Genomic DNA, 144179 nt, shown 5'->3' with positions numbered 1-144179 from the left:
CAGGTAAAGTAATACCTGCCCTCCCCCATCTTCTCTCAGTCTGCCTCTCTCTGCAAACTTGCGGGATTCCTTTCCCACTGGGGTTACAGAGACGCAGTGGGCATTGAGGATCCATTTCCCAGTGAGAGTATATACTCTTTGTCCTTATCCCTTATTTGTCCTGTTTGTCTGTACTGATTAGATTGTGAGCTCTGTTGAGCCGGACTATCTCTTTATGTCCAGTGTACAGCACTGCATACGTCTAGTAGCACTATAGAAACGATAAGTAGTAGTGGTAGTAGTAGTCTTTGGGATTCTGGAATCTTGCTACTCTTTGGCATTCCAAAATCTTGCTACTCTTTGGGATTCCGGAATCTTGCTACTCGTTGTCCTTATCCCTTATTTGTCCTGTTTGTCTGTCCTAATTAGATTGTGAGCTCTGTCGAGCAGGGACTGTCTCTTTATGTCCAGTGTACAGCACTGCATACGTCTAGTAGCGCTATAGAAATCATTAGTGGTAGTAGTAGTCTTTGGGATTCTGGAATCTTGCTACTCTTTGGCATTCCAAAATCTTGTTATTCTTTGGGATTCCGGAATCTTGCTACTCATTGTCCTTATCCCTTATTTGTCCTGTTTGTCTGTCCTGATTAGATTGTAAGCTCTGTCGAGCAGGGACTATCTCTTACATGTTCAGTGTACAGCACTGCTTATGTCAAGTAGCACTATAGAAATGATAAGTAGTAGTAGTAGTAGTCTTTGAGATTCCGTAATCTTGCTACTCTTTGGGATTCCGCATGGAATCTTGCTACTCTTTGGGATTCCGGAATCTTGCTACTCTTTGTCCTTAACCCTTATTTGTCCTGTTTGTCTGTCCTAATTAGATTGTGAGCTCTGTCGAGCAGGGACTGTCTCTTTATGTCCAGTGTACAGCACTGCATACGTCTAGTACCGCTATAGAAATCATAAGTAATAGTGGTAGTAGTAGTCTTTGGGATTCTGGAATCTTGCTACTCTTTGGCATTCCAAAATCTTGCTACTCTTTGGGATTCCGGAATCTTGCTACTCTTTGTCCTTATCCCTTATTTGTCCTGTTTGTCTGTCCTGATTAGATTGTAAGCTCTCCTCTGTCGAGCAGGGATTGTCTCTTACATGTTCAGTGTACAGTGCTGCATACATCTAATAGCGCTATAGAAATGAAAAGTAGTAGTAGTAGTCTTTGGGATTCCGAAGTCTTGCTACTCTTTTGGATTCCGCAAGGAATCTTGCTACTCTTTGGGATTCCGGAATCTTGCTACTCTTTCGGATTCTGCATGGAATCTTACTATTCTTTGGGATTCCGGAATCTTGCTACTCTTTGGGATTCCGGAATCTTGCTACTCTCTGTCCTTATCCCTTATTTGTCCTGTTTGTCTGTCCTGATTAGATTGTAAGCTCTGTAGAGCAGGGACTGTCTCTTACATGTTCAGTGTACAGCGCTGCGTATGTCTAGTAGCGCTATAGAAATGACAAGTAGTGGTAGTAAAGTTAGGTGTGGGATCCACGTCAAACGCTATTGTATAAAGGACATGCTCCCTGTGTGCACTTCATCCAAATCAAACTGGATTCAGGCTGCACCATAGCACTGAGACCACACATATCCACATCATAGCCTTGATCACAACAGTTCAGTTATACTTCTATCCCTTGACCTCTCATCAGCTTTCGATCTGGTTGATCATGCTTTACTTTTGGACAGACTTCACCAAAATGGTATTTGAGATTTAGCCTTCACCTGGTTCCATTCATATGTCTCTGGCCACTCATATATAGTTCACTTCCAAAACACAGCATCAGCACAATTCTCATTGATTTATGGAGTCCCACAGGGATCAATTTTGTCACCTACATTGTTTAACATTTTCCTACCTCCTCGTCTTACGCTCGCTGAATCTTTAGGCTTTACTGCCTATATTCATGCAGATGATATCCAACTACTTCATACTGTAGATTATACCAACGATCAGATGATTCAGCACATTAACCATAACCCGATACAGATAACTGATTGGCTACAAAATAAATTGATGCTTAACCCAAATAAATCTAGAATGTAAGTGTTGCCATACTGGGACAGATTGAAGGTCCATCAAGCCCAGTATCTTGTTTCCAACAGTGGCCAATCCAGGTCAGAAGTACCTGGCAAGGTCCCAAAACAGTACAATACATTTTATGCTGCTTGTTCTAGAAATAAGCAGTGGATTTTCCCCAAGTCCATTTTAATAATGGCTTAAGGAGTTTTCTTTTAGGAAGATAGCCAAACCTTTTTTAAACTCTGCTAAGCTAACTGCTTTTACCACATTCTCTGGCACAGTTTAATTACACATTGAGTGAAAAAATATTTTCTGTTTTAAATTTACTACTTAGTAGCTGCATTGCGTGCCCCCTAGTCCTAGTATTTTTGGAAAGAGTAAACAAGTGATTCACATCTACCCGTTCCACTCCACTCATTATTTTATAGACCTCTATCATAGCTCCCCTCAGCCGTCTTCTGATCTGATGAAGAAAGGCTACCTTTGAAAGCTAATCAAAAAATGTATTAAGTTAGTCCAATAAAAAAGGTATCATCTTATTTTCTTTTCTCTGTTTTATTTTCTTTTATTTCTATTGATTACCTTTAAAAGCAGACTAACACGGCTACCACATCACTCTCCTAAAGGGGGAGAGGGAATGCTCTAAATGACAACCAAAATTAGGCACCAGGAAGATCTGTGCAAACTAGTATTCTGCAAAGGGAACCCTGCATGGAGCGTCTTTTGCACGGGTCTCATGCCTAAACTTGGGAACGGCACTTAAGCCTGCTGAAACCTAGTATAAATGCTGGCACGCAACTAATGGCAGTTGGGTGCTTAAATGACATCTCAGCTGACACACTCATGCCCGCCCCATGGCCACACCCCCTTTTGAATTACCCTCTATAAAATTTAGTTGCACATTTTATAGAATGGGGAGAAGGGCAGAAACATGCGTAAACGCGAATGAGTGCCAATTAACACCAATTATCGATTTGTTAATTGCTCATTAACTAATTAGTTTGCGTGCAGATCTTGGATCCACACCCAGATTTTGACAACCTCTATAGAATCCGGCCCTAAGTGCCTGGTTCGAGGATTCAGGTTTATAGAATGAGGGGATAAATTTAGTTCTTTGGTTAACCTCACTTATAAAGTTAGGACAACCTTTTTTCTGTCCTAACTTTGTGCAGTTTCCTAGCTGGTTTGCAGACTGAATATCATTGTTTATCGGCCCAAACTCCACCCCAGCCCACCCCTAACCTTGCCGTATAGGGGATGGCTGGTTAGTGGGAACCTACTGAACATCTTCACTTAGTCCCAACCAAGCCACTTAAAGAGCCTGGAGCCTCAGTTAAAGACACATCTCCCAAAGGATCCGGAGCTCTGAGTGCAAGGGATTCATCACCCAGTAGATTTAATCTATCCAGGTCATAGGGTCCATCTCTCAGTTGATAGAATAGAAACTTGATTGGGGGGGGGGGGTAAGAAAAGGGACTTCTGTGATTACAATCAAAGCCTTTTCCACATTATATACAGGTACCTATACATAAGTACATAAGTATTGCCACACTGGGACAGACCAAAGGTCCATCAAGCCCAGTATCCCGTTTCCAACAGTGGCCAATCCAGGTCACAAATACCTGGCAAGATCCCCCAAAAAAGTTCAATACATTTTATGCCCCAGAAATAAGCAGTGGATTTTCCCCAAGTCATTTTAATAATGGTCTATGGACTTTTCCTTTAGAAAGCCATCCAAACCTTTTTTTATACCTCGCTAAGCTAACCGCCTTTAGCACATTCTCTGGCGATGAATTCCAGAGTTTAATTACACGTTGAGTGAAGACAATTTTTCTCCGATTCATATTTTTACTACTTTGTAGCTTCATCGCATGCCCCGTAGTCCTAGTACTTTTGGAAAGAGTAAACAAATGATTCACGTCTACCCGTTCCACTCCACTCATTATTTTATAGACCTCTATCATATCTCCCCTCAGCCGTTTCTTCTCCAAGCTGAAGAGCCCTAACGTTTCAGCCTTTCCTCATAGGGAAGTCGTCCCATCCCCTTTATCATTTTCGTTGCCCTTCTCTATACCTTTTCTAATTCCACTATATCTGTTTTGAGATGCAGCAACCAGAATTGAACACAATATTCGAGGTGCAGTCGCACCATGGACCGATACAAAGGCATTATAACGTCCTCACTTTTGATTTCCATTCCTTTTCTAATAATACCTAACATTCTATTTGCTTTCTTAGCCACCGCAGCACACTGAGCAGAAGGTTTCAACATATCGTCAACAACGACGTCGAGATCCCTTTCTTGGTCGGCGATTCCTAATGTGGAACCTTGCATTACGTAGCTATAGTTCGGGTTCCTCTTTCCCACATGCATCACTTTGCACTTGCTCACATTAAACGTCATCTGCCATTTAGACGCCCAGTCTCCCATTCTCGTAAGGTCCTCATGTAATTTTTCACAATCCTCTCGCGATTTAACAACTTTGAATAACTTTGTGTTGTCAGCAAATTTAATTACCTCACTAGTTACTCCCATCTCTAAATCATTTATAAATATGTTAAAAAGCAGCGGTCCCAGCACAGACCCCTAAGGAACCCCACTATCTACCCTTCTCCATTGAGAATATTTTGTACCTGGGACAAATGGAAGGTTATGTGACTTGCCCAGACTCACCCAGCTCCCCAGGTTCTCTCAGGCCACTGCACTGACCACTAGGCTTCTCCTCCACTCCATGTGATTTCACGCAGGAAATACCCAGGGTGCTGCGGTATTGAATTACACACTGCACCTCATAGATCCTAAAATCCAAAGCAGGGTGGGTGGGTGGATAGTGGTAAGGAGAGGTTCTTTCTGCACAAATTTCCAAGTCTGGATTTATTTTTAAAATAAGTAAGAGAAACCTAGCTTCTGGGACAGTCCCCACCTCCATGGGACTCAAAGCAGGGAGGAGACAACGAAACAGCTGAAACACAATTATCTGGTTATTAAATGGCAACACCCAAGTACCACAGAGGGGCTGAATGAGAGAAGATAGGGAAGGGCTGGTACTACTTTATCTGTGAGGAAAAATATAGAGATATTCATTCCGGGGGAGAGTGAGAAAAGAGGGTTGAGTGGGAGGAGAGAACTGCTCACTGTATTAACCAGTAAGGCTAGGTAACAAAATGCACCCAGAAATGAGTCATAGCATTTTCTTTAAAAACTGCCCTGCGGGTGTGAAGACTCAGCAAGGATGCATGCCCACAGACAAATCGATCTTAGGTGGCAGAAAATGTGCCGTGCAACAGTCTGAGAATATTGGGAGATGCATCCACCTTCTACACCACCTCTCTGCGACCCCAGTGGGAGATGAAGCTTCTAGACCTGAGGCCTTTACAGCTCCTTATGGACATTTTTCACATTCTGCTGGGTAAACAAGTGGGGAAAGCATGCAGACCATGGCTCAAGGAATTCTTTCCAACCCCTCTGCATGCAAATGTGCATAATGAAATTAACAGAGAAGAAAGAAGAAAAACCACACTCCGTAGAACATTGAAGACAACAAAAGAAGAGAAGAGGACCATCGGAAGACAAAGGACACGATGAGGATCGATTTTATTAATTCATTGACCCAATCTTCCATTTGCGAGTGGATTTTCACGACCCAGGGGGCTGCTCTTTTAAAGAGTCATGAATTTGATATACTGCCTTTCGGTGGGTACAACCAAAGTGGTTTACTTATATTATATGCAGGTATAATTTAAATAATAATATGCATATTTGATGATAGATCACCAATACTGAAATAAAACTCTGTATGAGAACAATTAAAAGTGGATTATAATACATAGGGCTTGACATGCACAGTATTCAAGGACCCCTGATACAGGCACAAGCCGAAACACCACCATGTCAGGTCAATGAATTAACCATATTGATCAATATCAAGTGACTCCTGCAACGTCCTTTGTCCATCTCCATTCCTTTTGTTTTCCGTAATAACGTTCAATCAGGTATGATACTATATGAAACATGAACTGTTGCTGACCAGATATCAAAGGATGGATTTTACTGTGGGCCCTTTCCATCGACTCCATTCACTTCTCGATAGAGTCTTATTCATCTTTCTACCAAGATCTTTGTTTATGGGTTCTCTCCAGACACATAATCTTTCCAGAGGTAACATAGAGGAAAGTGCCATCTGCCATCTTAGCCAGTGGCACCTCAAAATCCCCAAATGCCCTCCTTTTTAGGAAGGATTCATCACTGGGGGTTACAATCTCACTAGATCCTTGGCTCAGTAGTTATAAGTCTTCTTCACTGCAACCCTCAGTGATTGTAGCTACCTGAACTTACGGTTGAAGTTTAGTTTTCTCAGTTTTGAGAAACTCATCCAGAAAGCCAGAAAAGTAGACAAAAAGATAGAGAGGATTTGTAGAGTCTATCTCTTGTCTAACTCTTTTCCAGCCTGAAACCCAGATGTCCAAGATTTCAAACCTTCGCTTACTGGTCGGAATGAGAATCAACTAGGGTTGAAGATTAATCTTGCAATTAAAACGTTTAATCTTGAGTTACCTGGTCTGGCATCGCTGCCCTGCTCCCCCTCTCAGCGGTCCTGTCAGTGACAGACGGCTGGCTTCTCCCGCTGAATATCACTGGTTAGCAATAGCGGATAGCCAGTTATATCCGCTATCCGCCAATATTCAGCGCATCATCAGCTAAGTTTGGTGGCCAAATTCGACCTTAACTGGCCAATGCGCTGAATATCGACTTGGCCGGTTAAGTTGAAACCAGTTGAAAAACACCCAGATGTTCAAAGCTTGTCAGCAGATACGGCTCGGCATTGAATATCCAGGATCAGCGGCGACCACGGGAAGCAGCCTGGCTACCTCTTACATCTGAATATCGGCCCCACTGGGTATTTTCCTGCCTCCAGAGGGCTCACAATCTGAGTTTGTACCTGAGGCAATGGAAGGTTATGGGGAGATTCATCAAGCACCATTATGGCCTTAACGCATATTAAAAGAATTAGCGTGCGCTAAATGATAAAAGCTCATTCTGTACTTATGGGCTTTTAGTGTGTGTAAATTCACTTAACACGCACTAAGGCCATAACAGGGCTTTGAACTGAGTTCTCGTCATTTTCAGCCCACTAACCATCAGGCTACTCTTCCGTTCTGAGTCCTTATGAAAGAGAGAGAGAGAGAAAGACAGAAGCTAGTATATATGTTAGGGAGATTGAGGGAAGGTTTGATTCTAGGGCAGCGGATTAATTGCTTTAACTGATGTGATTAACCCGTTCATTTTTTGTTGCGATTAAAATTTTTAATCTTGCGTTAGCTGCATTGCTGTGCTGGCCAACTCTCTCCTTTCCCTTCTGGCATCGCTCGAGCAGGGGGGATGAGATTCCCCAGGCCTGGCCTCCAAGGGGGGTGCCTGGCACCTGCAAGGCTTCTAAAGGCAGGCAGTAAGTTCTACTCCCTCGGTCTGTCTCTCTCCTGCTCCTGTTATGTCCCGGCACACAGGAACAGAAGAGTGACAGACTGAGAGAGGATCAGACACAGGAAGATAAGAGGCGGGGGTGGGGCAGCAGTGGCCCAAGTGTGGGGGGAGGACTTCCCGAGTTAGGATGGTGGCGGTGGCGGCAGCAGCCCAGGGAGGGAGGGAGGGAGGGGGCGGGGACGGTGGCCCTGCTCCGGGCCTGGCTCCGTCACTCGGTGGCCCTGCCCACTGAATATCACCGGATAGCCAGTTAAGTGCCATTTAACTGATCAGGAGCCATTCCTGGCCGGTTAAATGGCTTTAAATATTGGAGGGAGTGTGTCTAGATGTTAAACTATAAATAAAAAAAGGTGTGAGTTAAAATCAAACATTCCATCCATGCGGATCCTGAACTGCTCCGTTTCACAGTTTCTACGTTGCTGAAGCTGGAACTCCTTTTCCCATACAAATGCATTGGGCCCTTTTCCGGGAGTGGGGGGGGGGGGGGGTGCTTATTCCTTTGTATCCTTTGATCCAATTGGACTCGCTTTGAGCTCAGCGTGTCTTTTCACTGTGCTTTTTCCCCATGCCAAACTTGATTCTGTTCAGTTACATTTTCAGACAGTTTATATTGGCCCTAGACTCACATTCTTCACCCCTTGTGTATAATTCTTTCCAACACATTAGACTGAAAAGAATTAAAAATTCAATTCAAACTTCATCAAAGTGGGAGCTTGTTTCAGCGATTTACATAGCGTACTGTATAATTTCAATGTGAAAAATATTGTATAGAACTACTTAAAAACTAATTAAGAATAAGAAGCCTGAAAGCCTTGACTCCATAAGTCTTCACACCCTTTGTTTCCAAAAATTGCCTTTCTGAGGCCCATAATAAGGAAAATGGAGCTCATTTGGGTCCAATCACAGTAGCTGAACTGATTCAAATACTCCAGGATGATGAATTAAGCCATTTCTGTTGCATGAGGCATATTTGAAGCAAAGGTCTAAACATTCTGAATGTGGAGTTGCCATAAAAACTCCAGGCTAAAGTTATTCAAAGGCAGGGAGAGGCTGTAAGAAAAACTTAGTGTATTTAAATATCCCTTGAGGCATTGTTATATCCTTCATTCTAAAGTAAGAACAGTGGGCATCACAAAGACTTCCGCCTCAATGAGACTATGGGTTAAGGAAGATCACTGTGAGACCTAAGATTAATTTCAAAGAACTGAAGATCAGCTGATACCTGATTAACTTCAAGGTGGCAACTAATAAGGTCTGGTGACCCCTCCCCCCCCCTCCAATCTTCCCTCCCTCCCCCCAGAAACGAGATGCCTCCCCTTAAGATCCCTCCCAGAACTTGAGATACTTCCCCCCAAAGAAAATCTAAGCTGGCCCCCAAGCCCCATCCCCATAGGACCCCCAGGCCTACCTTTGTGGATCCCTGGTGGACTAGGGGGAATTGGGTAGGAATGATGCCCACTCGCTCCTGCCCTTCCTACTCATCAAAATGGCCACTGCAACCTCTAGTAGCAGGCCTCCTGGTGCATGAAATACCATGAGAACTTCAGGTACTGCAGTAATTGAAGTACCACAAGGCAGCCACTAGAGGTCGCATCAGCCATTTTGATGAGCAGGCAGGGCCAGGTAGGAGCAAGTGGGCATCGCTCCTGCCCTTTCCCTCAAGACCACCAGCAGGGACCCAAACAATTGGGGGGTTAGGGCCACCTTAGATTTTCTTCTGGGGGTGGATGGGAGGGAGATATTAAGAGAGGGGTATCTCAAGCTCTGGGAGTGGATGTGAGGTAGGATCTTAAGGGGGTTATTTCAGGTTCCAGGGAGGATGGCAGGAGGATAGGAAGGTGAATATCGGCCAGGACCCGCATAACGGCTAGCAAATAAGGAATTAGCTCTGGATGTTCAGAGCTGGTAGCCTGGCATTGAATACCTGGGGTTAATTCTCCATTGATTTTTTTACCAGGTGATATTTTATCTAAAACTACTCTTAAGGCGTCCGCATTCTCGGGTGCAGGTTCAGCGAAACATGATTTTGTGTCGGCATGGTCTCCTGATTACTTGCAAACTGATACCTATGTTTACTAGAGTGCGCTATGGACGTGTTAGCATTTTTAATGTGCATAAAAGGTTTACGCATGTCAAACAATAACACACCCATAGAAATGTATAGGCACGTTAGCGTTTAATGCGCCTTAAATTTAAAGGTGTGTTAGAAATGCTAGCGCACCTCAGTAAATACAACCCTAAGTCACTTTTATTTCTTGAGTATTTTTGAAAAATAATTTGAAAAATAAACGAGTACATTTGAATTTGATGAAAGGGAAACATTTTGCAACTTGATATAATCAATGGTACTAAGCCAGGTAGATTACTGCAGTGGAATTTATGTGGGATGCAAAGAACAAACCTTAAAGAAACTTCAGACCGCTCAAAACACGGCAGCTAGGCTTATATTTGGTAAAATGCAATTTGAAAGCACAAAACCCCTCCGCAAAAAACTACACTGGCTCCCAATCAAAGAACGCATGGCCTTCAAAATCTGCGCCCTGGTTCACAAAATCATCTACGGCGAAGCCCTGAGATATATGACAGACTTGATCGACTTACCAATTAGAAACACATTCGAATCAACACGAACTTATCTAAATCTGCACTACCCAAGCTGCAAAGGACTTAAATACAAAACAACTTACGCATCTAGTTTTCCTACATAAGCACACAACTGTGGAACACATTACCAAAAACCTTGAAAACGACGTACGACCACCTAAACTTCCGGAAATCACTCAAAACTAACCTGTTTAAAAAGGCATACCCTACCGATCCAACTTAAATGCCTGATCTCTGCAACACAACCAAACTAAATAACGTAATGGACATAACACAACTCTTCCGTTGTATGATTCCCTAGTGTGGCTGGGCCACATGAACTTTATCTTACCACAACATCACTTTGTATTTGTTCACACCAGAGTCTGCAAATGCCTCTCCGGTACTATATAAGCCACATTGAGCCTACAGTTAGGTGGGAAAATGTGGAATACAAATGTAACAAATAAAAATAAATAAATAAATAAAAATATGACTATTGAAACCTTCAAAATCAGGATTTATGCTGATAAACACACTTGATGGCGAATGTGCAAAATTAAGTCTCAACTTCTGATAGCCCACTAAAAGTTAATTTTTAAAGCGAGTGATCCCGATGGTAATTTGAAACATGGTGGATGTAGTTTGCAGGAGCTGCCTGGGGCAGAGAGTGAATAAAATTTTCTGCAGTCCCATTCCCATTTCCTTTTTCACCCAGCCACAAGTCACTGGGGGAAACACCAAGATCTCCTGCTGAATCTTCTTGTTCTATCACATACCTCAGCTCACGCTTTCACCCACTCTTCCTCAGCTAAAGTGCCCCCCCCAAGCCAATCCTTCCTCCCTTTTGGTGAATCTGAAATCCTGACTCCCTGTATCCCTGTCGGTGGATCCTGCAATGAAGGTAAGCTCTGCTGCAAAGATCTCTGCATGGCCCTTAACCCTTAGAGTTATACAAAGCACAATGATGTTGGAAGATGCAAAACCTTAGAATTGGATGTTGGAAGAGGCAAAACCTTAGAATTGGATGCTTTAAGAGGCCACTGCTGTCTTTGCACCCTGCCCATTCTCTCTGGATTCTGCAAAAAAATGTCTGAAAGCCCATACACTCTAACCTCAACCCACCCACCCCACCCGCAACCCACCCACCCCAAAGCTGAAAGAGAAGAGTGAAATCTTGCTCCTTACCTGCTGCTGTGCTCTGTTCCCAGTAATGACATATCCGGCCATTCCCAGGAAGGATAGCGTCAGGGTGGCACACCAGAGGAGCAGCACATACAGGAGCCAGGGGTGCTTTGTGGGAGTCAATTTCTGGGGTGTTTCAGGGGAGCTGGGGCACCGGGGAGGGAGGGAGATCACCTCCATGGGGATGCAGCAGTGGCAGTCTCTGACTTTCTGCAGAGAATCTCCCATGCCTTCTGTCTCATTTGAGCACATTGTCTATCACATCTGCTGCAGGTTTTTTCCCTGTGGGGAAATCTCTTTTCTGAGGGCCAAGGAGAAACCTTGTGACAAGTGAGAGGAGGTCAGAGTGTCAGTGGGCTTGGGAGGTTTTTTTTTCTATCGCTTGTGATGTGGTGTTCCAGATGTGTGTGATCACTCATTCACATACAGACATCATAACACTCTGTAAACTCACTTTCTGTCCCTTCCAATCCCCATCCAATGCTGATGTGCGGAAAGGGGAAATAATCTGTGCATAATGCTTCCAGGTTCAACCTGAGAATTTCACTCCTGCAAGCGAGCCTGGGACAGCCTAACTAACACAAGGGAGAGAGAAAGCCACATGGACGGTAATTTTTATAAAGGGTCATCTACAAGCACTCACTTGGGTCCTAACTGGTCTTGCACAGATCTCAAAAGGGGCATAGGCAGGTCAGAGGCCTTGTTTATAAGTCACGTCTCCCATCTGCTCATGCATAAGTACATAAGTATTGGCACACTTGGACAGACCAAAGGTCCATCGAGCCCAGCGTCCTGTTTCCAACAGTGGACAATCCAGGTCACAAATACCTGGCAAGATCCCAGAAAAGTTCAATATATTTCATGATGCCTACCCCAAAAATAAGCAGTGGATGTCCCCAAGTCAATTTAATAATGGTCTATGGACTTTTCTTTAGAAAACCGCCCAGACCCTTTTAAAACCCCACTAAGCTAACCGCCTTTACTATATTCTCTACCTCGATTCTACTCCCTTATGCCCCTCTGCGCTTTCTTCGTTCCCCTACTGAGGATTGTTAATTGTACCATCTCTCCCCTCTTTCTGCCTAACTGTTTCTCGGGAATCTTCTTTTTCCCCACTCTTTGGAATGTCCTCCCGTCTCATCTTCGCATGGAACTCTTTCATACAAAATTTAAATAGCTGCTCAAAACTCATTTATCTTCTAAGACCTTTGGAAAATCTGCGTTCTGTTGTCACCCTCCCCTCCTTCTGTTTCTTCCCCCAGACCATGTAGTAGCCACGCTGAACCTCATGCAGTATATCAAGTCTCTTGAAATAAATAAATATTCTATAGAGAAAAGTAGCCACCTGCATTTCTCTATAGAAGATCTAGCACAGCAAAGATGACAATGAAATCACAAAAAAGTCAATAACGGTACTGTAACAACTTTAATTCAAAACAAGGTATGACTCGATACGGACCTGTGTTTCGTCCAATGGACCTGCATCAGGAGTCTAAAAAAAGATAAGTACCATATAACAAGCAAAAAAAACCACATATATAAACAAACTTTCAAAAAAATATATAAAAGCGTCTTTACATAGAATACATATATGAGACTGTATAAAACTTATACCTAAAACATTAGTTTCAATGAAGTTTTATCAATGGTCAAGTAACTGATGAACAAGCTACTTAATGCAGTTTCATCTATGTGACATGTGCTTTGAACTCAAAAGTTTAAAATGGACACTCACTTCCTATAATTACAGAGAAGTGACCACATAATAAAAAAGTGTGTAATTAAAAATGAAAAAAAACAATGGCCACATAGGCGGTCGGTGGCCCAACTGTTTGGGGAGGCTAATGGGGGCGGGGTTAGGGGTGGGGCCAGGGGTGGAGCTTACATCCATAATTGTCTGACAACACACAGAAAAAAAAATAAGTAAAAATAAAATAGTCACAATTAATACCTTTTATTAAATTGTATCATATGTCAAAGAATAAAGTGGTTGCTCAGTCCTAACCACAATCGCTGAACTGCAAAACACTATGCACAAACTTGTGCAAAAACACACTCAGAACCTTACTGTACCATAAATATTACACTGGGCAGAACCTAATACACCAATATACCACCCATACGAACAACATCACAGACCGTCAACAATATGAAATAAGGGATCATATCACAATTCTCATGTACAGCCACAAAACATCATTTTAGGGTGGATGGTATTCACAATGAACTCCTTTTATTAACGACCAGATAGAGATAAGAGTTTTCAAATTTCAATTTTGGCACAGTATAAGTTATCAAAAACACATAGAACACAGATACATCCTCACCAAGTATAGAATAAGTAACCACAAACTAAAATAGAAATATATAGACAAAAATTAAACTGAACCCCCAAGTGGCCAGATTCCACATTCAATGCAACACCACAGAAACAGTGATGCATATCCCTAGTACTGTGCAATATATAAAGATAGCAGACGTAAATTTGAAAAAAACTGACAAATACCAATCACCACTTTACAAATTAAAAAATAGAAATAAAACAAAACAGAGAAAATAAGATAATACCATTTTATTGGACTAATACTTTTTCAGTTAGCATTCAGAGGCCAAAACCTCCTTCCTCAGGTCAGTACTGCTGTTACGGTCCTGTCCTGACCTAAGGATGGAGGCTTTGGTCTCTGAAAGTTGGTCAAAACTATATTAAAATTAGTCCAACAAAAAAATCACCTTATTTTCATTTCTATTTATCACACAGCTACAATACTACTTTATTCTAAAGCAAATAAATAAATCTTTTTTTCTACCTTTGTTGTCTCTGGTTTCTGCTTTCCTCGTCTTCTCTTCACTCTCTGCCTTCCATCCAGCATCTGCTCTCTTTCTTTCTTTCTTTCTCTCTCCCTTTCATCCAGCATCTGTCTGCTTTCTCTGCCCCTTCCATCCACTGTCTGTCCTTTTCCCCTTTTCATATGGTGTCTGGCAGCTTTCTCTGCCCCTTCCATCCACTGCCTGCCTTTTCTTTCCCTTCTGCCTGTGTCTTCCTCTTTTCTTTTTACATATGCATTCCAGTATCTCCCCCCCTCCATCTTCATTTCTCCTCTCTCTGTTCCCCATCCATATCCATCTTCTGCTTACCTCCTATTTGACATTTTTCTCTCCATATCCACTGTCATTCCCTCTGACTCATTATCTCTCCTATCCATAACCTCCCCTGTCCCCTCTGTGTCTCTGTCCCTATTCCACCCATATTCAGCATTTGCTCTCTGTGTTCCCATCCCCGTTCCCCCTATGTTCCGTATTTGCTCTCTGTGTTCCCACCCCTGTTACCCCATCCCTGTTACCCCCAAGTTCAGCATCTGCCCTGTGTCCCCTTCCCTTGATGTTCCTCACCCTTCTTTCTCCCTCTCTCCCGTACTCCCACCCCAGGGCCAGTATCTCTCCATCCTCTTCTCTCCACCCCCCTTTCCCTTTGGTGTGGCTGGAATCACTCTCCCTCCGTCCTCCCCCCCCCCCCCCCGATTAGTGCGGTATTGCACTCCCCCTCCTCACTCCACGGCCGCTCCTGCATGCCTCCAAGGTTCCAGGCTCGCCAGCAGCATCTCAGCAGCAATGAATGTGCTGCCTTCTGCCTGCCCCGGAAGCCTCCTCTATACAACTTCCCGCGTAGGCGGGACGCTGAACAGAGAATGCTTCCGGGGCTGGCTGAAGGCAGTACTCACATTGCTGATGCTGCCGGAGGCTTCGAAATTTAAACACTAGCAGAGTGGGGTGAGCGAGGAGGGGGGGAGTGATACCGCACTAGTTGGGGGAGGGGGGAGAAGCTGGGACACCCCATGCAGGACCACACCAGTTGGGGGAGGAAGAAGACGTCAATGGATGGCAGCACCCCCTAAGGAGTTGAACCCGCCCTCAGAGTCGGTACGCCACTGCCCATAGGTCCCACCCCCCGCGTGCACAGAGTTGATGGCGCCGATCGCTACTGCTACTGGTAGCGAAGTGAGTGTCGCGTTGGGGAGGGAAAGAGGAGAAACCGTGGGGCACTGCAAAGAAGAGAGAGACTGCTGGTCTGGAGGAAGAGAAAGACGTAAATTTTAGAAACTGCTGATCCTGCTGTTAATGTTAACTTGCCTCCCCAAGCCTCTTATACCGGGCACCTATGCAATGGCCCCTATATTAACTTATGATTCATTACAGTTAACACATGTTAGAGAACCCCTTATGACACTGAGAAATGGATGCATTTAGTGCTAGCAAGTACTGTTTTTTAATCAATTATCTTTTAAGTTTGCTTCTTTTATTTATTTATTTATTATTTATTTATTATGATTTATTTACCACCTTTTTGAAGGAATTTGCTCAAGGCTGTGTACAGTAAGAATAAATCAAACATAAGCAATAGACAATTACAGCAGTAAAAATATTCCAATAACAATACAAAGTATGGCATAATATACTACTTACAATGTCAACAGAATATGTAACAGAACATTTTAATTGACAGTGAAGGGTATAAGCAAAGATGGAACATATAGATAGGTAAGAAAGTAGGAAGAGTTAGAAAGTAAGGTGACTGATTTGAAGAAAGTTGCACATGAGGTCAGAGAGATAGACTGTTGCACAGTTTCTTATAGTTTTGTGTTTTAGTATGGAGTGTAAGCACTTTATTGTTGATTTTCACTTTTAGATATATTTTGATCACAGATGTGATTAGGCACCTTTCACCAAAGCTAAGTTTTTTGGCTTGTGCGTGTTTTTTTTTCTCTTTAAGTCACGTTTTTTTGTTTCCATTAAAATTGAAGACAAGTAGAGTTTTAACAAAATGTTTTAGAATGTTTTTTTAATGCCTGTGAAGGATATAAACCCTGTTGAAATCCTGCCACATCTAAAAGCAAAATATTGGGTGGAGGTAGGGGATTGAGACTTTTTTCCTTCCAGTTTTTTTTACATAAGTACATAAATACATAAGTATTACCACACTGGGACAGACCAAAGGTCCATTAAGTCCGGCATCCTGTTTCCATCAGTGATCACAAATACCTGGCAAGATCCCAAAAAAGCTCAATACATTTTATGCTGCCTATCCCAGAAATAAGCAATGGATTTTCCCCAAGTCAATTTAGTAATGGTCTATGGACTTTTTCTTTAGGAAGCCATTCAGACCTTTTTAAAACCCCACTAAGCAAACCGCCTTTACCACATTCTCTGTACTCCATCTTGTGGGTTGATTTGATGAAGTGCTATTCAGCTCTAACTTTTAGAAAGAGTCTTTTTGATGAGTGATGCTCCTAATGAGAGACAGTGAGAGAGCTGGGAGAATCCATTATTAGAAGAATCAACTTGGGATCACAGTTCAAGGGACGGAAAAATATTAAATGCCTCCCAGGATCCTCAGCTAGCAGGGCCACAAATCAAATATTTAGTAACGTCAGAGAAGAAAGGAAGGGATATAAAAATGATGTTATTATCCATCTGGGAACAAATGGCCGGGCTAGAAATAGCACATCTGCAGTACAAAGTGGCTTCTAAATTTGAGGGGGGGGGGGGGGAGACTTAAATCCATAGTCAATACTGTAGCATTTTCAGACGATTTGCCTGTTCATGGTAAAAGGGCTGCAACACACAACCAGCTTCATCCCTTGACTCCAAATCTGGTGTAAACAAGAAGGTTTTAGATATATAAAGCCGCTGAGGCAATCTGCGGAAGAACAAGAGGTTTATATTGCAGCAGACAAAAGGTTCCTAATTGGAAAATTCAATCAATTTGTGGAGAGATGTTTAAACTAGAGGAAGCATGTGGCAGATGAAATAAAATCATTTCAGGAAGTCACCTCCAGCATAAATATTACAGTGATAAAAATAGCAAGAGACATGAGGTCAACAAAGAGGAAGAGGCGACCAGCTTGGAAATAAGAAAACAGTGCCTCAAAAAACAGGGCCGTAGACACCCAGTTTTGGATGGGCCTGAGCCTAAAATGGGTGGATGCAACAACACCTCCCTCGCCTGGCATCTCTCCCTCCTCTCCCCCCCCCCCCAGACGATCAGGGGGTTACTTAACCCCACTTCCCCAAACCCTCCCCTTAGTACTTTTAAACAGGGCCACCAGGAGACTAGGCCGGGCCCGAGGCAAGGCCACCCTGCCTCCGCCCCCCCCCCCCCCCGCCTCCGACGCCCCCTGTCGCTCCCCCTGCCTCTGCAGTCCCCGGTCTCACCTGCCTGCCTCCAAGGCTCCGGGTCCCCTGCATTCAAAGCGGCAGTCGCAGATCGCCTCTCTTCTGGCCTTCCCTCCCTGTGTCCCATCCTCATCTGATGTAACTTCCGGTTTCCGCGAGGTCGGGACACAGGGAGGGAAGGCCCGAAGGGAGGCGATCTGTGACTGCCGCTTCGAATGCAGGGGACCCGGAGCTGTGGAGGCAGGCAGGGACTGCAGTGCCGGCAGCCTGACCCCGGCGCTGGGCACCCCTTGGAGGCCCGGGGAATTTTGTCCCCCCTGCCCCCCCCTCTCGGCGGCCTTGCTTTTAAATCCCTTAAGTCCTAGCCAGCAACAAGCAGCAACTCATCCCCCTTGCTTGTGCCTTCTCTGAACCTTCCTTCTGACTCAGCTTCCTGGTCCACTCCTGCTAACAGGAAGTTGCATCAGAGGGAAGGCTCGAGCTGGCATGAGCAAAGGGAATGTGTTACTGTTCACTGCCGGCAAAGAACTAAAGGATGTAAAAGTATCCAGGGGGGTTTTGGGGAGTGCAATTAAGTGACCCCCCCCCCCCCCCCCCGCCAAATCGTCTGGAGGGAGAGATGCCAGGAGTCTTCAGCTAGCGGGCTTGGGGATCTCCACCAGCCACCATGGTTATGCCACTGGTATACAAACAATATAGATACAGGGCTCTTTTTGAGGGGGTACTTGGAGGTACTGAGTACCAGCACCTTTTCCATTGTCTGCTAAAATTGACCCATGGTCCCCAAGTTTTAATGAAAGAGCTCAGGCTCTACACACCAATTTTGCCTTGTCATAGATTCTGTGACTGGTTGCAGGGGGCCTGGCTATTGTGGGGTGGGTCCCTCAGTGATCACCCCGCCCCTGAAGGGTGCCTGGCATTTGAGTACTGGCACATTTTTTGTTAGAAAAAACACACTGGATACTCAAACAGTCTTCCACATACATACAAGCATCCATGAATGTGAGTGTTTTCAAAGTGGGTTGGTGTTTATGGCCCTGGGTCTCTCATTGTCCACTTGTTTATTTTCATGCCTTTATTAGCACTCGTCTTGACTACTGTAACGTGGTCTATGCAGGAATCTCAAAATTTGAACTTAAGAGGCTTCAGACTCTTCAGAATACTGCAACCCGCGTTCCTTGTAAGGTGAAGCAACGGGATCATATCACCCCCCCATCCCCCACCCTGCTTAGACAGCTCCACTGGCTTCCAATAAATCAGAGGATTCAATATAAGATTTTAACTTTGACCTATAAGGCTCTTCATACTGACCTTCCAGAATATTTAGCTAGATTAACTATTCCCTATTCGCCTATTATGTATGTTGAATGATCACTGATTCTTCCTCATCCCCTTCAAGCGTGTTGGGAATCAACACGAAAGAGTGCTTTTTATTTTTTTGGCTCCTTTTTTGAGGAACAATTGAGCACTCTCAATAAGATCAGAACTGCCTTTTATTGATTTTTAAAAAAGCTTTGAAAACTCATCTTTTTTCACTGGCCTTTAATTGATTTTTCAAATTGTATAGAGTTTTTTTTTCCATCGGCCAGCATGGTTGACAGGTTCTTTCATAACCTTTTGGATGGTACTACTGAATGAATGTTGATTTCTGTCCTATATTTTGATGGAGTTCTTTTCTGCTTTTATTTGTTAGGTATTGCCATACCGGGACAGACCAAAGGTCCATCAAGCCAAGCATCCTGTTTCCAACAGTGGCCAATCCAGGTCACAAATACCTGGCAAGATCCCCAAAAAAGTACAAAACATTTTACGCTGCTTATCCTAAAAACAGTGGATTGTCCCCAAGTCCAATTTTCCTTTAGGAAGTCGTCCAAACCTTTTTAAAACTCTGCTAAGCTAACCACCTTTACCGCATTTTCTGGCAATGAATTCCAGAGTTGAATTCATTTTAAATTTACTGCTTTGTAGCTTCATCACATGCCCCCTAGTCGTAGTATTTTTGGAAAGCATAAACAAACGATTCACGTAATTTACCTGTTCAACTCCACTCATTATTTTATAGACCTCTATCATAGCTCCCCTCAGCCGCCTTTTCTCCAAGCTGAAGAGCCCTAGCCGCTTTAGCCTTTCTTCATAGGGAAGTCGTCCCATCCCCTTTATCATTTTCGTCGCCCTTCTCTGCACCTTTTCTAATTCCATTATATCTTTTTTGAGATGCGGCAACCAGAATTGAACACAATATTCGAGGTGCGGTCGTGGTATTGTTTTACCATGGCTTAGTGAAAGGAGCCATTTAGTCTGTGCTTGATTTATTTGAATTGATTTTTTTTTTGTGTTTAATAATATTTTTGTTTTTCCCTTGTGTGACCTCCATTGAGAAATTTGCTGGATTTTGGTTGTTGCACTATTTATTTAAATGTATTTACCACCTTTTTGAAGGAATTCGCTCAAGGTGGTGTACAGTAAGAATAAATCAAACATAAGCAATAGACAATTACAGCATTAAAAATATTCAAACAACAATACAAAGTATGGTATAGTACATTATCATATCCCCCTTATGCGGACAGTCTTTTCATGTGTTTTGTTTTTTATTTGTGTCCGCATTTTATTTTTTTGAAAGGCAGTATATCAAATTTCATTAAATAAACAAATAAATAAAATGCATCCACATTGCATGAGGATGAGCTTGTCAGAAATATTATCTTTATTAAAATGTTTATATACTGCTTTACCAACTATACTGCTCGTTCAAAGCAGTTTACATAAACTCATAACCATAAAAAAACTTTTTAAAAAAACACACAAAATAAAATCTATAACTTCAAAATTATCAACTAAAACATATCACATATCCCACTGGATTCTCCATAGGTTGTTCAAAGTTGGATGTGCAAATTTGGACTTGGATTCCAGATCCACATGTAACTTAATTCGTTAACGAGACATTAACAATCAGTAATTAGTGATAATTAAGTCATTAGGATTTACATGTGGATCTATATCATGATGCACCTGGGGTCCTTTTACTAAGGTGCGCTGAAAAATGGCCTGCGGTAGTGTAGGCGCAGGTTTTGGGCGCGTGCAGAATCATTTTTCAGCGCACCTGTAAAAAATACCTTTTTTGAATTTTTGCCGAAAATGGACGTGGGGCAAAATGAAAATTGCCGCTTGTCCACTTTGGGTCTGAGACCTTACTGCCAGCCATTGACCTAGCGGTAAAGTCTCACGTGGTAACCGGGCGGTAATGACCTATGCGTGCCAAATGCCACTTGGCGCGCATCTGATACGCGCAGCAGAAAAATTATTTTTTTCAGATGTGCATATCGGATGCACGGCAAAAATAAAATTACCGCAAGAGCCACATGGTAGCCGTGCCATAACTCCATTTTGGCATGCATTGGGCGTGCATCGACGGTTACGCGGCTTATTAAAGAGCCCCCTTTCTTATTCAAGATGTGTTCACTTCCTGATAGTTTCCTCCCCTCCCCCAATGTTCTTTCCCTTTCCCCCTCTTTCTCTATTAATATTGTAGTTCTACCCAGTTTCGTTTTGTGTCATGTAAGTTATGTACGTTTTCTTCACATTTTAGCCTGTATGACGCCTAGATGGATTGGTCTGTTAGGAGGGATAGAAAGTTCCAAATAAACTTGAAACTTGTTCTACCCTGCATGCTATTTTATAACACCCATGCCTAAATGTAATAGTGCATAACTTAAAAGTGGGCATGGCTATGGGGGGCATGGGCGTTCCCATTAATTAGGCACTGGCATTCGCACCAGGTTTTGACAGGCATTAAGCACCGTACCCAATGTTAGGTACGAGATCCGAGCTAAGCCAGAATTCTGTAAAGGTCACGCACCCTTTGCTGAAAACTAGTTCAGGGGTCCTTTTACTAAGGCGTGCTGAAAATGGCTTACGGTAGTGTAGGCGCAGGCTTTGGGCACTCGCCAATCCGATTTTCAGCGTGCCTGTAAAAAAAGGCCTTTTAAAAAAAAAATTTTGCCGAAAGTGGACATGCGGCAAAATCAAAATTGCTGCACATCCATTTTTGGTTCTGCGACCTTACTACTAGCCACTGACCTAGCAGTAAAGATTCACGCGGGAACCGGGCGGTAATGACCCACGCGCACCAAATGCCACTTGGCATGCATCCAGTATGGCCACCTGAAAATAAAAATAATTTTTTTGGACGCGCGCCAAAATGAAATTACCGCAAGAGCCACGCGGTAGCCAAGCAGTAACTCTATTTTGGTATGCATAGATGCTTATGCGGCTTAGTAAAAAGGCCCCTCAATCTGCATCTCCCTGGTGCCTATCTTGAGGTACAGATAATGCTAGACAAAATTTCAGCAAATCAAAGAAGAGTTATGATACTAATAATAAGCTGAAATATGCTTAACTAACCCAGTCTTCTTCAAAATACGTGGTATCAAGTGAACACTTTTTTCTTATTTAAAGTGGAGAAACAGCCTCCGTAGTCACCACGTGGCAGCAGTGTGATGATTGCACTCAATGCTAGCATTAAATTGACTCCGTTATTATCACCATTTTCAATTTTGCCCAACGGGGCTCACCATTTCACTTTGCGATTAGCTTCCTCAGGGGGCCAAGTAACTATCGGCAAATCACGATGCCTTATACACTGACGTCCATTACTTCCATGACACCGGAAGTGAAAGCCGGTACGCTTTAGATGGCTCTTTAATGGGATTTATTTAACCCCCATATAGAGCCCTTATTCACACACAAGTGGAGTTTTCAGACCGGTGATAATAACGGAGTCAATTTAACGCTGGCATTGAGTGCAATCATCACACTGCTGCCACGCGGTGACTACTGAAGTTGTTTCTCCACTTTAAATAAGAAAAAAGTGAAGCTATTCACTTGATACCACTTATTTTGAAGAAGACTGGGTTAGTTAAGCATATTTCAGCTTATTATTAGTAGCCTAACTTGAGATGCCATTTATTGATTTCTACATATCTGGGAACGTCGGTGGTCTGATACTGACAGTGATTCATGTGGGCAGAAGCCTTTTTTGCCCGCTTAAATTGCCGATATTCAGGGCCACTAAAGCAGGGAGTGCCGCTGAATAACGCCTCTGACCGGCCCCCGGTCAGGGGCGGCACTGGGGAGCAGATGGGGCTTATGCAGGCACCAGGAATATTCAGCCGAGACCCACATAAGTCAAGCAGCTGTCCTAAATTCACCTGCTTATCTTCTGCAGGCCCCAGCTCAATATTATTATTTATTAGGATTTATTTACCGCCGTTTTGAAGGAATTCACTCAAGGCTGTGTACAGTAAGAATAGATCAAACATGAGCAGGAGGCAATTACAGCAGTAAAAATATTCAAGTATGGTATGGTATACTACTTGCAATGACAACACAATACTTACTAGAACATTATAATTGGTAGTGAAGGGTAAGGCAAAGTTGTAACATATAGATGAGTAAGAAAGTAGGAAGAATTAGAAAGTAAGGTGATTGATTTGAAGAAAGTTGCAAGTGAGGTCAGAGAGATGGTTAAATATTATCTCAGCTAGGGTAGCAGTGGATAAACATGTCCCGCTGCAGTATGTGCAGCTGCTGATATTGGGCTGAGACTCACATTAAAAAAGTATATTCCCCCTTCCCGGCACCTCCTTGAAATGTGGCCTGCCCCCAACAACAGGTCCCCCACGGGAAACACCCCTGCAACAGCCCTCTCCCCATTGGGCATCATCCCCATTCCCCACAACCCATCAGGATAGTAATGCCCCCCCGGGGCAGCCAATTTGAAGAAGCTCCCGCTAGGGGCAGGAACAAGGGTGGTTTGCTCCTGCCCCCAACGTCCTGCTGCACCACCAGGGAGGTCAGGTAGGCCCCCAGGGGGTCCTATCCTGACTGGGGGGTGGGGTGATGATGCTACCCGGGGGGGGGCTGTTATTTCAGGAGTGCCGCCTGAGGGGGGGATGTTATTGGGGGGGAGGCAAACACCAGGGATGGGGAGGACAGGGCTGCTTAGGGGGGGCAGGGGGGACAAAATTCCCTGGGCCCAGCTCTGGAGTCTCTCGCCCTCTCCTGCTCCCAGGCTGCTGGCGCCGCAGTCCCGTCTTCACCTGCCTACCCTCAGCTTCCTTCTGTCTGTGGTCCGACCCCCTGCATTAAAAAAAAATCTCTAAAGCAGCAGGCGCAGCGCCTTCTGTGCAAAAGCGGCAGATCACCTCGAGCGGGCCTTCCCTCACTGTGTCCCGCCCTCCTCTGATGTAGCTTCCTATTTCCGCGAGGGTGAGACACAGTGAGGGAAGGCCTGCCCGAGGCGATCTGCCGCTATTGCACAGAAGGCGCTGCGCCTGCTGCTTTAGAGATTTTTTTTTAATTTAAATGAAGGGGGTCAGATGGCAGGCAAAAGGGAGCAGAGGGTAGGTAGGTGGAGACTGGGAGCTGCGGCACCGGCGGCCTGGGAGCAGGAGAGGGAGGCGACAGAAGTAGCAATTGAGGGGTGGGGGGGCAATCCTTGGGGAGGCGGGGCAGCGGCGATCCTGGGAGAGGGCGCGGCCTTGCCTCGGACCCGGCTCAGTCTGTCGGCGGCCCTGTCCTGATATTCAGCCGGGGCCTGCATAATGGGTGATGTTAAATGCTCTTACCGCATGGCCATATCTTTTTTCCGCCTTTTTACCCGCTGCGGTAAAAAGGGCTTCAGCAAACGACAAAAACGACCCCTAAAGCTAGTGCAGAGCCCTTTTTACAGCAGCTTAGTTAAAGGGCCCCTTAGCCCCCCCCCCCCCCCCCCCCCCCCCCCCCGTATTTAGTGCAGTGCCAGGACATGGCCAGGCACTGGATATTGGGGGCTAATTCAGCTGGCGATGGTAAGCTTTTAAAAAAAACGCTCGCCGCTACCGACTGAATATTGGTGGGGCAGCTGCATATCTTTTAAAAAAGCACAGGCACCTGTACTCTATGTGAACACACAGCCGGGTTTTCAGCTGATTCTTTAATTTTTTTACTTCAGACCTCAGCTTCATTTCTGCGGGCAAACTGGTGTGACAACCGAAACCATTCTCGATCTAACTCAGTCCCCTTCGACCTCATGCACAGCTGGAATCTTCAATAAAAGACTCCTGACTCTATCTTAACACAAGCTATAGAGAGTATCACTTCAATCTTTCCCTTAAATAGTTTGGGGTGCCATTTTTCAGTATATTAAATCCCTAGCCTGGCACTGAGTCACTTGTCATCTCTGTGGCACTGGGAACCTGGTACAGGGGTCTGAGTGGAATGTGAATCAGAAGGAGATCTTTGAACACAGAAATCTAAGCCCTGTTTTGTTTTGTTTTTTCTTTTTGTGGCTCGCTAACACTCCCCTGGGGCTTTTTGCGTTTTTAACTTTCGTGGTTTTTCTTTTCTTTTTCATTAGCTCTTTTCCTCCAAAAGGCGAACTGAAAATTTCCAGAGCGGTTAGGCCACGTGGGCAGATGGGGAATACCGTTTTCTATGTGTTTTCACTGCTTTTTCAGCCTGCATAGTATATCAAAGATTTTAAAAGAAGAAAAACCCAGAGAGGGAAGAACATTTTTTCTCCAGTGTCGAAGGTCCTTGTGCTATTAATCCCCCAGCAAAATGAGCACAGTCCATCCCTGCAAGCCATTAGTCTGAAAAATGGCATTCAGACAGCTCGTTAAGGGCACAAAATGCCAATGGATGCAAAAGGAAAGCTGAGCCCTCTTGCCAAAGGTTTTACAGAAAGTATAATCGGTGGCCACAGGGTGATTAATATCTGTATAGCTACCCGTGATGCATGCTTCTATTTTTATAACTGCTTGTAAGGAGGGAGAAGACCAATGGACCCTACTTTCTTAGCCGGGGATGAAAGGATAAAGGTTTCTCCCACGCTTTCTTTATTCCGTGTGGGGGCAACCCATGACACATATTAATATCTGTATGTTTCCATGCTGTACTGCCGCTTTAGGGTTTTTGGTTCAAAATGAGAAAGCCACTTTACTTGTACTGCAATCTCACAAACCTAAAAAATCATAAAATAAACAGATAAATAAAAATAAGTTCAAGGAGTTTGCTTACCTTTTTCTTCTGTCCATACATTTACTGGCAAAATGCTAAAGTGTTTTAAATTGTTTTAAATGTGCTCAGACCATACCGTTTACACCCATTATATCCCCAAGAGGAATATGTGGTGGTGTCACAAAGGAACCATCATTGCACATATGATGTTCCACCTCCTAATATTTGTGTATGTACATACAGCTGCGCCCAAGTAGATCTTACTCACCAATATATGTGTATATCTATAATGCATATGTATAAGTCATGGACTATTCACATTAAATATTGTTAGACTTGAGCTCAAACCTCCGCCCATAAATTATGGTACATTCCATATAACCTTCTGATACATGGATAATAAAACATACAGTTCAACGTTTGTTTAAACCTAAAGGAGGAATATGTTAATTCATGACACCCTGATTTCTCTTCCCCCACATATCTTACACAAACCAACCCACAATGCGATATACACACATATTCACATAATTATTTCACTTCCCTTGGGGTATATTGTGCTCGTGCTTGTGCTTCATTAAAATCACATATCATTCATCCATTCCAATCTTGCCATCAAAATAACTGCTTTTGATGGCAAGATTGGAATGGATGAATGATATGTGATTTTAATGAAGCACAAGCACGAGCACAATATACCCCAAGGGAAGTGAAATAATTATGTGAATATGTGTGTATATCGCATTGTGGGTTGGTTTGTGTAAGATATGTGGGGGAAGAGAAATCAGGGTGTCATGAATTAACATATTCCTCCTTTAGGTTTAAACAAACGTTGAACTGTATGTTTTATTATCCATGTATCAGAAGGTTATATGGAATGTACCATAATTTATGGGCGGAGGTTTGAGCTCAAGTCTAACAATATTTAATGTGAATAGTCCATGACTTATACATATGCATTATAGATATACGCATATATTGGTGAGTAAGATCTACTTGGGCGCAGCTGTATGTACATACACAAATATTAGGAGGTGGAACATCATATGTGCAATGATGGTTCCTTTGTGACACCACCACATATTCCTCTTGGGGATATAATGGGTGTAAACGGTATGGTCTGAGCACATTTAAAACAATTTAAAACACTTTAGCATTTTTTTAAGTGCACACATATATATACAGTGGGGGAAATAAGTATTTGATCCCTTGCTGATTTTGTAAGTTTGCCCACTGACAAAGACATGAGCAGCCCATAATTGAAGGGTAGGTTATTGGTAACAGTGAGAGATAGCACATCACAAATTAAATCCGGAAAATCACATTGTGGAAAGTATATGAATTTATTTGCATTCTGCAGAGGGAAATAAGTATTTGATCCCCCACCAACCAGTAAGAGATCTGGCCCCTACAGACCAGGTAGATGCTCCAAATCAACTCGTTACCTGCATGACAGACAGCTGTCGGCAATGGTCACCTGTATGAAAGACACCTGTCCACAGACTCAGTGAATCAGTCAGACTCTAACCTCTACAAAATGGCCAAGAGCAAGGAGCTGTCTAAGGATGTCAGGGACAAGATCATATACCTGCACAAGGCTGGAATGGGCTACAAAACCATCAGTAAGACGCTGGGCGAGAAGGAGACAACTGTTGGTGCCATAGTAAGAAAATGGAAGAAGTACAAAATGACTGTCAATCGACAAAGATCTGGGGCTCCACGCAAAATCTCACCTCGTGGGGTATCCTTGATCATGAGGAAGGTTAGAAATCAGCCTACAACTACAAGGGGGGAACTTGTCAATGATCTCAAGGCAGCTGGGACCACTGTCACCACGAAAACCATTGGTAACACATTACGACATAACGGATTGCAATCCTGCAGTGCCCGCAAGGTCCCCCTGCTCCGGAAGGCACATGTGACGGCCCGTCTGAAGTTTGCCAGTGAACACCTGGATGATGCCGAGAGTGATTGGGAGAAGGTGCTGTGGTCAGATGAGACAAAAATTGAGCTCTTTGGCATGAACTCAACTCGCCGTGTTTGGAGGAAGAGAAATGCTGCCTATGACCCAAAGAACACCGTCCCCACTGTCAAGCATGGAGGTGGAAATGTTATGTTTTGGGGGTGTTTCTCTGCTAAGGGCACAGGACTACTTCACCGCATCAATGGGAGAATGGATGGGGCCATGTACCGTACAATTCTGAGTGACAACCTCCTTCCCTCCGCCAGGGCCTTAAAAATGGGTCGTGGCTGGGTCTTCCAGCACGACAATGACCCAAAACATACAGCCAAGGCAACAAAGGAGTGGCTCAGGAAGAAGCACATTAGGGTCATGGAGTGGCCTAGCCAGTCACCAGACCTTAATCCCATTGAAAACTTATGGAGGGAGCTGAAGCTGCGAGTTGCCAAGCGACAGCCCAGAACTCTTAATGATTTAGAGATGATCTGCAAAGAGGAGTGGACCAAAATTCCTCCTGACATGTGTGCAAACCTCATCATCAACTACAGAAGACGTCTGACCGCTGTGCTTGCCAACAAGGGTTTTGCCACCAAGTATTAGGTCTTGTTTGCCAGAGGGATCAAATACTTATTTCCCTCTGCAGAATGCAAATAAATTCATATACTTTCCACAATGTGATTTTCCGGATTTAATTTGTGATGTGCTATCTCTCACTGTTACCAATAACCTACCCTTCAATTATGGGCTGCTCATGTCTTTGTCAGTGGGCAAACTTACAAAATCAGCAAGGGATCAAATACTTATTTCCCCCACTGTATATAAAAAGATAAATTATTCTGAACCCAAGTTTACTATAGTGAGTTTAAGGTTTAACTTGGTTGGTTGGATTTGATCTTCCTGATTTTTTGTAATTCATACATTTACTGGAACAGAGGCAATGTTATTTATTTTATAAACGGTACATAAGTAAGTATTGCCATACTGGGAAAGACCAAAGGTTGAGCCCAGCATCCTGTTTCCAACAGTGGCCAATCCAGGTCACAAATACCTGGCAAGATCCCCAAAATGTACAAAACATTTTATACTGCTTATCCCAGAAATAGTGGATTTTCCCCAAGTCCATTTAATAACGGTCTATGGACTTTTCCTTTAGGAAGCCGTCCAAACCTTTTTTAAACCCTGCTAAGCTAACCGCCTTTACCACATTCTTTGGCAACAAATTCCAGAGCTAAATTACACGTTGAGTGAAGAAACATTTTCTCCGATTCATTTTAAATTTACTACATTGTAGCTTCATCGCATGCCCCCTAGTCCTAGTATTTTTGTAAAGCGTGAATAGACGCTTCACATCTACCCATTCAACTCCACTCATTATTTTATAGACCTCTATCATATTTCCCCTCAGCCACCTTTTCTCCAAGCTGAAGAGCCCTAGCTGCTTTAGCCTTTCCTCATAGGGAAGTCGTCCTATCCCCTTTATCATTTTTGTTGCCCTTCTCTGCTACTTATGGCATTTGTTATACTGTCAAATCGTCCTTATGCATCGGGCAGTTTACAGTCTGAAGAATCAAAGGGGACATTGGCTGTTTGCAACAGCATGCTCAGTTTCATTAAAAGGAGAGCATGCACGGCGCGACTGGAAACAGGAGAGGATGCAAGTGCGATACCAGCGCGGGATAGATAAATGCTTCAGCTGGCGGGGGTTGGGGCCGGGGACCCCGCCATCCAAACCGGGGACCCCAGAGCCAATTTGGGAGGACCCAGACCCCTGTGGCCCCCCCACAGCTACGCCACTGACGTGCAGCAAAATCAAAATTGACATGGGTCCATTTTAGGTCTGAGACTTTACCTCCAGCCATTGACCTAGCAGTAAAGAATCTGGGGGGGGGGGGGGGTAATGACCTACGCGCGTCAAATGCCACTTGGCGGCCGTCTGTTACATGCGCCCGAAAAGAAAAAATATTTCTCAGATACGCGTATTGGACACACGCTAAAAATGAAATTAGCGCAAGAGCCACACGGTAGTTGGGCGGTAACTCCATTTTGGCGTGCGTAGACGCTTACGCGGCTTAGTGAAAGGGCCCCCAGGTTTGGGAACCAGTACTACTACTTAACATTACTAGAGCGCTACTAGGGTTACGCAGCGCTGTACAGAGCAACAAAGAAGGACAGTCCCTGCTCAAAGGAGCTTACAATCTAAAGGGTTAAATGAATCTGATCATGTTTTTTAGACTGGGTAACTAAAGATTTAGCTGACAGATTTGAGCAGGATATGGTGTACTTAGATTTTAGCAAAGGTTTTCATATTGTACGGTTCTCTATTGGTTAATATCCCTCACTATTACCCCCTGATAATTTAAAAAAGATGAGATTCCCTGTGAACCACTGTGGGGATGAGGGACTAAGAGAAACAAGTGTGTGCTGGTTTATTGCTCGTAAATATAAAAATGCAGCTTATTCAATTATTTCCTAACTGAAAGAATCAAACTAGAACATGAATGAAGAATTAATCCCCCAAATGAAGTTCACCAAAAGGTGGCAAAGTTGAGCTGTAAAAGAACTTCTAATGTGTCATGGCAAAAAGTTCATAGGAGTCCAGAGAGAGAGAGAGAGAGACACACACACACACACACACAAGCGGGACAGCATCTCTTATACCATAAGAGACATCCAGCAAGTGAGAGACATCATTCACAGTTCCTAAGAGACAGCCAGCAAAAGGTGGCATTTTACTACATTTTAAACATCATGTCAGTGTCTTTTATCTTATTACAAATCACTTGTAAACTAAAAGGTATGACAGGACGTTTCTTATGAAATAAGAGACCTCATTTGGCTTACTACGCAAATGACAGGATTATTTTTCAGCCCAGAATCTAACACACTTTGCACACATAAACACAGATGTGTTCTGCTTTTACTTATTCTTTGTAGGAGGTGGGTGGGAGGTGGGAGGGAGCAAAGGGAGAAGGTACAGAACCTGAGACCAGAAAAGTTCAGTTTTGAGAGGAAACAAGACAGAGAACTGGCATAGGGACGGAGATCTTGTCACCTCTAGGGCACTGGGGACTGGAGCGTTCAGGGGATGGGCACAGGGTACAGAATCTGTCACCTCTAGGCCACTGGGTACTGGAGGGCTCAGGGAATGGGCACAGGGATACAGAATCTGTCACCTCTAGGACACTGGGGACTGGAGGGTTCAGGGGATGGGCACAGGGTACAGAATCTGTCACCTCTAGGCCACTGGGTACTGGAGGGCTCAGGGAATGGGCACAGGGATACAGAATCTGTCACCTCTGGCTCCTCACTACCTCTCTACCCTCATCTCCTCTTAGGTTCCTACTCGAAACCTTCGCTCTCAGGTCAAATCCCTCCTCTCAGTACCCTTCTCCACCACCGCCAACTCCAGGCTCCGCCCTTTCTGCCTCGCCTCACCCTATGCTTGGAATAAACTCCCTGAACCCAAACGCCAAGCCCCCTCCCTGCCCATCTTCAAATCCTTACTCAAAGCCCACCTCTTCAATGTCGCCTTCGGCACATAACCGTTATACCTCCATTCAGGATATCTAGACTGCCCCAACTTGACATTTCATCCTTTTAGATTGTAAGCTCCTTTGAGCAGGGACTGTCCTTCTTTGTGAAACTGTACAGCGCTGTGTAACCCTAGTAGCGCTTTAGAAATGTTAAGTAGTAGTAGTAGTAGTACTGGGGACTGGAGGGTTCAGGGGATGGGAACAGGGATACAGGGTCTGTAACCTCTAGGGCACTGGGTACTGGAGGGCTCAGTGGATGGGCACAGGGTACAGAACCTGTCACTTCTAGGACACTGGAGACTGAAAGGATCAGGGGTCGGACACCGGAAGCCAGTGCTTGTGGACTGACTGCCTCTGTGTTCTTCATCTTTAGATTACTTCATCTTGGTCTGTAACTTCTCTCCTACAATTTCTCTGGGCCAGAAGCCTCTGGCTCTCTGGTGACCATTTCTCATGCACTAGACTCATAAAAACTGACAGACACCTTTTGGAAAAAGCCATGGAGGATATTTATACAGAAATAAATCTCAGGAAGAAAACTCAAAAACACATTCCACAGCCCAGTGTGTACATTTGCAGCCGTCGATGTTTAAATAACCCCCCCCCCCAAAAAAAAAAGAGCACATAAACTTCAGTTCTTTACTGGACTTTCAGACACTTAATCCCTCTGCTCGAGGGGGGGGAGGACACTGGGCCCTGTCAATGACATCGGAGGTGGGAGGTGGGGCATAAGGGAAAAAGTGGGAATATGGATCCCAAAATATACCAAAATATGAGCAAAAGGAGGGTTGAGTTGGAAGGAGGGTCTGCTAGGAATCTGCAGCCAGCAAATTCTTGTTTTGTGTCGTTTCCGGGAATGTTCCTTTGTTTCAGGGGGGGGGGGGGTGGAGATGGAGTTCATTGTTGTCACAGGCGCAATGGGGGTAAGTCTATAAACTGTGCCCAGTGTTAGGCACTGGGAAGATCTATGCTGACTAGAGAATGATATGGGGGCAAAACTTGTCTCCATCCCCACCCCGTCCCCGCGGATTCTGTCTCCCTCACCATCCCCACGAGCCCTGTCTCTGTCCCCGCCCCGACCCCACAGGTTCTGTCTGCATTCCCACCCCACACCCTGGGCTCTGTCCTCATCTGCAGAAGCCTCAAACACTTATGATTTTAGATTTAAATCTTTTTATTAAAGTATAAAAAGGAACAATATTCTGTGCAACTGTTGTTTATAAATCACAATTAGAAGACAATAATAACAATGAGCAACTATAATAACCCTCCCACCACCACCACCCTCTACCCTTACAACCCCAACAATAGCTGACTTCTACTACCCCAAGGAATTCTAATCCACCCTGTTAAAATGTCCAGGGGTACAAAATGCAACCTGTTCTGTATGCCCTAGAGGGGAGAAATATGCCCTATGAAGCACTGTTATGATTTTTTAAATCTGTGGATGAATAAGAAGTCATCAACATCAGTCTAGCTCTCCCGTCTTCCACAGTCTTTCCTGCAATAGAAGATGTCTTCTTAGAAGATGTGCTGGTAGCAGGATGTACAGGATCCCCCATGCAAATTTTGCTAGTTCTGGCCAGCATGTTTGCTTGTTTTTCAAAAAAAATCTAAATATCGTCTTTATCACCCAAACATAAATAACACTCCAGTTCATTAACAGGCTTCAAATTAGAAAACGACACAGGGACAAAGTTTGCCCCCATCCCCATGGGCTCTGTCTCCATCCCCGCCCCATCCCTGTGGTTTCTGTCCCCGTCCCCTCAGACTTTGTGCCCACCCCATCCCCATGGGTTCTGTCCCCGTCCCCATGGTTACCACAGGTCCCCATCCCCGTGTCATTTTCTAATGCTGACATGGTATTCTGCGCGGAGCACTCGTTATAGAATATAGTTCTAGCACGGATCTCGAGGTTAACTTTGGGAGTGGCACTTACTCCTGCTGAAACCCAGTGTAAAGCTGACATGCAAGTAATGGCAGTTGGATACGTAAATAACCCTATGCTATAATTCCTGGGAACGCCCATGGCCCTCATATGGCCACGCCCCTCCTATGACATGCCCCCTTTTGTGTGGGACGCTATAAAATTTAGGTATGCATTTTAAAGAATAGATGCAGGGCAGCTCCGCGCGTAACCCCAAATGAGGGCTAATTAACACCAATTAATGATCATTAACGGTTCCCTATCACCCAAATTTCAGCGCCCGCATTTTTGTGACATCTATAGATGTCTTTAACGCCTATGTTTACAAAGGCGTGCTATAGGCATGTTAGCGTTTTTAAAGCGCATTAAACACTAATGAGCGCCAAACATTAACACACCTATAAGAATGTATTGAAGTGTTAGCATTTAACGCGCCTTAACTTTAAAGGCGCGTTAAAAACGCTAGCATGCCTTAGTAAACATAGCAAGAGTGCACAGTCTCTGTCTCTATAGCGCACGTGTGCGTACACTACTTGCACATGTGCACACTACCGGAAAAGACTGCGCACGCTCCATGAATAACATACACGCTTCATGAATAGTCTGTGCTCTTTCAAAAGGGCATGTGATCTTTCGTAAGCGCACGTTATTAATAGCACATGAAAAATCCCACGAACGTTTGGGGGGGGGGGTTCTCTGCTTGTTTGCTTTGCCAACGATGTGGAATGTTTTGACATTTTCTCCAAGTCATTTGAAATGAACACACATCTCTGGTGTCCCTCTGTTCCCTCAAGAAATCATCATGAACCCGAAGAAGGTCTTGCCCTCCTGGTAGTCCACCAACTGTGGGTGGCTGACGTTCACGTAGAGTTGGTGACCCTCCTCCAGCAAAACCAGGGTCCCCTGGCTGATGGAGGTGTACCAGATTTTGCCGCCCCCCTGCTCCCACTCACACACAGTATCCGAGCCTTCCAGGAGCAGCACGGGCTTCCGCTGGTTGGCGTCGTGGCAGTGGAAGATCTTACTGAAGAGGGTGAGCGGTGGGCCGGCGTGGCAGCTACGGTTCCGGAAGCCCACCTGGCTGTAGACATAGTAGAGGCCCTGTTTGGGTATGTACATGGGACTGGTTGTCTGCGGGGAGAAGGCTGGGGTAGCTTCCCACTCCAACGTCCTGGTCTGGCTCTCCAGTTGAGGCACGATTGCTGAAAGAAATAAGATTCCCCACAGGAGATTGAAGGTGAGGTGGGTGCGTTGAAAGTCACATTGATATAGAAGTGATGCTTAGAAATCATTCTACAAAGGGCGTTAAAATTTAGGAGTTAAATAATGAGTGCTAAGCTAATTTTTCTGTTATGGCATCGGCGTGCACAGACTCCATTACAGAATACTAGATAACTCAGCAGCAACGCACCTAAATTTTATCGCAACCACTTATGCCATCGGTATAGTTGGTGTAAATGCAGTCATCTAAGGGGTCCTTTTACTAAGGTGCACTTAAGAATGGCCTGCGGTAGTGTAGGCGCGGGTTTTGGGCGCACACAGATCCATTTTTCAACGCGCCTGTAAAAAAAGGCCTTTTTTTACATTTTTGCCAAAAATGCGGCAAAATGAAAACTGGCGCACGTCCATTTTGGGTCTGAGACCTTACCGTGAGCCATTGACTTAGTGGTAAGGTCTCATGCGTTAACTGGGCGGAAATGACCTACGCGTGTCAGAAAATAAAAATTATTTTTCGGATGTGCGTTGTGGACGCACACCAAAAATGAAATTACCACAAGAGCCACGTGGTAGCGGGCGGTAACTCCAAATTGGAACGCGTTGGGCGCACGTAGGCGCTTACGTGGCTTAGTAAAAGTGCCCCTAAATGTTGACCCATATCCCCCAGATTCTATATAGTCAGACTTGAAGTTGCGCACTTCTTTTTTTTTGTGGTTTGGAGTTTATTTTGTGCTTTGAATAACCCTCTCTTTGTTTTTGTCCAGTGTTGTAGAATAACACATTCCAAGCCTAAAGGTCAGCGTGGGCATTTACACTGGCTTTTCACTGCACACTATCCGGTTACAATGGGTGGTGGTGAGGGCTTCCCCCGCATGGCCAAACGGTAAAATCAATCTTACCGCATGGCCGTGTCTTTTTTTCCAGCCTTTTTACCCTCTGCGATCAACTTGGACGACTTTACCTGGTCGTGCTTTTCTTATGACCGAGGCACAAAAAGGTGCCCGAAATGACCAGATGACCACCGGAGGGAATCGGGGATGACCTCCTCTTACTCCCCCAGTGGTCACTAATCCCCTCCCACCCTCAAAAAAACATCTTTAAAAATATGTCGTGCCAGCCTCAGATGTCATACTCAGGTCCATCACAGCAGTATGCAGGTCCCTGGAGCAGTTTTAGTGGGTGCAGTGCACTTCAGGCAGGCGGACCCAGGCCCATCCCCCCCCTACTTGCTACATTTGTGGAGGAAACGGCGAGCCCTCCAAAACCCACCACAAACCCACTGTACCCACATCTAGGTGCCCCCCTTCACCTGTAAGGGCTATGGTAGTGGTGTACAGTTGTGGGTAGTGGGTCTTGTGGGGAGGGGGGGGGATTGGGGGGCTCAGCACACAAGGTAAGGGAGCTATGTACCTGGGAGCAATTTCTGAAGTCCACTGCAGTGCCCGGTTGGTGTCCTGCATTTGGTTGTTTCTGAGATGGACGTCCTTGGTTTCGATTATCACCAAAAATCAGAAACGACCAAGTCTAGGGACAACCATCTCTAACGACAACCAAATTTCAGGATTTGGGCATCCCTGACCGTATTATCGAAACGAAAGATGGACGTTTTGCGAGGACATCCTCATCAAAACTTGGACATCCCTTTCGAAAATGCCCCTCTAGGTGGCAATTTTTTGGATGTGTTATTCCCTTCCCTCAAAGGTATTAGATTCAGGTCATTACACACATTGGCATTACCATATTTATCCGCAAAAGGTTGGAATGATTTACCAATTCAGATAAGGACCACTACTCATTATGGGGCATTCCACAAACTTTTAAATGCTTACTTTTTTAAAAGATATGTTTTATGGAATGTATAACAATCAATGAGTGTTGTCTCTTTGTTTATTAGGTAATATTTAAGTTCTCTTCCTTTTGTCTCAGTTTTATTATGTATTTCTGATGGACGTACTTCATTTTTTGATGTAAGTCGCATTGAACTCTTTATGGGAATATTGGCGACTAATGTTTATCCACTCCTACCCCAGCTGAGATAATATTTAACCATTTCTCTGACCTCACGTGCAACTTTCTTTAAATCAATCATCTTACTTTCTAACTCTCCCTACTTTCTTCCCCTTCTGTATGTTACATCTTTGCTTTACCCTTCGCTATCAATTAAAATGTTCTATTACGTATTGTGTTGACACTGTAAATAGTATACCATGCCATACTTTGTATTGTTTTTGAATATTTTTACTGCTGTAATTGTCTGTTGCTCATGTTTGATCTATTTTTACTGTACACCACCTTGAGTGAATTCCTTCAGAAAGGCGGTAAATAAATCCTAATAAATAAAAAATAAATAAAATAAATAATAAGAAATAAACCTCCCTGTTTACTAAGCCATGCTAGCAACTGCCGTGCAGCAATGCCAACACAGTCCATTCAAAGTGAATGGACTGTGTCGGCATTAGCATACGGCAGCTGCTAGTGCAGCTTAGTAAAAGGGGGGAAGTAAAGTACAGTAATACCTCGGTTTTCGTTGACTTCAGTTATCTTCGGTTTCGGTTTTCGTCAATTTTTTCACGCAAAATTTGTCTCGGATTTCGTCGGCGTGCCCATGTGACCTCGCTGCTAATTTTACGAAAACAAAGGGAGACCCACACGTTCTCCTGCTCAGTGTGGCATTCTTTTTGCCCAGGATGTGTGCATGAGAGAGATTTTGAAGGGTTTGAGCCTTCCCCTGATGACCCTACACATTGCCTCGGTTTCAGATTTCACCAATTGTTTTCGGATGAATTATCGACGAAAACCGAGGTATCACTGTAAATATATCACAGTCAATAGTGATCCCTAATATCTTCAGGGGCCCTTTAACTAAGCTGCGTAGGCACCTACGCATGCCCAATGCACGTAAAATTGGAGTTACCGCCCGGTTACCGCGTGGCCCTTGCAGTAATTTCAATTTTGGCGCATTTCCGCTACACACGTCTGGAAACTATTTTTTATGTTCTGACGCACTGCAGCTACGTGCGTCAAGTTGAATTTTGATGTGCGTAAACATTACCACTAGGTCAACAGCTGGCGGTAAGGTCTCAGACACAAAATGAACATGCGGCAATTTTCATTTTGCCGCATGTCCATTTTCGGCAAAAATCTTTTTTAAAAAAGCATTTTTTGTAGGTTTGCTAAAAAAAAATAATAATTCTGCGCGCGACCAAAACACGCGTCTACACTACCGCAGGCCATCTTTCAGCGCACCTTGGTAAAAGGACCCCTCAGTGAGGTCTCCATTGGGAAAGAGGCAGGACCTGTTCTTAATTGTGAAACAGGAAAATCATGTCCTAACCCCCCCCCCCCCCCAAAAAAAAAAACATTTGTTGTGTCTTTATTAAGTTTCAATCTATAACGTACGGCCCAACTTTCCAGTCTCAATCGGCATTCATGGATCAGATGCACTCATTTGACTAACAGGCCCTTTTTCGAAGCAGCGGTAAGCCCACCGCGGGTTTACCATGCGCTAATCCAGAACTCCCGGTGGGCTACCTCAGGAGCCCAGCGGTAGTTTCAACCTCTATTGCGTGCCATTTCCAGCACTACAAAAATATCTTATTTTTGTAGCACCGGAACTTAACCGGTGGTAATCGACACTGCCTGGTTACCGCCGGGTTAGCGTGGGAGCCCCTACCGCCATCTCACCCCCCCCCTCCCAAAATGGCCGTGCAATAAATGTTTCACTTACCGCCAGTGCTTTTTTTCTAGCAAAAAAGGTGCTGGTACTCAAATGCCAGGCCACCCCTCAGGGCTGGGGTGATTGCTGAGGGACCCACCCCACAATAGCCAGGCACCCTGCAACCAGTCACAAGATCTCTGACAAGACAGAATTGGTGTGTAGAGCCTGAGCTCTTTCATTAAAACTTGGGGACCATGAGTCAATTTTAGCAGACAATGGAAAAGGTGTCGGTACTCAGTACCCCCAAGTACCCCCTCAAAAAAAGCCCTGCTTACCGCACACCCATTTCTTTTCCTCAAAAAAGACAGCCTTTTACCCGCTGTGCTAAAAGAGGGCCTCAGTACAGTAGCGTATTAAAGGCGGGACGGTGGTGGCGGTCCACCCTGGGTGCATGGAGGAGTCGCGCCGGTTTCCTGCCCCTTCTGACATTACTTTCTGTTCTGGGGCAAGGGACTTGCAGAGCCGACAGCCGTGCAGCTGCTACGTGCACCTCCAGGCAGTGAGAATGATGTGCTTCGGGGAGAGGGGGGTGATGCACTTTGGGGGGAGGGGTGATGCGCCGGGGGGGGGCATAGCGGCAACTCACCCCGGGTGGCACTGCCACTGCCTCATCGTGCATCAAAAATACACACTGACACCAGCTCAGGCCCCCTTTTACCACAGCTTCAGAAAATTTTTCTTCACTCAACGTGTAATTCACCTCTGGAATTTGTTGCCAGAGAATGTGGTAAAGGGGTTAGCTTAGCGGAGTTTTAAAAAGGTTTGGACGGCTTCCTAAAGGAAAAGTCCATAAACCATTATTAAATTGACTTGGGGAAAATCTACTTCTATTTTTGGGATAACCAGTACAGAATGTTTTGTACTTTTGGGGGATCTTGCCAGGTATTTGTGACCTGGATTGGCCACTGTTGGAAACAGGATGCTGGGCTTGATGGACCATTGGTCTGTCCCAGTATGGCAATACTTATGTACTTATGACCCCTAAGTTAGAAGATACAGCTATTCCTTGACTCCTGTCCTGTAATCTGTTTTAAGGGATTTTCTTGTATCTCTCTGCACGGCTTCTTGCATCAGTATAATGAACGCCTGCAGCGGCTTCAAAGCTGGGAAAGACCTCACAGAGCTGGTGGTGTCAAAAGAGAAATGTATCTCTGTAAAGTCCCTATGTTCACCTCTGAGCAGGGAGCTCTCTGGGGCCAAATCAACCCTGAGGCAGACCAGACAACCGACTAGGGAAGCAGCTTCTGAAGGGGTGGCAAAGAGGGACGGCAGCCAAAGCAGAACCATAAATCCCGACAGCTACATGAACCCATAGAACTGTCAGCACATAGTTTAAGCCACATGTTTAAACAGCTCCTTTACTAGGGAAAAACGCTGTTGGCACTTGTCCTCATAAATAACGTTTCATATTTAAAAGTGCACGGGGTCAATATTTTTTAAAAATGCCAGTCACACATTTTAACCAGTTAGAGCCGCTGAATTATCAGAACTATGAGGAAAGCCTAAAGCGGCTAGGGCTCTTCAGCATGGAGAAAAGACAGCTGAGGGGAGATATGACAGAGGTCTATAAAATAATGAGTGGAGTTGAACAGGTAGATGTGAAGCGTCTGTTTACGCTTTCCAAAAATACTAGGACTAGAGGGCATGCGATGAAGCTGCAATGTAGTAAATTTAAAACGAATCAGAGTAAATTTTTCTTCACTCAACGTGTAATTAAACTCTGGAATTCGTTGCCAGAGAATGTGGTGAAGGCAGTTAGCTTAGCATAGTTTTAAAAAGGTTTGGACGGCTTCCTAAAGAAAAAGTCCATAGACCATTATTAAATGGACTTGGGGAAAATCCACTATTTCTGGGATAAGCAGTAAGGAATGTTTTGTACTTTTTTGGGATCTTGCCAGGTATTTGTGACCTGGATTGGCCACTGTTGGAAACAGGGTGCTGGACTTGATGGATCTTTGGTCTTTCCCAGTATGTCAATACTTATGTACTTATGTAGTGACGGCAGCTGGCCTTGCTGAGATTAAAGGGGGTCTGGACAGATTTCTGAAGGAAAAGTCCATTGATCGTTATTAAATTTTGGGTTTTTGCCAGGTTCTTGGGGCCTGGATTGGCCACTGTCGGAGACAGTGCTGGGCTTGATAGACCTTTGGTCTTTTCCCAGCGTGGCAGTGCTTATGTGCTTATATGTGCTTATGTAAGCCAAAGCCATGACATTGCATCCAGGCTTGTAGCCCCCTAACACCTTACAAGTCTAAGCAGGTTCCAATCAAAAAGACCAGAACAAACATCTGGGAAGCAGTAAAGAGAAGAGAATCATATTAGAAACACAATTTCCTAAATAAATAAAAGCTTCCTAAATGACAGATGGGACTGTGACAGAAGAAACAATCCTGCAACGTCTTTCCATAAACATCTTCCCTGAACAGCTAGAAACCCATCAAAAAAAAGTCCTAACCTTTTCTTTCCTTTGACATTTTGAAATTTTTAAAAAATATATCAACGGTACGCCTCCAAACTCTATTTATGGGTGCAAAACATAAGCGAGCGAGCATATGATGCCCTGCAACAGTTGAAATCGGTAGCCAATGAAGTTTAGAGTAAAAGGGAAGCCACTATCAAACTTGGATAAACCAAAAATCGATCTAACAGCTGTACTCGGCAATTTTGTGGGAGTTCAGAGTACCCCTTAAAACCCATTTATTCAGACAAATATACAGGTCAAGTACTTTTTGCCATAGTTGCTGGGAGGGGGGAGCAGGGGGGGCATAGTTCCCCGGGCCCGGGCTTCCAGGGGAAGCCCAGCCCATGGGGTCTCTCTCTCTCTCTCCTGCTCCTGACTGGATAAGAGTCATTGCATTCAACAGGAGCAGGAGAGAGAAAACTCCTGCGCCGGGCCCCCCCTTGCATTGCCTGCCTAGCAGCTGCTGGGCCCTCAGGCCTCACATGCTCCGTTTTGAGACCGGGCATGTGCGGCCTGAGGAAAGCAGCCGCAGGGGCAGGCAATGCTGAGCAGTGGACGGAGCCACGCTGCCTGAAGCTGGCGGGGCCAGCCAAAATATTTCAGGTGGGTGGGAGGCGGCGATGATGATTTTGGGGGGGGGGGCGGCAATGACGATTCTGCACCGGGCCTGGCTCAGTCTCTCGGCGGCCCTGTTGTTTGCCTGGTGGTTTCTCTGTTTCTCTATTCTGGTGCTAATATATTCTTTCTATGCTCTCTCCTTCCCCTCCCCAGTTTCTACCTTCCCTCTAGCCTTGCCTTTCACTGTCCTATTAACGAGGCTTTTTTGACGGGGTTCTTGGAGGAACTGAGTACCAGCACCTTTTCCATTGTCTGCTAAAACTGACCCATGGTCCCCAAGTTTTAACGAAAGAGCTCAAGTTCCATACAACAATTCTGCCTTGTCATAGGTTCTGTGACTGGTTGCAGGGGGCTTGGCTATTGTGGGGTGGGTCCCTTAGCGATCACCCCACCCCTGAAAGATGGCCTGGCATGTGAGTACTCATACCTTTTTGGATAGAAAAAATACACTGCTTATTAATGTATTGTAGGTCTTTTTTTTTTACTGTGGCTCTCCAGTTATTGATAAACCACTATGATGATGTATTTCCTTGATGGTATATCAAATAAAAGTAACCTATACTGCTACCTCTGCCGGTCACACCCCTTCAATGCAGGAAGTTTACATCATAGGGGGCGGGGCCAGCAGCGCTAGCACCTGCATATGCAGGGAAATGGTCCCGCATGTCTTCCTGTTCTTTTTACGGCCTCTACCACCATATATTTAGGGCCTCTTTTACCAAGCTGCGGCAAGAGGTGGCCGGCGCTAGCGTCAGTGCATGTTTTACATGCGCACCGAGGCCCCCTTTTACCACAGCTGGTAAGAGGGAAGTCTCGCCTTCCTGCAGGAAATGGCTGTGCAGCAAGTAAAGCACTTGCCACCAGTGGCGTAGCTACGTGGGGCCTGGGGGCCTGGGCCCCCGTAGATTTGGCCCTGGACTCCCCTGCAGATGACCCGCCTGACCCCCCTCCCGACGCCAACCCGCCGTCGCCGTCGCCTGCCTTTGCTGGCGGGGGACCTCAACCCCCGCCAGCCGAGGTCCTCTTCTTCTCGCAAAAGGCTTCCTTCTGTTTCTGACGTCCTGCACATGTACGTGCAGGATGTCAGAAACAGAAGGAAGCCTTTTGCGAGAAGAAGAGGACCTCGGCTGGCGGGGGTTGGGGTCCCCCGCCAGCAATGGTAGGCGACGGCGGGTTGGTGGCGGGAGGGGGAGTCGAGAGGGTCGGCGGCGGGGGGGGGCAAAATTGGCAATGGCGGGGTCAGCCGCAGGGGGGGCAAAGTCGGCAATGGTGGGGGGGTCGGCACTGCCGGGGGGGGCTAAAATGTGCCCCCTCACCTTGAGCTCTGGACCCCCCTCTCGCCAAAGTCTGGCTAAGCCCCTGCTTGCCACGCAGCCATTTTGGGGGCGAATCTGCGTTAACCCAGCGGTAACCAGGCAGTGCGCGGCACTACCCAATTAACGCTAGGTATGCTCTGGTGCACTAGGGGTGGGAAGTAGCGCCGGGCTGCTGCAGTAGCCCGGCGGTACTTCCTGTATAGCGAGTGGGAAGCCCGCGTTGGGCTTACCACTGCTTAGTAAAAGAAGCCCTTACTGCTGAGATTGATGTCGCCCACCCCAAGGATTTTACCTTGCCTTGCCGTACCCTATCCTGTCCCCGCCTCACCCCTGGTCCATTTTAGGCACCCCAAATATCTGAGTTACCGACTGCCTAAGCACACTGAAGTTTTTATCGCCAAAGCGGCCCCCGCTGGAAAAATAGTAACGATCACTGACCTATATACTGAGGACTAAACTCCGGCCCTTATGAAGAGAAGAATATGTTTTCCCCTTGTTAGACCCAAAGAATCTGCCCTAGGGATATTGTTGGGCAGGTGCAGAGGGGGTTGTAAGCTGGATTCCCTTCCTGGGCTGAAGGTCTTGGTTCTTACTGTGAGAGGCAAAGGTCTTACCTGTGAGATGTGCCATGGGCTTGTCCGGGTTCTGCTGGTACCAGGAGGTGCTGGGCTTGGCAACCTTGTCTAAGTGGGGGAAGGGGGACAAAGAAAAACAAAATATGTGCAGTGTGTCATGGGATTGGGAGGGTCACAGTATCGTCACCCCAGGGGTCATTGGATAAACCCTTCTTGGCCATGAAGACGTAGGAAAGGTATTATTTATCCTTAGGAATGATCAACAATCAATGAATCTACTCTTTAGGATCCTTCAGGTACTTGTGACCTGGACTGGCCACTGTTGGAGACAGGATACGGGGTTCAGTGGACCTTGGGTCTGGCCCAGTATGATAGTTATCTAATGTTGCATCATGGTCAACCGTCCCCAGCCACGTTCAGTGACCTCATTAACTAGTATCGCCACTCGTCAGTCCCAGGATTGTCATGTCACAGTCAACCATTACCAACCACGGTCAGCAGCCACATCCCAGGGTTGCCACAGTGACTTTGTTCAGGAGTAGAGGAGTAGCCTAGTGGTTAGAGCACCAGCCTTACTATGCAGAGGTACCTGGTTCAAATTCCACTTCTGCTTCTTGTGATCTTGGGCAAGTCACTTAACCCTCCATTGCCTCAAGTACAAAATTAGATTGTGAGCCCTCCAGGGACAGAGAAATACTCAGTGTACCTGAATGGAACTCACCTTAAGCTACTAGTGAAAAAGGTGGGAACAAAATCTAAATACATTTTCTTACCCTCTCGATAGAGCTTCTCCATCTCTCGTTCCAATGTCTTGGGTGAAACCTGTGAGAGAGGAGCATAATGTATTATCTCTAGCCCTCGATTCTTAAAATTGTTCCTCATCACACTGGCATGATTATTTGCATACATAAAGATGTTCACATTCAACCCCCATATATAGGTATGCACACAGTCCCGGTCACCCCATTCCTGCTCCTGAGCACCCCCCCCCCCCACTCCCCCTCACCTGCCCTCCGGGGCTCAGCTGCCCACCGTTTCGAGTGAAATACATCACCAGCAGGGTGGTGCTGGGCACAGACAGCGCCAGAGTTCCTAGAACTGCGCAAATGATGAGCGCCAGCCTTGAGGTGCAGAGACCGCCTTCTGCTCTGGAAGCATCCATCAGTAAAAGAGATAATCTCACGAGCCTTGGGGTCAAGTGAGCAAATTTATCCCTTCTCTCTCCGTCGCTCAGTAGCAATGCAGCTCTGTTCACTGGTGACTTTTTCTTTATTTCTGCTGTTTGAGTGTGGACCTGAGAAGAAACCGAGGTAGGGGCTTCCCTCCCGTGGCTTCCTCTGTTGTAAAAACATCCTGTTTTGCGCTTAGAGCTCCACGCTTAAAAAAAAAATCCCCATCTCAAGGTGCTGGTGCAAGGTTGATGCTTAAAACTACTTTGGGACATGTTTCACCTCTGCAGAGTAACACTGGATAACAAAGCCAAGGATGTGGTTTGTGAACCATTTATTTTATTATAATTATTATGTGGGGGGTTTTTTCAAGTATAATAAAGCATGAATCATAAAGCCAAGGATGTGACTTTACAGACATACACACACACACACATGCAAAGCTGAAGAGACCTTTGACTCAGAGTGGCTGCAATTGAGCAGGTTAATGTGATCCCAGAACAGGCTGACTAGCAGTCCTGTAACAGAGAAGTGGAGCCAAGAGTGAGTGATCCTGCACTCAGAGTCCCCTGAATTTCTGTACAACAGCAGGAGAAGGTCATACCCCCTTCCTCTGCTGGTTCCCCCTCTTTCCCTGTTCCCATAGCCCAAAGGTTCTCAACCCAGCCCGGCCCACAACCAGCCAGTCAGGATTTCAGGATATCCATAATGAATATACATGAGATAGATTTGTATACAATGGAGACAGTGCATGCAAATTTAGCTCATGCATATTCATTGTAGATATCCTGAAAACCTGACTGGCTGAGTGTGTCCCAAGGATTGGGTTAAGAATCCCTGGGCTAGGAGGACAGTTTCTGGCCAGGAGGTGGCAGCTCCTCCCTAGCAGAAGACTTTTACATGGTGCATCAGAGGCAGGAGGAGGCCAGGCCGCACTTCTTTCCAAATTTTTATTTGTACTTTTTTTGGTGCGAGAGATGTATATCTATTTTTCATTGCAATACAAACTTGTTTTCAATACTCTCTTTCCCAGAGTCCCCATCTTCAGGTGTCCAGGCCATATTCATGTTTTACAAATATTAGACTCAGACAAAGTTCTGCTCTTCAGTGTGATGCCTACATGACTGTTCAGATGACAAGCAGCACAGTTGCACCCCATACGATTCATAAACCACAAATTTCAAAGGGGAGAAAGGGTGCAGATCCAGTCAGAGGGGGAGGGGGTTCATTTCACTAGCCATCTGAGGTGAAGTATAACACTCCACCTCAGATGACCCACAAGGTGAGCCGTACACACTTCACCTTTGGTATTCCAGCCCCCACCGCTGTGCTCAGCCTGTCCGTCTTCTCAAGGTGGCCATTTTTAGCTGCTTTTGAAGCTGCATACATGTCACATGTTCGTCAGTTCCAGGCAGGATTTGTAGTACCTGATCCTAGCTGTTGAAATCGGTGCTGCAAGGCCCATAATGCTCCAGGATAGGGGGGATCAGAAATCTAGGACTGTCCCAAAATCTCCAGCCTGGAACTGGGTAACTTGGCTTCTCTGTGTGTGTAGAATTCAATTGTCAAATCTTCACCCACAACCCCAGCTGTACAAAGTACATGAAATGGTCTTGTAGTGATTTCTCTTTGAAAATTGGCAAAAGATGCTTGTCGTTGAGACGTTTGTGCTTACAGGAACTTAACAAGCCAAAGCAAGTCTTATAAACACTGAATGTCTCATCAGGGAACAAAAACACAGATCAGAACAGTGAAGTAAAGCAGAGGAGATATAATGATTTTGTTTGTGTTAAATGCCAGCTGAGTCCTGTGGATGTCCCCAAGCTGCCAGTGTCACTGCTCAGTGTGTGATAATAACTTCAGCTTTGTTCAGGTGCTGTGGTGTCAAACCAGGCTCAGCTGCTCCCACAGGGCTAAAATTAGCTCCTGAGACCTCTCTCTTGGGTTTGTAGGACCAAGGGGATGATTAATTAACCAGAAAGCTGAATTTACTTCTTTCAAAGGGGCCAGAGAGGTGGGGAAAGCACATTCAGTATGTAATGTAGCAAATCTGCTGTTCCATAACAGCATTAAACTAGCAGAAGTTGAACAGCAAGCAGCAGGCCTACCTATGAAAAGGCAGCACTGCAAATAATATACCAAGCCCTAGAACACTGATACATCCTCTACGGGGGAAAACAAACCATGCCAGGCTGCTGCAGAAACTACACGGTGTCCGGGAAAAAAACATGACCCCAGACATTTTTCCAAATGACCCAAAAATGTTCCACTGCAGCAGAAACCTTTGCCTGAAATTCGAGGCTAATTTCTGAGTACCTCATTTTTCAACAGGATGGAGCCCCAGTGCATTGAGCTTGCAAAACTCTTGAGTTCTTAATTAATGCAACCCCAGAATTCATTGAGCCAACAGCTCAGCGATGTCAGAGACTTTGTGAATATGCCACGGTTGAAGGAGGACACTTCGAACACAAATTATGAATTAACTAAGAAAAAAATGCATTATACTAACATATTTTCAAAGGTCATACTATGTTTAAACAATTACACAGTATTTTGAAATAGCGCAGTGGTATCTAAGACTTTGTGAATGTGCCACGTTTGAAGGAGGACACTTTCAACACAAATTATGAATTAACTAAGGAAAAAACGCATTATACTAATGTATTTTCAAAGGTCATACTATGTTTAAATAATTGCACAGTATTTTGAAACAGCGCAGTGGCGTCGAAGACCTTGTGAATGAGTCATGGTTGAAGGAGGACACTTTGAACACAAATGATGAATTAATTAAGGAAAAAACACATTATACTAATGTATTTTCAAAGGTCATACTATGTATAACCAATTTGCAAAGCATTTTGAAACTATATAAGGGGTCCCGATTTTTATGGACACCTTGTACACGTAGCAGAAGCTCTCACCTCAGTCAGACACACAGTATCCAGACAAACCTTGCCGCGGGCAGAATAAATATGTGTTTTTATGTTTAATAAAATGTATTATATCACCAAATACCAAAAAAAGGTCTAAGCAGTTTACAATTTTAAAAAAATACCAGAAAATAAATAAAAATGACAAGAACTCCACTGTAAATAGGACAGAAAACAACCGATCACACAAGATCATACTTAAACAGTCTTCAAACTTGCAAGCCGTGTACACATCACATCGTTAGCGGAGGTTGCAAGCTTGCTGAAAATAATAAGCTTTTAAAAGGGCTTTAAGCTTTTGAAATGACATCTCATAACGTAGAGTATTTGGAAGGTAATTCCAAAGCGAGGACGCCAAACAGAAAAAGGCAGAATGTTCATAAGTACTTAAGTATTGCCATACTGGGAAAGACCAAAGGTCCATCAAGCCCAGCATCCTGTTTCCAACAGTGGCCAATCCAGGTCACAAATACCTGGCAAGATCCCAAAAAAGTACAAAACATTCTATACTGGTTATCCCAGAAATAGTGAATTTTCCCCAAGTCCATTTAATAATGCTCTATGGACTTTTCCTTTAGGAAGCAGTCCAAACCTTTTTAAAACTCCGCTAAGCTAACTGCCTTTACCACATTCTCTGGCAACAAATTCCAGACTTTAATTACACGTTGAGTGAAGAAAAATTATTTTATCATCCTCATGTTAATATTCCCATATCTCTTGTTTGTCCTATTTGTCTGTCCTAATTAGATTGTAAGCTCTGTCGAGCAGAGACTGTCTCTTCATGTTCAAGCGTACAGCGCTGCGTACGTCTAGTAGCCCTATAGAAATGATAAGTAGTAGTAGTAGTAGTAATCTTAGCTGACAAGTAGGAAGATATGGATTGATCAAGTTAAATAAATACAAAGGTGTAAAAGAGTAGTAAAACTTTGTGAACTAAAATAAGAATGTTAGGACCACTTTTACTAAGCCGCATGGAGGGGCATAATCGAATAGCGCTGGCCAAATAGCTGGCCCGGGGCCAGCACCGCAAGGGGGCAGAGCCAACCGTATTTTCGAAATACGGTTGGAACCGGCTAAATCGATTGTTGGGTGTAGAGCAGATGGCCGGCTTCGTTTTTCAGCCATAATGGAAACCGGACCCGGCCATCTAAAACCCGGCGAAATGCAAGGCATTTGGTTGTGGGAGGAGCCAGCATTTGTAGTGCACTGGCCCCCCTCACATGCCAGGACACCAACCGGGCACCCTAGGGGACACTTCTAAAAATTAAAAAAAAATAGCTCCCAGGTACATAGCTCCCTTACCTTGTGTGCTGAGTCCCCCAAATCCCCCCCAAAACCCACTACCCATAACTGTACAACACTACCATAGCCCTAAGGGATGAAGGGGGGCACCTACATGTAGGTACAGTGGGTTTGTGGGGGGGTTCGAGGGCTCCCATTTACCACCACAAGTGTAACAGGTAGGGGGGGGGAATGGGCCTGGGTCCACCTGCCTGAAGTGTGCAGCACCCACTAAAAACTGCTCCAGGGACCTGCATACTGCTGTCAGGGAGCTGGATATGACATTTCAGGCTGGCACTAGCAGAAATACTGAAAAAATATTTCTCTAGGGGGTTACCTGGCAGTAATCGGGCAGTCTCGCACGCTGCTTGGTTACTGCCAGGTTAGCGAGAGAGTCCTTACCGCCACCTCAATGAGTGGCGATAACTGTTCCCTCCCAAAATGGGCACTCGGCAAGTGCGAACTTACCACACAGCCATTTCATTTTTGGTTATTTTCATCCGCTGCGGTAAAAGGGGCCCTGGCATGCAGTAAAAACCACCGCCGCTAGCCCAGGGCTGCTTGTTTTTAAAATTCCTTATGGATTTAGTCCTGGCTATTTGACTGGTTTTCTTAAACTTTATACCCCTTCACGAAGTTTACGCTCAGTAGCAGAAATAAACTTGGCTAATCAATCTAAGGCTCTCTTGAAATTGAAAACCACGGAAGAAAACTCTGGAATTTGTCGCCACCATTTATTCGAAATATTAAGAATTATATACTATTTCACAGAAATGTGAAGACATGGTTATTTAACAAATATTTGGTTAGGACTTCTAAGTGATCTTTTCTCTTGTTTTGAGAATATAGTGATTTGTAATTTTGCAGTGTTCTGATTTTTCTTTTAATTTTTATTGGTTTATTTATGTGATATTGATGTTATTGAGAGTGTTTTGTCATTTGAATACTTTTGAATATACAGTGGTGGAAATAAGTATTTGATCCCTTGCTGATTTTGTAAGTTTGCCCACTGACAAAGACATGAGCAGCCCATAATTGAAGGGTAGGTTATTGGTAACAGTGAGAGATAGCACATCACAAATTAAATCCGGAAAATCACATTGTGGAAAGTATATGAATTTATTTGCATTCTGCAGAGGGAAATAAGTATTTGATCCCCCACCAACCAGTAAGAGATCTGGCCCCTACAGACCAGGTAGATGCTCCAAATCAACTCGTTACCTGCATGACAGACAGCTGTCGGCAATGGTCACCTGTATGAAAGACACCTGTCCACAGACTCAGTGAATCAGTCAGACTCTAACCTCTACAAAATGGCCAAGAGCAAGGAGCTGTCTAAGGATGTCAGGGACAAGATCATACACCTGCACAAGGCTGGAATGGGCTACAAAACCATCAGTAAGACGCTGGGCGAGAAGGAGACAACTGTTGGTGCCATAGTAAGAAAATGGAAGAAGTACAAAATGACTGTCAATCGACAAAGATCTGGGGCTCCACGCAAAATCTCACCTCGTGGGGTATCCTTGATCATGAGGAAGGTTAGAAATCAGCCTACAACTACAAGGGGGGAACTTGTCAATGATCTCAAGGCAGCTGGGACCACTGTCACCACGAAAACCATTGGTAACACATTACGACATAACGGATTGCAATCCTGCAGTGCCCGCAAGGTCCCCCTGCTCCGGAAGGCACATGTGACGGCCCGTCTGAAGTTTGCCAGTGAACACCTGGATGATGCCGAGAGTGATTGGGAGAAGGTGCTGTGGTCAGATGAGACAAAAATTGAGCTCTTTGGCATGAACTCAACTCGCCGTGTTTGGAGGAAGAGAAATGCTGCCTATGACCCAAAGAACACCGTCCCCACTGTCAAGCATGGAGGTGGAAATGTTATGTTTTGGGGGTGTTTCTCTGCTAAGGGCACAGGACTACTTCACCGCATCAATGGGAGAATGGATGGGGCCATGTACCGTACAATTCTGAGTGACAACCTCCTTCCCTCCGCCAGGGCCTTAAAAATGGGTCGTGGCTGGGTCTTCCAGCACGACAATGACCCAAAACATACAGCCAAGGCAACAAAGGAGTGGCTCAGGAAGAAGCACATTAGGGTCATGGAGTGGCCTAGCCAGTCACCAGACCTTAATCCCATTGAAAACTTATGGAGGGAGCTGAAGCTGCGAGTTGCCAAGCGACAGCCCAGAACTCTTAATGATTTAGAGATGATCTGCAAAGAGGAGTGGACCAAAATTCCTCCTGACATGTGTGCAAACCTCATCATCAACTACAGAAGACGTCTGACCGCTGTGCTTGCCAACAAGGGTTTTGCCACCAAGTATTAGGTCTTGTTTGCCAGAGGGATTAAATACTTATTTCCCTCTGCAGAATGCAAATAAATTCATATACTTTCCACAATGTGATTTTCCGGATTTAATTTGTGATGTGCTATCTCTCACTGTTACCAATAACCTACCCTTCAATTATGGGCTGCTCATGTCTTTGTCAGTGGGCAAACTTACAAAATCAGCAAGGGATCAAATACTTATTTCCACCACTGTAGGTATCTTTTTTTTATTATAATCTGCCCTGAACTGGTTATTGGGTGGAATATAAATATGCTAATTAAATTAAATTAACGGATCATAAATTAGAAATAAAAATGTGCACAAAAAAAGCTGAACTGGAAAGCCCAAGAAGCCCGATGTTGCATGCAGTGCAATAGATTGCAGTGGATTGGATTTATGAACTCAATATACCACTTGATACCAAGGTTTTAAAGCACTGCACATTAAATTAAAAATAGACCACAAAAGATATCAGAGATGCACATTTCCCAAAGAGAGAGAAAAAAGTCAGACATCCCAAATGAGTAGGAAAAACTCTCTCTGATCCTGGGAAAAAGAACAGAAAGAACAGCTACAGCGGGAAAATCTGTTGTTTCCAATTTTCTGAGTCTCAAATTGCTGTAGAGCAGTGGTTCAAGGTTCGACGTTGTTTTTATTTGATTATCTGCCTAAAGCAAAGCCATCGAAGCGGATTTTGTTTAATAAAATCAATAGAAGGAAAAGGAACTCCATATCAAACAGGGTAATAAAAGGAGACAAGCAAATAGAGGGAGGATACAGGAGATAGTTGCATACTTCAGGAGCAAGGAAAAAAAATCTAGATCCCATTCAATTCATAGACTAAAAGCTGACCAAAACAGATATGTTTTCAACATAACTTTCAAGGTAGAGAAGGTATCCTCAGTTCATAGTGCCAACGGAAGGGCTTTCCACCCCTTTTACTAAGCCGCTTAGGCGCCTACGCTCACCCAACACATGCCAAATTGGAGTTACCACCCAGTTACCACGTGGCCCTTGCGGTAATTTCAATTTTGGTGCATCGCTACGCGCATCTGAAAAATATTTTTTATTTTCTGGCACGCGTTGCGGACGCACGCCAAGTGGCGTCTGACTTGCGTAGGTCATTACCGCCTGGATTCTTTACAGCTAGGTCTATGATCCATATTTGGTAAGGTCTCAGACCCAAAATGGACGCGCGGCAATTTTGATTTTGCCGCACGTCCATTTTCAGTGGGAAAAAAAGAGGCCTTTTTTACAGGTGCGCTGAAAAATGATTCTGTGCACGCCCAAAACCCGCGCCTACGTAACCACAAGCCATTTTTCAGCACGCCTTTGTAAAAGGACCCCATTATCTTTTTCTGCTTTTCTGTATTTTTAATGTAAATTCTCTTGACTTATGTGTGAAAAAGGTGATCCATCTAATTTTAATAACCATAAACATTAAATATCAGTTTCTGAAATGAATCGAAAGCACGGCCAGCAACTGCTGTTGCCTAGAGCGTAAAGTTCTAGAAGGTGCATAAGGTATAGATAAAGACAACTCAAAAATAGGGGAACCTGAGTGCAATATCCAAAAAAATCAGGAACAAAATTTTGTAAATAATTCGGGATTCTACTGGCAGCCAATGTTCACAATATCCACAATTTGATGTAGTGGTGCTGCAGTGATTCATTACTGCTGCACCAGCCCCTGCAGGCTTCCATCGTTTGGATCCCGCCCTCGCTTTCATCATTTCCTGTCTGGTGGGACCCGGCCGATGGAAGCCTGCGGAGCCGGCAGAGGCAGCAATGATTGAATCACTGCAGGTGCCAGGGATGCCTGTAAGGTACACCAGGGAGGGATGGGGTTCAGGGACGTGTGGTCAGATGCCAGGACCCTGCGGAGGAGGAAAGATGTTGATGTGGAGTAGGTGAAAAAATCAATGGGGGGGGGGGGGCTGTGGAGTGCCGTGGGTCCATCCAAAATACTGGGTCTGGCTACGCCACTGATGTACGTAACTGTTGTTATAGAACACTAGCGTAAATCCACAATTTTGCACTTTGCTTTAGACGCAACCACTTACGACCTGTCAACAGCTGGAGTAAATGCTCACAACTAACTCCTGTCAGTTAGGCGCGTAACTGACATGAGTACATAAGTATTGCCATACTGGGGCAGACCAAAGGTCCATCAAGCCCAGCATCCTGTTTTCAACAGTGGCCAATCCGGGTTACAAGTACCTGGCAAAATCCCAAAAAAGTACAAAACATTTTATACTGCTTATCCCAGAAATAGTGGATTTTCCCCAAGTCCATTTAATAATGGTCTATGGACTTTTTCCTTTAGGAAGCCATCCAAACCTTTTTTAAACTATGTTAAGCTAACCGCCTTTACCACATTCTCTGGTCTATAACCTTAGGAGAGCATTCTGTAAATGGTGCCACGATTTCGACGCTGAAAAAAAAATCACCATGGAGGGCTACTCGACAAATGGTGTTTTGGATTGAGCGCTGTTTACAGAATAGCGCTTAGAGTCCATTTCGGCGCCAAAAGTTAGGCTCCAGTATTTATGCCAGCTGATATCCGGTATAAATGCCAGCACCCAAGTCCGGGCATTTTGGCGCAGAAATGGGGTTATTTTATAACCCAGCATGCAACTTTTAGGAATGCCCATGTCCCTCTCCTAGCCACCCCTTTTGAGTTGCATGTTAAGGGATTTATTTATTTATCTATTTATAAAAGCTTGATACACCGCAAAGGGCCAAAAATGACATCCATGCGGTTTACAATAAAACAATTACAATTACTGCCATTACAAAGTACAAAAAAAAACAAGATAAGATGATACGTACAGTAGGACTAATTTGAACCATAAACTGTAGTATAGAGATGGGTTTTTTTTAAGCTGCTTTAAATTTTGTGTAGGATGATTTGGAACGGAGGGGAGCAGGAAGTGTACTCCAAAGCCAGGGTCCAGCATCACTAATAACTGTAGAACGAGTGACATCAAGGAGGATAACAGAGGGAGGGGGACATCCAAAGTGCATAGGGTTAAAAAAAATAGGGCATGGGGAGATGTGTGCAGTTAACTGCAGTAATCGATAGCTTGCTGAGTATGCGTGGGAGCGCCTGCTGTATTGAGTGCTGCTCGTTCAGTGCAAGCGTGACTCAGACTGGCGATGTTTTCAGCTGGCGGAACTTGGCATCCCTGCCAGCAAAGGTAATATTTTACTGCGGTGGAGGCTGTGGGGGGGGGGGGGGGGGGGGGGGGGGGGGGGGGGGGGGGGGGAGGGGAGGAGGGAGAGAGGGAAGGGGGGGAGAATATTGGATCCCCTCAGTCCTTCTTTGGGAATCCCCCAAAAAATGAACTTCTGCCTATGCCCCTGCCCCTCAAGTTCTAGCAGCAGGGCTGCCAAGTTACCCGGTTCCAGGAAGTAGACTCTGGCCAGTCCTGGTTTTAAACTTACATGCCAAAGCAGTGTGGGATTTGTAGTCCCTGATTCCACCCATTGAAATCAGTGCCACAGGTCCCATAATGCATCAGGGTGAGGTTGGCAGAAATCCAGGACTGGTCTAAAATCTCCCTCCTGGAACTGGGTAACTTGGAAGCTCTGCAACTGAGTGACCTGCGGCCTAGGAAGGGATGGAAATGGTGACCAGCTATGTCTTGCCAGCTCTTCACCTACCTTATACTGACGCCCCCCCCCCCCCCCCCCAGCCCAAAGGCCTGTACTTTCCAAGTTGCTTTCTTTCTTTTGGGTGTCTCCCTCATCTTCCTGCAGAGAGAGAAAAGAATTAAAAGCTCAGGATGTGTTTCCTGAGTCGAGATGGTGATGCTGCCTGATGGAAAAATACATCCTTACCACTGCATGATATTGTCACTCTGCAGTAGCCTAAGCATGCCAATAAAAATAAAATCCCAACAAACACAACAAAGTACCCAACTAAACCGGTTAAGCGGGATTGGCCAGGCAGCTATAAACTATTTAAAAGGCTCCTCATGAATTTTCAGAGCTGAGATTGCAGAACCTAACAGTGGCTCAGCCACAGAAGAGTAACAAGCTGAGAGCACTTACCAGAAAAGTGAGAGATCTGAAGAGAAGAAAAGAGACTGGTTGTATCTGATTATTATTGGTAGTAGTCACGATTATCCGACGTAAATGGAACTGACTTGTTGTTGGACACGTTAAAAGTCGGATAATACAGAAAACGCTGCAGGGTCCTTTTACTAAGCCACGTAAGTGTCTACGCATGCCCAACGTGACAAAATGGAGTTACCGCCCGACTACCATGTGGCTCTTGCGGTAATTTCATTTTTTGGTGTGCGTCCGATACGCGCATCTGAAAAATAATTTTTATTTTCGGACGCGCATCTCGGACGCGTGCCAAGTGGCATTTGATACACGCAGGTTATTACTGCGGTTACCACATGAGACATTACCGCTAGGTCAATGGCTGGCGGTAAGGTCTCAGATCCAAAATGGACGCGCAGCAGTTTTCATTTTGACGCATGTCCATTTTCGGCAAAAATTTTAAAGAAGGCGTTTTTTACAGGTGCGCTGAGAAATGATTATGCGTGCGCCCAAAACACGCCTCTACATTACCGCGGGCCATTTTTCAGCGCGCCTTTGCAAAAACCCCTCAAACTATGCATAAGCAAAGGAATAGAGCTTCCGATTTTCAAAAATTGTTCTAAAACAAAGATTTTTAATAAAAATAAATCTGATGACGTCATCGGGGTGGTCTGTTGGATATGCCTGATGGATTAGTAAAGTTCGGATAATTGAGACTGTACAATAGAAATCTCTGACTGACATACATAGGTCAAGAATGTTTTGGATGGAGAATGTTTAAAAATAATAATTAGCCCATTTTCCACCCTTGCACTCTGCATGTTGCTAAAGTCTCCCCTGATATTTTCGGCCCCTACATGCCCTACATGTTGGTGGAGTCTCTTCTTCCCTTTTTCAGCAGACTCTTTAGTTATTTATTTATTTATTTATGAATTGGGATTTATTCATTGTCTTTATGAAGAGATTCACCCAAGGCAGTGTACACAGGGCCGCCGAGAGACTAGGCCGGGCCCAGAGCTAGGCTGCCCCGCCTCTGCCCCCCCTGCCGCTGCCGCCCCCATCGCTCCCCCTGCCGCCCCCCATCGCTCCCCCCGCTGCTGCTGCCCCCCGTCGCTGCAGTCCGTGGTCTCACCTGCCTGCCTCCATGGCTCCGGGCCCCCTGCATTCAAGGCGGCAGTCGCAGATCGCCTCTCTTCTGGCCTTCCCTCCCTTTGTCCCGCCCTCGTCTGATGTAACTTCCGGTTTCCACACAGGGAGGCACACAGGGAGGGAAGGCCCGAAGGGAGGCGATCTGTGACTGCCGCTTCGAATGCAGGGGGCACGGAGCCGAGGAGGCAGACGGGTGAGACCAGGAACTGCAGCGCCAGTGGCCTGACCCAGGTGCCAGGCCCCCCTTGGAGGCCCGGGGAATTTTGTCCCCCCTGCCCCCCCTCTCGGTGGCCCTGGGTGTACAGTAGCCACAATTTAACATAAAATTTTGTTAATAGCCACAGCCGCATTCAGGGGGGGCAGGGGGAGCAAAATTCCACAGGCCCGGCGCAGGGGTCTCTCTCTCTCTCTCCTGCTCCTGACGGGACCCGGGTGATCGCATCCCAACAGGAGCAGGAGAGACAAAACTGCGGCACCGGGCCCCCCTTGCATTGCCTATCTAGCAGCTGCTGGGGGCCCTCAGGCAGCACATGCTCCATTTTGAGACCGAGCATGCATGTGCAACCTGAGGAAAGCAGCCGCAGAGACTGGCCATGCTGGGCAGAGGAAGGAGTCGTGCGGCCTGCAGCTGGTGGGACCAGCCAAGGCACTTCAGGCGGGCGGGTGGGAGGCGGTGGTGGTGGCAATGATGATTGGGGGGGGGGGGGGGGACGGCAGTGGCAATGACTATTCTGCCCCAGGCCCAGTTTAGTCTCTCGGCGGCCCTGTTAACAGTATAACGATAGTAAAATAACCAAGAATATAAATATAAATACAATAAAAGAGGTAAACTAGAAAACAATAAATTGAAACCTAATAATAGAACTACCATGAAACACTTTCAAAAATATACACATTTAACATAAAGGCCTCAGATCCGCTTTGTTAAAAGCTCTTTAGACCTCACCCTGTTTTTTTTTTTTTATACTTAGTTCACACTTTTTTTTATCCATAGTCCAAGGTGAATTACATTCAGGTGCAACATAGTAAATGACGGCAGATAAAGACCTGAGTGGTCCATCCAGTCTGCCCAACAAGATAAACTCATTTTATATGGTATGTGATACTTTATACCTGAGTTTGATTTGTCCTTGCCATTCTCAGGGCACAGACCATAGAAATCTGCCCCAGCACTGTTCCTGTATTAAAAGTTCTGAAGCTAACGTCAAAGCCCCTTAAAATTTACACTCAAGCCCATCCACATCTATTCAGTCAGATCAAGGCATAGACTGTAGAAGTCTGCCCAGCACTTGTTTTGCTTCCCAATTACTGGTGTTGCCAGGGAGAAAGTGAAAGGGGAGTTGAAGGTGAAGGCACTTTGAAGAGAGAGTTCAGTATGGTAAAGAGATGTCAAGGGTATGAGCCAAGAGAATGTCAACTGAATGTAGTAGTCCTGTTTGGCAAGTGGTACAGTAGGTATTTTCTTGTCACTGGAGGATTTATAATCAAAGGGACTCAATGCTCAAAGCTCCAGCGCTAAAGCGAACAGTGCCTGCCCCATACCACTGGAACAGCGCAGAAAAATAGCCCTTCCAATGCTCAAAGCTAATGGCATTCAAATTATATGCACACTAATGCGATTGAAAGTAAGAGGAAGGAAAGTGCCTGGTGCAGGTACACAAGAGTTTCACGATAAGTACAGCTTTTGCGCACATGCACCAGACAATCCTGGAAGTGAAGCACACATCAGCGCCATTTTTCTGCACCTTTAAATATAAGAACATAAGAATAGCCATACTGGGTCAGGCCAGTGGTCCATCTAGCCCAGTATCCTGGTTCCAACAGTGGCCAAACCAGGACACAAGTGCCTGACAGAAACCCAATTAGTAGCGCCATTCCATGCTATCAAACTCGGGGCAAGCAATGGCTTCCCCCATGTCCATCTCAGTAACAGACTATGGACTTTTCCTCCAGGAACTTGTCCAAACATTTTTGAAACCCAGGTACGCTGACTGCTGTTACCACATCCTCCGGCAACAAGTTCCAGAGCTTAACTTTTCGTTGAGTGAAAAAATATTTCCTCCTATTTGTTTCAAAAGTATCTCCATGTAACTTCCTCGAGCGTCCCCTAGTCTTTGTACTTTTGGAACGAGTAAACAATCGATTTACTTCTACTCGTTCTACACCACTCAGGATTTTGTAGACCTCAATCATATCTCCCCTCATCCGTCTCTTTTCCAAGCTGAAGAGCCCTAACCTCTTTAGCCTTTCCTTATATCATTTTGTTCGCTCTTCTTTGAACCTTTTCTAATTCCGCAATATCTATTTTGAGATACAGCGACCAGAACTGAACACAATACTCAAGGTAAGGTTGTACCATGGAGCAATACAAAGGTATTATAATATTTTTGGTCTTATTTTGCATCCCTCTCCTAATAATTCCTAGCACCCCGTTTGTGTATTTGGTCACCGCCGCACACTGGGCAGAAGATTTCAGGGTATTGTTTACAACGACACCTAGATCTTTTTCTTGAGTCCTGTCTCCTAAGGTGAATTCTAGCATCAGGAAACTATCATTTAAATTATTTTTCCCAATGTGCATCACTTTGCATTTTGCATTTGTCTACATTAAACATCATCTGCCATTTGGATGCCCAGGTCTTCCTGCAAGTTTTCACAATACGCATGGGTTTTGACAACTATGAATAGTTTTGTATCATCTTATATTTAAACGCAGAAAACAGGCACCAATGTGTTCTTTCACTTTCGAGTTTGCTCAGACTCACACACATTTGTTTCTCACTACCGGTGCTTAGAGGTTTGCACGGGCTTCCTTCCACTTCTGCAACAAAACAAAACTGGCAGATTTCAAACTGAAAATCAAAAGAAATACTCTCTTTGAATCCCCCCAATGCCAACCCTGAGCTGGCGTTAGGTTTCCAGCATTAAGAGCAGGATTTGTTTGTGCGATAGTCTCTGAGCACTGGGAGGGAATAGCAAGTGACCTCATTTACATCCATTTGACTACATTTAAATACAATTTGCAGGGTACCCGGTCAAAATAGCCCCGAGAAAAAAGCTCCAAACAAAAAAAGCTCACTGTCAAAATGGCCTGTCCACAACATAGCCCTTGACAAATTAGCCCTCTGATAAAAGGGCCTGATCAGGCTGCCCAGAATATGGCACTGCATTTTTTTCTAGGAGGCTATTTTGTCTAGGGGCTGTTTTGTCAAGGGTTATTTTGTTACCAGGCTGTTTTGTCAGGGCTATCATGTCGGGGTGCCAATTTGCAGCCATCTCTGTTGGGCACATTGTTTCCAAAGCTAAAGCCCTCTGAGCATTCTGCACAGATTAACGCTGGCGCTAGTCCAGTGCTATTCGGCTCTTACACAGGTGTTAGGTTTTGAGCATCGGCCCCTAAATTTGTAACTCAGAAAATGAGGAGATTAAATGACTTTGCTAAAAATCAAAAACAGCACCGGGCGGGGGGGGGGGGGGGGGAGATTTAACTCCTGCCTCAGAGACCTCGTCCTCTTCCAGTGTTGGGGTCAGTAACAATGATGTTGTGAGAGTGAAACAACTGAAAACAAAACATGAAATTACATGAAATCAGCCTAGTGAACAATCCTTTGCTATCCAGTTCAAGGGGTCCTCTTTGCTATTTATCATCTGTCCCCCTTCTTATGAACTTTAGAGGCCTGGTGTTGGGGCAACAGGCCTGAGCATGGTTTCCATGGTGACTAGAATAGCTATCATAGCAGCCTCAAAATAGAGGCCTGTGCTGCCAAAGGGAGGACAGAGACTTCCTCTCCCCATCCTTCATCTTCAAGGGTTTCTTTTTTTGTGCATAGATTCTATATTTGCTCTTCTCCGCTGAGGTTGATATATTTCCTAGAGAAATTGGGATTCCAGTCATACAGAGGCAAAGGGAGAACAAATCCAGGGCCAGCTAGGCTTCACATGGAACCACTGGCTAGAGCAGGCAGTAATATTCAGAAACTGCTTTCCCAAGCCCAGTGCCTCCTGATATGCATGAAGGGAGGTTTTGATGTCAGATTGGGGGAGGGAAAGGGATAGAATTGGCAGGAGAAGGGGTAGTAAGGTGAGGGAGCTTGGGTGGCCATTCTCTTCATGAGGCCGTTCCGGTTGTGGTTGGAATGTGGCCTCCAGCTTTGCAGAAGTTTCTTGATTATAATACACTCAGAGCATGTAGATACCAGAGCAATATGTCACAGGGACACATAAATCGTCTTCCCCTAATCCTTCCCCCTTCTCTGCCTGCTAGTTCTCATTGTCCTAGAATCAGATCCTGTTCTATGCAGATAAGGTCCTCCATCCATTTTCCCTGACTCACAAACACCTGCTGCATTGTCCCCTATGGTTCCCCTCCCTTCCCCAAACTAACATACTAGTCACATCTCTCCTATCTACAGAACTAGAAGGAACAGACCTTTCTAAACCTTATAAACAATAGTCCCTGATAAAATAGAGTAACTCAGAACAAAACAAGCTACCAGGTGCCTAATAGGTGATTGAGAAAGATTACTGTGGGCGCAGGAACAGAGATCCTGTCACCCCTGGGGCACTGGGGACTGGAGGCCTCAGGGGATGGACACAGGGATACAGAGCCGGTCGCCTGTAGAACACTGAGGACTGGAGAGATCAGGGGATAGGCACAAGGATACAGAGTTCAAAAGTCCAATGTATAGCTAAAGAGCAAATAAAGAATAAAATTCTGTCTAAATTGAGAGATCATATGGTGGTGAGGTGAAGGTTTGGAAGGGGGGGGGGGGGGGGTGAGCTGCACATTTTCCAAGAATCTAATGACCAGTATGTGGCAGAAGCAATCTTGGGTTGACCTTCCATCGACATATCCTCACCCCATCCTCCTCCCATTGCCAGGCGAGGTTTGAAGTGGTGTTCAGATAGCAGTTGGCTTGGCAGTAGTTCAAAATTCCAGCCATAACTCGACAGAAATGCACTACACACCTTTCTTTCATGCGTTTCTTTTGTTCAGGAAATCTCAGCAGGCCGTGACTTGGTTTACAAAAAAAAAAAAAAACCAGAGCACCTTAGTACATGCAGGCAGCAAATGTTATATACATGCAAGAAGCAAGTAATCCAACACTCTCCCCCCGCCTTCACCCATGTTGCTTTTCCATATCTCAGCCAAATCGATCACAGAGTTCAAGTTCTAATGTATTTGATACACAGCAAACCAATTCAAAGTGCCTAAGTGGTTTGCAATATTCTATTAACGGGGGAAGGGTACAGATTAGACCAGTAATGGGCAACCATGGCCCTCGAGGGCCACGACCCAGTCTGGTTTTCAAGATTTCCACAATGAAGTTGCTTGAGATTGATTTGCATGTACGGCTTCCATTGTATGCAAATCGATCTCGTGTATCTTCATTGTGGAAACCTTGAAAACCTGACCGGGTTGCCCACCCCTGGTCTACAACAGGGGTTCTCGACCCAGTCCTGAGGACACACCTAGCCAGTCAGGTTTTCAGGATACCCACAATGAATATGTATGAGAGAAATTTGCATGCACAGCCTCCATTGTATGCAAATCTCTTGTGCATATTCATTGGTGGATATCTGGCAATCTAGAATAGCTTGGTGAGTTCCTAGGACTGGATTGAAAACCTGTGGTCTAGAACAGAGGTTCTCAACCCAGACCTCGGGACACATCTAGCAAGGTCGGGTTTTCAGGACACCCATAATGAATATGCATGATGTAGAATCTGCATATAATGGGAGCAGTGCCTGGAACTGGGTAACTTGGCTTCTCTGGAATATGCATGAGATAGATTTACAAACCAGGGAGGTAGTACATCAGTAGCGTACCGAGGGCGGGGTGATGGGGCGGTCCACCCCAGGTGCATGCTGTAGGAGGGGTGCATGGAGCAGTCATGCTGCTATCGGCTCCACCGGTTCCCTGCTCCCTCTGCTGTTACTTCCTGTTCCAGGGCAAAGGGAGCAGGGAACCAGCAGAGCCGACAGCCACGCAGCTGCTCCCAGCACCCCAACAAGTAAGAAGAATACACTCAGCGGGTGGGGGCTTGGAGGTGATGTGTGGGGGTGGATGCTGCACTCAGGGGGGTGGCAGCCGACCAAGGAACGCCACTGTAGTGCATGCAAATCTCTATCATGCGAAATATAGTGAAAGGCCTGAGTGACAAGAGAGGTTTTTAGGGAATTTTTGAACCTCACAAGGAAGTTTCAGCTCTGAGAAAAAGTGAAAGAGCAGTCAAAGGGTAGGGTGACAACACTGAAACAGGAAACTCCCGATATGATTGAAGGAAAGCACTCAAGTACGAGGAGGAAAGATGCCTCACGTGAATGTGAACCAGTGGCGTAGCTAGATGGGGCGCCAGGGGAGCCAAACGGAGTGAAAATCTGGTCCGCTCTCGCTCCCCCTGCCCCGTCAACTTGCCTCATCCTGGCCCCGCTTCTGACGTGAACGACAAACAAAAAAGTGAGGTAGACTCAAGGAGGATATCTAGAAGTCTTTAATTCTAAACAGCATGAAAACAACCATTAATCCGCAAATGAACCTTTTTCGGAGACGGGAAGGCGGTAGAACTAGAGGACATGAATTGAGGTTGAAGGGGGGCAGACTCAGGACTAATGTCAGGAAGTATTTTTTCACTGAGATGGTGCTTGATACGTGGAATGCCCTCCCACGGGAGGTGGTGGAGATGAAAACGGTAACGGAATTCAAACATATGTGGGATAAACAAAGGAATCCTGTTCAGAAGGAATGGTTCCGCGGAATCTTAGTGGAGATTGGGTGGTGATACTGGTAATTGGGAAACAAAATGGGAGCTGGGCAGACTTCTACGGTCTACGCCCTGATCGTGACTAAATAGATATGGATGGGCTGCAGTGTAAATTTTAAGGGGCCTCAACGTTAGCTTCAGAACTTAGTACAGGAACAGTGCTGGGCAGACTTCTACAGTCTGTGCCCTGAGAATGAAAGGGACAAATCAAACTGGAGTATAAAGTATCACATACCATGTAAAATGAGTTTATCTTGTTGGGCAGACTGGATGGACTGTACAGGTCTTTATCTATCGTCATTTACTATGTTATGGCCGTGTTTCGGCACAAAGGCCTACTTCAGGGGTCAAATGGATCTCTTATGTTGTAGCTCAAAAACCATATTCATGTCACTGACTGCTGCCGGTTAGACGGTGTTTGCAGTACAGCATTTGTTCCTATTGAGGATTATATAGAGATTCAACAGCTTGGATCTTGACTTCACTATTAAGTTAGTGACTTTGAGCTACAACATAAGAGATCCGTGCTTGTGTATATAATTTTATGGGGGGTTTATTTGCCGCTCCGTCCTTTTTTTAGGGGAAAAAATAAAGAACTGAAAACTTATCCAGGCTAATGCACTTTTAACAAGGTTTTTCGATGTTCCCGAAAGTGGTGGTGGGAGGCAGGTCAGACCCCGAGGCTGTGCTGTTCTCTGCCGCCCAATGTCCAGCTTGCGTCGTCGCTTGTTCTAATGACCTTTAGATTCTGTGATCTCACAGCTGCTCCTTCAGGGGTTTTAAGAGATAACACAGTCCAGGAAATTAAGCCTCCTGTGAATGCAAAAAACAAAGGCAACATAGTCCGGGCCAGATTCAGTAAATGTGATGTGATGTGATATGTTCCTTGTATACAGTTAACAACCTCTAAACAGAGTTTCTAAGCGGTTTAACAAAACAAAAACAAAAAAAAAGAATGTAAAAAATGAAAAATTAAGACATAAATCGTTTAAACAAATATGTCTTTAACCGTTTCCTAAAAGAAAAATAACTGGAAGATCCACATAAATCCTGAGGACGAGAAAGTCAGAATTGCGGTACCTGAAAATTAAAACCTGTTTACCAATAAAAGATGGGAGTAACAGGCGAAACGGGTCCCTAACGGTCAACATTCCGCGAGCAAGAGGAAAAGAAATTAATTAAAAAAAAATATTCTGCAACAGAGCCATTAAACATTATGAAACTTAAATAGGCTCAAATTTAGGTGCTGAGAAAAATCTGCACTATTTGATTGTTGACACCTTGCTAACTGATTAATTTGTGCACATCTGCCTTGTACGTTCAGATCTGGGTGACCTACAGAGAGAATCTGGGGGTCTAACGCAGTGGTTCCCAAACCTATCCTGGGGGAACCCCAGCCAATCAGGTTTTCATGATATTCCCAATGAATATTCAGTGCATGCAAATCTAGCTCATGAATATTCATTGGGGACATCCTAAAAGCCATCCTCTCATCCCAACACAGCTCGGACAACCCCACAAGTATCAACACCCCAGACTACACCCTTCCTATCTCAGACAGCCTGAAAATCCTTGGCGTCACACTGGACCGTAATCTAACGCTAGAGAGCCAAGTGGCATCCACAACAAAAAAAATGTTCCATTCAGTGTGGAAACTCAAACGCTTGAAACAACCCTTTCCGAGGGAAACATTTCGCAACCTGATACAATCAATGGTACTAAGCCACGTAGATTACTGCAATGGAATTTATGCGGGATGCAAAGAACAAACCTTAAAGAAACTTCAGACCGCACAAAACACGGCAGCTAGGCTTATCTTTGGAAAAACGCGATTTGAAAGGGCAAAACCCCTCCGCAAAAAGCTACACTGGCTCCCAATCAAAGAATGCATTGCTTTCAAAATCTGCACCCTGGTTCACAAAATCATCTACGGCAAAGCCCCGGGATAAATGACAGACTTGATCGACCTACCAACCAGAAACTCATCTGAGTCAACACGTACATTTCTAAATCTGCACTACCCAAGCTGCAAAGGACTTAAATACAAATCAACCTACGCATCCAGTTTTTCCTACATAAGCACGCAACTGTGGAATGCACTACCAAAAGCCTTGAAAATGACGAACGACCACCTAAACTTCCAGAAAACACTAAAAACCAACCTGTTTAAAAAAGCATACCCTACCGATCCAACTTAAATACCTCATCTCTGCAACACAACAAAACTAAAGTACGTATGAACATAACTCAACTCTACCGTTGCACAATTCCTTAATATGGAAATGCTACATGAACCTTATCTTACCACAACATCACATTGTATTTGTTCACACTGGAGTCTGCAAATGCCTCTCCGGTATTATGTAAGCCACATTGAGCCTGCAAATAGGTGGGGAAATGTGGGATACAAATGTAACAAATAAATAAATAAAAGCCTGATTGGTTGGGGTTCTCCCAGGACAGGTTTGGGAACCCCTGCTCTACCATGATGCAAGACAGGCTGTGCAAAACAACTGGGTGTCCCTACCTGGGCTGGTATGAGGCATCCTAGGAAAACCTTTAACTTAACAGTCCCTTCAATGAACTTTTATGTCCCTAGGTCCCCTGAGATTTTGAAGAACGCAATAACTCATGGTCACCCCAACATCACCCCAGAGCTGCCAAGTTACCCAGTTCCATGAGGGAGAACCTAGACCAGTCCATTCTTTCTGACAACCCTAACCTGGTGCATTATGACACCTGCAGTATTGATCTCATGGATAGAGTCAAGGACTAAAAATCCCACAGTGCTTTGCAGTGTAAGTTCAAAACCAGGACTGATATGCATTGATAGTTCTTTGATCTGTGAACTGTCAGCTGCTGTTGCCCTGTTTGGAAAAGGTGTTGAGTCTGACCACTGCTGACAAAATCTTGAAGAAAGGAAGGTCAGTGATTGGCTGTTGCCTACGTGGCTTAGCCGACCACAGCCACGATATTGTCACCTCATTTTCAGCCATTCCCAGCCACAGTTGGTGACTACTGCCACAGTAAGTCACACTGTGGTCAGCCATCCCAGCCACAGTAGCGTCATACTGCGGTCAGCAAATCCCAGCCACAGTTAGTGACCACAGCCTCAGTATTGTCACAGCGAGGTCAACCAGTCCCAGCCACGTTTAGTGACCATAGCCACAGAATTGTTGCACTGTGGTCAGTCACTCCAAACACAGTCGTTGACCACAGTCAAACCCTGATCGGCCGCTCTTGGCTACGGTAGGCTTCAACCGTGAACAGCTGAAGAGAGATCTCAGGGCAGGAGGCAGCTGGATCTCACAAGCAGGCATTGTGACACAGCTACAGCGTGGCAATCACTTGTACCACACGCACAGAGGTGGATGTGGTGAAGTGATTTAAAGGGGATCTCATACTCCCCCTCGCCCTTATGCTGGTCCAGGGTTCTCAACCCCATCCTTGGGACCCCCCAGTTAGCCTGGTTTCAAGAAATTCACAATCAATATGCGTAAGATAAATTTGCATGCACTGTCTCTATTGTATGCAAATCCATCTCATGCATATTCATTAAGGATAACCTGATCACCTGACTGACTGGTTGAGGAGGGGTTGAGAACCACTGTTCTGGTCTCTTGTTTTGATTCATCCTCTGTTGTGAGACACTTACAGCAGGCTGGTTGTAGAGGTTGAGACATGCAGAGAGCTCACCTGCTGAATTCATCTACGGAGACGCCCCATCATACATGCATGACCTAGTGGACCTCCCACCCAGAAATGCTAAAAGATCTGCCCCTACTTTTCTTCATCTACACTTCCCCAGTTGCAAAGGATTAAAATACAAACTAACACATGCGTCCAGCTTTTCCTACAGGAGTTTGCAATTGTGGAATACACTACCAAAATACTTTAAAAACAATTAATGAAATAATCAAGTTTCGTAAATCGTTAAAAACCTATCTCTTCACTAAAGCTTACCATGAGAATCCATAACTAACCACAATATACCATCACGACTCCTGATTATAACTGTTTCCTTTCTATAACTGTTTGATTATATTGATATGTTAACCTTGCATTCTCGACATCTTTGTAACAACAATTGTATTTCTTTACCCTGAAATGGCAATGCCATGACAGGTATTTGTAAGCCACACTGAGCCTGCAAATAGGTGGGAAAATGTGGGATACAAGTGCAATAAATAAAATAATAATTCCTATGCAAACACCTTCTACCATATGTAGTAAATCAAAGGTGGGCAACCTCAGTCCCTCAGGGCCATAACCCAGTCAGGTTTTCAGGATTTCCCCAATGAATATGCATGAGCTCTATTTGAACTGCCTCCATTCTATGCAAATAGAGCTCATGCATATTCATGGAGGAAATCTTGAAAATCCGACTGGGTTGCGGCACTTGAGGACCGAGGTTGCCTACCCCGTAGAGGCATGCGAACAGGCGCACACACACCCCTAGACCAGGGGTTCTCAACCCAGTCCTCGGGACACACCTAGCCAGTTGGGTTTTCAGGATACCCACAATGAATATGCATGAGATCTATTTGCATAGACCGGCGGTAGTGCATGCAAATTTATCTCATGCATATTCATTGTGGGTATCTTGAAAATCTGACTGGCTGGGGGTGTGTCCCAAGGACTGGGCTGAGAATCCTTGCGCTAAACTACAGCTTCACAATCCCATCCTGGGAATGCCCACCCCACAGCCAGTCAGGTTTTCTGGATTCCAACTATGAATATGTATGAATCAATTTGCATATCCTGAGTTTCCTGGGCATGCTTATTCATGGTGGATATCCAGAAAACCCCACTGACTTTTGAGTCCCCAGGACAGATCGAGTAAAGCCCTGCCTCAACCCAGTCCTAGGATCACACTCAGCCAGTCGGGTTTTCAGGATATCCTCAATGAATATGCATGAGACAGATTTGCATGCTCTGCCTTGTTGGTATGTAAACCTATATCTCCTGCATCTTCATTGAGGATATCCTGAAAACCTGACTGGCTGGGTGTGTCCTGAGGATTGGATTGAGAATCACTGCTCAACCCAATCCTCGGACACACCCAACCAGGCAGGTTTTTCAGGATACCCACAACGATTTGCATAGCATAGAGATAGCATATGCAAATGTACCTCATTGATATTCATTGTGAATATCCTGAAAACCTGACGTTGGGTGTGTCCAGAGGACTGACTTGAGAACCCCTGTCCTAGACAGACACAGGGACAGGCACACAGCCCTGCGACTGCCATCGTGTTTGTATCACCTCCAGACAACCTTTACTCACAGTCCTCCACACGCATGCATCCATCTTCCACACACACAGACACACCTCTGCAAACAGCTACACAGAGAGACAGGGGGAGGGGGTGTTGGGGAGGAGGAAAACTAAAGCAGTGTGTGTCAGCTCGTCATACTGACACATACCATCAGCTCTGCAGCAGGATCCCTCTGTCGTCTCCAGGGTGGGTCGTGCATGGCTTGTGTGCCCGGGAGCAAGGGTGTGTGTGTTGTGTGTGCATGACATCTCCCTGCTCCTACAGCCCATAGCAAGGGGGGTGCTGTAGTGCAGTGTTGATAGTACAGAGCGTCTCATTACAGACACACACACACACTGCAGAGACGGAGGAAAAGGCTGCAGGAGGGAGCCGAGGAAGAGAGGAGCAGGGCAGGGGCAGATGAGCAGCTGGGAGAGCAGGCAAGGTAAGGAGCTGCTTCTTCTTCTTCACTTTGTCTCGGCTTTTCTTTTTGTCTCCTTGCCTCTTTCACTTTCTGGCGTGCACTCTCTGTTTCTCTGGTATCTCCTGGGTCTAGTCTCTCAGTCTCTTTCCTATTGTGCACTTTTCCTCCGGCCCTGCACACTCTTTCCCCTCTTTTTCTTTTAAGCCTATCTCTTCTCCGCCTTCCCCTGTTTTGGCCCTCAGCTCTGGCTTCTAGGGTCTCACACCCCTTCCCAGGTCAACCCCAAAAAGGCTGATTTTAAGTCCTGGTTTGTCCCCACCAATGTTCCTCAGAAAAGCAGAACTACAACTCCCTGCATGCACCGAGGCAAAGCCAGGAGTTGATCTGAAAGTGAAGTGAGTAACCCTACTTGCCTCCTTCTTCCCCCAAGTGGTCACACTACAGTGTCCCCATCTGATAGGTGATTTATCCTTAAGACACTTCTAACACCCCCCCCCCCCACCCCGTCAACTTACTATTATTTGTAGTGTGTGCTTCTGCAGATACCAGGGATAAACCCCCTCCCCCCCCCCCCCCCCCCCCCCCCGAGCATTACAATGTGGGGAAGGAGGTAAGGCAGTTAATAAGACATGTCCTTTTCTAATAATATTTTAACCACCCCACCTCCTCTCCCCCCCCCCCCTCAAAAAAAAAATTAAAAGTATAAAAGCCACATTTAATTAAAGAATTTATAAACTGTAGGGTTTAATAAATTTTGGCGGGGGAAGGAAGGAGCTCTTTTTATCCCCCTTCACCAGCTCTCTGGCTGTGATGGGAGTAATGGGAGGGGGTCAGAGGGCAACTGAGAGAAAACAAGGAAGAAGCCTGAAAATGTTTGAGCAAATAATTTTAAAAGCAATGTTCCCCTTATTCACTTACATATCCGCAATGTCATGATATTGTTATTTGGACGTGGTCTCAGTGTGTGCAGCTGCTCTGTGTTTAAACAATAAGAATCAAAAGTCTCTGTGTTGCCCTCAGGACACTGCAGAGTAGCAATAGCATGAGAAGCTCAGGCTGTTTCTTTTTGTAAATGACCTTATCAGATCACTTAGGAAAGCTGTTGATGTTGCCAGGCAGCATTTTGGAATAATATTTACTGTTTATAGAGTGCTGCGTGTATACAGGATGCAGGGCCACCAGTCCATTTGTCTTTCTTTGAAAATTATCCTAATTTGTTCAGAGTGTTCCCGAGACAGGAATTATTGTACAGAGTCTAACAGAATAAATAACAAGGTTGCGAGATCCCTGTCTCCAAAGAGCTTTCCATCTTTAACTGCTGCAGATACAGATTAAGTAACTTTGCTGAAGGTCACTCAATGAGAGTTGGGGTCAGCAGTGGGATCGGAATCTGGATTTGCGGTGACATAAATGTAAGGAGGCTTTGTGATCATGCTTACAGAGAATGATGAATGTGATGTGTCTGCATCGAGTTCTACCAGCCTTACAGTGAAGGAGGAATGATAGAAACTGCCTCTCTGCTATATATAAATATATAGACTGAGCCCTTCAGCCTTAGCTAGGCCTGTTAGATACTGAGCTAGGACTGTCCCTTTGAAGGTGACCTTGCCCTGTTCTCTGGGCTCTTCCCTCCTGACTCCCACTGATCAGACGTACTGCCCCTGCTAGCAGACCGCATCTTCCTGCGCGACAATTTTACTAGCTCCATCCGTAATGCGTCCTGTGTCCTTTCTGTCTCTCCCTCTGCTCCAGTCTCCGACTCGGTGAACTTTCCTGGCATGACGTTTTATTAGTGTGTTACCGACGTAATAAATAAAGTGGTTAAAATTTCAAAAGGGAAACTAATCAACTTATAACAGCGGAAATAACAGTAGCATAATTTTTTGAAGGGCAGAATAACTGTCTCTCCCTCTCCATACCTCTCATTCCTTCTCTCTGTGTTTCCTTATAGTCCATTCCTCTCCTCTGTCCCTGTCTGTGTCATCTGTCCCCCGTTGCCCCATTTGCTGCCACACAGCCCCTGAGCAGAAAGGTGTTCGTTCAATGCAAGGTCAGGGCTGGTGTATCTGCCACTCTTTCTGGGGAGAGAATGTCAAGGGATATCTGCCACTGATACAGACCTATTTGACTGTGGCTGGTGTGGCTGTGGCCACTAACTTTTGCCAGAAGTGGATGACCTTGATGCGAAGAAATTGTGTGACTAAAAATAACATTTTACTCATGAATGCTGGGCACAGCCGTGCAAGGACCATAGATGGGATTTCAGCCTTGTGACCCCCCCCTCCCCCTTTCAAGCACCTAGCAACACCTCCCCCTCTCAAAAAGAAAATATTTTAATAATTAAACTCAACAATCATGGTTACTCCAATACCATCCCTTCCAGATACAGATGCACTTTCAAGTCAAGGTGATGCCTGGTGAACACACGATGAGGGACCCCCCTCCCCCTCTCAGGGTTTTCTTGCATGATACAGGAGTGGTTTTGTCATTATCTTCTCTCGTTCAGTGTAAGGAACCACTTTGTCAGTGCTGCCCAAAGTAAGAGGGCTTGATTCATACTGGCAGCACTGCCAGAACCTGCCCATCAGTGGGCTCGAGGAAGGGTTAAGTGACTTGCCCAAGAGGCAGGGGCGTAGCTGCTATGGGGCCACGGGGGCCTGGGCCCCCATAAATTGGCCCCTGGACCCCCCTGCCAACGCCCTTCTCAACCCCCCCCGCCAACGCCGTCTGTACCTTTGCTGGCGGGGGACCCCAACCCCCGCCAGCCGAAGTCTTCTTCCTGCGTTTGGTTTCTTCTAAGTCTGACGTCCTGCTGCACGTACAACGTGCAGGACGTCAGACTCACAGAAACAGAACGAAGCCCTGCAGATCGCAAGGCTTCGTTCTGTTTCTGTGAGTCTGATGTCCTGCACGTTGTACATGCAGCAGGACATCAGACTCGGAAGAAACCAAACGCAGGATGAAGACTTCGGCTGGCGGGGGTTGGGTCCCCAGCCAGCAAAGGTACAGACGGTGACGGATGGCGGGCGGGTGGGCGGGTCAAACTTGTTGGAGGTGGTGCTGGCGGCGGCAGGGAGTGTCGGTGATGGCGGCGGCGCCGGGGGGGTGGCTAAAATGTGCCCCCTCACCTCGGCTCTGGCCCCCCCCTACCGCTGAAGTCCAGATACACCCCTGCCAAGAGGCTGCTGTGGGATTTCAACCTGGGATTTCCAGTTCCCAGCCTGTGCTGTAACCATCGGGCTACACAATTAGATATGATGTTTTTGAATTTTCAGCACATTGATGGTTCTTTGTGTTTCTGTGGCTGTTGAGACCTGTTGGTTTTCTTTCTTTGGATTTATTAACTGCCCTTATGAAGAGATTCACATTTTTCCAGCAGCTGCTCTTTTTGCCACCCTTCAGCCTACTTGGTGGTTTAATGGCTGACTGGCCCTGATGCTTGGGTTTTGATTATTACCCACACTACCTCACAACGTGACAAAGTGGGTGCCAGGGATGAAGTAAGAGTGGAGATCGGTTTGCACAATCAAAATTGCCCATGGGATTTCTGATGGAAATATTGTATGCAGGAAAAGCAACTTTTTGTGGGTGGAAGGAGGAATCCTAAAAAGCCTCTGCAGAATTTGTACAAACCCTGTGGACACAGTTACCTGTGAGGTTTGCATCGGTGTGGGCAGATTACTACTACTACTACTTATCACTTCTATAGCGCTACAAGGCATACGCAGCGCTGTACACCATACATGAAGAGACAGTCCCTGCTCAAAGAGCTCACAATCTAAATAGGATAGACAAACAGACAGAACAACTAAGAGGTAAGGGAATTAAAGAGGTGGGGATAAAAGGGTACAGGGCAAGTGAGTAGTGGTTAGGAGTCAAAGCAGCGTTAAAGAGGTGGGCTTTTAGCCTGGATTTGAAAACGGCCAAAGAAGGGGCTAGATGTACAGGCTCAGAAAGTCTATTCCAGAAGTGAGGTGCAGCATGAGATTAGGCTATTGTCCTCCTGACCACGACTAGGAATGGCTCACCCTGATGTGACACTCCTGTGACTGTGGTCACTGACCTTGGGTAGAAATGGCTGACCACATGTGACACTCCTGTGATTGTGGTGGTCATTGACTGTTGATGGACATGGCTGACCACATGTGACACTCCTGCAACAGTGGTCACTGACTGTGGTTGGGAATGGCTGAGCACAGTGTGACATGGTCAGTGATCGTGGATGGAAATGGCTGACCACAGTGCAACTCTCCTTTGATTGTGGTCAGTGACTGTAGTTGGGAATGGCTGAGCACAGGTTGACACTCTTGTGATTGTGGCCACCTGACCTTGGATAGAAATGGTTAGCCACATGTGACACTCCTGCGACTGTGGCCCCTGATTGTGGCTGGGAATTGCTAGTACAGTGTGACATGATTGTGACTGTTGTCAGTAACCATGGCTGGAAATAGTTGACCTTTGGGGTGACACTCCTATGACCCCCATCTTTCATACCGTGGCTAAACATGTACTTGTAGTTTTGAAAGCTTTATCAAAGAACAAAGCACCAGGCATTGATGGCATTCCCATTGAAGTAATACAGCCACCAGGAGCAGTTGTTACAGAACTTACAAGGCTCTGCCAGGAAATTTGGAAGATAACATCATGGCCAGCTGGAAAAGATCTACGTTCATAGCAATATTGAAGAAAGGAGATCCAATGGACTGGGGAAATTATTGCACAGTTACTGTGGTCCCATGTGCCAGCAAGATTCTACTCAAGATTGTTCAGTGGAGACTACAACCATACCTGGAACAAGAACAGGAAAGGGCAAGGAACAAGAGACACCTTCACAGATGTGAGATGGATCCCTGAAAAGATGAAAGAACACCAAAAGGATATCTACATATCTTCCATTGACTACAACAAAGCCTTTGATTGTGTAAATCATGAAAAACTCTAGGCCAATGTACCAGAACATCTGATAGTTCTCATGCACAACCTTTACGTTGATCAAGAAGCAACAGGTCTAACAGACCAAGGAGAAACAGAATGGTTTAAAATCTGCAAAGGTGTACAAGAAGAACATAAGGGTGGTGGTCAATGGAATTCACTCGGAGGAAGGAAAGGCAAGTAGTGGAGTGCCTCAAGGTTCAGTGCTGGGGCCGAATCTGGTCAATATATTTGTGAGTGATATTGCCGAAGGATTTAAAGGTAAGGTATGCCTCTTTGTGGATGATACCAAGATTTGTAATAGAGTGGACACCCCGGAGGGAGTGGAAAGCATGAAAAGGATCTGCAAAGGTTAGAAGAATAGTCTAATGTTTGGTGGTTAAAATTTAATGCAGAGTGATGCATTTGGGGAGTAGAAATCCAAGGGAGCCGTATGTCCTAGGAGGTGAGAGGCTGATATGCAAAGACAGGGAGAGGGACCTTGGGATGAGAGTGTCCAAGGATCTTAAAGCAACAAAATAGTGTGACAAGGCGGTAGCCGTAGCCAGAAGGATGCTAGGCTGCATTGAGAGAGGCATAACCAGCAGAAGAAAGGATGTGTTGAGGCCCCACCTGGAGTATTGTGTTCTGTTTTGGAGGCCGTATCTTGCTAAGGATGTAAAAAGACTAGAAATGGTCCAGAGAAGGCAACAAAAATTATATGGGGCTTCTCCCATAAGACGTATGAGAAGAGACTGAAAGACCTGAATATGTATAGCGTAGAGGAAAGAAGGGACAGGGGAAATATGATACAGATATTTAAATACTTGAAAGGTATTAATATAGAAACAAATCTTTTCCAGAGAAGGGGAAACAGTAAAACTAGAGGACATGAGCTGAGGTTACAGGGTGGTAGACTTAGGAGTAATGTCAGGAAATTCTTTTTCACGGAGAGGGTGGTCGATGCCTGGAATACCCTCCCAAGGGAGGTGGTGGAGAAAACAATGGTGACAGAATTCAAAAAGGCATGAGATGAACACAGAGGATCTCTGTTTAGAAAATGGATGGTATATATATTAAAAAAAAACAAAAACTAAAATAGCTGCTTTTATGTGAATGTGTGAGTGATGCTTGGATGGCGACTCCAGCTGTGAAGAACTAAGGCCGGTGTCGGTCAGACTTTGTAGGTTTCTGTTCTGTATATGGCAATCCAGTTTAGGATGGGCTGGAAAGGGCTTCAATGACAACTTCAGTAGCTGGACCTGAGGACAGTGCTGGGCATGAAAATTGTTGGAAGACTCATCAACAACCTTCACTATGCCACCGATAATGCATTACTGGCTAAAATTGAAGACAATTTGAAACATCTAATTAGCAAGCTCAAAGAACATATTCTTAGAATGGGCCTGCAGCTTAACGTGAAGAAGACATAGATACTGATAAATGGTAAAATCAATAATTTTATCCTTGATAGAGGAGGACTAGAAATAGTAGAGAACTTCAACCTCCTTGGATCAGTAATCAATAATAAAACAATAAGCAGTCAAGAAATCCAGCAACCTATCACTCTTGGCAGAATGGCTATGAAGAACCTAGACAAGATCTTCAAGTGCCGAGATGTATCTCTGCATACAAAGATTCGACTTGCCCAAGCCATAGTATTTTCAAGAATTTCATTTGGATGTGAAAGTAGGACAGTGAAAAAGCAAGACTGGAAGAAAATTGATGCCTTCAAATTATGGTGCTGGAGAAGAACTCTGTACATACAGTAGACTACTCGAAGAACAAATCAGTTGGAACTGGAGGATATCAAACTTAAGCTTTCCTTGAAAGCTCAATGACAAGACTTTGATTTTCATACTTTGAATTTGGTATGCAAAGAGAAAGATCATTAGAGAAAAACATCATACTTGGCAAGGTTGAAGGTCAAAGTAAAAGAGGAAGACCAGCCATACAATGGATCAATACAATAATAACAGCTATTGATGCCACTCTATCAATGATTAGCCACCTTATTGAAGACCGAACACAGTTCAGGACAACTATCTGGAACAGAGGTGGGCAACCTTGATCCTTGCCTTAATCATATGTAAATAGATCTCATGCGTATTCATTTGGGAAATCCTGGAAACACAATTGGATTGCAGCCCTTGAGGATTGAGGTTGCCCACTTGGAGGGTCACCTTGAGTCAACAATAACATCTTTAGTCCCGAAGGAGTGAGGATAAAGCACGCAGTCCAGAACCCCGAGTAATGCTAGACAGATGAAATGGATGTCACAGTCCTCATCTGAAATCAGTTTCCAGGTTTCTAGGGGTGCAGTCATTTTCTCTTATTTTTTTAATTATTATTATTATTTAATCCATAAATATCAAGTATACATATGTATCATAAACTCGAAGATCAGAAAAGCAATCAAATATCCAACTAATCAAAAGGAAAAAATTGCATCCATATTTAGTCCACAATATTTAAAGGATTCATAGGGAAATCTAATAAAGAAAATACAATATATCAAAGAGAAAAGAGTAAACTAAATAGAAATCTGCAGTCGGTTCACACTACTCTAATGGCTGATCGTTACGACTCACTAATACACCAATACCTTCTCTGGCTTTAAGAAAATCAACCAATTGTTTAGGTTTAAAAAAAAATGTAACATATATAATGCAACAGGAGATTTCAATATAAAAGTGATACCTAAAGCCAGAACTTTAGGCCTAAGGGCCCAGTGGCGTAGCTACAGGGGCCACGGGGGCCTGGGCCCCTCCAAATTGGCTCTGGGGCCCCGGTTTGGCTGACAGGGGTCAGTGGCACCGTGCATGCTCTCGTTTCATTAAAATGAGTGTGCAGGGTCCGCTGAAAACAGGAAAGGCAATATGAGACCAGTGCAGGACAGACCAACGCTTCAGCTGTGGGGACCCCCGCCAGCCAAGGTGCTTTCGCAGCGGCGGTGGAGGGGGGGAGCGGAAGCAGGGGAGGCAGGCTAAAATGTGCCCCTCCCCACCTTGGGCTGTGGCCCCACCCTCCCGTCGAGGTCTGGCTACACCCCTGTAAGGGCCAAGAATTCTTTCCTACGCTTCTGCGTCACTTGCGACAAATCAGAAAATGTACGTATATTAGAACTTAAAAAGTGAGCATTAAGATGACGGAAATACAGTTTCAAAACGAAATCTCTATCATGTTCCAAAGCAAAAGTCATTAAGAGAGTTGTCCTAGCTGTTGTTAATCTCCAAGGAATTTTCTAAAAAAAACTATTAAATCTAAGTCACTTGGTTCATCTCTCTTCCCTTGAACTGGAGTTGAAATTCCAGGCTTCACCCCTAATGTCAAATATACAGCTCTTACAAGAGGTGGTAGACTCTCAGCGGATATCTACAATACCTCATGAAAGTATTTATGCACCAGCTCCGTAGGGGAAACCATCAGAGATCTAGGGAAGTTCAAAAATCTCAAATTATTCTTCCTTAATTGATTTTCCATATGTTCCAAGTTCCGATCAGCCAAAGATATCTCCTTCAATAAAGACATTTCCAAACTTCTCATTTCAACCAGTTGCTTGGCCTTTAATTTTAATAGTTTTCCGTGACTCTTCACTTTGGATGAGATCACCACTGAATCATTTTTAAACACAGTCAGTACCAGTTTAAGATTTGTGTCCATGTCCTTAACAGCCTGCCATAAAGTGTCCAATGTGACCACAGCTGGGTTTTCAATCTCACCCAGCAATTTACCTCCAGAAGCTTCTCTCTCTTCTCCAGCCAGCAGCAAAGATCCTCTAGCGGTCAACCTGGTCTCCAAAGGTTCCCATCCAACCGCCCCTCCTTGGGGACAGCTTCCATCAACCACTTCAGGACAGGAAACTACCTCCGGCACTGCTGCAAGTATGTTTCCAGGTTGCGGGGGAGTTGACCTCTGTTCCGGGCTAAGAGACGCCCAACATAGTAACGTAGTAAATGACGGCAGATAAAGACCTGTACGGTCCATCCAGTCTGCCCAACAAGAAAACTCATTTTACATGGTATGTGATACTTTATACCCAAGTTTGATTTGTCCTTGCCATTCTCAGGGCACAGACCATAGAAGTCTGCCCAGCACTCTTCTTTTATTAAAAGTTCTGAAGATTCTGGAATTCTAAAGAATTAGAAGATTCCGGAATCCCAATTAGTAGCAATATTCCATGTAGAACCCCAAAGAGTAACATAGTAAATGACGGCAGATAAAGACCTGAACGGTCCATCCAGTCTGCCCAACAAGATAAATTCGTATGTGCTACTTTATATGTATACCTGACCTTGATTTGTCCTTGCCATTTTCAGGGAACAGATCGTAGAAGTCTGCCCAGCACTGTTCTTGTACTAAGTTCTGAAGCTAATGTCGAAGCCCCTTAAAATTTACACTCCAGCCCATCCCTATCTATTCAGTCACGATCAGGGCATAGACCATAGAAGTCTGCCCAGCACCGGTTTTGCTTCCCAATTATCGGTGTTGCCACCCAATCTCTGCTAAGGTTCCGTAGATCCATTCCTTCTAAACAGGATTCCTTTGTGTTTTATCCCACACATGTTTGAATTCCATTACCATTTTCATCTCCACCACCTCCTGCAGGAGGGCATTCCATATATCCACCACCCTCTCTATGAAAAAATACTTCCTGACATTATCCCTATCAGTGCTAAGGTCCGCTAGCAGGCTTATTTTAAAAAGAGAAGGATGCCCATCTTTCGACACAAATCGCAAGATGCGCGTCCTCACAGGGTCACCCAAATTGGTATAATGGAAAGCCGATTTTGGGCGTCCCCAACTGCTTTCCGTCGTGGAGACAACCAAAGTTCCCGGGAGCGTGTTGGAGGCATAGCGAAGGCGGGACTTGGGCGTGCCTAACACATGGGTGTCCTTGACCCATAATGGAAAAAAAAGGGCATCCCTGATGAACCCTTGGCCGAATTTACCTGGTCCTTTTTTTCTTACGACCAAGCCACAAAAAGGTGCCCGAACTGACCAGATGACCACTGGAGGGAATCGGGGATGACCCCCCCCCCCTCAAAAAAAATGTTTTAAATATTTTTTGCCAGCCTCTATGCCAGCCTCAAATATTACTACTACTACTACTATTTAGCATTTCTATAGCACTACAAGGCGTACGCAGCGCTGCACAAACATAGAAGAAAGACAGTCCCTGCTCAGAGCTTACAATCTAATAGACAAAAAATAAAGTAATCAAATCAATTAATGTGTTCAGGAAGGAGGAGAGGAGGGTAGGTGGAGGCGAGTGGTTACAAGTGGTTACGAGTCAAAAGCAATGTTAAAGAGGTGGGCTTTCAGTCTAGATTTAAAGGTGGCCAAGGATGGGGCTAGGGGCTTAGGAAGTTTATTCCAGGCGTAGGGTGCAGTGAGACAGAAGGCGCGAAGTCTGGAGTTGGCAGTAGTGGAGAAGGGAACAGATAAGAAGGATTTATCCATGGAGCGGAGTGCACGGGAAGGGGTGTAGGGAAAGACAAGTGTGGAGAGATACTGGGGAGCAGCAGAGTGAGTACATTTATAGGTTAGTAGAAGACGTTTGAACAGGATGCGAAAACAGATAGGGAGCCAGTGAAGCGACTTGAGGAGAGGGGTAGTATGAGTGAAGCGACCCTGGCAGAAGACGAGATGGGCAGCAGAGTTTTGAACCGATTGGAGAGGGGAGAGGTGACTAAGTGGGAGGCCAGCAAGAAGCAGATTGCAGTAGTCTAAACGAGAGGTGACAAGGGTGTGGATGAGGGTTTTGGTAGAGTGCTCGGAAAGAAAGGGGCGGATTTTACGGATGTTGTAAAGAAAGAAACGACAGGTCTTGGCGATCTGCTGGATATGAGCATGGATACCCAGCTCCATGACAGCAGTATGCAGGTCCCTGGAGCAGTTTTAGTGGGTGCAGTGCACTTCAGGCAGGCAGACCCATGCCCACCTCCTCCTTACCTGTTACACTTGTGGTGGTAAATGTGAGCCCTTCAAAACCCACCAGAAACCCACTGTACCCACATCTAGGTGCCCCCTTCGCCCCTTAGGGTTATGGTAGTGCTTTACAGTGGTGGGGAGTGGGTTTTTTTTTTTTTTGGGGGGGGGGGGTTGGAGGGCTCAGCACACAAGGTAAGGGAGCTATGTACCTGGGAGCTTTTCCTGAAGTTGACTGCAGTACCCCCTAGGGTGCCCGATTGGTTTCCTAGCATGTCAGGGGGACCAGTGCACTACGAATGCTGGCTCCTTCCACGACCAAAGGGCTTGCAGTTGGTCATTTCTGAGATGACCGTCATTAGTTTCCATAATCACCGAAAATCAGAAACGACCAAGTCTAAGGACGACCATCTCTATGGACGACCTAAATTTCGCAATTTGGGCGTCCCCGACCGTATTATCGAAACGAAAGATGGATGCCCCTCTTGTTCCGATAATACGGGTTTCCCCGCCCCTTCGCTGGGACGTCCTGCGAGGACGTCCTCAGGAAAACTTGGGCGTCCCTTTCGATTATGCCCCTCCAAGTCTCTCAATGGATCCTCCCAAAGAGAATTCTGCAGATACAGCGAGCCACGACACCGTTTCCTCCAATGTGGTCCGCACCAAACACCTCGGCCTCACCTGAGCCGGGAGGCAGCTCTTCAAAGCACCTTTCCGCTTCCCCATTCCGCGCAGGTGAAGGCAGAAGCTGCTGCATCCGGAATCCACAGAGGTAGGGAAGAGTGACGCCATCTTGACCCCCGGGTGCAGTCATTCTTAGGAGAGTATAAACTCTATCCACCAGTGCCTGCCACAAAATCGCAGAGCAGAAATCTGTGAACAAAACACATGTGACATTTCTAATGCCTTATGACAAATACCAGACCTACGAAGGCTGCAAAAGTTAGAGCAATGCTCTGGGCTTGTGTGTCCGTTGTCATCATTTGAAAATAGAGTTGCAGTATTAGAAAGCAAACAGGAAACTCTCTCGGCGCTGTTCTGTTATCCCATTGGTGTAGTTTACTTGCTAAAGGGGAAGGGTGAGCAATTCATCATTAGCACCTGCAGCATGTAGGGAGGTGCTAACTCGCATGCCCGCCCCAAACTACGGGGTCCTTTTACAAAGGCTTGCGGTAGTGTAGGCGCGGGTTTTGGGTGCACACCCATCCATTTTTCAGCGCACCTGCAAAAAATGCCTATTTTTTTTTCCTCCCCGAAAATGGACGTGCATCAAAATCGAAATTGCCGTGCATCCATTTTGGGTCTGAGACCTTACCGCCAGCCATACACCTAGCGGTAAAGAATTTGGGCGGTAATGACCTATGCGCATCAGATGCCACTTGGCGCGCGTCCGCTACACGTGGAAAAAATATATATTTTGGACGCGCCTAGCGGACGTGTGCCAAAATTGAAATTACCGCAAGGGCCAAGTGGTAACCGGGTGGTAACTCCAATTTGGCACGCGTTGGACGCGTGTAGGCACCTACGCGGCTTAGAAAAAGAGGGCTCCATGACTGTGCCGTATTCAAGTTCAAATTTATTGTAGAATTTACTTTCCCGCCCATCAAAAGGATGTCTGAGCGGCTTATTTTCTAAAATATAAAGTTAGAAAATATTAGAGCATTGAAAAGTGGGAGGGGTACAAATTTAGGCACAGCAGGTACACAAGAGGACCAGATCTTCAACTAGTGGCGTAGCCACAGGTGGGCCTGGGTGGGCCAGGGCCCACCCACTTAGGGCTCAAGCCCACCCAACAGTAACACACTTTTAGCAGTAGCTGGTGGGGATTCCAAGCTGCACCAGCTGAAGCCTTTCCCCTGATGGTAAAAAAAAACGCTACTCTCCACGATACCGGCACCTGCGCATTCTCAGTTTTCAGCGCATGCCTGCTGCAGAGTGCTAAGGTGGAAAGAAGCGTTTTCCCACCAGCTGAGATATTTTTTTGGTGGTGGTGGTGAGGGGAGAACACTTGGTGCCCACCCACTTCTTGTCTAGGCCCACCCAAAATCTGTTGTCTGGCTATGCCCCTGTCTTCAACTTCTGAAAATAACCCTTTCTGATTCCTCATGACAGCTTCAGACCCACTACGCCTCTGTTGCATCGATGAATTTGTTTCCTGGCTTTGGCTAGAGATATCGGGATTATATATCCTAATATGCATGTGGGCATGATTTTGAGAGGAAGTGGGTTTTGTTGATTCTTGGGTACTCTCCAAATAGCCTCTTCCTCCACCCCTACACCCCTAAGTCAAGTGGAAGTGGTGCAGAAAAACGGATCTATATTTTTCATATTCTGAATAAAGACGATGTTTCAGGAAGTAGAGGGAGTTGGAGTTTGGGATTGAGGCTTGAGGGTGGAGTTGAGGTGGTATGATTGGAGGCTTGATATTATTTTACTATGAGGGCTGAAGTTTTGGGGTGAGTTTTGAAGGCTACAGATAGTGATTGGTATCTGATGAAAGTTGAGAATGAGATTGAGCACAACAGCTGGAGAATGGTGGGTTGAATTATGGGAGTTGAGGTTTCAGGCTGTGGTTTGGGGATTGATGTTAGGGTGGGGTGGGAGCGTGGGATAGGTCTGGAGTTTTTGTGTTGAGGTTAAGGGTTACAATTAGCAGTTAATATGTGACTTTTAAAGTTGAGGGGTGAATATGACAGCTGGGGTTTAGGTTAGGGGACTTGAGTTGCAAACTCTGATTTGAAGGTTGATGTTTGGGATTAAAGGAGTGAGAATTGAAGTTGAGGTTTTGGTGTTGAGTTGAGCCATGGTGGTTGAGGGTTAAGGCTGATGGTTGATAATTAGGGTTACAGGTGGGGATTGTAGTTTTGGAAGTTGATGCTTGTGTGATAATTTAGGTTGGCATTGAGGGCTCTGATGCAAGAGATGATGGGGCTGGATTGCGGTTGAGGATTGGGGATTAATGTTTGAGGTTAGAAATGAAAGTCAGTCATTATGGCTGAACATGTATAGCTCATGATTAGGTTGAACTTTGGAAAGGGCTTGGGAATAAAATCAAAGTTGAGGATTGGGGAGTATTGGTCAGCTCTGGGGGATGAGGTCGGGGCCAGGGACTGAGCTTTGGAGTTGTTTGCTGTAGTGAGACCTAAAGGCAGATTTTAGAAAGAATGTATTTATTTTATTTATTAATTATTTGTTACATTTATATCTCACATTTTCCCACCTATTTGTAGGTTCAATGTGGCCTACATAGTACCGGAGAGGCGTTTGCAGACTCCGGTGTAAACAAATACAAAGTGATGTTGTGGTAGATCAAGTTCATGTGGCACAGCCACACTAGGGAATCGTACAGCGAAAGAGTTCTTTAGTTTTGTTGTGTTGCAGCGATCAGGCATTTATGTTGGATTGGTAGGGTATGCCTTTTTAAACAAGTTAGTTTTTAGTGTTTTCTGGAAGTTTAGGTGGTCGTTCGTAGTTGTGTGCGTATGTAGGATAAACTGGATGCGTAAGTTGATTTGTATTTGAGTCCTTTGCAGCTTGGATAGTGCAGATTTAGGTATGTTTGTGTTGATTCGGATGTGTTTCTAGTTGGTAAGTCAATCAAGTCTGTCATGTATCCCGGAGCTTCACCGTAGATAATTTTGTGAACCAGAGTGCAGATTTTGAAAACAATACATTCTTTGATTGGGAGCCAGTGTAGTTTTTCGCGAAGGGGTTTTGCACTTTCAAATCGCGTTTTTCCGCAGATAAGCCTAGCTGCTGTGTTTTGAGCGGTCTAATTTTTCTTTAAGGTTTGTTCTTTGCATCCCGCATAAATTCCATTGCAGTAGTCTACATGGCTTAGTACCATTGATTGTATCAGGTTGTGAAATGTTCCCCTCGGGAAGAATTGCTTCACACGTTTGAGTTTCCACATTGAGTGGAACATTTTCCTTGTTGTGGATGTCACTTGGCTCTCTAGTGTTAAGTTGCGGTCCAATTGAGATGTCCAGGTCGAAACATGTCAATCTCTGCTATATTTTAGAAGATCTACCAACAGAGAGCCATTTCTAAACTACATGCAGGAGTAGACGTTTATGAGCTGGCGACTTGCCACGGCAGCACCAATTTTGAAATTGTCAACGTCAAAAATACGAAAGAGATGTTGGTATTTTAGAATCATACATAGCCATGTTTTCCCAAGCTGCCACAGAGCCTGACATCATTTGCCAGTACCGTTTTCAGGGGGAATAAAAAATATTAGGTGATTAGGGGGGGGGGGGGGGGGTGACCTCCTCTAAATTCTGCTTTTATATATCTAGATGGTCTCAGGAGCAGTTGTAAATCTCAGAATCGATCTCTGGGGGCATAAACACACACTCCCCTTCTGAAATTAGGAATGCATATGTTTTTTTAGACCCGCCCTAGTCCTGCCCAAAACATACCCAGTCACAAACAGAAGAAAAAACTCCACAGATAGGATGCACTAGGCAAAAAAACAGTAGAGGAAAAAAAAAGGAAACCCTCTCACAGATGGTGTCCAAAAAACTTTCTTTATTTCAGTGAACTTCAAGAACAATAAAGGAGACCCGACACAACTCATGTTTTGGCCCTAACTGGCCTGCATCAGGGGTCTAAAAAACTACAGAAAAATACACTCAAATAAAAACCTATACCATATAAATACATTTTAAAAGACATATAAGTACATTTTTAAAAATAATAATATATGTAAAAAGGTATATACAGAGAAACTTGACATTTAAAGAACTTCTTATATGTCTTAAGTTTCTTTGTATATATCTTTTATATTTATAAGGTATAGATTTTTATTTGAGTGTACATTTTAGACCCCTGATGTAGGCCGTTAGGGCCGAAACAAGAGTCACGTCAGGTCTCCTTTATTGTTCTTGAAGAAAGTTATTTGGTTTCCTTTTTGTTCCTGTATTGTTTTTTGCCCAAAACACACCCAGAGCAGACCCTCGCCTCGTCTTGCCCTGCCCTGCCTTTGTGTGTTTCCTTTGAGTACCCACTGGCTGCCATTATTAGAAACAGGATGCTTGGCCAGTTTGCCCTTATGATCTTAAGGCGTTTCACAGAATTTCTCTTCTTCTCCAGATGTTCAAAAATGTAAACCCTCTACGAAAGTCGGGGTCGGAGAACTGCCTGGCGGACTGCGACCTGCCCTGGCACCGCACAGCCCTCCGGAAACAGAAGCCCCCTGATGAACTGGAAGATGTGGGTAGCGAGTCTGCCCAGGCACATCACAGTAGTGGTGGCCCCACCACACCGACCATTGTGGTGCCAGAGGTGCGTGTGGACAAGGCCTTCAGCCTTAGCACTGACCTGCTAGATCGGCTTCATCAGGAGAGCTGTGAGGAGTCAGATATGGAGCGTAGCCGGGAGAGCTTGGCACGGGTCGTAGGGCCACGTCTTGGACCAGATGCCGTTGGCGGGATGTGGAGGACGTACAGTGAAGGACACCTGGACCGGGGCGAGGGACTGGAGGTGCCCGATGGCCTGCTGAAGAAGAAGGAGAAGGAGAAGAAACAATCGGGAAGCGGGTGGAGCCTCCCGTCTCCCAAGACCCTTCGCAAGCAGCGCCGAGCAACCAAAATGGCGGCTGCCAAGCAGCACCTGAGGTCATTCTTCAGCAGCTCCAGTAAGGTAAGGAAACACCTATGGTGTTCTCTGTGGCCAAATAACCCCTTTTGGTGGGTAAGGATGAGAATTACAGTTAATGAGTGGAAGCTTTCTGTTCCTTAGCCAAGAGTATGCTTTTTTTTTTAGGTTGAGGTTGGAGTCTGGTTCAGGCTGGGAATTCCTCCTCAAACTATGTACCTTTATGTGCACTTACCAGAATACCTTCCTTCATATATGGAAGTCAAGGTAGATTACCAACATAGCACCATGTCAGCTAGGTCAGCCTAAGTCTACTCTGGCTTGACTTTCACTGCATGCTGAGATATGTAATCTCTTCTGCTCTACATAAATAACTCAGAACTACATCCCCCTGCATACAGCTTGATTAAATCCAAAAACCAGCTCAGTCTACTTTCATGGATCCATATGGAAGCCCTGCTCAGGGCCAATGCCATATGCTAGAGTTGAGCACAGGGCATGGTGGGTAGAGCCCCTACTCTACCCACTATGCCCTGTACCACTAGAGCTATTTAGTGTAGTAAAACCATGGTGGGACGGATCCCAGTTCAGTCACCCACTGGCATGCTGTGGCCTGGTCTAGTCATGTGGGAGGAATGTGGGTGGTATCTTGTCCAGGCCTATAGCTCAAGTTGCAGCAAGGTTTGGCGGAGAGGAAGAGACTTGGGGCCGCATGTTGGAACAGAAGCCAAGGAATAAGCTCCAATTTGTGTCAGAAGCATCAGTCACACCCAACTTTTCCCCATCCCTCCCACCTCTGCCAGAGTTGCCCCTCCCCCCAGGAAAAGGATTTCTCTCTCAATTCCCCGAATCCTCCCTTCACCAGTAATTCAGATGTGACAGTCTCTGTACCCCTGTGCCCATTCTCTGAGTCCTCCTGTCCACAGTGTCTTGATGATGACAGACTCTGTATCCGTGTGGCCATCCCATAAAACCTCCAGTATCCTAGAGGTGACAGACTCTGTGTCCTTATGTCCATCCTTGAACCCTTCAGTCCTCAGTGACCTAGAGGTGACAGGTTCTGTATCCCTGTGCCCTGGAGGTGACAGGCTCTGCATCCCTGTGCCCATCCCCTAAAACCTCCAGTGTCCTAGAGGTGGCAGGCTCTGTGTCCCTATGTCCATCCCTGAACCCTCCAGTCCCCAGTGACCTAGAGGTGACAGGTTCTGCATCCCTGTGTCCATCCCCTGAGTCTTCTAGTCCCCTAGAAGTGACAGGCTCTCTATTGATGTTCTGATATGTCTGTAGCAACTGTGATCTGCTGAACCATCTCATTATTGTAAAAATGTGATTACTTGCTCTAGTTCTTCTGCTATCTGAGCCATTTCCTCTTTATTCAGTAGAGAGGTGTGGTAGCCGTGTTAGTCCACTTTTAAAGGTAATCAATAGAAATAAAACAAAATAAAACATGGAAAAGAAAATAAGATGATACCTTTTTTATTGGATATAACTTAATACATTTCTTGATTAGCTTTCAAAGCTGACGAAGAAGGGCAACCTTCGAAAGCTAATCAAGAAATATATTATTATGTCCAATAAAAAAGGTATCATATTTTCTTTTCCATGTTTTATTTTATTTTATTTCTCTTTATTCAGAGATCCCAGCATGCAGACGGTGGAAGGGATGATGCTTATTTATTTCTCAAAGTGGCAATGCCTCATTAACTGTTTAAAAGGATAATCCAGACTCCTACTCAGCAGAAAGCATGTTCATTTTCTCCTGGCATATTTTGTGATGTTACCAGATTTATCCACATCTGCCATGTTCCAAAATGCAATGCCAAAGACATACATTTATTGATTTAGATTTTGCTCACACCTTTTTCAGTGGTAGCTCAAGGTGAGTTATATTCAGGTACACTGGATATTTCTCTGTCCCAGGGGGGCTCCCAATCTAAGTTTGTACCTGAGGCAATGGAGGGTTAAGTGACTTGCCCAAGATCACAAGGAGCAGCAGTGGGATTTGAACCGGTCACCTCTGGATTGCAAGACTGGTGCTTTAACCACTAGGCCACTCCATTGCCTGCCTATCATACTGTGGTTACCCATGGTCAATGACCACAGTCACTTATGGTTACCCCATGACCAGCCATTCTCATCCACAGTCGCTTTATGTGGAGGAGTAGCCTAGTGGTTAGTGCAGTGGACTCTGATCCTGGGGAACTGGGTTCAATTCCCACTGCAGCTCCTTGTGACTCTGGGTAAGTCACTTAACCCTCCATTGTCCCAGGTACAAATAAGTACCTATATATAATATGTAAACCACTTTGAATGTAGTTTGAAAAACCACAGCAAGGCAGTATATAAGTCCCATTCCCTTTCCTTTTATGGTTACACCATAACCAGCCATTCTCAGCCACAGTCAGTGACCACAGTTGCTTATGGTTATCCCATGACCAGCCATTCTCAGCCACAGTCGCTTTATGGTTACACCATGACCAGCCATTCTCAGCCACGGTCAGCGACCACAGTCGCAGTATGGTTACACTGTGGCCAACCATTCCCAGCCACGGTCAATGATCACAGTCACAATAAGGTTACACCATGACCAGCTATTCTCAGCCACAGTCAGTGACCACAAGTCACTGATGGTTACACCATGACCAACCATTCCCAACCATAGTTAACGATCACAGTCACAAAACGTTTACACCATGGTCAGTGATTTCCAGCCACGGTCAATGATTACGGTCACGTTATTGTTACATGGTGGCCAGCCACAGCTATTCAGAAGTGAGCAGGGTACTGCAGGCGGCCGACAGCTCAGACGGCTCTGTGTTTGATCACAACTGAGAAGACCCTGCATGCAGTGGGAAAACGATCCTCTCTTTGTCCTCGCTGCTGCAGGTCAGCAAGTCACAGCTGAGTGGCCCATGTTCCCAGGACTTGTACAGGAAGTTGTTGACCCTGGTTGCCAAGGGAGGTTGGGGGAGGGGGAGTTGGGGGGGGCCAGGAAGTGAAGTCTTGCCGTTTCTGTCCTCTATCCCTCTGCCTCCCGACAAGAATTGCAGGCACTCTGTCCCAATCCAAAGTCTGTGGAATTTCATCTCAGGGGTTTGGAGGAAGCTGTCCAAGGTCAAAGTTGGCTACACCCGCATCTGAGAGAGAAGGAGAAATACATTTCTAAAAGCATTTCCCTAGTATGTTCTGTTCATGTCCAACATGGTTTTTCTGTTTATTTTTCATTGCCCAACCCTGATTTTAAGAACCATCTCTTTCATAGTGTCTTGCACGTCAGCTGCTACAGCTGTATCTGTGCTCTATGGAGGTCAGTCTAGAAGCCTTGCATGGCAATTATAGAAGTATAAAGTAAACCAAAAAGAGCATGAAACATGCAGTTTGCTACCAAGATGGCTAACCCAGACTGGGGAGGTACCAAAAATCTCACAATTAGTGTAACATACATGGTAACATAGTAAGTGATGGCAGATTTAGACCTGAACTGTCCAGCCAGTCTGTCCAACAAGATAAACTCACTTTACATGGTATGTGATACTTTATGGTATGTGGAGCGGAGGAGTAGCCTAGTGGTTAGTGCAGTGGATTTTGATCCTGGGGAGCTGAGTTCAATTCCCACTGCAGCACCTTGTGACCCTGGGCAAGTCAGTTAACCCTCCATTGCCCCTGGTACAAAATAAGTACCTGAATATATGAAAATCGCTTTGAATGTAGTTGCAAAAACCTCAGGCAGTATATCAAGTCCCATTTCCCTTTATACCCAAGTTTGATTTGTCCTTGCCATTCTCAGCGCACAGACCGTAGAAGTCTGCCCAGCACTCTTCTTGTACTAAACGTTCTGAAGCTAATGCCGAAGCCCCTTAAAATTTACACTCAAGCCCTTCCCTATCTAATGTATTTTTATTTGTGCATTCTTGTATCCCACTGTTATCCAAAAGCAAGTTTCGGTTCAAAGTGGCTTAGAAATTGCATTCCGGTTAACAGTTACTCTATTACTTTACTTTTTAAAGTGATGGCTGACAATTACAGTTTTCATTTCGGTTGGGTCTTATAAGGATAGTTTATGATTAGTAATCGGAATGGTCGTTGATAACTAAGTTATTTGTTGTAGAATTTTTTTTAAAGAGGTGAGTTTTCAGTTCTTTTCTAAACTGAAGATAGTTCGTGATGCTTCTCGTGATCTTTGGTATTTAGTTCCACCATTTGGAGCCCAGGTAGCTAAATCCAGCCATGTAGATGGATTTGTAAGTTATGTTTCTGCAGTTGGGTAGGTGAAGAAGTAGGTAGCTTCTGGTTTCAAGGCTTGCGTTTCTAGGAGATAGTTCTACCAAATCTAACGTATTCTGGAGACAAACCAAATAGTATTTTGCAGGGGCGTAGCCAGACCTCGACAGGAAAGGGGACCAAAGCCCAAGGTGGGGGGGCATATTTTGCCACATCTCCCTGCTGCCGCCCTCCTGCTGCCACTTCCGCCCCCCCCCCCCCCCCCCCGCCCCCCCCCCCCCTTGCCGGCACAGTTTCATTAAAACTAGAATGCACAGCGACTAAAAACAGGACAGAACGCCAGGCAATGTGAGACCAGCGTGGACAAATGCTTTAGCTGGTGAGGGTTGAGGACCCCTGCCAGCCAAACCGGGGACCCTAGAGCCAATTTGGAGGAGCCCAGGCCCCCTGTGGCCCCCGTAGCTATGCCATTGGTATTTTGTAGATCAGTCTTGCCCTGATTGGCATCCAGGGTAGTGTTTCGAGTAGTGAGGAACTCTTTCATATTTCGGCTTCTTAAAAATTAGCCATGGTGCCATGTTTTGGACGGTTTGCAGCGATGTCAGTGCACTTTCCTTGCAACCAACATATACTGCATTGCAGTAATCCAATTGTAAAAGTATCGTCAATTGTACTATTATCCGGAATTATCCTCAAAACTCAAAGAGCAATGGCCTGACCTAACGTGTCAATCTATTCCCAAAGGGGTTCTCAAATATTATCATTGGCTCCACTAAATTATCTATCTCTAGAAAAAAAGAGAGCAACAACCAAAAAAAAAAAAAAAACCCTCCAGAAACAAGAGAAAAAAAAGTTGCAAACTAAAAAAAACTGGCAAAAAATAGCCAAAACCCCACAGTCTCTTTTAGTCATCAAGAAACAAAAATATCCACATCAAATCCCCAACATTCCAAGACACATCACTGGTAGTTCATGACTTTATCAAAATAAAGTCCCACAAGTGCTTAGCTTGACTGAAGAGGTCTCTTTTCCCAATATCAGCTCCTCAAATTGCTACTTTTCCAGTGCATAAAGGAACTCTCTTCAAGTGCTGGAGAACTTGAACAAATTCCAGCATGTGCCAAGAATGCTCGGACCTTTTTACCTACCCAGTGCTCAAAACTAACAGCTTGCATATAATTTGCATGATGTAAGTGTTGAGTATTGGTCGGTATTTAGCTGGTGTTGGAGTTTTGTGCATCGGCCCCTCGGTCAAAGTCCTTGGCACTGGCTTTTTCGGATAGGGTTCATCAGGTGTGGATACGATGGGTGAGTCATTCTTTGCGATATCTGAAGATCCAGCTGACAATAGACATCAGAGTTACACAAGCTTAAAGTTACTCATTTGCTTACCTCCACTTCTGCAACATGATCAAGTTGGCAACGACTTCCTCGTTTGTCTGCATGGTAGGGATCCATCTGTTTAAAATGGTTGATTTTCCAAGATGACTATGAGGCTCATTTTCAAAGCACTTAGCCTCCCAAAGTTCCATAGAAACCTATGGAACTTAGCCTCCCAAAGTGCTTTGAAAATATGTCTCAATATGTATCGCAAATGCTGCCCCTTAAATTGCTGAAGAAAGATTTGTGTGGGGTTTTTTTTATAGGGAACAATAGAACAGGAGAAACCTCTACGATGAATCGACTGAGTGCACAAGAAGTAGAGGTTGACCACAGACTAGACCAACTCAGGAGATAATGTTGATGAAAATACTTTATTAGATAGTTCAAGGGACCTGACACGATCCGTGATTTGACGCCCAAGGGCATCTGCCTCAGGGGTCACAAAAGGTATTCACCAGGGGTGTATTTGCATGGGGCCATGGGGGCCTGGACCCTCCTAGATTTGGCCCTGGACCCCCCTCCCACTGCCAACCCTCCCCCGCCGCCACTGGTACCTTTGCTGGCACCGCCAGCCGAACAAGTCCTGTTCTCTGGCGTGGATCTGCAAGGGCAGGCTTCGCTTCTGTGAGTCTGATGTCCTGCACATACAATGTGCAGGATGTCAGACTCCCAGAAACAGAAGCCCGCCCTTGCAGATCAGCAACGCGGCCGCGCGCTTCTGTTTCTGTGATGACGTGACGTCCACACGGTCCTTCCCACCGAAGTCTGGCCTGATCTAGTCCGGTCCAAGTCAGCGGCCGTCCGACTCCACAATTCTTCCCGCTGCCGCCCTGTTGCTCACCGCCTCGTCATGCCTCACTGCCGCTCTGGCTGGCTGCTCACCGTGACCCACCTCGTGCCTCACAACTTCGGGTTCACGAACTTCGCGCCAACCAGTTACCACTCACCAGAGGAGGAGGACTGGAGCACTGAAGAGCCCACCACCGACCAGAACCACCATCTGCTGCCTAGCCTGCCTATCACTGCAGCAGCAGCACCAGTAGTCCAGGCTCCACACTGCCCTGCCTGCTGTCCACTCCAGAGTCCAGACTGAGAATCCAGACTCTCCAGGTTAAAAAAAAAAAAACCCCAAACAAAATAATAAACTTTGGGGACACTGGTGAAGTGATGCTGGGTTGGGCTGGTGTTATGTGGGTTGTGGAACTGTGGGAACTGCAGAGTTAACTCGATGCTGGTTGATGTGTGGTTAGTGCTCCCCCCCTCCCCCCATTTTAACTCTGGCCCCCTCAAAATGTCAGGTCTAGATATGCCAAACAAACAAAAGGAAGGCCCAAATCTCCCTTAAAGTAAGATATGCCCCTGGTATTCACAGAGCACATATGTAAAGCAGATTTGTGAATAAAGGTGAGCTTTTTAAGATTCTAATTGAGTTTCCTGCACACATCAAGTCAATGGAGAAAGAACAAAGCAGCATAACAGCAGGAACTGCTCACAGTGGAAAGTCTGTGGTCAGCCTCTACTTCTTGTGCACTGAGTTTTGTTTTGTTTTTTAATAGACAATTATCAAAATTTTGTTGAGGAGGCAAAAGACCTAAAACTACTCTAAAAATGTTTTTGGGTAATTGTCGGGGAGGGGGAATGGGATTACCTGATTTATACAGATATAATCAGGCATGTTTATGTCGACATCTGGGTGACTGGCTCTTACAGACAGAAGTTTATACTCCAGTACAGGTCAAGACATATATTTTTGACCCTTGGCATTTCAGTTTCCTTTTACAAGCATCTCTGAAGCTCTTTCCATTGTTTCTACGACAGAGTTTTCTGTTATGACCCTTGTGAGCACTGTGGCAGGATTTGACCAGATATTGGGGTGTAGATTCCACTACATCCATCTTTCACCTCTTAGGGGCAATGCAGCATTCCTTCCAGGGGTTGAGGATGAAGTCTTTAGAATCTGAGAATACAAGGGTATCTCACGTTTGGAGCATGTACTGCAACCAGATGGTACATTAATGCCATTACAGAGTTTGGGATGAGACGCCTTGGTTCAGTTGGCTGATGTTTTTGCTTATCATCGATTTTGACACTATCCCTCCGATATTTGGCACTATTTAACCGGCCAGAATGACTGCTGACCAGTTAAATAGTGCTTAACCATCTATCCCCTGCTGAATATTCCCAGTTAGAAGATAGTCAGTTATATCACCCGATATAACCAGCTATCCACTGATTTTTTTTGGTTTAGCGGCCATATTTGGCTGCATGAAAATGTGGGGTATAGAAACATAGAAATATGACAGCAGATAAGGGCCAAGTGCCCTTCCTTGGTAACCACTAACTCTTCCTTTCCTAAGGGATCCCACGTGCCTGTCTCATGCTTTCTTAAATTCTGACACAGTCCTCCACAGTCCCACTGGGAGGCCATTCCATGCATCCACCACCCTTTCCATGAAATAGTATTTTCTTAGATTCCTCCTAAGCCTGTTTCCTCTTAACTTCATCCTATGCCCTCTCATTCCAGGGTTTTCCTTCATTTGAAAAAGGCTCACCTCCTGTACATTAACGCTACTGAGGTATTTAAATGTCTCTTTCATATCTCCTGTCTCACACCGTATACATGTTGAGGTTCATAAGCCTGTCCCCATATGTTTTATGATGGAGACCGCTTGCCAGTTTCGTAGCTGCCCTATGGACCGACTCCATCCTGCTTATATCTTTCTGTAGGTGCGATCTCTAGAATTGCACACAGTACTCTAAATGGGGTCTCACCAGAGACTTGTATAAGGGTACTATCACCTCTTTTTTTTTCCAGCTGGTCGTCCCTCTCCTTATGCACCCGAGCATCCTTCTGGCTTTGACTGTCAATTTTTCCACCTGCTTGGAGACCTTAAGGTCATCAGACACAATTGCCCTCAGATCCCGCTCTTCTTTCGTACACAGAAGCACTTCACCCCTTATATTGTACCACTCCCCTGGATTCTTGTAACCCAAGTGCATGACCCCCTGTATTTCTTAAGTTGCCAATCATTGGACCATTCTTCAAGCTTCGCCAGAAACTTCATTATGCCATCCACACTCTCTGGGGTGTCCAGCCTATTGCAGAGTTTGGTATCATCCGCAAAGAGACAAACCTTACTAGATAGCCCTTCCGTAATATCACTCACAAAGATGTTAAAATGAGCCGGCTCGAGGACCGATACCTATGGTACTACACCACTGATTACATCCCTCTCCACAGAGCAAGCTCCATTTACCACTACCCTCTGTCTCCTCCCATTTAACCAGTTTTTAACCCAGCCAGTCAGCCGGTTATCTTTAAACTGTGGCCAGTTTAAAGATAACTGACTAAGTCTGAATATCGACTTAGTTGGCTATATTTAATCTGCCCCAAAATAAACCAGATATTCAACGCCGGTCACTGGAAACAGCCCAGAATTGAATTTCTGGGCTCACTGCCAACCACGGGAGATAGCCAGTCTAGCTCCTGTGGTCTGAATATCGGCCCCAATATCTCAACCCTTTATCTGCCAAGCATTGTTCCAGGCAGACCCCCCCCCCCCCCCCACTCCAATCCCCCATGAGTAAATACTCCTACGTGTGCTATATTCTACACAGATGAAAATCATAAGTATATAAGAACATAAACGTTGCCATACTGGGACAAACCGAAGGTCCATGAAGCCCAACAGTGGCCAATCCAGGTTACAAGTACCTGGCAAGATCCTAAAACAGTACAATACGTTTTGTGCTGCTTATCCTAGAAATAAGCACTGGATTTTCCCCAAGTCCATTTTAATAATGGCTTATGGACTTTTCTTTTAGGAAGCTGGCCAAACCTTTTTTAAACCCTACTAAGCTAACTGCTTTTACCACATTCTCTGGCAACGAATTCCAGAGTTTAATTACACGCCAAGTGAAGAAATATTTTCACCAATTCATTTGAAATGTACTACTTTGTAGCTTTGTTGCGTGCCCCCTAGTCCTAGTATTTTTGGAAACAGTAAACAAGCAATTTACTTCTACCCATTCCACTCCATTCAGTGCTGTAACATTAGTACATGCTTATACACTCATACTGGACCTGAACTAGTTTGCTACACACACTGTAACTTAGATCAGTTCCTTATCTCCTGCTTAACTATACAAAGAACTTGCCTTGAGTTTAGCCAACCACCAAATTATCCCAACTGAATCTGTACCCATGCATCTTGTTCCCATCATATATCTGCTCTTGGTCCCTCAGCTATATGGTAAGCCCTATTAAGTTACAAGATGGCGACTTGATCGGACGCCGAGTCGGGAGCTATTGTAGAAACTCTTTAGCATCATATCTATGTTACTTGAATGTTCTAATGCTGCTTATTAGGTGTGTCATTAGTATTATGCTAATATTGTATTATATCTCTGGTATTCAAATTCCAGTGCTGTTAAATGTGTCTATTTTTGATACCGTTTCACGGTAGTTCTATTATTAGGTTTCAATTTACTGTTTTCAAGTGTATCTCCTTTATTGTACTTATATTTATTCTTGGTTATTTTACTATTGTTATGCTGTTAACAAAATTGTAAGTTTTATGTTAAACTGTACCTGCTGTACACTGCCTTGGGTGAATCTCTTCAGAAAGGCGGTTAATAAATCTCGATAACTAAAATACATTCATGCAGTGACAAGCTGAGAAACTGTCTGATCTTCAACCCTTTCCCTTCATGTACTCTGCCAGTTACCACACCATAGCGCTCTTTCCCCCCCCACCCCCACTGGATTCATTGTCAGAGACGTCACTTTGAACTTTATATAACTTAACAGGAAACACAAGGTACAAGAATGCAGAACTGGGATCTTTTTTAATTATTCAGGTTGCTTGACGAGTGGAGGGGGTGGGGGGGGAAGTGGTTGTTGTTGACATGTTGTCCATCTACCTGGTGTGAGGACTCCAGTCAGGGCCAAATTTATGGATATTGTGACCACTCACAAAGATGCCAAGTTACCCAGTTCCAGGCTGGAGATTTGGGGACAGTCCTGGTTTTGCGCTTACATCCCAAAGCATTGTGGGATTTGTAGTACCTGATCCTGCCCATTGAAATCAGTGCTGCAAGCCCAATAATACACTAGGATGGTGGTGGTTGGAAACCCAGGACTGTCCTTACATGTCCAGCCTGGAACAGAATAATTTGGCATCTCTGACCCTCCTCAAAACTGCCACCCTAGGTGACTGCCTAGTCTTTCTTAATGGTTAAGCCCTTTTGTCCTATATCACCAATATTTCTCTTCACACCTCTTGCGCCTCGCCCTGATGTTTATTCTACCCACCCCCTGGTAAACCGCTCAACACTTGCCCCAGACTCCAGTTCAGGCTGGAGATGCTTTGGCCAGTTCTGGTTTTTGAACTTGTATCCCAAAGCAGTGTGGGATTTGTAGTGCCTGATCCTGCCCATTGAAATCTGTGCTGAGTCCCATAATGCACCAGGATAGGGTGTTCAGAAATCCAGGACTGTCCCAAAACCTCCAGCCTGGAACTGAGTCACTTGGCACCACTGCAGTAAGCTATAATATTTAAGAGACCCTCCCCCGCCTCCATTAAGTAGGAAATCTATTTTAGGTTTAATAGTTTTCCATGCATAAAATGCTGCATTATATACAAACCTTCATATTGCTTATTAAAATAATACATAACAATAATGAAGGTCGCTTGTAATGCGAGGCACTAAGCTATAGCTTGTCTAGATGATAGGTAAATTCAGTCCTGATTCCAGTTCTCCTGTCTCATTCCTCTTCTGCATGAAGATCAGATTGTTAGGTGAATGGTGGGGAGGGAGAGAAATCCAGTTATTATGGAAGAATGCTCCTTTGTGATGCATCGGCTTACAAAGGCCTAGAGCAGCAGCAACACTTTGCCTCTATCAAATCCTGTAATGCAATCGGAAGAGAGTGAAGCAAGAGGCAGAGAACAGCTTCAGAAGAAAGCAACATAGTAGGGCTGATATTCAAAGGATTTACCCGGCTAAAACCGGATTTTAACCAAGTAAATTTATGTCAGTGGCATAGCTATGGGGGCGGCCTTGATGGCCTGGATCTCTTTAGGTTCAGGCCAGTGGCGGCCCTACCATTAGGCCACCTGAGGGGGGGCCTCAGGCAAGCATGCTCCAGGAGGGGCACTTTCCTCTCCCCTCCCTCAACCCTATACCTTATTTGTTTCTTTTCCAAAAGGCAGCGACTCCCATAGGCTGCTCTGTTGCTGGCAAAGGCCTTTTTTCTCATTGCAGCCCGCCTCTTCATGTAACTTCCTGGTGGGGGGGGGGGAGTTGTAGTATATGGGAGGGGAGCGTCAGTGCAGCGACGGGGCTGCCCGGGGGCCCCAACCACTGTCAACCCACTCCTGCATACATATATTATCTCCTTGGGAACTGGTTAGATGCGTCACTTGGTGACACAGCCAAGCTCCGCCCACATGCATGGCCCCTGACAGTTGTACGCAAGCCCATGGATTGTATAAATAGTGCTCAAGTTTGTGCATGATCCTGAATTTCATGTGCAAATAAATTTGATAACGAGTCGTTAACAATTAATAGTTGGCTGTTATCAATCCATCACTGATGTCAATTGGCCTTTCCCACCCGGTTATATCACTTTCAGTATGACCCCACTGTTCACAGAATACCCCATAGCAGGGGCGTAGCCAGACCTCGTGATGGGAGGCAATTTTGATCTGCCGCCCTGCCGCTCCCCACCCACTGCTGCAGCAAGTGCTTCAGCTGACGGGGGTCCCCAACCTCCACCAGCTGAAGCCTTCTCCAGCGCCAGTCTCCGCTGCCGCTGCCGCATTGCATGCCCTGCTCTCTCTTCCCCCTCACGTCCTATACACTCCTTTTAGTGAAACTAAGAGCATGCAGGACGTGAGGGGGAAGAAAGAGCAGCAAAACCAGGGGCCCGTAGGAAATTTGAGGGGGCCCAGGCCCCCATGGCCCCACGTAGTTACGCCACTGCCCCATAGCAATCGTGTAACTGCTCCTGTTCAATAAACTGGTCACACTAATGATTCTCAAATTTAGGTGCCAGTGTATAGATTTGCCTTTTAAGGGGCCCTTGTACTAAAAGGTTGCCGCAAGCCAATCCGTAACTAGCACCGGGTTCCTGCAGTAGCCCATCAGTAATTCCGCCCCCACTGAGCCCCGTTTTCAGCGCTACAGAAATTTATTTCCATATTTTTACTATTGGTTAGTGCGGGAGCCCTTACCGCCACCTCAGTGGGTGGCAGTAAGTGCTTCCCCCCCCCCCCTCCCTGAAATGGCCGTGTGGAAAGTGCGAACTTACCCCACAGCCATTTCTCTTTTTTTTACCTTTGTACCCTTTCCTGCAAAAGGGCCCTTGGCACACGGCCAAAACTTGTTCTGCTGCTAGCGCTGGGCCCCTTTTACCACGGCTTGGTAAAAGGGGCCCCTAAGTTTGTACCTGAGGCACTGGAGAGTTCAGGGGGTCTTTTACAAAGGTGTGCTATCATTTTTAGCACACGCTAAAGGCTAGAGACACCCATAGGAATAAATGGGCGTCTCTAGCGTTTAGTGCTCGCTTATTTTTAGAGTGCGTTAAAAACTCGAGCGCGCCTTTGTAAAAGGGGCCCTGGCTTCCTGCCTGTGACATTAGCCATTAGGCTACTTAAATCCTTTGCCCATTGTGATTAGTAATGCCTGGTCCTTACACTGCTTAACAGAGATATACATAGTTGCATAGTAAATGACGGCAGATAAAGACCTATATGGTCCATCTAGTCTGCCCAACAAGATAAACTCATTTTACATGGTATGTGATACTTTATAAGTACACCCAAGTTTGATTTGTCCTTGCCTTTCTCAGGGCACAGACCATAGAAGTCTACCCAGCACTCTTCTTTTATTAAAAGTTCTGAAGATTCTGGAAACCTAAAGAGTTACAAGATTCTGGAATCCCAATTACCAGCAACATTCCATGTAAAACCCCAAAGAGTAACATAGTAACATAGTAAATGATGGCAGATAAAGACCTGAACCGTCCATCCAGTCTGCCCGACAAGATAAACTCATTTCGTAAGGTATGATGTGATACCTGATCTTGATTTGTCCTTGCCATTTTCAGGGCATAGACCATAGAAGTCTGCCTGGCACTGTTCTTGTTCTAAAATTTCTGAAGTTGTCATCGAAGCCCCTGAAAGCTCCACTCCAGCCCATCCAAATCTATTCAGCCACGATCAGGGCACAGACCATAGAAGTCCGCCCAGCACTTGCCTTGTTTTCCAAATTCAGAAGCTGAACCTGTCCAGCCAAGATCAGAGGACAGACCACAGAAGTCTGCCCAGTACTGAACAGTGGTATTAACCTACCTGACTTTAAAAATTATGATCTCGCTTTTTGAACATCCCAAGCCATTTATTGATTTTAGAACGAACATCTTTCTGACACCCCAAGATGGCTTTCTTTTGAATCTAATCTAGGCCTCCCTATCCTATCCGTTTCCTTTCTTCAGTGGACAAATACGCATACCTTGACCACCTTCGTCTGATTAAAGCCACTGTCTCAACCCGTTTGAAAAACTTGTAAAGTTTCCCAACACATCATTACCAGAGAATTCTACAGTTTGCGGTTTAATTTGAATGTGAGCAGGCTTGTTCCTTTGCGAATGGAGTTACCGCACGGCTACCACGTGGCTCTTGCGGTCATTTCGTTTTTGGCGCACGTCCGATACGCGCAGCCAAAAAAATCATTTTTATTTTCTGCCAGGCGTATTGGACGTGCGCCAACTGGCATTTGGCGTGCATAGGTCATTACCACCCAGCTACCATTTGAAACTTTACCGCTAGGTCAGTAGCTGGCGGTAAGGTCTCAGACCCAAAATGGAGGCGCGGCCGTTTTCATTTTGCCGCACGTCCATTTTTGGCAAAAAAGTTTTTTTAAGGCATTTTTTTGCAGGTGCGCTGAAAGATTAATTCTGCTCGTGCCCAAAACACACGTCTGCACTACTGCAGGCCATTTTTTAGCGCATCTTAGTAAAAGGATCCCAAAATTCGGATGTAAACTGGGGGCTGTGTTGAACTCGGAGCCTGTTTGTGCAGCTGTCACTCAAGCCTGATAGGGGTCTTCAAGGTCATATCCAGAGAGCGATGTTCCTCACTTAGGGCAAATACCAGGACTGCTGGCATGGAAACAAACAGTCAAAATCTGCAGAGCATGTGAAGTGAGAGATAAAGAGGAATGGAAGCTCTCAACAGGAGCTTTGAAAGTGTGCTCCCATCCTTCAAAGTGGTAATTGTACTGGCTGTCCTCTCGGAGAAACCTCCGAGAAAGTAGAGACTGCAGGCACTGAAAATGCTGGAGGACACTGCAGTGAATGCAGAGAATGAAGGGGCTGAAAATACAAAAGAAAATTCTACAAAATGCAGAGAGCCCAGGGACTAAAAATACCAAAGAAGACTCTGGCAAACTGCAAAGAGTGCAGGAGCTGAAAATACCAGATGAAGAATTCAGCAAAATGCAGGTGCTGAAAATACAAGAGTGAGATTCCAGCAAAATGCAGGGGCTGCTGAGAGACTGAGCTAGGTCTGGGTCAGGACCACTGCCGCTGCTCCCCTCCACGCTAGCAGCCGCCACCTTCTGCTCCCCTTACCTTCCTGTGTCTGTTCCTCCCTAGCAGTGGCGTAGCCAAGGGTGGGCTTGGGTGGGCCCAGGCCCACCCACTTTGGGTTCAGGCCCACCCAGTAACAGCATACCTATGATGTGGCTGGCAAGGATCCCTCTCCTGCATACCGTGTAAGTAGCAGATTTTCGCCTGCAGTGAGCAGTGACATACATACTGCTCACACCGGCCCCACAGCCTTCCCTCTGATGTATTTCTGCCTAGGCGGAAACAGGAAGCTGCATTAGAGGGAAGGGTGTGGGGCCAACATGAGCAGTGTGTATTAGTTGCTGCTCGCTGCTGGTGAAAATCTGCTATTTAAAAGGTATGTGGGGGAGGGGGATGTTTGAGAGGCCATATGGCATGCAGGCGAGAGGAGAGACCAAATCACCTGTGGGACGGGACGAGGTTCTTCTGCCTACCCATCTTGGGCCCAGGCCCACCCAAAATTGGGTGTCTGGCTACGCCCTTGCTCCCTAGGTCTGTCATTCTCCTGCTTCTGTGTGCCGGGATTCAGGTTATCACCTTAATGTGACACACAAGAGCAGGAGAGAGACAGACTCTGGCACCGGGCCCCCCCTTGGAGGCTGGGCCCATGGAATCTCCCCCCCCCCCCCCCCTCCCCGGGTTGGCCCTTGCTGAAAATAAAAGACTCTGGCAAACTGCAAAGAGTACAGGAGCTGAAAATACCAGAGGAAGATTCCAGCAAAATGAGAAAACGGGCTGGAAATACCTGAACTGACTGTGGCAAACTGTAGCCGACAGGGACTGAAAATTTGTGTCATACCAATGGGGGAGGAGGAGAGGAGGGTCATGATGATCGCCTGAGAGGAAGCACTGAAGGAAAAGCTGGAAGCTCAAAAGCAGAAGTTGTTTATGATGTCAAGGGGGGTGGGGGCACAGATGGAAACATTGGTCCCCAGGCGCTGGACACCCATATTGACAACACTTTGAAAATTGTGCTGTTTTGACGTGTTTATTGCTCTCTTGGCCTCCTCCGGGGAAACTGATAAATTTAGCCCTTGGAAGTGATTTCTGCTTCTCCAAGAAGAAGACAGGGAGGGGGGGGGGGGGGCTGCTGCAGCCCTTCCACCCTGTTACAGAGGGACACCGCTGCCCCCTGCCGATCATTCAAGCAATGCAGGAGTGAGGGAAGGAGGTTGTTTAATGTAGTAATGGACCGTTATGATGAGTATTAACAGGAATTAAAGAAGTTTATAGGGCTGACTTTCTATTGGTTATTTTTTGCTGAAACAGTGAACATATCACAGATTTAATACTCCAACTGTGTTCCTGCAGGTTTGCAGGGATTACAGGATTAATCAGGCACACACACACACAAAAAAAGCACAAATGAACCTTCAGGAGCAGGACAATGAGAAGTAACAAGTTCTTTATTAATGAGGCATTTTTGGATTAAACATTTTGTAACTGTGTTTTTATTATTTCCATCCTAGCTTTGTCAGAGACAGGGTTGCATTACTCTGCAAGAAAACCTGCAATAGTTTGTGGTGAGCTGGGACACTTCCTCATGGTAGTTTGGTTCAGTTTGGATTTGTTTTTAGTGTTCTGTTTTTATTATCCATTTGAAATTATATGAGCTGTTACAGATTATTTATTTTATTTATATATGTTTTGAAAATGATAATGGTCTGTTTGGTTATCAGATATGTATTGTAATAAAGGAACTATATACTTATCTAGAATGTATTTATACGTACTACTTGTTCAAACACTGACTGTAATACAATATACGTCGGAAGCAAAGAATCCATACTTAAGTTGCTTCAGACAGCACAAAACACAGCCGCACAATTAATTTATGGGACTTCAAAATTTAACAAGGCCACCCCTTCACTTACAGCATTACATTGGCTTCCAGTCAGAGGTTGAATTATGTTCAAAACATGTACATTAATTTTCAACATTCTGTTTGGAATGACTCCTGACTATATGACAAGCCTATTTACCTTGTCAGCTAGAAAAGCAAAGCCAACATTCAGAGAATATATGTTATGCCCCCTGTACAAGTCGTTGGTGAGGCCCCACCTGGAGTCAAAAAAGATGTCAGGAAGTATTTTTTCACGGAGAGGGTGGTGAATGCTTGGCATGCCCTCCCGCGGGAGGTGGTGGAGATGAAAACGGTAATGGAATTCAAACATGCGTGGGATATGCATAAAGGAATCCTGTGCAGTAGAAAGGGATCCTCAGAAGCTTAGCCAAAATTGGGTGGCGGAGCAGGTGGAGGAAGAGAGGTTGGTGGTTGGGAGGCGAGGATAGTGGAGGGCAGACTTATACGGTCTGTGCCAGAGCCGGTGATGGGAGGCGGGAAATACTGCTGGGCAGACTTGTACAGTCTTTGCCCTGAAAAAGGCAGGTACAAATCAAGGTAAGGTATACACATATGAGTTTATCTTGTTGGGCAGACTGGATGGACCATGCAGGTCTTTTTCTGCTGTCATCTACTATGTTACTATGTTTTGGAGGCCGTATCTTGCTAAGGATGTAAAAAGAATTGAAGTGGTGCAAAGAAAAGCTACGAGAATGGTATGGAATTTGCGTTACAAGACGTATGAGGAGAGACTTGCTGACCTGAACATGTATACCCTGGAGGAAAGGAAAAACAGGGGTGACATGATACAGATGTTCAAATATTTGAAAGGTATTAATCCGCAAACGAACCTGTTCCGGAGACGGGAAGGCGGTAGAACTAGAGGACATGAAATGAGGTTGAAGGGGGGCAGACTCAAGAAAAATGTCAGGAAGTATTTTTTCACGGAGAGAGTAGTGGATATTTGGAATGCCCTCCCACGGGAGGAAGTGGAGATGAAAACGGTAATGGAATTCAAAAATGCGTGGGATAAACATAAAGGAATCCTGTTCAGAAGGAATGGATCCTCAGAAGTTTAGCGGAGATTGGGTGGCAGAGCCGGTGGTTGGGAGGCGGGGCTAGTACTGGGCAGACTTCTACGGTCTGTGCCCTGAAAATGGCAGATACAAATCAAGGTCAGGTATACATATAAAGTAGCACATATGAGTTTATCTTGTTGGGCAGACTGGATGGACCATATAGGTCTTTTTCTGCCGTCACTTACTATGTTACTATCCAGCTTATTTTCGAAAGAGAAGGACGCCAATCTTTCGACACAAATTGGGAGATGGGCGTCCTTCTCTCAGGGGCGCCAGAATTGGCATAATCGAAAGCCAATTTTGGGCATCCCCAACTGCTTTCCGTCACCGGGATGGCCGAAGTTCCCTTGGGCGTGTCGAAAGGGTAGTGAAGGTGGGACAGGGGCGTGCTAGGGCGTGGTTAAGAGATGGGTGCCCTCGGCCGATAATGGAAAAAGAAGGGCGGCCATGGCGAGAATTTGGTCCGCTTTATTTGGTCCCTTTTTTTCAGGTCCAAGTCCCAAAAAAGTGCCCAAACTGACCAGATGATCACCGGATGGAATCGGGGATCACCTCCCCTGACTCCCCCAGTGGTCACTAACCCCCTCCCACCCTCAAAAAAAACAACTTTAAAAACTTTTTTTGCCAGCCTCTATGCCAGCCTCAAATGTCATACTCAGGTCCATGTCAGCAGTATACAGGTCCCTGAGCAGTTTTAGTGGGTGCAGTGGACTTCAGACAGGCGGACCCAGGCCCATCCCCCCCCCCTACCTGTTCCATTGTGGTGGAAAATGGGAGCCCTCCAAAACCCACCCAAAACCCACTGTACCCACATGTAGGTGCCCCCCCTTTACCCCTTAGGGCTATGGTAGTGGTGTATAGTTGTGGGGAGTGGGTTTTGGGGGGGTTAGCACCCAAGGTAAGGGAGCTATGTACCTGGGAGCAATTTGCGAAGTCCACTGTAGTGCCCCCTAGGGGACCAGTGCACTACAAATCCTGGCCCCTCCCATGACCAAATGCCTTGGATTTATTCGTTTTTGAGATGGACGCCATCGGTTTCCATTATGGGGGAAAACCGAGAGCGCCCATCTCTAAATTCGGCGATCTCAGCATTTAGGCCGAGATTTGGGCGCCCTCAACTATATTATCGAAACGAAAGGTGGATGCCCATCTAGTTTCGAAAATACGGTTGGCCCTGCCCCTTCACGGCGCCGTCCTCGAAGATGGGCGCCCTTAGCGATGGGCGTCCCCGATCGAAAATGCCCCTCCACATATTACTTCTACATAGTTGTGAAAATGTAACATGCAAATCTGTTACAGTGGCGTTCCTAGGTCGGTAGCCACCCGAGGCAGATCTCCGCTGCTCACCCCCCCCCCCCCTTCCTGGCACATCACCTCCACCCCCCTAGCACATCACCTCCAGGCAGCTCCACCCCCCCCCCCCCCCCCCCCGGCACATCACTTTCACCCTCTCCCAAGTGCATCGCTCTTACCTCCTGGGGATGCAGGTAGCAGTCATGTGGCAGTCGACTTTGCCAGTTCCCTGCCCCGGAACAGGAAGTAATGTCGGAGGGAGTAGGGAATCAGCAGAGCTGACAGCTGCACGGCTGCTCCCTGCATCCCCTTGCAGCATGCTTTATTTCTAACCGCTGTATCTGAAACATTCTAAACGGGGAACCAAAAAATACATACAAAATAAAATATAACAATATAAACCAGACGACATAAAATAATTCAACGCTATTTGTCTCTCTCTATATAATAATAAGACTAAGAGGCGCATGCACTTTCCCACCCCCCCACCACCCCGCCCTTGATACACCAGCTGGATTTGGTTATCTAGAATCTAAATGGTGGAATCTCGTTCCAAAAGAAATTAGAAGCACAATTTCTTACTTTCTATTCTGAAAAGCTTTAACAATTATTTGTTTAAAAAATATTTCTCTATGTAATCATTAATGTTAAAACCTCATTCTAATTATATGAAAACTGTTACTCATTGTTGAATTGTGAGCCACATTGAACTGAAATTTGTTTTTGGGATATAAGAATAAATAAATTATGTATGTATTTTTCTAGTTATTATTTTATTATGAACCTCAACATGTAAATGCTGGGAGAGAGGAGATACATGATAGAGACGTTTAAATATCTCAGGGGCATTAATGTACAAGAAGTGAGCCTTTTTTTCAAATGAAGGAAAACTCTGGAAATAGGGGGCATAGGATGAAGTTAAGAGGCAATAGGCTTAGGAGGAATCTAAGAAAGTATTTGTTCATGGAAAGGGTGGTGGAAGAGTGGAATGGCCTCCCGGTGGAGGTCGTGGAGTCGAGGACTGTGTCAGAATTTAAGGAAGCATGGGACAGGCACATGGGATCCCTTAGGAAAAAGAGGAGTTAGTGGTTACTGAGGATGGGCAGACTGGGTAGGCCATTTGGCCCTTATCTGCCGTCTTGTTTCTATGTTTCTATCATATATATTTATATGTTTGTTTCTTTATTGCTCTTATTTTTATATTGCATATATTTTATATTTATGATGATTTTTATATTTTGTTAGATCCCTGATGTAGGCGATTGGTCTCTGAAACATGGCCTGTGTTGGGTCCTGCTTCTAAAGGTCAATTTGTGCTTTTTTGTGTGTTTGCTTGGTGGATGTACTTTGAACCCTCTCTTTTATTCTCTAATACAAGATTAATCACCACATGAATTGAGGTTGAAGGGGGGCAGACTCGAAGCCCCTTAAAATTTACACTCAAGCCCATCTCTATCTATTCAGTCACAATCAGGGCATAGACCGTAAAAGTCTGCCCACCTCCCATTTTGTTTCCCAATTACCGGCGTCACCACCCAATCTCCGTTAAGATTCCGCGGAACCATTCCTTCTAAACCTCAATTCATGTCCTCTAGTTGTACTGCCTTCCTGTCTCTGATAGAACTAGAGGACATGAATTGAAGTTGAAGAGGGGCAGACTCAGAACTAATGTCAGGAAGTATTTTTTCATGGAGAGGGTGGTGGATATGTAGAATGCCCTCCCGCGGGAGGTGGTGGAGATGAAAACGGTAATGGAATTCAAACATGTGTGGGATAAACACAAAGGAATCCTGTTTAGAAGGAATGGTTCTGTGGAATCTGAGCGGAATTGGGTGGCAACGCCGGTAATTGGGAAACAAAACGGGAGCTGAGCAGACTTCTACGGTCTACGCCCTGATCATGACTGAATAGATAGGGATGGGCTGTAGTGTAAATTTTAAGGGGCTTCGATGTTAGCTTCAGAACTTGGTACAAGAAGAGTGCTGGGTGGACTTCTACGGTCTGTGCCCTGAGAATGGCAAGGACAAATCAAACTCGGGTATAAAGTATCACATACCATGTAAAATGAGTTTATCTTGTTGGGCAGACTGGATGGACCGTATAGGTCGTTATCTGCTGTCATTTACTATGTTACTATGTTACTCTTTGGGGTTCTACATGGAATGTTGCTACTAATTGGGATTCCGGAATCTTGTAACTCTTTAGGATTCCAGAATCTTCAGAACTTTTAGTACAAGAATAGTGCTGGGTTGACTTCTACGGTCTGTGCCCTGAAAATGGACAAATCAAACTTGGGTATACATATAAAGTATCTTGTTGGGTAGACTGGATGGACCGTACAGGTCTTTATCTGCTGTCATTTACTATGTTACTATGTTTCTGCTCATCACCAGTACTAACCCCCATCTCGCCTCCTTTCCTTTCTGCCTCTTTTTTTTTTTTGCAGTCTCTGGCGTCCAGCGTGGAGTCAGACCTGGGGCTGGAGTTTGAGGGGGAGCGGGAAAAGCAACGCCACAAGAAACCCCAGTGAGTGGAGCCTGAATCTAATAATCATTTGTAGTGTTGTATGATATTGAATTACTAGTAATTTGTTACTATAGGTAATTACTTCCTTGTAGTAATCAAGCCGGGTGGACGTCTACAGTCCATGTCCCAGAAACACCAAAGAAAGACCGTGATCAAGTGTATAATCTCATGTTCATTATTGATTTAATCTTGAATTGATAACAAATGTGACTGTTGGGCAGACTGGATGGACAACTGTTCAGGTCTTTATCTGTCGTCACTTACTAAGTTACTATTCACCATCCCAGTAATTCATTTTGAAGAGTAACAAGCACAACATGACAGAGGATGTAGGTGGCATGAGTTGGTCAAGAGTTGGTCAAGAGATGAAGTTATGCAGTTTTCACATGGGGGTTGGGTATAAGATGGTATCGGTAAAGGAAAAGCAATTAGTTACTCTGAGTAGGCAACTGTAATCAGTAATCAATTACTTTCCTAAGTGAGTAACTTATTGGCCCTTTTACAAAGGCGTGTGGACCATTTCTCCACCACATCTGGAATAAAGGGAGGCATTTGGGGCCGGGAAATGGATGTGCGGCAAAATGAAAACCAGCACGTATCTATTTACGGCCTGAGCCCTTCATGCCACCCATTGACTTAGTGGTAAGGGCTCACGTATTACCCGTGCAGTAACCGTCCAGCGCGTGCCAACTGCCAATTACCGGTGGGAACACCCCCGCAGTTGAAAATAGAAAATTATCTTCTACCGCGAGCTTTTGGCGCATGCCAAATTTGGAATTACCACCAGGCGCATGCGCTAGCCAGGCAGTAATGCCGATTTGACGCTTGCGGCACGCGAGTAGGCCCTTACGTTCCTTTGTAAAAGGGCCCCTTAATTACTGTAATTAATTTATTTGAGCTGAGAAGTAATTAATTACTTTTGAAGAGTAACTAGCACAACACTGATCACTTGTGCATGTTTCCCCTCATGACCCTCTGTAACGACCTGTGACCCTGCGTTGGTTCTGATCCCCTGCCCCTGTGCGATTTCCTCACCCCCACTCCCTGTCTGTCTTACTGATCCCTCTGCCCCCCCCCAAATTGCTGTCTGATTTCTCCTCCCTCCTTTGATCTGTCCAATTTTCCTTTTTTTATGAGAATAATGGACCTGATATTCAAAAAACCCTAAGCTCCTAAATGTGTTTCCTATTTTCAGCCAAATTTAAGAGCATACCTTCTCAGCTGAAAATTCATCTTACTGTCAGAGCTTAAAAGTTATGCTCATAAATTTAAACCTGACATTTGTTTGCCTAGAATTATGAGCTTATTTTCGGAGGTAAGGGCGAGATTTTATATACCGTGCCTAAAAAAATCAGTGGCGAAAAAAAAATACGCCTTGGCGTATTTTATAGAATATGCCTAAATTTCAGTGCAGTTTATATAATACACAGAGTGCCCGTCCATGCGACTAAATTTAGTCGCAGGTAGTTACACCAACTAAAACTTGGTGTATATGCCGACACCTAAATTGTGCACAGACCAAGTGTATTCTATAACACGCATAGACGTTAGAAATGCCCATGACCCGCCCATTCCACACCCCTTTTCAGCTCTGCGCCTTAGAATTTACATGTATCACTTTGCAGAATAGACTTAGAAAGTTGTGCGTGTAAATTCTAATTAATGCCAGTTAGTGTCAATTGCTAGGTAAATGGTAATTATCAGCACTGATTGGCTTCCTAACTAATTAACTTGCGCATGCAAATCCAGAATATGACCAGATTTGCACACACAACTTAAGTAGCACTATATAGAATCGTGGGCAAGAGGTTCATGCTGAAAATCAGTGCTAAGCGTCTAATTTCTTCTTTTGAGAAAATTTTGAGTAAAGACCATGGGCGTAGTTTGACAGTTTCTTTTTGGGGGGGGGGGGGGTGTCTGTCTCAATCTCCTTCGAGCCCGCCACCACCCCTGCTGCAACCACAACACTGGAGTCTTCCAGTATCACCCTCCCCCGTCTTCCAATCCCCCAAGCCACCGGCAGCCTCAGCAAAAGTAGCACGCACGCTGCTTCAGACCTGCTCCAGAGGCCCTTCTCTTTCCTACAGCTTCCCGCCTACCAGGGATGTAGCCAGACTTCGGTGGGAGGGGAGTCCAGAGCCTGAGGTGAGGGGGCACATTTTAGCCCCACCCCCCACCATTTTTGACCCCTCCTGCTGACGCCACCACCTTTAACCCCCCCCCCCCCCAGCGCCAACCCTTTCGACCCCCCCTCTTCCCGCTGCCGCCAACCCTCCCCTGCCGCCGCTGTTGGACACCTTTGCTGGCAGGGGTCCACAACCCCCGCCAGCCGAAGTCCTTTTCTCCGGTGCAGCCGCGTTGCTGATCTGCAAGGGCAGGCTTCTGTTTCTGTGAGTCTGACGTCCTGCACGTACATGCAGGACGTCAGATTCACAGAAACAGAAGTCTTGCAGATCAGCAACGCGGCCGCGCCAGAGAAGAGGAACGTGCAGGATGTCAGACTCCCGGAAACAGAAGCCTTGCAGATCAGCAACGCAGCTATGCCGGAGAAGAGGACTTCGGCTGGCGGAGGTTGGGGACCCTCGCCAGCAAAGGTACCCGACGGCGGCAGTAACAGGGGAGGGTTGGCGGCAGGAGGGGGGTCGAAGGGGTTGGCGGCGGGGAGGGCAGGGCCAAATCTATGGGGGCCCATGCCCCCGTGACCGCACGTAGCTACGCCCCTGCCGCCTACACAGGAACAGGAACTTGAAGGAGAAAGAATTGCTTCCAGAGGCAGGTCTAAAGCAGCATGCATGCTGTTTTCTCGCAGAGGCTGCCAGCAGCTCAGGGGATTGGAGGATGGGGTGGCAGTTCGTTTGGGGTGGGGGGCATTGCCCCCTCGCCCCCTCCCAAACTACACCCATGGTAAAAATGTGCTTACTAAATTTTCAAAGAAGCCAATCTATGAGCCTAACTCTCAAAATTAAGAGCATAAATCCTTTGAATATCAGGCCCAACACTTACTATTTTTATAGCACTGGACATAATCCTGCACTGTGGTAATAAGTGAAAAAATACAACAAGTCGCTTCCTCTCTTAGGGGTCCTTTTACTAAGGTGTGCTGAAAAATGGCTTGCGGTAGTGTAGGCGCAGGTTTTGGGCGCGCCAATCAAATTTTCAGCACGCCTGTACAAAAGGCCTTTTGTAAAATTTTTGCCGAAAATGGACGTGCGACAAAATCAAAATTGCCGCGCATCCATTTTGGGTCTGCGACCTTACCGCCAGCCGTTGACCTAGCGGTAAATTCTCATGTAGTAACCCGAGCGGTAATGACCTACGCGTGTCAAATGCCACTTGGCACGTGTCCGATACACACGTCTGAAAATAAAAATAATTTTTCGGACGCGCGCCAAAACTGAAATTACCAGAAGAGCCATGTGGTAGCTGGGCGGTAAGTCCGTTCTGGCATGCGTTGCATGCGCGTAGATGCTTACGCAGCTTAGTTAAAGGGCCCCTGAGTGAGTAGGTGTCTGAAACAACAGGAGCTAAACCAGTTGGCTCAAGATCACCAGTAGCATTGCTGGCAGAGGCAGGATTTGAACCCTGACTCTCGGCACATTGCTCTAACCCCTAAACCACTTCCTCTCCATTTCAGAGAGAAGCACAAGAGGAGTCACCTGGCACTTTTTCGTCTCTGGAGCTCGGGACACACCCACGGCCTGCGGTAACCACCATGCTCTTTCCTAGCTATTTCTGCTGCCAGTCCCCTGTCCCCCCCTCCCTCCCCACTTTCTTGTTCTCGACCTTTGTCTAGGGCAGGCTTATCCAAGTTCAGTCATCGAGGGCTTTAAGCAGACCAGATTTTCAGGATATCCCTCATGAATATGCATGTACTGTATGTGTGGTAGCTGGTAAGTAGTATGATATCTTGATGTTTGTGTATATTTATTAGATAAGTGAATGTAAAAGAGTAGAGTTTAAACACATTGCTGTTTTATTTAGAGCATTTGACCCCTGATGACGCTTTTATAGCGAAACACGTGCGTGTAGGGTCTCTGCGTGTGTTTGGATGAAGCTGTAAGAACAAGAAGCAACCAACATGGAGTCAGCAGTTGTTAGATAAAGTGATGAAGAGACAGTCGCATGGTCCTCTGGTCCTGTATGGAATATGGAAATGGCTGCAGTGTGTTTGCAACCAAGTACCTACTTTTCTGGTGAAGAAATACAGTTGTATTGAACACTGACGCATGGGAAGATTAAGTGAAAGTTCAGTGTGAAATACGCTTTATAAACAACTATTTCTTTGTAACGGAGTAACTATAGACTCTACCATTTTGCAGTGACTGTGAGGAATATGGACTGAAATTTGCACTAGTAATGTATGAATATTTAGTAAATGGTATTGGTTATGTTGTTTGTAGGGATGAGTGATTGCAAGAATGTGTAGCGATGTTGGTATGTGTTAAAAGTTTTAACATGATAGTAGTAGCAATGTGTTGAACAAAACTTGAGATAATAATACAGCATTTAATAAAAAGAGTGAATATAGATATCATAGCAGTTGTTATAGAATTTGTATGATTTACATAGTACAACTAATTATTGAGAGTGTACCTAGAGTGGAACGTTGATGAATATGCATGAGAGATGTTTGGATATAGGGCCATATTGAGTAACACAATATAATCTATGATCGTACTGGACAATTTAATATCCTCGACCCCATGACGCCTGCTACACTTCTACCTGTGACCATAACACAACCTTGTATTTGTTATCAACCGTAATGGCAATCGCCTTTACGATACTTTGTAACCCACATTGAGCCTGCAAATAGGTGGGAAAATGGGGGGTATAAATGTAACAAATAAATAAATGGCGCTCAAATTAGGCACCTGGAGAAATCTGCATTGGACGCTATTCTACAAAGGTTGCTCCGAGCTGCTGAAACCTGGTGTAAATTCCTGGTGCCCAACCCTGGTATTCTATAACACTGCACGAAAAACTTTGGAGCACTCCTGATTTGTCCTTGGCCAATTAACATCAATAATTGATTAACTGCTCATTAATTTGTATATGCCTCTGCCCTGCGTGCCCAAATATGAGTGACCTATATAGAATCCGGGGGATATTAGACATGCAAATCTTTCTCATGCATATTCATAATCTCTACATCCAGTAACAGTTCCACAAATTTCTATTATCTCTCTCTCTCTTATTTTACTACTTTCTTTACTCTGCATATACTTATACAGACTTAAAACAATACTTCATGCCTTGTTATCTCTCATTCTACCACTCATACACATTCTCTCCTCTCGACGGGGTCCCTTTTAACCATTTTTTGCATTACATTACAACATGTTACATAATTTCTTATTCGACTACTTCCTCCCATTGTTTGTTTCCTACATGGATACCAGATCTTTTTTTACATCATAAAGTCCAATGTCTATTAATGTAATCGCAGTCTTATAAGATTTTCCTGATCTGTCTTATGTAACATGTTGTAATACAAAAAATGGTTAAAAGAGACCCCGTCGAGAGGAGAGAATGTGTATGAGTGGTAGAATGAGAGATAAGGCATGAAGTATTGTTTTAAGTCTGTATAAGTATATGCAGAGTAAAGAAAATAGTAAAATAAGAGAGAGAGAGATAATAGAAATTTGTGGAACTGTTACTGGATGTAGAGATTATAATAGTGTAACCAGTTAAAAGATTAAGTAACTCATTAGGTAACAAATGCATATTCATTAGGGATATCCTGAAAACGTGGCTTGTTTGCAGCCCTTGACGACCGAACTTGGACTCGCCTGGTCTAGGGGAAGACAGAGGTAGAGTTGTTATCCGGTTCCAGATTTGCCCAACAGGGTCGATCCGGTCCGGATTTTAACCCATTGCACGCAGGGACTTGTAGTTCTCATTTCCAAACTGGATTCCCAAAGGGAAGCGAGACTACAAGTCCCTGTGTGCAATGGGGTAAAACCTGTACTGGATCAACCCTGTTGGGTGAATCTGAAGCCAGTTTGCAACTCGACCTCTATCTTCCCTTTCTCTCTGTTGCTCTCTGTCTGGACTCACTGCTCTGATCTCTTGTCCACCCTTTCTCTTTTTGGCCCTGGGCAGGCCCCCTGCAGAAGAAGTTGCCGCATGGGCAGAATCCCTGGAGAAGCTGCTGCATCATAACTGTGAGTCCTGACACCACCCCTTCCCCCTCCCATTCCGCTCAAGTCTCCAATTTTGCCAGCCGTTGTCTATGCATAGGTTCTTTTGGGGGTAATTCCATAAGTGGGAGCACAAATTTGGTGCCTAGATGCAGCTTGTTGAGCGCTAATTCTCTAACAGCATCTGGGCACCAAGATTCCATTATAGAATGCTAGGGCACCAAGGTTCCATTATAGAATGCTAGGGTACCAAGGTTCCATTATAGAATGCAAGGGTGCAAAGGTTCTATTATAGAATGCTAGCGTTGTGCTGAGCACCGCTGGCATTAAACCTGGAAATTAAGTACTGGCCATGTCCAGGCACCGGAATTGAATTTCCAGGTTTCCGAAGCTGGCTAACTCATAGCCGGTTAAGTGCGACATTCAGCACTTAACTGGCTTTGGGTTACCGCATAAAGACAGGACTGACTTTTATGCGGTCCTAGTTATATAGTAGTTAGGTGCTGAATATCGGACTTAACCGGCCAAGTGCTTACTCCACTCTCGGAATGCCCCCAAAAGAACCGGTTTTCAGTTCAGCGCTAACTGGACATTATCAGCGGCACTAACCGGTTAAGTGCTGCCGAAAATTAGCAGATAGCTCCGAACAGGTGATTTAACCAGCCTTAGCTGTATCTGGCTGGTTACATTGCTTTGAATATGACCCACAAGTGCCTAACGTAGAGGCATGCCCACTTATGCCATAAATACATGCGCCTAAATTTGGCACGGGAGTGTTTAACTTACAGTAGTCCATAAGTTCTGCGCATAAAAGTTGGACACGCCCATGCACCTCCCCTTGCAGTTATGCTATTGTTTTTAGTATGTATTTTGTATTGATGAGTGATTTTTGTTTTGATGTGTTTGTTTTAGTGTATTAATTGGTTTATGATGATTTATGCAGTTTTTGTTATCTGTGTCTAAGATTAGGCGCCCAACCGGTGTAGAAACACATTCTAACGGATGCAAGGCGCCAGTTATAGGATAGCACATAAGTGTCTTCATGTGCGACTGCAAAGGGGTGTGATCATGGGAGGAGCGTGGGCGGGTCAGTGGCGTTCCGTAAATTTGCACGTGTTTTTCTAGAATACTGTGGATGGGCGCCCAATTTGTACTCCACCGGAAACCAGCGCTGAACAAAGCTTCAGCTAGCGGGGATTGGGGACCTCCACCAGCATAACCAGGGGCCTGGATGAAATTTGGGGGGAGGGGCCCAGGCCCCTTTGGCCCCACTTAGCTATGCCACTGCTACACAAGGGTAATTCATTGCAATAGCCCTGAGATCACATTGAAATAATACACAATGTGATGGATATAAGATTGCATGGAATACTCATAAGCGCCCTTCACTGTTCCCTCTAACCTGTGCAGGAGTCCTCCAACTACATTGCTGCCACTAGAAGGTGGTGCTTCAATATTGTATTTTCAATCACTAGGGACAGACAGGTTCCCAAGGAAGTTTAATTGACAGGAGATGGTGGGGACACACTTGGCCCATTATCTGGCCTGAAGCCAATAGGCAGAGCTTGTCGCCATACAAAGTAATCTATTTTGAGTGTATCAAGATGGCAGCTGCTGTGTAGGGAAGCATTTAAACCTCTTTGGGTGTAGATTGCTTCAGCCTTGTCATGTGACACCATCTCCTGTCAATCAAACCTCCTTGCAGGTTCCCTGTAGTCCTGCAGAGTTTGCCTGTCCCTCGCTATTGAAAATGTGATAGTGAAACAGCACCCCCCCCCCCAGTGGCAGGACTGTAGATGGAGGACTCCTGCACAGCTTATAGGGAACAGTGGCACCCTCAATTTCACTTTCTCTCCCCTCTTGCCCCCAGATGGCCGGGCTGCTTTCCGTGCCTTCCTGCAGACAGAGTTCAGTGATGAGAATCTAGAATTCTGGATGGCCTGTGAAGACTTCAAGAAGACCCGGCCCAACAAGCTGCAAAACAAGGCTCGCAAGATCTACGAGCAGTACATAGCGCTACATGCACTCAAGGAGGTAAGAGACCAGGGAGAGTGGATGGATCGAAAATGCAGGGCAGTTCCCATCTGAAGGGGAGGGGGGGGGGGGGAGTGGAGTCATAGAGGAGATAGTTACCATCTGGATCCAAATCATCCAGGCAGGTCCGAGCTGATCTTTAGTCTGCCCCCATCCTATCTGTGGATTCTGTACTTCCCACTAAAACAAAAGAACAACTCCCAGCATTCACTGGGGTTTATACTAGAATCTGCTGAGTATGTCTCTGATGACATGAAACCAGTAGGTTGCCTTCTAGCCAGTTGCCCCTCAACCAGATGTCTTCTATTGGTGATATCTTCCCAAAATTGGCCTCCAAAACAACCAGGCAATGGCTAGAAGGGAACGTTTTCTCATAATTGGGAAGGAAGGGTTTTGAGAATGATATTCTGTGAATGCAAAGGAGAAGCAAGTAATCCTTTTCAAACCAGTTTGGATGTTTTCACTCCACTTTCTGCTTAGTCTTAATTTTTCTGGGACTGGCAGCCATTTTGGCATGCCTGTTACTAAGAGACAGGAGCCCATTGGGTTTCAGCACCTAGAAAAGTCATGGAGTGCTGTATTCTGGGACTTACTTGATAGAAACAAAACTATTTGAATTCCCGTGAGAAACAAGATCTTGGGCTTTCAGAGCCAGAATATACTGAATATGCATTACTTAGGAGATGGGACGTAATAGATGGTGATCATGTTCCTAGATAGAATTGGCAGACTGGCAGGAAATGAGGTAGGAGACACAGGAAATGAAGTTTGATCCAGAAAATCTCACATCATCAGCTTACCCCCTGCTCTTTTCCCTTCCCTCCACAATTTTGGAAAGCATTATCATGGTAATTTATGATACCATTTCTGCCCTCCAACCTCCAGGTAAACCTTGACTCCCGCACCCGTGAGATAACAACCAACAACACCCTCCTCCCTACACGTTCCTGCTTCGACCTGGCCCAGAAACGCATCTACGGACTCATGGAAAAAGACTCCTACCCACGGTTCCTCCGCTCTGAACTCTACCAGCAACTGGCACACCAGAAGAAGCCCAACGGGGTGGTTTTACCTTAAGCCTGGAAAATTTAAAGGGTCAAGAAGAACAAGGAACACTTGGGGATATCCTGCTTCATGAGTCCCGAGGGCTGATGCCTCCGGAGGCTGCCATTTTTCATTACTGTCCCCCTGTGGCATCAGAAGAGGCTGCACACAGCATCTCTGGAAGGGGAGGAGGAGTTGGCATCTTTTTCTCTGGTTCCTCTGTAAGTCATACCCCTTGGCTTCACCATAGCCACAGTCTTTCCATGGCAGAGAAGCAGCCTTGCTGTAATAACAGGGAAGAACCTCCATCCATGATCTGCAGCTGCATCATTTGTCTTACTACCCATCTATAATCTAGATGTGATTGGGGACAGTCACTGAATTTTCAAAAATTATTCTCCATTCCTTGCATATGGGGAGGATATGGTAGGATTGATTAAGCTCTATATAGAGTCGATTGCACCTGAAGAATGTTGATGGCATAAACTCTTGAATGTAGAGTGGAGCCTGAATATGCCTACAAACTCTATGGGCCATGTCTCCATGACTGTTGCTGGTGAAAGTCTTTCAAGGTCCTCCAATGTATGGTAGCCATTAGCAATTCATCCCCATCATCCCACAAGAACTTCTTGAGATGATGATGGCCCAAGATTCTTCGGTTGCTGTCTCTTCAGCAGTCTTCAAAATGATCTTTGTGTTTGCTTCTCACTGTGGGTCTCTTTCATGTGATACCACAGAGCTACAATTAAATCCAGCTAGAAGCATCCATTTTTGATTGTCCTCCACCATGAATAAATTCAGAACCCAAGGCATGATGAAGGGGCCTGTGTTACTTGAGAAATTTTGTCCAGAGAACTTTAGGAATGGCATTATCTTGGGAATAAATGCCAAATCTTGCCACCCCAGCACTCATCGAACAGACGTTATGAGCGTTCAGAATAAATTGAGACGTTTTTCTCGCAGTGATGGTCAAAGTGTTATTTGGCAACAGATGAACTTCCCTAACCTTCCAGGTATTCTCCACCTATGGAAGCCTCTGCGGCCTCCTTATTCTCTGCCAACACCTCCCCTTCTTCCAGATATTTACAGAAGTCATCTTGTGCAGTTACCTGGTTATTATAAGACTATTGACTTGAAGCTGGTGCTTTGTAACCTTTCATGGGAGACGTTTGGATTTCTGCTGGTTGGGATCCTGAGGGCCCCTGAGTTTTAGATCTATGGCTCCAATAACCGTCTTGCTGGCTCTGGCATCCACCTGAGAGAAACGATTTCATAGTGTGTTGAGGTGGTTCCCTGTGGATGCAAGAGCAGAAATATGAATGCCTTGGTTTAAGGTGACCAGCTGGCTCCAGATCACCGGGGACAAGCTGAGCCAGTCCTTTTAATCTATGGATTTATAACTGCAATTTCTCTACAAGTCCCATGGGTGCTCTGGGGTGAGGGGTAATACCAGGACTGACTCTGCTCTGTCCCCAATGATGATTATAATCCAACTGGTGGCTCATCCATCGAAATGCACTGAACTGGATAAATATTTCATTTTTTTTTTTCAGGGCATAATAGGTAAATAATAATTTTAACAAATATAATAAAAAGTATAGCTCTATCTGTAACTGGAGGACAGTGAGCCTGCCAGTCTAGATGTGAAATCCAACCCTCAGCTTGTCTTTGTCGCATAACGTCATGGCGTAACCATCGAAAGAATTTCAAGTCATGGAGGGATGTCTGTGAAGCATCCCAGATGTTTCTGGACTTTGTAGTAAGCTTAGTTGGGGGGGTGTCCCCACCCACATCATGTAACATTCACACGTGGGTATTAGGTGTGCACTGTAGACACTTTCTTTTGTTGACAGCAAAACAGAGGAAGAATAGTCAAGGGCAATCACAGAAAAGGCAACAGAGAATATGATGATGGGAAACATCCATAAGGCCCATCTAGGCTGCCAAAGGGATCCAAGTAGGTTACCCCTCCTCAGAAGCTCCAGATCATCAGGGCAGAGTAAGCCATTGCTTCCTGAGACTTCTAGTTCCCGTTCGTCTATGGAAGGTAGAACCGCAGATCTGAGCACGGATCAGGCACAGTTTAGGAGACAAGCATCTGTCTTCCCTTCATAGAGAGCTCCCTCTCAGAGGGGTCTCCAGTGCAGAGGAACACAAGCCTACCTAAAAACGCAAGCCTTGCAAATTTGCTCCCAAATAATACTGGAAGGGCAGACTCACTGGTTATAAGAATTGGTGCATTGGCCGCAACTGGACTCCCATTCCATTTCTAACTGAACTGTCCTGGTTCAGAGTTTTGTTTGGGGTTCTGAGCCCATGAAAGTTTGCCTGGGTTTGGTTAAAACATCTCCGTTCTTATTGGTTTAGGAAAAGGATGGAGTCTACAAGCTGCAATGGCTTCCTTGTTGGCTCATTGTCAAGAATCTCACATCAGTCCCTTGATAGATAAAGTAACCTGGGGGGGGGGGGGGGGGGAGTTCTAAGAACTTATGAACCTCATTAGCAGTTGATTATTCCCACATTAGTCTCCTAAAATATCAGAGCTATTTGGGATTCCAGTCAGCCGTCTCCTCCGTGAGAGGCTGATTTGACCTGTTCTCGGTGACTTTGGAGCTTGTTGGGGAAGTCACTTGCTGTTGGCATCTGACCAACCAAAGTACGGCTCTCAGAATCCCCTTAGAATATCCAGAACCAGTGTAGCAACGACTTCTGGGCACCATCCTTCCTAAGCTAAGCGGGAGTCCTCTATCTGCATTGCTGCCAGTGGGGGGGTGGTGCCTCAATATTCTGTTTTTAATTACTAGGGACAGATAGGCTCCCTGGAGACCTGCAGAGCTTGTCTGTCTCTCACTATTGAACATGGGATAGTGAAACAACAGCTCCCACAGGACTGTAGATACAGGACTCCTGCTTGGCTTAGCGGGAACAGTGCTTTGGGATTCTGTCATTCTTGACCAAGGTCTGGCTGGCTTGGGGGATAATGGGAGCGACACAAAAACATTATGGGCTCCTGAAGCACAAAAACTGTTCAGGAAATGAATGTATCATGTTATATGTCCGTTAAAAATGAGTCAGCACTGTTTAAACAATAAATTTTGAAGCACTGAAGGTTAGACGTGTCTGTAGTAGTTGCTCAGCCTGCTGTACTTGGATGTAGGTGGGGAAAGTGGAGCGCCATAGTGATTAAGTATTGGTCTTATCCCCATATCTGGAACTTATGGTTCTGACTTGAAAAGCAAAAAAAAAAAAAAAGACCAATGAGCTCATTTTCAAAACAGGAAAACGTCTAAAAAGTGGCATAAAGCAGCATTTGGATGTTTTTCTCACAAAAACGTCCAAATCAGCATTTTCAAAACCTATTTTTAGACTTTTTTTTTCTTTGAAGTCCGTCAGAAGTGCATCCAGATCTCAAGGGGGCGTGTTCAGGGTGGGACTTGGGCGCATAGGAGCCAACTTTTCAAAATGATTGGGTGTGCTGAAATTTTATTTTATTTTTTTACAGGTGGTGCATTCCCCCCTCCCTCCCTCTCCCCCCTCCCTTCCAGTTCCAGTCCCTCCCTCCCAGTTCCAGGCCCCCCTCCCTCCGAGTTCCAAGGCCCCCCTTCCTCCCTCCCTCCCTTCGAGTTCCAGGCCCCCTCCCTCCGAATTTTAAAAGTCATCTTACCTTGTCGGGGTTATGGCGGCAGCAGCGGTGAAAAGCGTGCAGGCTCGGCGCTTAGTTCAGTCTTCCCTTCTCTCTCTCTCGAAGGGGGAGGCCTTGGAACATGGAGGGACCCTTGAACTTGGAGGGAGGGAGGGGGGCCCTGGAACTCGAAGGGAGGGGGAAGGGAGGGGGCCTGGAACTGGGAGGGACTGGAAATGGGAGGGAGGGAGGAGGGACGAAGGGAACTTCCGGTGGGTGAAATATTGGGGCACCCACGGAGTCGGCACCTATGCTTGGGCATTCCTGAGACTTAGAAGTTTTTCAGCCATAATGGAACAAAACAAAACCATCCAGGACTAAAACTTAGATGTTTTGAGCTAGACCTGTTTTTATTATGAATAAGGCACAAAAGGGTGCCCTAAATAACCAGATGACCACTGGAAGGAATCATAAATGACCTCCCCTTTTTCCCCCAGTGGTCACTAACCCCCTCCCACCCCCCCCCCCCACCCCCCCACCCCCAAAAAAAAAAAATGTGATGAAAAACATTACTTGCCAGCCTCAGATGTTATACTCAGGTCCATTAGAGCAGCTTGCAGGTCCCTGGAGTAGTCTAGTGGTGGGTGCACTGCAGACAGGTGGACCCAGGCTCCTACCTCCCCCTACCTGTTACACTTGTGGAGGAAACTGTGAGCCCTCCAAAACTCACCAGCAACCCACTGTACCCACATATAGGTGCCCCCTTCACCCATAAGGGCTATGGTAGTGGTGTATAGTTGGGGAGTAGTGGGTTTTGGTGGGCTCAACAGACAAGGTAAGGGAGCAATGGTCAGATGTGTACCTGGGAGAATTTTATAAAGTCCACTGTAGTGCCCCCTAGGGTGCCCTATTGCTGTTCTGGGATGTCAAGGGGACCAGTCTACTAAAAATGCTGGCTCCTCCTACATCCCAATGGCTTGATTTTGTGCATTTTGCAGTTGGACCAAAAAATAAAATGTCCAAATCACAAAACTTTCTATTTTCGAAAACAAAAGGTAGATGTTTTTCTTTTTTGAAAATGACCTCCTTTGCTATTCAGATTTTATACTTTTTTTGCAAAATGTCCAAAGTCGGACTTAGACATCATATCGAAAATGCCCCTCCAAGTCCCCTAAGCCACAGTAGGGGACATACCCTAATACTGGGTCTACCGAACAGGCTCTGATCTGATTTTTGACCCATGGCATGGATTTATGGTTCTGGTGTTCTCAAGAAAATCGATGGAATAATTCTCAGCCTGCAGAGGTTTAAATCTAGTGCTGGATCAGCCTATGTGGTTGACCTGAGGCGAGGTAACAACCTTATGGCAGTGTAGAGTGGTGAATTCTTGCTTCATTATTGATTGTTTAGTAGATAGATAAGATTAGGGTGAATACTGGGGAGAGAGAGAACCTAGTCACGCAGTTTGATTATGGTAGATAATCCTGGCAGTCTGGAATCCAAGGTGATACACCCCATTCCCCCCCCCCCCCCCCCCTCTGCTGTGCTTGGGGAACAGGTTCAGGACCCAGGCTGCAACCTAGTCCTCCTCTGGAGCCATTTTTCCCTTTTCCCTAGACTCTCAGCAGAGAAATCCTGTTACCGTGGAAACAGAAGAGATGGCTAGCAGCCAGGGCAGGCCTATAGTGGCATGTAAACATTCCCCCACCCTGTGATTCATGGCCTGCTCCAGGGAGGGGAAGTGTTAGTAAAACAAGGGCAGCTGTGGGGGGGGGGGGGGGGGGGGAAATACATGAGCAATAATGGACTCTCTCCTCCCCAATAGCTTTTGGGACCCTTTCCAAAATTTGAATGTAGGCCACTGATTCAAGACCTAACACCAAAAATACCTGACACACATGTGAAGATCAAGGAGGGAAGGTGTGGAGTGGAAGTACCATGAGCCCCCTTCCCATCCTTCTTTTTCCTCCCTTGTCTTCTCTTCTCCTCCCCGCATCCCACCACTCTTATCTCTCCTTTGCTTTTCCTCCTTATTCTTCACTTCCCCCAGTTGTCTTTCTTTGTCCCATCTGCTTTCATGTCTTCTCCATCTCCCTCCTTACGTTCCTTCCCATCTTCTCCCACACTCCAGAGATAGTAGGAAGAGTGGGTGGAGGAGGGGAGAAGAGAGAGTAAGAGAAAGAAGAAGTCGAGTTTGGAGAGAAAGGGTAAGAGAAGGGTGAGTAAGGGGAAGGATCAAATGATGGGGAAGAAGGAAGAAAGATGAAAACAAGGAAGAATGAGAAAAGATGGGGAACGGGATGAGAGAGAGGACAAGGGATACCAGGAGATGGAGGACAGGACCCTGGATTGCAGGGTGGGGGGGGGGGATGGACTCTAGAGAGAGAACAGAAGAGGAATAGAAGAGAAAATGCTGGAGATAGAGAAGTAGTAGTAGTGAAAAGAAAACAGGAACAGGTGGTTAGTGTATCTGGGTTTAAAAAAGGCTTGGACAAGTTCCAGGAGGAAAAATCAATAGTCAGCTATTGAGAGAGACATGGGGAAGCCACTGCTTGTCCCTGGGATCAGTAGCAATGAATCTTGCTACTATTTGGGATTCTGTCAGGTACTTGTGACCTGAATTGACCACTGTTGGAAGCAGGATACTGGGCTAGATAGACCTTTGGCTGACCCAGTATGGCAATTCTTATGTGGGTAGAAGGAACAGGGAGCACCCTGCCTACTGTGTCCCATGAGGGTGCCGCTGAGCTTCTTGTCGTTGAGGAGGGACCAGGTTTTATAAACCTAATATTTGTTGTAGCTGTAACCATGGGGGTGACCTGTACCATGGAGGTGTGGCTGGGCCATGTTAGGTGAGGTATGAATTATTTCAAAGATTATGTGTGAACTATGGGTAGCTCACTTTATCTCCCTGTGCTTCAGAACTAATCCCCGGCACTATCATGGACTGTGTGTAATCTTGGAGTGAGTCTCTTGCTCCGTGTGCCCCAGTTCTAATCCCCAGCTCTATCACCGACTGTGATCAGACACTGACAGAATGACTTCCTCTATCTTCCTGTGCCTCAGCTCTAATCCCCGGCTCTGTCAGTGTGTGATCACAGAGTAACGTCCTTTACCTCTTTGTGGCTCAGTTCTAATCCCTGGCTCTGTCACAGACTGTGTGTGATCTTGGAGTGAGTTTCTATCTTCGTGTGGCTCAGTGTGTGATCCCAGAGTGACTCCCTTTATCTCCCTATGCCTCAGTTCTAATCCCCAACTCTGCTACTGACTTTCTGGAAGGTGACCTTGGACAAGTATATAATTGGATGTGTAGAGGGAAACCAGCTATTGATGATGAATGTGGAAATTTAAATGCTCACAAAAAATATGCAAAATATATGTTTTAAAAGCCTTTTAATAAATTACATCCCATAATTATGCACAAGAGGTGCAATTTCTGCAGACAATATTGTCACTCGCTGCAGTGAAATATTTACAGAATGTGGTTCTAAATCCGGGTCACTAAACAATCATAAATAAGTTATTTAAAATTAAGAGGTAAAAAGACAATGGATGGTTGTGAGTCATATGGAGGGGATCTGTTGTAACTCCTGTGCAACCATATACATCTCATTTGATGTAAGAGTCTATCTCCCAGGTCTTGATACCCATAGTACCTGATCTTTAGCAGCAAAAATGAGGCACTTAAATTTGTCAGTGGTTGACCAAGGTTGGTTGTTGATCATGAGTATCGCTCACAATGGTCAAACACCACATTCCAAGATGGCCGCCAAGCTCCATCATTCATGAAAGCAATGTTGGTAGGTGTCCTTCTCTTTTCTGTGTCCTCCAATGACCCATCCATGAGCTTATGTTTTCAGTTTAAGCTCTGCCATTGATGAAAGGCAGATGGGGCAAAAGTATCTTCCAATCTTATCCTACGAGTCTTGCTGTTTCTCCTAGTTTATCTACTGCAGACAAGTGAATGCCCAGTCACTTGTACTTACAGATTCTTCAAAAGAACATGTCCTTGAATTGGGAAGTGACTGGTCCAAACCTATCACCATGGGTAGTTCTAGTTAAACCCTATCTTCTCTACCAGCTGAAGTCAACGTTGATGAGGATCTTGATCACCATGGAGAAGCAGGGAATCTGACCGAGGGTGTAGGCCACGGACCGGATAGGAGCCCTAAAGGCAAAGAGGTAGGCGACAGTGTGGAGGAGGCGGGCCAGGAAGAAGATTCGGAAGTGGACTTTAGCAATGGCCGGGCTGGGGTCCAGCATGCAGTAGAGGATGCCGATAAAGAGGAACGGGAAGATGCACTCCATGGTATTACGGTGGAGTCTGTAGAGGAGAGGAGAAAGAGGCCATGTAAGATTCAGGTAAATTTCACTATTACTGTGACTGTGGTTTTATGTAAGCAAGGGTGCCTGCCCTTTCACCCTGAGATGAAGCAACCAAATGTGAACTGTCAGCACAAATTACCTTGAGGACTGGAGGCCATGTTTCAAGCCCTCAGAGTTACTTTCAAGGATAGGAGCCAACTTTTCAAAATTATTGGGGGTGCTAAGCCCAATGGAAATAACCCCTCCCTGGACACATACAAGGAATTTTCTCAATATTGGGGTGCTCAAGCACCCACAGAGTCGGCTCCTAGGACCTTCAAGTGCCAATTCAGGGCCCTTAAAGCAATTAATTTATGCTAAAAAAAGTTTAAATTCTTATAAAAGAGGAGAGTGACCAATGACTTGGAGAAGACAGTCGCTGTCTCCCTGTGCCCATCCCCAATGCCCTAGAGCTGCCAAGAGGTGAGGTTTCCAAGTATCCTGAACAAAGATGCATGACAGACATTTGCATATTTACATTACTATTTACTCTGCATGCAAATGTCTGTCATGCATATTCATTAGGGATATCCTGAAAAGCTGACCTATTGGTAGCCCTCCATAACTGGAACTGAAAACCCACTGCCATAGAGAGTATAGAGTCTGATCCCTGTGCTCATTTCCTCAGTCTTCAGTGCCCTAGAGGTAATAGACCCTGTATCCCTGTGCCCATCCCCTGAACCCTCCAGTCCCCAGTGCCCTAGAGGTGACAGACCCTGTATCCCTGTGCCCATCCCCTGAATCCTCCAGTGCCCTAGAGGTGACAGGTTCTGTACCCTGTGCCCATCCCCTGAACCTTCCAGTCCTCACTCTCCTAGAGGTGACAGATTCTGTACCCTGTGCCCATCCCCTTAACCCTCCAGTTCCCAGTGCCCTAGAGGTGACATATTCTGTATCCCTATGCCCATCCCTGAACCGTCCAGTCCCCAGTGTCCTAGATTTGACAGATTCTGTATCCCTGTGCCCATCCCCTGAACCTTCCAGTCCCCACTGTCCTAGAGGTGACAGATTCTGTACCCTGTGCCCATACGGTGCCCGAACCCTCCAGTCCCCAGTGCCCTAGAGGTGACTGGCTCTGTACCCTGTGCCCCTCCCCTGAACCCTCCAGTCCCCAGTGCCCTAGAGGTGACAGGTTCTTTATCCCTGTGTCCATCCCCTGAACCTTCCAGTCCCTGGCATCCTAAAAGTATCCCTGTTCCCATCTCCTGCCCTATTACCTCCTGCATCGCTCTACATCCGGGTCCCTACGACAGTATTTTAGTCCCCCGTGTCTTACAGCATCCTCAGGGTTGGCAAATGCCTGAAAATAGAAAGACAGAGACAGCTCTCAGTCAGAATAATCTCATTAAATAGAAAAACTCATTACAGGGCCGCCATTCCCAGAATGCTTTGCAAAGGACATCAGAAAAGGTGCATTAGAAGGCATCCTGGTGTTAACATGGGGGGGGGGGGGGGGGGGGGGGAGGGGGTGCCAGAATGCTTCTTTCTGTAGAAGAATATAATCACTGTATGTTTAGGAACAGGACCAGGGCTTCAAAGAACTGAAATTGCTCCACATTAAGAAGCACCAGGCACATGGCATCTTATCCCACCACAAGTGCCTCCTCAATTCACATTCTTAAGTCTAACCTCTCCCTCTTCTTTTAAGTGGTGCTCTGTAAGAAGGTGTCTGGTTTCTTCTGGACAGAATTGACAAGGGATTAAAGAGATGTGGTGTGTTTTGGAAACTACAGCTAGGAATAGGAGGGGAACCTTTGATATGTCTGGAAGACTTGCGGATGTGTGCAGGCTCAGCAAATCAGTAGAAGAGAAAACAAATGCCCCCACCTCAGCCAATGCACCTTATTCCTGCCCTGCAGAAGCACTTGCTGTTCCTGTACTGAAACCCCCCCCCCCCCCCAACACACACAGACACACATCTCTACAGCTCTATCAATGCACCTCACTCCTGCCCCACAACAGCACTACTGAGATCATACACGCACACACTCAGAGCTCCACTGACACACCTCACTCCTGCCCACAGCACCCCATGCAGTTCCTGTACTGAGACTCACACACATGGAACTTGCCCAATGCACCTCATTCCTGCCCTGCAGCAGCCCCCCCCCCAACAATGCACCTCACTCCTGCCACTCAGCAGCTCCTGCAATTCAAGTACTGAGATTCACCCTACACATACACAGTGCTCTGCCAATACACCTCACTCTTGCCCCACAGTAACCCATGCATTTCCAGTACTGCAGCCCCCCCCCCCCCCCACATGTAACTTTCTCGATGCACCTTACTCCTTCCTTATAGCACCCCACCCTTACACATATAGCTCTGCAAATGAACCTCACTCCTGCCCTGTAGAACCCCCTGTTATTTTAACATTAACTCCTTTCCTCTGCTTAAAAAAAAAAAAACTCGCTCCTAACCTGCAACACCTCCTGCTATTCTAGCACTGCGACCTCACTTCCCCCAAAAAAAACAGTTCTGCCAATGTACCTCACTCCTGCCACACAGCAATGTCTGCTGCTCAAGAACTGAGATCACCCCACACACAAAGAGTTTAGTCAATGCACCTCATTCCTGTCCCATGACACCCCCATGCACCAGTACCGAGAATCACCCATACACAGTTCTTTTTAATACACCTCACTCCTATCCTTCAGCACCTCTTGTAATTTCAATACTAACCCCCCTCACACACATAGCTTTGCTAATGCACCTCACTCCTTCCCTGTTATTTTAATGCTAACTCCCTCTCACCTCAGATACACCTCACTCCTGCCTTGCAGCACCCCCTGCTGTTCCAGCACTGAGACCTCACCCAGCCACAAACACAATTCTGCCAGTGCACCTTATTCCTGCCCTACAGCAGCACCTGCTGGAACAGAATCAATTTAGACTAGTGGTTCAGTTGCTAATTTTGAGTAGGTTGAACCTAGTGCAACATTGTTTATTTAGGATTCTCAAAACCTCTGTTGAAGACAATTCAAACAATACAAAATGTTGCAGTAAGTCTGATCTATGCACTGAAGAAATCAGATAGCATAACACCTTTTTTTGTGACCCTGCACTGGCTTCCAGTGGAGGCCAGAATTTTGTTTGAGCTAGATTGTTTAGTCTTTAAGGTCTTAAGTGGTCTAATGCCTCAATATATGGTTTATCTCCTATGTAGATCACTAGCTGGTCAATTCTATGATGGAAGGAATAGAATGGCGGTATCATTTTCAAGTTCTAGAGGTATTATATCCAGGAAACTTTACATAAGTATTGCCATACTGGGACAAGTAGAGCTTGTGGCGAGAGTTACTACCGAGTGTTTTGTATTCTAGAAGTAAGCAGTGGGTTTTCCCCAAGTCCATTTTAATAATGGTCTATGGATTATTCCTTTAGGAAGCCATCCAAGCCTTTTTTTTAAACCCTGCTAAGCTAAACACTTTTACTACATTCTCTGGCAATGAATTCCAGAGTTTAATTACACGTTGAGTTTCTAAAACAATTTTGTTTCATAAATACACCTTGGATAAATGAACTTTTCAGTGTTGGCAAGCATATGAATCTCTGTTACATCCTAGATCTTTGATCTAATATTTCTTGAAATTGTTATCCGCTAAGCACTTCTTGTTGTCTTCAGCGGGTTATAAATGAAATAACTGTAACTTTACCACGGAAATCCAAAATTTCAGGTCTACCAGCGCACCTCACATCTGCCGTATAGCAGAATCTGCTATTCCAGCATTCACGGCGGACCCCCCTCCTCTAACCCTATCCTCGCTTACCTTTCTGCGTAGTCGAAGTTGGCCGGTGAGGATGCCCAGTAGGTACATCTTGATGATTAACAGTGTGGCATAGAGGGCAAAAGAGGAAAAGGCCTCGTTCCTGAGCTCTAAGCTCATGGTGGCAGGAGGGAGATGGAGCCGGGACCAGCAGGCGCTGAGAGACACTCTTACAGGGCAAGGTGATGGTGTGCTTGCTTTATAAACCCCTCAGGTCTGTGTGCATGCTTGAAAACACAGTCACTTCAGCAATCCTGTATTTCCTCAGCAGTTGAAGGGGAAACGTGAAGTGACTTGTATATGCTTCCTCTTCTATAATGTGGACTTGGACAGCTCCCAGCTGAAGATGAGGAAACAGGAACCAATAAAAACACCCAACAGATTTCCTCAGTTCTGTCCAGGATTACGGTACAGGAGAGGGGTGGAGGGGCAGGAATGAGGTGCCTCGGTGTGTGAAGGGTCCCCTGGTTCAATCTCTCTGTGTTCAACTTACAGTTCCCTGGATAGGCCAAAGGAGTTGCAGTGTTCATGCCCCTGGGGGGTAGTGAGGACTAGGGGAGGGTATCATCCTCATGTCAAGAGTAAGGGACAGGGGAATCCTAAGATGAGGGTTAATTCTCAGCGAGTTGTGAATTAAAAGCTGGTTTCATTTGATCTAGAAGGTAAAGGAGAAAATAAGGAAAAAAAAAGACTGGGAACCAGATCCAAAGTCTGCAGCTCTAATGCCCTAAAAGCTCTTTCTTCTCACATATGACCACTTTCTAAATCTTTTAGAGAGAGAGCACAGAGGGTTTAATTTGTGTCCTCATTAATGTTTAATATAAAGATGTCAGTACAGTGTAATTATTTGGGGAACAGAGGTGTTAACCAAGGGTGTGCTATACTGCATTCCTGATTAGGTCTGGTTGCAGGAGGGAGCCAGTCAGTGGGGGAAAAAATGATTTTTTAAGCCATTGAAAAGCAGAGGAGGATATATGAGCGAACGGAGATGGCAGCTGGTAGACTGCTTTGTTTTGCACGACCATCCGGAATATGATGTTTAATGTGTTCAAACAAGAAATCTGTGGTGCTTTCAAGATATCCCTGCTAGAGGAAAACAGATTTTATTTATTTGTTACATTTGTATCCCACATTTTCCCACCTATTTGCAGGCTCAATGTGGCTTACATAATACCATAAAGGCGTTTGCCAATTCCAGTATGAACAGATACAGTAATGTGGTAGAATAAGGTTCGAGTGTACAGACACATTAGGGAATCGTAGAGAGGAAGAGTTATTGTATGCCCATTACGAGCTTTGGTTTCGTTGTGTTGAAGGGTTCAGGCATTTAAATTGGATCGATAGGGTAAGCCTTTTTGAACAGGCTAGTTTTTAAAGATTTCTGGAAGTTTAGGTGATCATACGTTGTTTTCACGGCTTTTGGTAATGCGTTTCATAGTTGTGTGCTTATGTAGGAAAAGCTGGATGCATAAGTTGATTTGTATTTGAGTCCTTTGCAGTTTGGGTGGTGGAGATTTAGGTATGTTCATGTTGATCCTGTTGTGTTTCTGGTTGGTAGGTCTATGAGGTCCATCATGTATCCCGGGGCTTCGCCATAGATAATTTTATGGACCAGGGTGCAGATTTTGAAAGCAATAGGTTCTTTGATTGGGAGCCAGTGCAGCTTTTCTTGGAGGGGTTTGGCACTTTCAAATCGTGTTTTTCCAAATATATGCCTGGCTGCTGTGTTTTGAGCAGTCTGAAGTTTCTTTATAATTTGTTCTTTGCATCCCGCATAAATTCTGTTGCAGTAGTCTACATGGCTTAGTACCATTGATTGTATCAAGTTGCGAAATGTTTCCCTCGGGAAAATGGTTTCATGCGTTTGAGTTTCCACATTGAGTGGAACATTTTCTTTGTTGTAGATTTCACTTGGTTCTCTAGTGTGAGGTTACGGTCGATTGTAATGCCGAGAATTTTCAGGCTGTCTGAGATAGGGAGGGTATAATCTGGGGTGTTTATGTTTGTGGGTTTGTTCGTATTGTATTGGGATGAGAGGATGAGACAGTGTTTTTTCTGTGTTGAGTTTTAGTTGACATGCGTTTGCCCATAAGTCCATGATATTCAAGCTGAGCTTGATTTTGTTGGTGATTTCTGTCAGATCACATTTGTAAGGAATGTATATTGTGACATCATCTGCATAGATGAAAGGGTTGAGGCCTTGGTTGGATAAGGATTTGGCTAGTTGGGTCATCGTTAGGTTGAAAAGGATCGGTGATAGTGTTGATCCTTGAGCTACTCTGCATTCTGCTTTCCACAGTGGTGATCTGTTTGAGCTTGATTTCACTTGATATGTTCTAGTGGTTAGGAAACCCTTGATCCTGAGCTTTGTGGGCTAGTGTCACTCTGCAGTAACAGAGTGTAAGCTGCAACAACATCTGAACTGAGCTGAGCCTGCATCACATACAGGAAGCATTGAAGACATCATTTATTCACACCAACCTCAGCTAATGAGGAAAAAATATATCATGGACTTTGTACTCTAGTGCCATTCTACAGTAGCAAGGTCTGAGCTGGGACCCCAAGAGGTAGCTGCAGATGTGCACAGGCAGCATCTGAAGAAATTATTAATACATAAGGATGTCGGCACAGAATTAAAAAAAAAAAAAAAACATTCTGAGCTTTGTGCTTCAGTGCCCTTCTGCAGTACACAAGTGTAGCAGGTATGGCTGCAAATATGGGTTCTGAGATATGTCAGATCTCACATTAACACTGGTGAGTGTGTGTGTGTGTGAGTCAGCGGATGAGCCTGGAGGAAACGTGGGTAAGGAATGTGCAGTGCAGTCCCATCATGTCAGCTTCTGTGGCGGAGGAGGAAAAGGGCGGGGTCTGTGTTTCGGAACCAAGGTCATCAAGGAGTCTAATGTTTCACTAGTTGGTCACTCATGACCTGTCTGCTGGCCTGGCAGCTTTCAGATGAGTTGGGCAGAACTTCTAAATTGCCCAGTTCAAGGAGAGAGATTTTAGATCAGTCCTGAATTTTTGACAACCTCATCCTAATGCATTATGGGTCCTGCAGTGCTGATTTCAATATGTAGCATCAGGGACTACAAATCCCACACTGCTTTGGGAAAGGGGATGGGGTTGGATATATTACCTTTCCGTGGTTATAATCGAGGTAGTTTACATATTATATACAGGAACTTGTTTTGTACCTGGGGTAATGGAGGGTTAAGTGACTTGCTCAGATTTACAAGGAACTACAGTTGAAACTGAACCCAGTTCCTCTGGATCTCAGGCCACTGCACTGACCATTAGGCTACTCCTCAGAACTGGCCAAAAGGTCTTGCTCCTGAAACTGCGAAACTTAGCAGGCTCTGGTGCCACAATTAGATTGCCAAGTGGATCCAGATTTGCCCAAAAGGATTGATCCCATCCTGGGTTTAAGTGAAACGAGCAGGAAGAAACCTCCACATTATATGAGACAACCGAGTGAAGGTGATCAAAGGAAAGAAAAGCTACAATAGTCGTTGAAAGCTCCTTGACATGCCGATATACAATGGATATTAAGAAGTATCTTTCTTATCAGCACTGTATAATTATTCAACAGTTGCTTTTATGAGAATCTGATGACTCCTGATGCAAGCAGTCATGAGTTCGGTCCTATCTCCATAAACTTGAATTGGAGATGACTATTGCAGCTTTTCTTTCCTTTGATCACCTTGGCTCACTTGGCCAATCCTGGGTTTACTCCACTTCATGCAGGAATTTGTAGTCCTGCTTTTCTTAGGCAATGCCGAGGAGGTTTGATGACCAGGAGATGGCGTGACATTACAAAGCTGAAGCTGATCAACCCAAGGAGGTTTTCATTCTCCCCAGTGCAGCTGCCACCATCTTGGTACACCCAAGACAATGTAATTGATAGGGCAACAAGCTCTGCCTACTGGCTTCAGCCCAGAGATCCAGTTGTTGTGGATATGAGGGCAATAGAAGAGAAGATGGGAGAGAGATCCATCTGGTTCAGAACAAGACCAACATGTGGAACGAAGATGACTTCTAGTAATTTTTGCCAGCTTTACTGGAGTCCAATAGGCTTTTTATATTTAAAAAAAAAAAAGGAGGATTGAGTGATTCCAGCAGATAAAGCTGGATGATTGACTCTAGACCATATATTTTGCCTGTCACCATTGCCTTCATGGAGATCAAATTCTGTTTCCCAGCTTCTCTCTAGTTTGGAAGAGTTTTGTGTAGTTTCTTATATCACTCTTAACACTTTTTTTAAATATTTCCTAGTAACAGTACTTGACATGAACAGGTGAGATCTGAAGTTTAGAATAAGACCCTGAGTGTGATGGGGGCTTTTTAGAGTTGAGATAGTGACCAAATACCACATCCTTGCCACGGTAACCAGTTTAAACATGAGTTTTTGATTTTCACATTCAAAATTAAACTGCAAACTATAGAATTCTCTGGTAATGATGTGTTCGTAAACTTTACAAGTTTTTCAAACGGATTGAGACAGTGGCTTTAATCAGACGAAGGTGGTCAGGGTATGTGTATTTGTCCACTGATGTCACGTTTTCAAAGCTGGAACAGGGTTAGAATATGATTTGGATGGGCTGGAGTGGAGCTTTTAGGGGCTTCGATGACAACTTCAGAAGTTTTAGAACAAGAACAGTGCCAGGCAGACTTCTATGGTCTATGCCCTGAAAATGGCAAGGACAAATCAAGATCAGGTATCACATCATACCTTATGAAATGAATTTATCTTGTCGGGCAGACTGGATGGACGGTTCAGGTCTTTATCTGCCATCATTTACTATGTTACTCTTTGGGGTTCTACATGGAATGTTGCTGGTAATTGGGATTCCAGAATCTTGTAACTCTTTAGGATTCCAGAATCTTCAGAACTTTTTAATAAAAGAGTGCTGGGCCGACTTTTATGGTCTGTGCCCTGAGAAAGGCAGGGACAAATCAAGATCAGGTGTCACACCTTATGAAATGAGTTTATCTTGTCAGGCAGACTGGATGGACCGTACAGGTCTTTATCTGCCGTCATCTACTATGTTACTATTTAATTTTTTTGTAAATACTGGAGGGGAGGGGGAACGGAATCACACTGAAGAATATTGATTTAATAATAAATGACCAATGGTGGAATGGTCTGTTAGCACCTTTATGAATTGCTTCTGATAATTGTTCAAAAAAATGACTTCATTTTTAAGCGAATGTGATTTAGGTTGTATCCATAATGAGGCTTTGAAAAAAAAATGATGGTTTTGATTTGTGAGTTTGAGCTTTACTTGTTCACTCCAAACTGTGAAGTCTTGGTGCCCTTTTAACTGATTTATCAAATCTGAAATTTAAACATTATCACTATGTGGTAATTGAGGCTCCCTCTTCCCGGCTCTGAGATGCCTCCACAGTATGCACGGCCCTGTTGATCAGCCAGTCCCCTATCCATTTATCCATCTGTCCATTCATCTACCTAGATCCATCTGCACATCTCACATCTGTTTTCTATAAAGTGCTTATGTAATACTTAGGACCGGATTCTATAAACGGAGCTCAAATTTAGGCGTCTAAAGGGCACAGATCTTGCTCAGACTTATGCCTGATGAAACCTGCTGTAAATGCTGGCGACCAAGTTAGGTACCCTGACCCAGTATTCTATGACTATATGCGTGCAAATTTTCAGAACACCCCTGACACGCCTATGCTTCTCCCATGGCCATGCCCAGGAGCGGACTGAAAGTGGTCTGGGCCCCTGAGCAATGGGAACCACTGCCCCCCCCAGTCCTGCTGCTACCCCTCCCCCTGCTGCCTCCCCTTCCCCCTCCAGTCCTACTGTCTCCTCCTCCCCCAGCCACTGACCTTTTCCTTTGGTCCTGCAGCTAAATTGGCCATCTGCCACTGACACTGGAATGTCCCTCTGCCGTGACCTGCGCTTAGGAAGAAGGAAGTGATGTCAGAAGGGGGTGGGCCATGGTAGAGGGAAGTTCCAGCATCAGCAGCAGATGATTGATTTAGCTGCAGGTGCCCCTGCTTGTGAAGGGGGGTTTGGGGATGGGAGTACAGGAGGGGGAGGAGATGGTGGCGTCCTGGTCCAAGTTCTCGAGGAGAGAGAAGGATATCGCACATCAGGCACATGGGTGGGAAGCACTACCCCCCCCCCCCCTCCCCACAGCCCTTGGGCACTGCCTGGTTGTCAGTATGGTCATTCTGCCCCTGGCCTACCGCTTTCAAAATATGTGCTATGGGAGTTAGGCAAAACACTACCCTCCCCCCACCTCCACCATAGCCCTGGTTGTCGGTATGGTCAGTCTGCCCCTGGCCATGACCCCTTTCAAAATGCACGCTATGGGAGTTAGGCGTCCTGCCTTATAGAATAAAGATGCACAGTCTAATATGAGTGCCAAGTAGGAGCAATAATTGGTTTTTAGCACCCAATTTTTGATGTCATTGAGCTCGTTAAGCAATTAATTTGCTTGCGCATCTCAGGTGAACGCACAAATTTGAACTCTCAAATCTAGGAACCATATAGAGAATCTGGTGGCAATTGTATAACTGAACACCCCATTTTACATGCCCTAATGCTGCGCAGTGGGCGTCTATACTGGAACGGCGCCAAGATTCCGTTATATAGAAGTAACAGAGTAACCCGCCTTACATTAACAAGCCCACGGTTACACCAGTCATAGACCTGGCAAAATTGTGATCGTGCAAATTCATTTATTTATTTATTTATGGTTTATTAGGATTTTGAAGTGGCGGCAGCGAGTGGGCCAGCGGCAGTGGACAGGAAAAAGTGGGGTTCTTTTCCACCCCGAAGAGGCCGCCACTAGACCACCGGGGCGTGTTAAGGTATGTCAGAGAGGGCACACTTAGGCCCACCCACCAGCCAGCTTGCCCGCCCAGAAATCCAAATGGGCAGACTGGAAAAAATCCCCAGAACACCGACAGTCCCCTGAAAAGGAGGACATGTCCGGGGAAATCAGACGTATGGTAACCTTACTTATTCTAGGAGTTGCACATGGAAATTTGTGCACCAGTATCTGCAAGGGGGACATACATATGGGCGGGGCCTGGATGGGTCCCACACTTATGCACATAACTTACAGAATGCTGTAAGTTACGTGTTTAAGTGCAACATTTACATCTGCCGTCGTCTAGGCAAAAGTGCTCAGGCCTAAATGTTGGCACATACATGCCAACTTAATTCTATTCTATAACAGCTTCTGGGTGCCCTCTAAGCTGAGCGGGAGTCCTCCACTATAATCCTGCCAGGAGAGGGTGCAGTTTCACTATTACATTTTCGATAGTGAAGGTCAGGCAAGCTCTGCAGGTACCTGCCTGTCCCTAGTGATTGAAAACACAGTATTGAAGCACCACCTCCTACTGGCAGCAATGTAGTTGGAGAACTCCCAGCCCACTTAGAGGAGACACTGCTGGCTGCCCAGAATACCTCTTAACACCCAGCATTCTGTCTGCATTGTGACACCTATTTTGCGGTGTCCTAGACTGGATCGACCTCACAGTGTTATCAATGCTGATTTTTATGCGTGGAGTAGCCTTCCAGGACGTGCGCAGATGCGTACCACAGGGCAGCGACACTTGCACACAGGTATGAACTGAAAAAAATGGTATTAGCACATATCTGTGAATTGCAAAAATGTTATGCACAAAATAGCATTCCATGTCTCCTCTGTGGTAAAAACTTTATATAAAATGAAGGATGGAATAAGGGGAGGGAAGGGGGTCCCTTCTGTTTTGGGGAGAGGTAGATTGGCCCCTCCCTATCCCCCCTAAAAGAAGAGTCCCCTCCCTCATATTGAAATGTTTTTATGGACCATGAGATATAAAGCCAAGTAGACTTCACTCATGCTTCATCATAAAATCCTCATCAGTCCAATATTTTCAGATTCAATTTATATGGAATCTATCTCCTTCATATAAAATGAGCACACTTCTCAAGCAAACTTGTCATAACTTGGTGCAGCAATCAGCCTTGCAGGGAGCTGTCATCCGACGACATACCATGTTTCGCCAGGCTGCTTCGGGAAGAAGCTGCCATGGAGAAATAAATATCAGCAAAAGACGGCCCTCCATTCTGTTTACCACATTAGAATAGTGGCATGTTTTTCAAACTCACAACACATCTTTCTATAACAGATCAAGATGGCAGCTGACGCCGATGCGTATAATCAATCAGGTTAGACCAGGGAGAACGAACAGAAAGACAGAAGAACAATGCTCCGCAGAATCGAAGAATACCAAGCACAGCGAAGGTGTAAAAGCAAACGTTAATCGATTGGCAGAATCTAGACTCTACATGAATTGTGTTTCGGCTGTCAGGCCTTCCTCAGGAGTCTCTATGAAACCACCACACTCCTACTGGAAGACGGCGTCGTTGTGCTTTAGAAAAACACAGTGATACAAAACACGCGCCACGTGCATCACATTAAACACTGAAAGGCACAAATGCAGTGATATCTCGCCAATGGTACGATTGCCGATACGCTAAACAGACCAGGGAGAACCATTTCCAATTCCCCATTTAAACATTCAGCCTAACTGTATTGAAAAACATAATCCAACGTTGTTCTCTATAATTTCGCAGGGCCGTCAAAGGACTGAACCAGGCCCGGGGCAGGGCCACCGCCCCCACAGATTGCTGCCACTCCCCCACAATCGTGACTCCTGCCCCCCCCCCCTCCAGATCACTGCCACAATTGAAATACCTTGTTGGCTGGCAGGGATCTCGAGGCCCCGCCACAGAAGACGTCTTCCTCCAGCGCTGCTCTTCTGCCGATTGCCTGCCCCTGCGGCTGCTTTTTCTATCAGGGCATGCTTGGTTTGAAATCCGAGCGTGTACGCCTGACAGGAAAAGCGGCTGCTCAGCTGGGCAGAAGAGCAGCGCTGGAGGGCTCTTCCGGGTCCTCCCCAACCTCCAAAGGGGGCCCGGCCACAGCGCTGGAGTTTTCTCTCTCCTGCTCCTGTCGGGACGTGATCACTCGGGTCCCGTGAGGAGCAGGAGAGATAAAGAGACCCCAGTGCAGGCCCCCCCTTGGAGGCCCAGGCTCGGGGAATTTTGCCTCCCCTGCCCCCCCTTTCTCGGCAGCCCTGTAATTTCGCACATGCGCAGAAGTAGGGCAATACAATTTTTTGCAGCTCAGACCTGTAGGCAGCTGTAGCTGATTTTAGGGTAAAACTGTGTGCTCTTCTAACACACCACACCCTAGGTTCTGCTCTTTTTTTTTTTTCACATGTGCACTTCATGGAAACCAGAAAAAAAAGTTGTGCGTCCTGTGTATGCTTGAAACAGAAAGCAAAAAATGGACATTTATTTAAATCCTTCCAAATGCTACCGCAGAAAACTGAGATAACCCTTTTATGCCTCCTCGAGCTTGGTGTTAAAGTCCTGGCGTTGTGCTCAGCCTCTTAGTCTTGTCTGTGCTTCTCTGCGTCGGTGTAGAATAGTTCATTAGACTTATGACTATGGTTTTTCACTTTGAATGGACTGTGTCAGCATTGACGCACGGCTTTGTAAACAGGGGGGTTTCTTTATAATAGTCTCTACCATTTTGCCCAGCACCAACGTAAGGGTCACCAGTCTATAATTTCCCAGATTATCTCTGGACCCTTTTTAAAAATCGACGTTACGTTGGCCACCCTCCAATCTTCCATACTTGATTTAAAAGATAAATTATATATTACTAACAATAGATTAATACTTACTTTGCCACTCCTCTGCCTCTTTCTCCCTCACTGTGACTACATTTATCCAGATCATAAACTTTCTTTAGAGCAGAGCTATCTGGGATCCTGCTAGCCTTGGACACAAGAAAGTATTAGCCTGTAGGAAGAGCATGTGACAGCTAGAGGGAGTCAGAGAGTCCTGGAGGCTGGGGTGCAGCAGTAATATTTACTAAGGATATGCATTTATTTAAAACATGGGAAATGTCATTTTATGTTGTTGGCAAATGAAAACAAGCTGGGAAAAAAACATGACATTTTGTGTTATCTTTGTTTGCAGTCAATTGTGTTCTATCTTTCAATTCTGGTCGCCGTATCTCAAGAAAGATATTGCGGAATTAGAAAAGATCAAAGAAGAATGACCAAAATGATAAAGGGGATGGAACTCTCATATGAGGAAAGGTTAAAAAGCTCTTCAGCTTGGGAAAGAGACTGCTGAGGGGAGTTGTGATTGAGGTCTATAAAATAATGAGTGGTATGGAACAGGTGGAGGTGAATCGATTTTTCATTCTTTCAAAAGGTACAAAAACCAGGGAACACTCAATGAAATTACACGGAAATACTTTTAAAACAAATAGGAGAAAATATTTTTGCACTCAAAGAATAGTTAAGCTCTGGAATTTATGCCGGAGAATGTGGTAACGGCGGTTAGCGTATGTGGGTTTAAAAAAGGTTTGGACAAGTTCCTGGAGGACAAGTCCATAGTCTGCTATTGAGAGAGACATGGGGGGAGCCACTGCTTGCCCTGGGGTAAGTAGCATGGAATATTGATACTCTTTGTGATTCTGACTAGAATCTTGTTACTCTATGGGGTCTACATGGAATCTTGTTACTCTTTAGGATTCCAGAATCTTGCTATTCTTTGGGGTTCTACATGGAATGTTGCTACTAATTTATTGTTTGCATTTGTATCCCACATTTTCCCACCTCTTTGCGGGCTCAGTGTGGCTTACAATAAGATATGAATAATGAGAATACAGTTGTTACAAATTGGTTATGGGTTACATTGTACAAGTTATGCGAGATAATCGAAGTATCATTAGGAATATCACAATGGGACATCAACATTGAGACTTTGGGAGGAGACAATGGGAAGCTTAAGGGCAGTGTTAAGACAAAGAGGCACATGGTGTACATATTTCTGTAAGTATATGTATGAGTAATGTGGAATTAGGGGGATGAGAGATCATAAGTGGATGTGTGATGCATTGATGTAAGTGAGTGTGGACTCTATGTGTTTTGGTTTTTTCCGTAAATTGTCTCAAACAGATGGGTCTTCTGACAGGTACTTGTGACCTGGCTTGGCCACTGTTTGGAAACAGGATACTGGGCTAGATGGACCATTGGTCTGACCCAGTATGGCTACTCTTACGTTCTTATAGAGTGTGTACTTTATACAGTGTTCACTATTTGCAAAGAAGGTCCACTCTTTCCTGAGAGTCCATGAACGATCGCATACATGAGCACTATTGAGAAATAGTCTGTTTTTGCAAATAGCACAAACTCTTTGCGAAACGTGCGTGCTCTTTCTGAAAGTGCATACACTCTCGATGACATAGCTCCCGTCTCAAAATAACACCCAGAAAACCCCAAACAAAACAAACATTCCCATAAATATCACAGGAAATGACACAAAATGAAACTCTCGTGGCTGCCCACCCCTAATACTTACTGGAACTCTTAGAGAGGCCGGGGGCTTCCTGCGGGGAAGCGGAGACAGGAATGTAACCTAGATCTGCCACATGGGTGTGACAAGCATGCTAGTTCTCAGCAGTGCATTTTTTCTAGCAAAAAAGGTGTCGGTACTCAAATGCCAGGCCACCCTTCAGGGGTGGGGTGATCACTGAGGGACCCACCCCACAATAGCCAGGCCCCCTGCAACCAGTCACAGAATCTATGACAAGGCAGAATTGGTGTGCAGAGCCTGAGCTCTTTCATTAAAACCTGGGGACCATGGGTCAATTCTAGCAGACAATGGAAAAGGTGCCGGTACTCAGTACCCCCAAGTACCCCCTCAAAAAAAGCCCTGGTTCTCAGCCAGTGCTCCATAAACACAGGTTCCTTCTGCAAACCTAATAAAAAAAATTTTTTTCCGACAGAGAATAAGAAATTGTGAGAGCAATGTTGATGAGTTTGAACTACAAATTCCACCCCCCCCCCTCTCATATAAACAGTTTACAATCCTCTAAATGTACAGAACACAAAGTTGTTGTTTTTTAATAAAATGGAAAGAGGAAATAGAGTTACAGACATTCATCGCTCAATGTACTAAGTCAAGAACTTAGAAATAGGTTCAGGGTTCTGGACTGCAGGAAGAGCCCCTCCCTGCGCCCTCCTAAGGGTCCCATTCCCAGCTGTGGCTCTTGCTTGTCCATGAAGTCATTTCCTCATTCTATCTACACCTTGATCATCTCTTTCCCTCATAGTCCAGGTCCTTTGGGGATGGGTCCTCAGGCCTGCACAATATTCAAGGCAGGGGTGGCCTTAGCCTTGGCAGCAATCTACATGACTGGGGGAGGGGGGGCAAGGGAAAGGGTAGGTCTGAAGAGAGGAGAGAGTATTCCCTGGAGCTAAGGTTGCCAACTGGATTCAGATTTGCCCAACAGGGTTGATCCAGTCCTGGGTTTACCCCTTTGCATTCAGGGGTTTCCGCATTGCATTCCATGAGATAAGCATGACTAAAAGTCCCTGCATTCAGTGGGGTAAAGTCAGGACTGGATCAACCCTGTCTGGTGAAGATGGATACAGTTGGCAACCTGTAATACGATGATGGTGTTTCAAATGTCAACTAGCACCTCTAGCGGGCATCCTGAGGTGACCACATCCTTTGCTGAGCTATAAACTAGTGTTGAGTCACGATAGGAGCGCCCAATGACAGGATTCCAAACGGATGACAAACAGTCGGTGAGAGTCAGATAGGGAAGGACTAAGATGAGAGGCTTGAGCGATGAATCCTGGATGAAAGACAAATGGAAAAGGTAAAGAGAGAGGCTGTCAATGACACGTTCCTGATGGAAGCTGAACAAGGGGTATTAAGTATGAGCCATGCTTGGGTTGTTGAAGAACCAGACGTTGAAGACTTACAGTGGGAATGGTCAACCACGCTCCTCTAGGGCCATTGTGGAAATCTTGAAAATCCGACTGGATTGTAGCCCTCAAGGATCATGGTTGCCCACCCCCAACACAGAGAAAAGTCTCATGGGTCCTGGGAGAGGTCCAGCTTGGCTATGGTGCCTGACTCTCCTGCAGCAGTAGGTCTGTGCTCTGCTCCGGCTGAATATCCTCCTCCCTGCACAGCTCAGCCACACTGGCATAGCAGGTCTTGTCCTCTGAGTCATGGCAGCTGCTTCTGGATAGACTCTGCAGGTTCTGGAGAGAGGCATAGTGAAGGCTGCCTTCCTTCACCATCTCCGCCTGCTCCTCCTCCTCCTCCTTCCTTTCCTCCTTCTGAGGGGTATAAGGAAGTAAAGATTAGCCCCAGAGGACAAGCTTTCATTTATCTCTCTAAGCCTCTATATTTTTCCCCATCTTTATCTCTCAAGGTCTGTCTCCTTTTCCTCCCTCCCTAACTTCCACTGTCTCCTCCTCCCCTTCATCTCTCCCTTCATTCTTCCCTCTTCTCAACTCTCCACTTTCTTCCCCTTGTCTCTCATTCTCTCTGCCTCTCTCCCTCCCTCTTTCATTCTCCCCTTCCTTTAAATTTTCCCACTTTCCATTTCTCCCCATCTCTCTCCCTTCTTCCCTCTCCTTTTCTTTCCCTTTTCTCCCTCCTTGTCTTTCCCACTCTCTCTATCTCCACCTTCAGTTCTTTCCGTTTCACTCACTTTTTCTCTCCCTCTCTCTTTTTTTTACTCTCCCCTCCCTCTCTTCCTTTTGTTTTTCCCCTCTGTCTTTCCCCTCTCTTTCCATCTCTAGGCCTCCTTCTCTCCTTCCCTTTCCCCATTCCTATTCTCCAATCCTATCACTCACCATTATGGATTTCCGTCTCCTCCCTTGCAGAAAAACTGAAAAAAGATGTGATATTATCAGACAGGCCAGGCATAGCAAACCTTAAACATTCCCAAAGCCCTGCCCCCCCAGCACTGCACATGCAATAAATTGGCAAAGATTTGTGGAAAAAAATTCTGCTCTTGGCAGGAGAGGGGGGGTTGGACTTGGTCATCCTAGAGCTCATTATTAACCAAAAACATAGTAACATACTAGATGACGGCAGATAAAGACCTCTACGGTCCATCCAGTCTGCCCAACAAGATAAACTCATATGTGCTATTTTATATGTATAGCTGACCTTGATTTATCCTTGCCATTTTCGGGGTATAGACCGTAGAAGTCTTCCCAGTACTTGCCCTGCCTCCCAACCACCGGTGCTGCCACCCAATCTCTGCTAAGCTTCTGAGGATCCATTCCTTCTGGACAGGATTTCTTTATGTTTATCCCATGCATTTTTGAACTCCGTTACCGTTTTCATCTCCACCACCTCCCGCGGGAGGGCATTCCAAGTATCCACCACTATCTCTGTGAAAAAATACTTTCTGACATTTTTCTTGAGTCTGCCCCCCTTCAATCTCATTACATGCCATCTAGTTCTACTGCCTTCCCATCTCCAGAAAAGATTTGTTTGTGGATTAATACCTTTCAAATATTTGAATGTTTGTATCACATCACCCCTGTTTCTCCTTTCTTCCAGGGTATACATGTTCAGGTCAGCAAGCCTCTCCTTATATGTCTTTTAACGCAAATCCCATACCATTAAAAGAAGCACATTTAACCCAAGGACGTGTACAAAAACTCTTAGTTTGCTCACACACTACGGGTACATATTTAGCAGGTTGTACAAAATTCAATTGCTGAAGCATCGCTATACTTTGTATGTAATTTTGTTCCCACCCTGATAAAAAGATTCATTCAGGTTGGAGTATGGTGGCAGTAGCATGATGTCGTCAACCTACTTTCTCACCACTGGCTGATTTCCTCCCCTCCCCCCCCCCCCCCCCCCCCCAGTTGTAGTTAATCAGATGGTCCATTTATTCCAGTCTACGTACCTTTCCGGATCTTCCAGCAGATGTACACAAAGAGCAGCGTAATAACCACTATCGTCAGGGTGATCCCAAAGGTACCAAGGATGATAACGTAGTTGGAAAAAGAACAGCATACGCCTGCAAGGCAGTGAAAGAGCAAGGGAGCTGAGTGATGGGGCATTCGAGCCTGCTCAAGGCCAACAGACCCATTCCTTTCCACTGGTCAGACTGAGCCCAAAGAATAGGTACCAGAAAGATCCATGTTAAACTGAAATTCTGCAAAGGGTCTGTTGCAGACCACTAGCTTAGCTCGGATCTCGCAAGTAATGTTGGGAGCTGGATTTACACCTGCCGAAACCTGATATATTGCTGGATCCCAACTTAAGCATGGACATGACATTATTCTGTAGCATTGCACCTAACATCTGGGAATGCCTCCGATACACCCCTATTCCTCCCGTAGCCACACCCCTTTTGAGTTGCATGCTATGAAATTTTATGTGCGAATGTTCTAGAATAACGACTAGGGCAAATGTGCATGCAAATTCAAATTGCTACCAATTAATTCCAATTATTGATTCTATATTGGGCATCCTACATAGAATCTGGGGAGGGAAATGGCCTCTCATCCCCAAGAGGTGGCAACACATGGCCTCAAACTGAACTTATTTAATGACTGCTTCTCACCAGCTCTGGGATTACAAGACCATCAGCAGATCTGAAATAATATTGGGTCATCTCTAATGGTCAGAGTTAGGGTTACCAAATGGCTCCAGAAAGAGGAGGACACATTAATCCAGTCCGGGTTTTGCTTCCATTGACAGCAATGGAAGTAAAACCCAGACTGGCTCAATCTGTCCTCCTTTTTCTGGAGCCATATGGTAACCCTAGTCCGAGTTGCAAGTTACGCACATGCCAGCTGCATTAGGTGTTCACAGTTACACCAGGTCTGTGGCTGGGGTAAGGTGTCGTTATAGAACTACTCATCTCTTGCACATTCTCAGAGACCTAACAGAAAGTGCTCTGTTAAAAATTGCCCTAGTGCTGGGGTACAGCGAACGAGGTTTGATGAACAGGAGACAGCATGAGCCTATCTGGCCCATTATGGCCATGGTGCTTGTCACCCTATCAATTGCATTGTTTTGGGTGTACCAAGATGGCAGCGGCTGCATTGGGGAGAATGAAAACCTGCTTGGGTGGAGACCGGCTTCAGCTTTGTGATGTGATGTCATGCCATCTCTTGCTCCTCAAAACCTTCTTGGGTGCAGCGAGGGTCAAACATAGGTTTCCACCTAACTCTACAGATGGTCGTTGATATTCAGCCACTATCTGAAGGAGTGGTTGAATGATTAGAGCAGTGGGCTGAGAACCAAGGAAGCCAGAATTCAAATCCCACTGCAGCTCCTTGTGATCTTGGGCAAGTTATTTGCCGCACATACAAGCTTAGATTGTAAGCCCTCTGGGGATAGGGAAATACCTGCTGCACCTAACTGTATTATTTTTTTAATGTATTATTATTTATATTTTGCTCACACCTTTTTCAGTAATAGCTCAAGTTGAGTTACATTCAGGTATTCTGGATATTTCTCTGGAGGAGGGCTCACAATCTAAGTTTATAACTGAGGCAATGGAGGGTTAAGTGACTTGCCCAAGATCACAAGAAGCAACTGTGGGATTTGAACCAGCCATCTCTGGATGTCAAGGCAGGTGCTCTAACCACTAGGTCACTCCTCCACTCCACTGTAACTTATCCAACATCCCTTTCTATGCAGATTAATTTAGGCCACCAAAAAGGCTGTCCTAATTTAAACCCCATTGCAATACACATAGTTGCCGAATGTCGCCACCTATCTGTAGAGCCAGAGG

General features: G+C 45.4%; 4 protein-coding genes across 4 annotated transcripts in view; 1 reads left to right on the top strand and 3 right to left on the bottom strand.

The window, feature by feature from the left end:
- LOC115464339 (tumor necrosis factor ligand superfamily member 6-like) overlaps positions 1–11550 on the bottom strand; it is a 15648-nt gene extending 4098 nt beyond the window's left edge. The window contains exon 1 of the mRNA XM_030194727.1: positions 11302–11550. Coding sequence (XP_030050587.1) covers positions 11302–11550 — 249 coding nt within the window. The remainder of the gene's footprint in view (positions 1–11301) is intronic.
- Positions 11551–33585: 22035 nt separating this feature from the next.
- Positions 33586–44071, bottom strand: LTB (lymphotoxin beta). The gene is made up of 4 exons (XM_030195336.1): positions 43806–44071; positions 43573–43621; positions 42839–42907; positions 33586–34095 (listed from the first exon to the last, which is right to left on the bottom strand). Exons 1-4 carry the CDS (start codon positions 43959–43961, stop codon positions 33683–33685), a joined length of 687 nt encoding a protein of 228 aa, XP_030051196.1. The 5' UTR covers positions 43962–44071; the 3' UTR covers positions 33586–33682.
- Positions 44072–67699: 23628 nt separating this feature from the next.
- On the top strand, positions 67700–118914 carry LOC115466227 (regulator of G-protein signaling 3-like). Its single transcript, XM_030197355.1, has 7 exons — positions 67700–68187; positions 84103–84651; positions 106506–106585; positions 110220–110288; positions 112691–112752; positions 114599–114762; positions 115648–118914. The coding sequence occupies exons 2-7, from the start codon at positions 84103–84105 to the stop codon at positions 115837–115839; spliced, it is 1116 nt and encodes a 371-aa protein (XP_030053215.1). The 5' UTR covers positions 67700–68187; the 3' UTR covers positions 115840–118914.
- A 3978-nt stretch (positions 118915–122892) lies between these two features.
- LOC115466228 (prostaglandin E synthase-like) lies at positions 122893–127700 on the bottom strand. The gene is made up of 3 exons (XM_030197356.1): positions 127564–127700; positions 125011–125093; positions 122893–123752 (listed from the first exon to the last, which is right to left on the bottom strand). The coding sequence occupies exons 1-3, from the start codon at positions 127678–127680 to the stop codon at positions 123503–123505; spliced, it is 450 nt and encodes a 149-aa protein (XP_030053216.1). The 5' UTR covers positions 127681–127700; the 3' UTR covers positions 122893–123502.
- Between the last annotated feature and the right edge of the window lie 16479 nt (positions 127701–144179).

This window comes from Microcaecilia unicolor, chromosome 3 (genome assembly GCF_901765095.1).
Source record: "Microcaecilia unicolor chromosome 3, aMicUni1.1, whole genome shotgun sequence".
Taxonomy (NCBI): domain Eukaryota; kingdom Metazoa; phylum Chordata; class Amphibia; order Gymnophiona; family Siphonopidae; genus Microcaecilia; species Microcaecilia unicolor.
Note: the sequence above shows the minus strand (reverse complement) of the source record. Positions and strands in the feature narration are given on the sequence as shown.

Excerpts from the sequence above, each read along its gene's own strand:
- LOC115466228 (XM_030197356.1), bottom strand. The coding sequence starts at position 127,680 with ATGAGCTTAGAGCTCAGGAACGAGGCCTTTTCCTCTTTTGCCCTCTAT. Across the intron at positions 125,094-127,563 it reads AACTTCGACTACGCAGAAAG|GCATTTGCCAACCCTGAGGA; the intron begins GTAAGCGAGGAT and ends TTCTATTTTCAG. Across the intron at positions 123,753-125,010 it reads GATGTAGAGCGATGCAGGAG|ACTCCACCGTAATACCATGG; the intron begins GTAATAGGGCAG and ends TCTCCTCTACAG.
- LOC115466227 (XM_030197355.1), top strand. The coding sequence starts at position 84,103 with ATGTTCAAAAATGTAAACCCTCTACGAAAGTCGGGGTCGGAGAACTGC. Across the intron at positions 106,586-110,219 it reads CAACGCCACAAGAAACCCCA|AGAGAAGCACAAGAGGAGTC; the intron begins GTGAGTGGAGCC and ends TCTCCATTTCAG. Across the intron at positions 110,289-112,690 it reads GGACACACCCACGGCCTGCG|GCCCCCTGCAGAAGAAGTTG; the intron begins GTAACCACCATG and ends GGCCCTGGGCAG.
- LTB (XM_030195336.1), bottom strand. The coding sequence starts at position 43,961 with ATGGATGCTTCCAGAGCAGAAGGCGGTCTCTGCACCTCAAGGCTGGCG. Across the intron at positions 43,622-43,805 it reads AGCTGAGCCCCGGAGGGCAG|GTTTCACCCAAGACATTGGA; the intron begins GTGAGGGGGAGT and ends CCTCTCTCACAG. Across the intron at positions 42,908-43,572 it reads GGAGAAGCTCTATCGAGAGG|ACAAGGTTGCCAAGCCCAGC; the intron begins GTAAGAAAATGT and ends TCCCCCACTTAG.